Below are 144179 nucleotides of genomic sequence, written 5' to 3' on the forward strand. Positions count from 1 at the left end.
TGACTCAAAACATCAGCTGTAATTGCTGCACATTGTTTTAATAACTTGTTGGAGATGTCATCTACTGCACCAGAACATTTATTTTCAAAGATTTAATAATTCTCCTTATTTGACAAGAGGTTGTTAGATGAAACTTAATCTGACAAAAATTTTTCAAAACTGACTCTTCCATGTCCTGCCTGGCTTTTTCTTTTGAACTATTCTCAACAATTTTTTCTCCTACACTTAAGAAGTGATTGTTAAGTACATTCACTACCTGTGTACCGTTGGTTAAGATGGTCTCATTCTCTTTAACAGTAATCTGCACTTGCAGGGTGAACTCTGCATACACAGATTCTTTCAGATGCACTCACAGGTAGAAATTGAAAGGGTTGAGGTCCAACAAACAGGTAGGCCATGTCATTTGAAGCCTAGACCAAATCATCATCCAGTGTAGATGTTGTTGGGATGTCTCCACACTGAAAGGCAGAGATTTGCTAGAGCACTATCATGTAGTGTCCACATTATTCTTCATACAACCAAAGGCATGTGTTCCAGCAAGGGAAGCAGGGTCACATGCACACTCTCATTGTGCACAGTTCTATGCCACCCACCCACCTGTCTTTTCCCATTCTATGCCCCTCTCCTTTCTTATCCCTGTTTTCCCCTCCTCTCCCTCCCCCCACAACCTCCAAATGTTGTGCCTGGCAGATTTCTGACTTTTTGTTTTGTATCTCAAAGTTCTCTATTTGGACTGCTCCAGCACCTATCCTATTTTGTTCCAAGAAGTTAGGAACACACTGTGTTATTTGTATGGAAAACAGCGATACTTTGAAATTAAATTTTTCTCACACATGCAGCATGTAATGCCATGCTGATCTATATTTTACTTGACTTAGAAAATAACTTTCCAGCCCATACTGCGCTTGTGAGCTACATTATTTCTGTTTAGGTGATTTCTCCTTTTAAAATGATTTTTTCAATTTTGTGTAGTAGCTAACTTGTTAGTATTTACTGTATTATCTTTCTTCCTTCTCATATTTCAGGCCTACTGAATATTCTAATCCACTTACTGTTACTTTCAATGTCATGCTTTTTTGTTTACTGTCTGTCCATATCTGTGAATCTGTTTCTTTTCCTGTTTCCATTGTCTGTAGTTTCTTTGATAACAGCTGTTTTTCATATAATTTATAGCCTTTTCAATGCAATAATTTAAGTTCTCATACTTTTTTGTGAAAAGAATCTATCTACTTCAAAACCAGTTAAAAATAATACATATAAGCTGTTAGTTAACTTAACTTTGCGGTCCTCTCATTTCTGATTTCCTTTCTGTTCTGTTTCCAAAATAAATGATGCATATCGTTATACAGTATATAGAGACACTGACACAGCTGAAGTTCAGTATTTCCATTTGATTGTTACAGAGAGGTGTTAAAACGACAGAATTGGGAATTTAACAATAATCTTAACTGTTTTATACAACATTATTTATTCAAGTAACAATTTTAAATAACAAACAACATGTAATGTATCCATGAAAATGTGCTTTTTATGGTACATATTTATGTTGCTAAAATCTGTGATGCATTACGTATCACTTCTAAAATATTTACATTCTTGGCAAGAATGTGACAAATTAAGGGGAACATGTGTGTCCTATTAGAACATGGAATTCATATTTTGCCCTTCTTCAGCATGCTTCTGGACTGTAGCATTGGTTCCATCTTGCAGTTCTCACAAGTCCACATATTTAGGGAAGTTCTGTTAGCCCTGTAACAGACACTTGGTTGTTTTCCTGACTGACATTTCAGATGCTTGCCAGGATTTTAGTTGTTCATAGAAATTCTTATTATTAAACATTTTTATCTGCTTCAGTAAGTCAGTCCCTTTTTTAAAAATCTCCTGCGTATATTATGTTGTGTATTTTTGATGATAAATGTTATAAGTGGTGGGCAGATAAGATTTATTGTCTTCACAGTAAAGACCTGAAAATAATGTAATTGAAATTAAAATTATTTTCAAAGAATTGCTACATTATATTTAGAGAAAAATTATAGTTGAAGTCATTATGTAGCAGTAAGTGTACAAAATTATAACATGTCATATTTGAAAATAAGGCACAGCTCATGCAAAATAGATCTTTAAAATCAAACTTTTGTTTCTTTTCCAATGAAGACCGCATCATCACACACTTTCAAATGCTGTTTTGTTTCTACATCATTATTAAGTATCACTGACAGCACCCTTGCATACTCTTATGCAAGATTCCTTTACGAGCTCTTTTGTACTTTAAATCAGCTTTTGATAATTTCAGGCCCATTTACACAAAGTATTATTGACTATTATTGCAGTAGTTTGTGTCACACAGTGTCAAATGGAAAAGTCAAAAGTTATGATTTCATTTGTAAAATCATTTTATGTTTTCAGAAAATTAAAGGCTGTTTTTGAGTATGCTCATACCAGAATACTGTGTGGAAAATATCCAGTTGTACTTTCTGTCACTCCCACTTTTTTTAGAGCACTGTCAACATATTTTTTGGCATCTGGTGCCATGAGAGATGGTCTCCGAATTTTGCTCATTTTGGTAGCCACATATCCAGGTGAAACACACTGTATTACTAGACCTTTGTGCCGGTATTCATCTGCGAGGTCTCTCGAGAATTTTTCTGTGTATGCCTGAAATTATATTATTTAATCCGAGAACTTTAATCTTTCTGTAGGAAGCACAATATATTTTTTCATCTCTCTCTCTCTCTCTCTCTCTCTCCACACACACACACACACACACACACACACACACACACACACACACACACACACACACACACACAGAGTTTTCATTGCACCTGTAAAATAAAATACATGACAAAGAACAAACAAAAATAAAATGTATCAAGTCTTATCTTCATTAATTCATCCATGGATACACACCATTCAAAAGATTAGGTGGAAAATGTTATGGATACACTGAACTGCAAAGAAAAAGTAACTAGGTATGCTAACAAGCAAACTTTTATCCTTTACAGAAAAATTATGCAAAAACACATAAGCAGATCATCATTCATTTCCTCAACAGATACCACCATATCAAACAGTCTCAAACAAAATGGGAATGATCACTAATCCAGGCAGCTTTCATCAGAGTTTGAGAGTTCCAGTGTCTAGTTTGCTGTACATGGGTGTTTGATAGCCTGATACCTATGTGACCAGCTCCAGAAAAGCTCATATAGCTCAGTCTGCTGTATCTGTCTGCAGTTTTCAATGAGAGTTCTTTGAAGCCTGTGGTGCAACAAGATGACCACAAACACCCATTGAGTGTGCCTACACATGTTTTATATATCAATTTTGGTTCCACCATGTGAACATGCAGTGTTCAAAAGACTTCCATGGGGATGATAAGTACATGTTACCAGGCTTTAATGAGCATGAAATGGAATCCAGAGCCATCACCACATGCATAAGTCTCCAAATGTGCTCAAAGGATCTCTTAAATGTACCCGATGTGCGCACAATTATTGGTAATTTAAGTGCTCGGTCACAATACCATACAAATCACTATGAGAAACATTAGGAAAGTCTTCCCACAAGGAAGCGCCTGTTTTCTCTCACCTTATTGTCCACTTCCTGCACCAAACTTTCATTAATGACAGAAGGATGTCCACTCCGTTGTTTATCATGCAGATTTGTGCGGCCATCTTTAAATGCTCTCACCCACTTTCTTACCATTCCACCAGTCATAATGTTTTCTCCATAAACTGCACAGATCTCACAATGAATATTGATTGCTTTTAGGCCTTTAGCACTAAGAAATCTTATAATAGGCCGTACTTCACAGTCGGCGGGACTCACGATTACCGGAGGCATCTTAAACACTCAGTACACAATGTAAACAAGGAACAATCAGACTGTAATGGTGTCAGTGCGTAGACAACAGATGTAGGTACCCAGTGCACATGTGCAGAACCCCAACTGCAGTGCTGCGGCCACGGTTTGGCAAAACGGTACGTACTTATAAAACACGTCTTGTACATTTCAGCCTAGGAAAGCTATGTTGTAAGAAGTTGATACATATTGCAGTTATACTTTGATAACTGGTATCTTTATGTTATAGTGCTATAATGAGCTTCATTAAAAGTTCCACTGGCAGTTAATCCCATTCTTGAGATAAAGTCATGAGCAAGTCTGGAAGAGTGCTTGGTGTTGGTTGATGGGCTGTAATCAGTTTCGTCTGTTCATTGCAAACATAAACTACAGCAGAGCTTCCCCATCTGTAAGGACTTTTTCAAACATATGACCTGATGAAAAATTGTCCCTCCACTCTCTCCTTGCTTTTCAAAAGATTTATTAACCCTATGTGTTTGCAAATGTGTTTTTGTAATTTAAAACCTTTTAAAATCAATATTGATGCCCCTTTCTGTTTGCTTGAATTGAAATTCCATATGTATATATGAAACTGTTAACAGTGTAACATTACACTTCCATATGTCATAAATTTAAGATAAAGACTTCAAAATGGTCATGAAACTTTAGTATTTTCTCTCAGATTTTCAGGAAAATCAATATATGTGTGTTTTCAGAGCTATATATATCATAAATTTCAAAATAAAGGCTTGTTTTTCCTAACAAATTGAATGACAAATTTTCTTTTTTGAAATTCATGTCTTGCAGTCTCCTCTATCACTTCTAAATGAAATTAGAAATAAATAACTGTTATATATGAAGCTGTTGTATGGAGTATTTCAGTGTCTGTTAAATCTCTTTTTCAAATGATAAAGCAGAATTGTAATTCTAAATTATATGAACACCTTTTGTTCTCCCCTTGCCATGTACCTCACAGTTTGTGAGCTCTTGATTTATAGTGTTAAATTCTGGAAGATTGCACTGGCCAGTCCCGCCAGTAGAAATCTCACTGGTGAGAAAGTCATATGCTACTACAGCGTAATGCAGATGATCATTATCACCCCTGCTTGCGATAGTCCAAACCAACTGCACTGCTGAAAGCTTATGCATGTTATTGCAGAACCACATTTCTGTGCCTTTGGGCATTAACAGTATTCCATCACCCACCAAGTAAGATATGGCTTTATACAGTCACATTCAAAATAATAAGCTCCCACATCAGGACACCACCAAACAGATCTCTTTTGACAATATTCCTGTGATTATACTGCCTTCAAATTTCTTCCTGCAGTAATGTATGGCAAGACATATTCTGCAAACCAAAGTTGGGTTTATCTGTAAAAGTGTACATTTCTTCATGGTCCATCTTGATACAAATGATTCCACAGTGAACATGTAGAGGAGAGGATGGGGTGGATGATGGGAATGACACACACTGTCATACACAGCAACTGCTGTCAGCCTCTGATAGATTGATTTCTGGGAAACCACAACTACTGGCACAACTTTAAGCTCTGCATATAATTGTTATAGAGAAACTGATGGATTTCATCATGCAGACACCAGCCCTTTTGTGCACTGATTTCTTGGACAACCTTGTATTGCCCTACAGCTAACAATTCCAGTATGATGCAACCATCATTAAAGCCTTAAAATGACATTTTCTCACATAACCAATCCTCCTGAGAATGAAGTGTACATCAGAGAATTCTATGCCATTACACTAGGTCCACGTGACATATTTTTGGCAATGTGTTATAAATTTCACCAAATTTGCACATAAAAAATGCTAATATAAGACATATTGAGTTATTCATTGATTTTTATCCACACACTGCAGCTTTTCTATTTAGGTAATGTAATCCTGGTTTGTGAGTAAATGCTGATGGTAATGTGATTGCTCACCCTTCCTCTTTTCTTAATTACATTTAACTTTTGGACACTGGTGTTGCAGTTTACTTGTCTACACCCTAAAAGCTTCAGTCACAAGTTAATTTGAGAAAGATGAGCCTACAAATGAGGATGCAATTCTCATTTATCTGATCAACCATAGTGAGCATTGACAGCAGTAGAGAAAATCTGAAAAGAGAGTCTGAAGTAGCAAGTCTTATTTACATTTCAATATGTTGCACATCAGTTTAGATGTGGCTAGGTTCTGAGGTTGAGCCTATCACTCAGACAGTGGTGCTTCTTGTATTTGCAGACCATAGCAAGTTTCTCTCTGTCACCAGCTTCATCAGGTCTGATGGTGGAACTGCATTTACCGACAATTGCAATTGACACAAAATGTCATCAACAAAATAGAGAGGATATTGCAGCATAATAGGTAGGATAAATAAATATAAATGTAAACTCTGCCCACAGGCCTCAGTGGTCCTGATGGTATCAACTGACCACAGTGTCATCTGTCAATGGCACCACCAGATGTGATAATGAGGGGCATCTATCTGGCTGTTAACAGTTTTTGTGACCCAGAGCCACTACTACTCGGTTGAGTGGCTCCTCTATTGACACCACAAAGATGAGTGCACCCTTTCATGTCGTTTCATGCAGCAAAACCCTGTAGAACTGGAAATTCAACAGAGTTCCACCACATGGCAGTCAGTCGTGCTGACCACTCGACTACAGAAGGGAACAAAATGGCGACAATAGGGTCACCTACAGTGATAAAGACGAACTTGATACAAGATAATTTTGAAATGAATCTGAAGAATACTCAGTCAGAAGTACCTAAAAATGGTGATGTTGTTGCAATAATAAAGGATGTGATACTTTCTCTGCAAGTGAAAATTTTAGTCAAATGTGGTATGCAGAGATGAACAGATTTTCTGATAACTAAATAAATTTTTAAAATAATATGTAGAAAGTTTGTCCTTAATTAGTATAGTCAGATTTGGAATTTAGAGATCAATCTTGCTGAATGTGAGTCCAGTGCCTTAACTGCTTGTGCAGTACAAGTGCTAAGGTGACTATGGAAAGCAAGGATCATCCTACCACAAGGAAAATGTGTTACATCATCCTCTGTCATCAAGCTGTCAGCACGTCTGACTGCCGAACAGAGGACTCATGTTTGATTCTTCCCAGTACCACCACTGATTTTTCCTCAGTTGGAATATGAGGAGAGAATGCACTCTGCTTTGTAAGGCCAACTGATGGGATACTGGAACAAGTAGCAGCTCCGAGTTTGGATAGCCGATGTAGACAGGAGAGGATCATGCGCTGACTAAGCGCCTCTCCTTAGCACACCCCAATGATTCCATTAGCAGAAGATGACATTCCAGCTAGTCAGCAGTGCATTACTATCAGGGCTTCAGCTTAGATTTAACTATATTTAGTGTGGACAAGCCATTGTGTGGTCTCTATTGATCAACATAATTATTTGCTCAGCAATATCAGAATTTGAGAAGTGGCAGCTGGGTAGTATATAGAGCAGAAAACGTAATGTATGTTGCCAAAAACAGTGAAACACATTAAAATAGAAGAAAAAAGAAGGGAAGCTAGCATGTAATGCTTTGTTGACAGGTAGGTTACTAAAGATGGAATGATAACTCAATAGGATGAGTGAAGAGTAGAAAATCAGCTATCACCTGCAACCCTTTCAAAGAAAACATACTGAAATTTATGCTGTGTGGTTTGGTGAATCTTGTGTAGTCATAGGAACAGGCAAGGTCTCACTAGAAATAAATTATTATGTATATAGTTTGGTTTCAGATGAGATTATATTTAATATAGTGGGAACACGGTTGGACAGGAGCTTTAAGGCGGAGACTTGACTGTACAATGAAATACATTTTTGTGTCATGTAGTCAATTGGACAGTAGATTGAAAATAAATCAATGCTGTAAAAAATTATTGTGTCAAGGCTATACAGTACCTTAGATGCTGCATATACAGTTAGCAACGGGCTTGGAATAAGTGCTGCTGTTGATGATACATTGATTATCACACCTCTTCCCTTGCTTAGCATGCTAGGAATGACTAGCTGTGTCATTTGAGTTACAGAACCAATATTGCAGTTTATAATATTTAGGAACAATTTTTCCTTATTTGGCACATCATGCAGGTACTCTGGATAAGAGTAACTCATTCCAACATTGTTGACAAGAACTCCAATATCCAAACTTGATAACTTTTCTGCTATAGGAGAATAGGTAGTATTGTCATATATTGTGAAATCTACTTGCACAAATTCTGTGGAGACTCTATGGATATTTTCTGAAAGAAAAAATAAAAAGGTTTTAATCATTTAATGAATAATAGGTTTCTAGAAATATACTATTAACTTACTAAATACTTTTAATAACTATGAATTTACATCTCCCTCTTTTTAATTCTGGCCATAAAGACAAAAAAGCTGGTAAAAATTATCTGTAAAGATGTTCAGGGAACTATTTTGGTATTCATTTGGAGTAATTTAATGTGAGAGATTCTTTTTCAAAAAATATTGTTTCAAGGAGGCAACATTAAACTAAACAAAATTGTGAAGTGTCTTTGCTGGTGTTCCTTGTGTGTCTTTGTCCAAATTCCATCATCACATTGTTCTTCTCTCCACTTTTGTTCCATGATTTCTTCTCTTTGTATCACTCTGATTCTTTTGTATACTGTTCTGAATTTTTCAGTCCTTCTTGCCAGTATCCATTGCAGTTATTGTATTCTACTCCACAATTTATTCCTTGGACCTAAGAAGTTATTGAAGGTATAAAAAACTCATATTAAATGAATTTGAAGAGCTACACCATGGACGAGATGTAGGATGTGTAATAACTCAACCTGAATCTGAGTACGTACAATTTTTATTTTCACTAATATGGTACAATGAAGTTACATCTTTACACTCAGATGTTGTTAAGTGAGATGACAGTCAAAGATCACTCACACATTGTCTCAGTTGACCACCAGTGAAGTTCTTTGTTTATCCTGTAGTTCCCACAGAGCCCCTTACCCTCCTCCCCCCTTGTCCACCCTATAGTGTTTAGCACAATGAGGGGAGAGTGTGGAGAGCAGGGGCAGTGGGAAAATGTGAAGACAGAGAGGTTGCCAGAGTGCCATGTGGACATTCCAGGCATTTTGTAGCCTTCTGTGGGGTCAACGCTGGGAGGCAAAGTACACCGCACAACATTAAGGTGGTAGTTGTGAAGGCGCACCAGTACCCAATGCATGTGGCCGAAGTGTGAGTGTGTGGTGGTGTTAGAAGTTGGAGGGGTAGCAGAGAGTTCACCATGTGCCAGTGAGGTTGCGTGATTCAGAAGGTGTAGGTGTGAAGCCATGATGTTGAAGTTACCATCAATGGAGAAGTGGAAGGTGAGAGCAGTGGTATCGACATCATGTGGTGTGTTAACTGTTTCCCTGAAGTGATGGGCAATACAGCTGTCTGCAGTCTGGCAGCCAGGATGCTGCCCTTCAATGAGAAGGTCATTGTCAGGCAACTCAATGTTAGGATCCTCCAGGAGAAAGTTGTGGATATCAAGGTGCATTTTGAAGACTGGAGGTATGTCACTGCTGGTGGGAGGGCTGTTTGCCAGAGTAGTGAGGGGAGCTTGCCAGAGAACATTGTACAGTAAATCTTCTTGCATGGTCTGTGCCAGTTTAAGATGATTAATGGACCCTTTTGTATGTTTCCCATGTAATAATATGTCAAAGGTGTGGTCATCCTGTTGAAGCAGCTTGTGGTGACATGAGAATGAGGCTTGCAAGGCTAGTTATATTGTGTCACCACATAGCATCATGACTTCACAGTCAAGAAAACTTTAGGCATTGAGTGCAGAAGAAGGGGAGTTATGCAGAGGTGAGCAATGTGTTGTTTTACTTATGATACCAAGCTGGGCAAGTGTGAGGGTATAGTTGAAGGTTATTGGGACACAAAGTCTGCACAGAGGGAGAACACTTTGCTGTACAAAGTTTCAGCGGGTGAAGCTCCGTGGTTGTATTTATGGGCCGAAAGCACTTTCAGAAGTACCAGCGGTAAAGTCTTTCTTCAAAGTCCACTGTGGCACATGAGAGCTGTCTTTCAGGTGTGGTGCCACTGCTCGATGAGCCAGTTACTCTGTAGGTGATAGGTTGTTGTTCTAAAGTGACAGGTGCAGACCATGCTGCACAATTTGAGGAAGAGAGCAGATTCAAACTGCAGACTTTCGTTAGTTATTTTAGACCTGGGACATCTGAAGCATAAAAATCACATGTCAATAAGGGCTTTGGTGATAGTCAGTGGTTATATCTTTGAGTGGTACAAATTCTACCTGTTGAGTGATGCGGTTGATCTCTGACATGATGTACTGATAGCCATCAGAGATGGGTATTGGTCCCACAAGATTGACATGCATGTGCTAAAACATCCTCTTGGAACTTCAGAGTGACCCAGGGGCAGTTGAGGATAGCATGAAACATTGCTCTTTTAGCATGGGACACACAAACAGGTCCAAGGCTAATATACTCCTTCACAATAGGCCATATGAAATGGTCCATCACCAGGCACAAAATTGGACTTTTGCTCAGGTGCACCAAGTTAAGTAACTGGTCAAAGATGATTTGGTGGTGGGGAACAGGAGAGCATGATCTTCTATGTGTAATGTGACAGAGAATCAGGTGGGTTGCACCCAGGATTGGTCGAAGTTCAATCTGTAGGTTCATGGAATGGTTGTAAGAACAGCATGTATCTTTTGCAAAGCTGTTCATAGTCAAAGTGGGATGACATGGCGTTGATGCATGAGAAGTAATCTGCCATGACATTTTCTGCACATTTGAGATGACCAACATTGGTAGTGAACTGTACAATGTAATCCAAGTGCCAAAACTGTTGCGAGGCAAGTGTCCCTTGGGGGGTTTCCGAGAAAGTCAGTGAGCAGACAGTGATCCATACAAATAATCAGAAAGCATCCTTCAATGTATTTACTGAAGTTATGTATTGATTTGTAAACTGCTAGTAGCTCGTGATCATACACTGACCACAAACAATGCAAAGGTGGGAGCTTGTGTGATAAAAACCAGGGTGGGTGTTGAACACACCCCAAACCTCTTGCTGCAGGACAGTGCTAATAGCGGAAGTGCTCATGTCCACTGTTATGATGATCTGGAGGTCAGGGAGATGATGTGCCAAATTGATGTATGGACAAGGCAGTCTTTAATGTGTTTGAAAGTAAATTGCATTTCTGATGTCCACGTGAGTTTGCATTTGCTAGTAGTGTTCTTGCCAGTAAGAGTTTGAGTGAATGGCATCTGAAAGGAAGCTGCCTGTGGAAGGTGCCTACAATAAAAAATTACTGTGACTAAAAATGGATATAGTTGTTGGTAGTCTCGTGATGGCAGCGGTTGTTGAATAGTCTCTATACACTGTGGTGTAGGGTGAAACAGCTTCCTTCTGTCAGAACTGGCATTTTTCTTTGTTGATCACAACTCCACTGTCAGTGAGCATATAAAAAATTTCTTTGAGGGTTATGTTATTGGAGTCACCATTTGTTGAGAAAATTAGGATGTCATCAAGATAGGGATAATGAAACAGAAACTTGAATAGTGCACCGTCAATGAAATGCTGCCAGGTTTTAGCAGTGTTCTTAAGTTGGCACAGCATAAACATAAATTCAAAGAAGCCAAAATGTGTGATAATAACTGTTTTGTGAATGTTGCCTGGTGCATAGGAATTTCTTGCAGTCAGTGAAACTAAACACAGAGGTGTCCACCAAATAATGAGTGAAATCCTGCATGTTCAGAACTGGGTAGCAGTCCAGTGTAGTACAAGCATTGAGAACTCTGTAATCACCATACAATCTGACAGACCCATCTTTTTTGGTAAGCAGTTTGTTGAGTGAAGCCCAGGAACAGTCAGTTGGTCTTATGATGCCAATTTGTAGTCCATCTACCACTGCCTTAGTGACCCAGAGTAAATGTGGTGGTAGCCTACACAGTCTATGATGCACAACAGAGGGGGATAGGGGTAGGGGGGGGGGGGTGCACTAGTTTGTGCACAAGCCAGTCTTGCGAGGAAGAGCACAGACACACATTAGAGAGAGGCGGGAGGGGGCTGAATGAAAAGCACAGTACTGAACTTTGTGTTGGTAGATGAAGATAGTGCTCCAGGTGTATCCACAGGTGGCAGAAGATCTTCAGGGTCAACTCGATCAGAGAAGCAGAGGTTATGTTGGAATCAGATGGAGGTGGTTCACATAGCCAGTTGAGATGGAGCAGTGCCATGTGGAGTTCTTCCATGACTTAATGAATTATTATGTAAGATAGCATTATTGTTATGTTGCATGTGGATGTTTGCCACATGCATGTCAAAATAGAGCTGTAGTTCCTTCTGAATATGTCTCATGATATGGAGGCTATTGGGCATTATCGACGGCTATTGGGCGTTATCATGAGTGGTGGAAGCTACTGCATAAAGTGGGTGGTGCCATTATACTGGTCTGCTGAGGGGATATGCCCAGCAGAGTCTATTGTAGAGCAGCTGAAACACCACTGGGCAGATTGGGAACCAAACAGAAGCGTTGGAGGAAGTCTGCATCGAATGCTGACTCACCCACTTCCATAACTAAAACTGTCTAGGTGAAAATGTCATCATAACTGAGGTCCAGCGTACATGTCTGAGATCCTTACACTCAATAATAGCTGTTTGCTGCTCAGAGCTGGACAGCTGAGCAGACAGGCTTCATTGATGAAGAAGAGGGCAGCAAAGTACGGACTTCCAAGCTGGAGTTGACAAGGAAGCAGTGCCACTGATGGGTCCGAGAATGAAGGCTTTGTTGTCGTTCTGGGTGTTTAGGTGGCTTAGATAACCTGCTAGGTTCAGAGCACCTTCTGTAATCCATACTTTGAGTTTGGTAAGTCACATGGTGGATGACAGTTGTGGGTGGAGTCATCAAATTGTGTATGGTACCAGCAGAAGGAATTCTGCACAGACATAGGTGTGGTGCAGATTGTGAGTGGGCAGGGGTTTGTTGTGATGGTGCATTGGTCATTGGTCTGATTGGGTGTGGTCACATTAGGTATGGTGTAGGTTGGGCAAGATCAGCTCGGGTGATGATAGGTGGAAGGTCAGTTGTGGTCCTGCCATGGTTGCAAGTCATGTTTGACATCATTTTTGTCAGTGTTATTAATACATTGTTGATGCTGAATGATGGAAATATTCTGTCTACTAGTTTGAGCATGGATCAAATGGCTCTTGCTCATGGGTGAACATGATCAGTTGAATTTCTGGGCAGCTTAATGACCTGCAATGTCCATAGTGTAAGACAGGGCATGAGGTGTAAATCAATTTGAGTGCTTAATGAAACCTATAGTTGTGACAAAGTCCTGTCCTTTAAATCTTCCCTCTAGACGATATGGTGTAACTGTTCTTCCAGGAAGTGGATGAGTTGGTGAGGGAGTGCCATTTTAGCAAGCTTGTACTTATTACACAAAGGTGGGGCAAGGATGATATCACTTATAATATCCACCTGTCTACCCAGGTGACTAAGCAGTGTGTTGAATTTTGTGCTGTCACTGATGGCATTACTCAAAGCAAAAATGTTGTCCATGATGGCAAACCACAGATTTTGTCGATCAGGAAAAAAAGTGGTAGCTTAAAATGCATCTTTAGTCCAGTAGGTTGCCACAGTGACATCCATAGAGGGAGAACAGCAGTGCAATTAGGTTCTATAAGTGGCATAACTGGATGCACAGAAGGCAAGTTGGAAGACAAAGGAGCCAGCTGCATGAGTCCTGGAGTGAGAGAATTTGTGCACATTGTGCACCCCAGCAAAAATGATCAAATGCAAATTCAACCAACTGGACTGATGTGGTTCGGAAGTAGCCTGGTTTATGAGAGAAGTGGAGTCCATTGTGAAATACAGAATAGGTTGTCTGACGTACTCAATTTTTCAGTACCATTGTTCACTGTCAAAGCACTGTCATGAAGAGTGTCACTATTACTTTTGATAACCTGAGGGGCTTGAAGGGTGCTGTCTATAACCCTGGGTACCATAGCATAAGAACTGCTGTCCAGATGTGTGAAATGCGCTGTGCAATGGAGGCACAATGGCAGTATTGTAGTTGCACAGTAACCATACATATCCCAAACTAAACATGAACATGGTCATAGGTCACCAATATAGAGCTACACTATGGATGAGATATAGGATGTATAATGACACAACCTGAATCTGAGTAGGCACATGCTTTATTTTCACCAGGTGGTGCAATCACAGTACAAATTTATATTTAGAAGCAGTTAGTGAACTGACAGTCAAAGATCTCTCACACATGGTCTGAGTTGACTGCCAGTGATGTTCTTTGTTGTCAGGGAGTTCCCACAAACTTTTGGTAAAAACATTTACCAAAAGTTCATTTAATATGAGTTTTTATATCTTTAGTAACTTCACAGCTTATAAGTTGATGGAAGAAGAGATGAAACTCTCAGAATTCCACTAAACACTGAATTTAAAAAATCTTACAAAAACAAATAGCTACTAACTACATCTTTCATAATCAGTACCTTGTCAACAGACAACTGGGATCATACTTCTAACATAGTTGTTTCATTTTAGGACACCATCCTATACTTACACAATTTGTAACATTAAAATTGTATCATAGTTATATTGTGCACTCTCTGTTTCCTCTTTTATACCCTTTTGTCTCAAAATAAGTAACAATGTATTGAGCAGCTGAGACATATTGCTTTCTCGTTCACATTCATTGTTGACTGTGGAAATAACCACTGAATACTAAGCACTACGATCAACCACAATCGGCTTCCTAATAGCTGAACAGTGATATTGTATCAAATGCATAATTCATATTTATTCTTGCTTTGCAGGCACACTAAATGTTGCTGTTTATGGTCCTTTTTCCAAAGCCAGAAGCTTAATGTGATCACCTGATAGATGAACCATGTGTGTGTGTGTGTGTGTGTGTGTGTGTGTGTGTGTGTGTGTGTGTGTGTGTGTGTGTGTGTGCAGCAGGTTACTGGTGTTTTAAAAGCAGATTGTGAGAAATAACTGCAATATTGCAATATTATCAACAGAAATGAATTACAAATCTGTAAGTATTTGTTGTGATGAACAAGTTAAAATAATGTGCTACGTATTATGTTACTCATACATGCTTCATCGACCCATGGAGTGTGAAAGGTGCAGTAGGTACTAGGAAATTCACAGAAATACTAATTATAACTGCAACCTAACAAATAGGACATTTGATAATGGTAAGTATCTTAGAATAACTTACGTATCTCTGTTGCAACAGCTATCAACTTTTCACGAGATCGGCTGATAAGCAAAATGTTCAGTCCTTTCTTTGCAAGCTGAAAATATAATAAAATGTTAATAAGAGAAGGATCTGTCAGCAGTCTCTGAGTGTAAAAATAATTTTAATACTTACAGCAAATGCATAAGCTTTCCCAATTCCATCTGTTGCTCCTGTGACAACTGAAAAAGTAAATTGAAACCAGTTTCAGTACTGACACATGTTAAACTAAATAAATTACTTATAGAAAATCTTCACTTTTGTAAATAAATCACTAATGTACAATTATGCTTGTATGGAAGGTGAAATCCCACGTCTTTACTTTTTTCTCCCTATTGTACCCATGATATTTAGAATGTAAGAAGTCTGAATCTGCACTGTACTATCTATCATTCCACAAAACCTCCCTCCCTCCCTCCCTCCCTCCCTCCCTCCCTCCCTCCCCCCACTCATTCCTCCGCACCCCCCCCCCCCCTTCCCTCTGTGTGTGTGTGTGTGTGTGTGTGTGTGTGTGTGTGTGTGTGTGTGTGTGTGTGTGTGTGTCCAGTCTGAAATATTGTTGTATCGTAAATCAGCATTGTCACTTTTATTGTTCTTTGCACTGATGGGCCTAAACAAGATAATTCAATTGTATGACTCCCTTACAAAACCAATACACTGTATTTGATACAGAAGTACATATGATTTCAAAGGTAATGAAACACACAAGTCTCACATGCACAGATTCCCTTAATGAACTACTACCTACTAAACAAATGCAAATAGCAGATAAAATAATGTATAACATTCAGAATATTCTTCTTCATGAAGGAAAGAAGGGATTATTGCATGGACTCAAGGAAGTTGATGGCTGTGAATAAGCTGATTCAACAGCACAGAATAGTGACATTTGCCCTGTTGCATGTTTTGCCCTGATGCATGATGTTGAGATAAATTTTAATGATTAATTGAATTAGATACAACTTCTGTTTTGGAGGGACAGAACTGTCAACACAGCAGATCAAATACTTCACATGACTGGGATATCATTGAATCTTGTACTAGCTATGAGTGGGAGAGCTGAGTGTAGGGGTGGCAATACACACACCAGTGTATATGATCAGTCCAGATCATAGTTGCATGGTATACAATACACCCGATGTGTCAGGATGCGCAGCCACTGGACATTTCACATGTCACCGTGCCTAAGGCATATCAGGAGAGATCAGTCACCAGTTCCACACACACACACACACACACACACACACACACACACACACACAAAATTGCAGTGAGCATCTACACCATTTACACCCCAGTGGCTGCACAAAGCACCCACTGGATGCACAAAACATCAAAATAGGTTGTCTGCACTGATGAGTTGTAGTACCTTTTGGTTCACATTGATGCCAGGGTATAAGTACAGCAGAATCTAGATAAGGCAATCCATCCTGCTAGTCAAAAGAGTGTTGTTCAGGCATATGATGGTGGCAGTAATGGTTCCATTCTGATGTGTGTCTGTTTGTTCACATAAAATGTGGTACAATTATGTCAGAAGATAACATTAGAAACAATTTTTTCTGCAATCACAGTCCAATGTGAGCTGCACATTATAAATTACCAAAGTCAGACAGCAACCTTAAAAACCTTTTACCTTCACCAAAAATATATTAGTTTGATGCAAGTGAATGAATGGTGATTCAGAAGAGTCATGTAGTTTCATGAACCATCTGTTATCTCTTTGCAATCGAAAGGTGGGGATTATGTTTCAGGATGCCCAAAGAAACCTGCCTTCTTGCTACAGTAAAGATGGAGGTATGTTTATGAAGATCTGGCACAGCTTAATGCTCCTTTTGTTTTTCTTGTAGTACAAATTGTGATTGATTTGGTTACCAATTATATCTCATGGTACAAATGTTATTCTGAATGAGCACACTGTGTTGATGACAGTGCCTACTTCCTACTGGTAGATATGTTCAGATGTAACTTGACTGAGATATGGGTGAGCATTAATATTTTTGCTCACTTTAATCATCCCATCTTAACATAACTGAAATCTGTGTTTGGATTTAGAGAGTAGTATACTTGATTCAGATTTCCTTCCCCATCTTGCTGACAAAACAATGTACTGCAGTTCATGACTGATAGAAAGAAATGATTACTGCACAATATCAATCCACAAAGAATATTTGCTGCATGACAAAGATGACTATTAATCATGTTAGTTGAGATACTTCCATTTTTTCATAAGCATGTGTATTAAATATGTGCCACTATATGAAAACTTACTGCACCTTTGATATTAGTGTACAAGTATACTGACCACATATAAATTTTAATTATTGCACTGGTCAAAGAGCGCTGCATGATGACAGAGGACAATGAAACTTTTTGAAAATCTCTAAATATTTGTTAAAAGTGTTGGAATCACTCATCTGTTTGTTCTTTGTTGCTTTCCATTCAAACTGGCTTACCTGCTTCTCAGATTTAATACATCACAAATATGACTCATGTAATTTTAAAATTTTATTATCTTGATTTGAAAATGATAAAAACTTCCAAGATGCCTTTGTGGAACTGATACATTGCTGCTGATGATTTCTTGATGATGGCACTGTTGCAGGCAGATGATATTTTAGGCCTTTACAATCAGCTTAGGGTTTTATAGTTTGGAGAAATAAGACTATGAGGAAGAAGATGGAAGTGGAATGTATTTAGTGAGTAAGTTTAAGAATGTGAAATGGAGAAGGGAGGGATAACATAATGGAAAATGATCTGATTTTAAAAGTGTGGATTGTAGAAGGGAGCATTATGAATGTTGTCATTATGGAAGAGCATATTGCCATGCCTGAGAAGAGTATTGTGTGAGGTAAGATGCCATCTGCTATACAGGATGGAATGGAGGTACAATTAGATCAAATGGTACACAGTGGTAGCATTTTCAGAAAATGTGGAACAAGTAGCCAGTGTAGCTTGTTCAAGGATAAAGGGGCCACTCAATGGAGTGCATATTTTGAAAGATGGTAGTAATGAATTGAATAATGTATTTCACAGTGTGAACCAAATGTTGAGCTGTTAGTATGGAGTGATATTTTCTTGGGATGTATGTGAACAGTTAATTCACATTTCGTGTAAGGACTAATTGCTTTACGTTTGTACAATGTGAGCTGGTGCCAATGCCATAGAGACTCGCCACTTGTGCCAGTTCTACCAGCACCACAGGCAGGGCTGAGGGTGAAGATATTGACTTCACCTCGGCCAGCTTCTGGCCAAGTACAATCCACCAATGACTGTCCAACAACAGACAGAAGGGTACTCAAAAGATAGAAGAGTAGTGCTCACCCACTTGGTTATAGATCATCGTTCAGGGCTGACTTTGATAGGGAACATTGTTTAGTGAACTCTTGGACATGAACAGACACTTGTTATAAATTGCATTTGGTATGTACTATGAAGTTTACATATGAGGGCTGTTTTTGTGTTATATTACAAGCACTGTTGCAGACTTCATTGTGCAACAAGTCACAAAAATAAGCAAACTTTTTCACTCATTTGCATAACTGTGTGACTGATTTGTTGGAGTGTTGTAGAACCTTTGTGCTCCTATCCTGTTACCTGACCCTGGGGCATAGCTGTGTAATAGTGGCAGGGAGAAATTGTCTTAGCAGTGTAATGTACCAGAAGCCATTTCACGAACTCTCAGACTAAGCTTACCATAACAACAGTGACAACAGTGTGCTCCCTGCCGCCATTGGATAAGCAGCTGCAGCAGCAAGTCAAATACTCCTAACTCACTCATTTGTTACATAGTTTAGTTCTTAATTTCTTTGCGTGTTTTTGGTACTTGCATGGTTTAATTAATAAATTTTGGGCGTATTATAGTATTTGAGAGTTGTAGCATTGCGTTTTAGTACCTGAATAGTGTAAATTCGCGTAGTCATTTGTCTTCTGTTTTTGTTTTGAACGGCCAGTGTCGGATGGTCACAGTCAGTGTGCTCCCTGCCACCATTGGATAAGCAGCTGCAGCAGCAAGTCATATACTCCTAGCTCACTCATTTGGTACATAGTTTCATTCTTAATTTCTTTGCGTGTTTTTGGTACTTGCATTGTGTAATTCATAAATTTTGGGCGTATTATAGTATTTGAGAGTTGTAGCATCGCGTTTTAGTACCTGAATAGTGTAAATTCGCGTAGTCTCCTTCCGCTGCCGAGCAGTGTGTCAGCAGTGCACAAGTAGCAGCATTACTGCATTTACTAGGCAATCTTGTATTTTAATAACCGTTTAAATTTTGTGTCGATTTGTTTGCGCTCTCTGTAGATTAGTTCAGACGTGGGCTGCCGATTCCTTGACTTGCGCCATAGGGTGGTGAGGTTTCAGGTTCCGCTGGATAGGTCAGGAGTCCACTACACGCAACAAGCGGCTACACGGGTAGCAGGGGTTGTGTGGCATGGGCTGGGATTTTTTTAGGTTAGATGGCCTTGGGAAAGTACAGAAAGGGCGACAGCCTCAACGGGTGTGGGGCAAAGTCAGGACATGCGAGGACCAAGCAGCAATCGGTATTGTAATTATAAGTTGTTGAAGCTGTGTTGGTAAAGTACCGGAACTTCAAGCGCTGATAGAAAGCACCGAAGCTGAAATCATTATAGGTACCGAAAGCTGGCTGAAGCCAGAGATAAATTCTGCCAAAATTTTTACAAAGGTACAGACGGTGTTTAGAAAGGATAGATTGCATGCAACCGGTGGTGGAGTGTTTGTCGCTGTTAGTAGTAGTTTATCCTGTAGTGAACTAGAAGTGGATAGTTCCTGTGAATTATTATTGGTGGAGGTTACACTCATCAACCGAGCTAGGTTAATAATTGGCTCCTTTTACCGACCTCTCGAGTCAACAGCATTAGTGGCAGAACAACTGAGAGAAAATCTGGAATACATTTCATATAAATTTTCTCAGCATGTTATAGTCTTAGGTGGAGATTTCAATTTACCAGATATAGACTGGGACACTCAGATGTTTAGGACGGGTGGTAGGGACAGAGCATCGAGTGACATTATACTGAGTGCACTATCCAAAAATTACCTCGAGCAATTAAACAGAGAACCGACTTGTGGAGATAACATCTTGGACCTACTGATAACAAACAGACCCGAACTTTTCAACTCTGTATGTGCAGAACAGGGAATCGGTGATCATAAGGCCGTTGCAGCATACCTGAATATGGAAGTTAATAGGGATATAAAAAAAGGGAGGAAGGTTTATCTGTTCAGCAAGAGTAATAGAAGGCAGATTTCAGACTACCTAACAGATCAAAATGAAAATTTCTGTTCCAACACTGACAATGTTGAGTGTTTATAGAAAAAGTTCAAGGCAATTGTATAATGCGTTTTAGACAGGTACGTGCCAAGTAAAACTGTGAGGGATGGGAAAAACCCACCATGGTACAACAACAAAGTTAGGAAACTACTGCGAAAGCAAAGAGAGCTTCACTCCAAGTTTAAACGCAGCCAGAACCTCTCAGACAAAAAGAAGCTAAACGATGTCAAAGTTAGCGTAAGGAGGGCTAAGCATGAAGCATTCAGTGAATTCGAAAGTAAAATTCTATGTACCGACTTGACAGAAAATCCTAGGAAGTTCTGGTCTTACGTTAAATCAGTAAGTGGCTCGAAACAGCATATCCAGACACTCCGGGATGATGATGGCATTGAAACAGAAGATGACAGGCGTAAAGCTGAAATACTAAACACCTTTTTCCAAAGCTGTTTCACAGAGGAAGGTCATAATGCAGTTCCTTCTATAAATCCTCGCACAAACGGAAAAATGGCTGACATCAAAATAAGTGTCCAAGGAATAGAAAAGCAACTGGAATCACTCAACAGAGGAAAGTCCACTGGACCTGACAGGATACCAATTCGATTCTACACAGAGTACACGAGAACTTGCCCCCCTTCTAACAGCTGTGTACCGCAAGTCTTGGTAAGGCGGGTACCAGGTTGAGATTCATTGGGAGAGTCCTTAGAAAATGTAGTCCATCAACAAAGGAGGTGGCTTACAAAACACTCGTTCGACCTATACTTGAGTATTGCTCATCAGTGTGGTATCCGTACCAGATTGGGTTGACGGAGGAGATAGAGAAGATCCAAAGAAGAGCAGCATGTTTTGTCACAGGGTTATTTGGTAACCATGATAGCGTTACGGAGATGTTTAACAAACTCAAGTGGCTGACTCTGCAAGAGAGGCACTCTGCATCGCGGTGTAGCTTGCTCACCAGGTTTCGAGAGGGTGCGTTTCTGGATGAGGTATCGAATATATTGCTTCCCCCTACTTATACCTTCCGAGGAGATCATGAATGTAACATTAGAGAGATTCGAGCACGCACGGAGGCTTTCAGACAGTCGTTCTTCCCGCGAACCATACGCGACTGGAACAGGAAAGGGAGGTAATGACAGTGGCACGTAAAGTGCCCTCCGCCACACACCGTTGGGTGGCTTGCGGATTATAAATGTAGATGTAGATGTAGAACTCAGCCTCCACAGCAGTAGTGACAAGGGCTTTACAAAACTGGCAACGAAGGTTTACAAAATGTATTTTTCCGCTGTGGCATTTGACTCTGAACGTGGGGTTGGGGAACTGAGTTTGAGTCCATGTAATGTGCAGGAATCCAAATCATCTCAAGACCAAAATAATTAAAGACATATATCCTATCATCTCAGTTCATTTCAGCCAGCTTCTGCTGACAAATATACTTCTTGTGGGCCACTGAAGGATGACAGACATATGGAACAGTCTGTGTTACACCCATATATGAGCCAGTGAAGTTCTAAAGAAATTGAAATGTTGCCTTTGTAGATTATCTTATTAGAGTCAATAGTCAATCAATGCATGTATAAGTTGTAGTAAGAAGCGAGTACTAGTATGAAATGCCAGGAAAATACTACTGTGTCAACACATGTGGCATTTGCAATGATACATTTGCTCATCATTGTCCTTGTTTGAATTTCAGTGTAGTTCTTTACCTACTTAGTGTGCTCAATGTGCTGTCTCATCTCTTCTATTCATCTACATCCACATCTATATGGTTACTCTGCAAATCACATTTAAGTGCCTGGAAGAGGGTTCATCAAACCACCTTCACAATTATTCTCTATTATGCCAATCTCAAACAGTGCACAGAAAAAATGAACACCTATATCTTTCCATGCGAGCTCTGATTTCCCTTATTTTATTATGATACTCCTTTTCAAATTCAGAGGAGAGAGTTGGTGATTGAAGTTTTCTGAGAAGATTCTGCCATAATGAAAAACACCTCTATTTTAATGATGTCCACCCCAAGTCCTATATCATTTCAGTGACAGTTTGTCCCCTATTTTGTGATAATACAAAATGTGTTACCCTTATTTGAACATTCTCGATGTACTCCATCAGTGCTATCTGGTAAGGATCCCATACCATGCAGCAGTACTCCAAAAGAGAACAGACATGTGTAGTGTAGGCAGTCACTTTAGTAGATCTGTTATGTTTTCTAAGAGTCCTGCCAATAAAATTCAGTCTTTGGTTTGCCTTCCCCGTAATATTTTCTATGTGTTCTTTCCAATTGAAGTTGTTCATAATTGTAATACCTAGGTATTTAGCTGAATTTACTGCTTTTAGATTTGACTGATTTATAATGTACCTGAAGTTTAATGGATTCCTTTTAGCCCACATGTGTATGACCTCACACTTTTTGATATTTAGGGTAAATTACCAATTTCTGCACCATACAGATATCTTTTCTAAATCATTTTGCTATTTGTTTTGATCTTCTGATGACTTTACTCGTCCATAAATGACAGCATCGTCTGCAAACAACCTAATATGGCTGCTCAGATTGTCACCTTAATCATTTATATAGATATGGAACAGCAAAGGGCCTATACACTACCTTAGTGCAGAATTTCATATATTGGTGCATTTATGGTATATGTGTATGCTTTTCAGCAATACACGCTTTTCTTCCAAGAGATATCTACCTTCTTTACCTGCACACAACTCTCCTTGCAGAAAAAGAGGAGGCTGGGAGAATCTGAAACAAAATTAAGTTTCTCTGAGGTAAAGAAGGCACCCTTATATACTTCTGTTATTTGTTTAAATACTGTGAACTACTGTTGACCCATCTGCACTTGTTGCAGCAAAGCATGTGAGTTTTCTCAAAATGTCCTCAGATTCCAGCCTATGTGGTCAAATAGTGAACTCCTATAATAGAAATTTGTGTGATGTAAAGTAGTGTTGTCTTTTGTCCTACATCCAGGTGTTGGGATAAATCTTGCAGCAACTGTAAAGCTATACATGTTCCTAGATATTGGTGAGCAAGGTGGCACACTGATTAAGACGCTGGACCTGTATTCAAGGGGCAAAGTCAGGACATGCGGGGACCAAGCAGCAATCAGTATTGTAATTGTAAACTGTTGAAGCTACATCGGTAAAGTACCAGACCTTCAAGCACTGATAGAAAGCACTGAAGCTGAAATAATTATAGGTATGGAAAGCTGGCTGAAGCCAGAGATAAATTCTGCAGAAATTTTTACAAAGGCACAGGCGGTGTTTAGAAAGGATAGATTGCATGCAACCGTTGGTGGCATGTTTGTCGCTGTTAGTAGTAGTTTATCCTGTAGTGAAGTAGAAGTGGATAGTTCCTGTGAATTATTATGGGTGGAGGTTACACTTAACAACCAAGCTAGGTTAATAATTGGCTTCTTTTACCGACCTCCCGGCTCAGCAGCATTAGTGGCAGAACAACATAAATTTTCTCAGCATGTTATAGTCTTAGGTTGAGATTTCAATTTACCAGATATAGACTGAAACACTCAGATGTTTAGGACAGGTGGTAGGGACAGAGGACTGAGTGACATTATACTGAGTGCACTATCCAAAAATTACCTCAAGCAATTAAACAGAGAACTGACTCATGGAGATAACATCTTAGACCTACTGATAACAAACAGACCCAAAATTTTCGATTCTGTAAGCGCAGAACAGGGAATCAGTGATCATAAGGCCATTGCAGCATCCCTGAATATGAAAGTAAATAGGAATATAAAAAAGAGAGGAACGTTTATCTGTTAGCAAGAGTAATAAAAGGCAGATTTCAGATTACCCAACAGATCAAAACGAAAATTTGTGTTCCACCACTGAGAATGTTGAGTGTTTATGGAAAATGTTCAAGGCAACCGTAAAATGCGTCTTAGACACGTATGTGGCAAGTAAAACTGTGAGGGACAGTAAAAAACCACCGTGGTTCAACAACAAAGTTAGGAAACTACTGTGAAAGCAAAGAGAGCTTCACTGCAAGTTTAAAAGCAGCCAAAACCTCTCAGACAAAAAGAAGCTAAACGATGTCAAAGTTAGCGTAAGGAGGGCTAAGCATGAAGCATTCAGTGAATTCGAAAGTAAAATTCTATGTACCGACTTGACAGAAAATCCTAGGAAGTTCTGGTCTTACGTTAAATCAGTAAGTGGCTCGAAACAGCATATCCAGACACTCCGGGATGATGATGGCATTGAAACAGAAGATGACACGCGTAAAGCACCTTTTTCCAAAGCTGTTTCACAGAGGAAGATCACACTGCACTTCCTTCTCTAAATTCTCGCACCAACAAAAAAATGGCTGACATCAAAATAAGGGTCCAAGGAATAGAAAAGCAACTGAAATCACTCAACAGAAGAAAGTCCACTGGACCTGACAGGATACCAATTCGATTCGACGCAGAGTACGCGAAAGAACTTGCCCTCCTTCTAACAGCTGTGTACAGCAAGTCTCTAGGGGAACGGAAGGTTCCAAATGATTAGAAAAGAGCACAGGTAGTCCCAGTTTTCAAGAAGGGTCACCGAGAAGATGTGCAAAACTATAGACCTATTTATCTGACATCGATCTCTTGTAGAATTTTAGAACAAGTTTTTTGCTCACGTATCATGTTATTTCTGGAAACCCAGAATCTACTCTGTAGGAATCAACATGGATTCTGGAAACAGCAATTGTGTGAGACCCAACTCGCTTTATTTGTTCATGAGACCCAGAAAATATTAGATACAGGCTCCCTGGTAGATGCCATTTTTCTTGACCTCTGGAAGGGCAGGATGCAAGTTCTGTTTGTACAATTTTTTCTGGGTGATGGGGGTTCAGCTGCCCTCTCTTGATCCTAGATGGGTACAGGCTTACCTTCTTATAACAATAAAGGTTTCTGTCAAGAATCTAGGACTGCAAATTAATGTGGAATAACTGTATAAATCAAGTCATGGGGAAGACACATACTATATTGGAAAAATTTGGTGGAAGTGCATTTCACCCACTGAAGGTATCACTTATGGAACTGACATTAGACCAATGCTTGAGAGTTGTTTGGATAGTTTGTTATTGACACCAAGTTGGAATAACCACAGAGGTTTAGAAGGTGCAAAAAGGACCTGCATGATTCATCACAGATTTGTGTCATCAGTATGAGAACATAACATAACTAATCAATCAGCTTCTGTAGAGATGCTGCAAGAAATAAATTGTGCATCATGTAGGACCTTAATTTCAAAATTCCCTGAATATACTTTCCACTGCGAGTCAAGAAACACATTCCCCTTACATACAGACTGCATACTGCCCACAGTGGTGAAATGAAAGAAATTGAGGGCCATACAGGATGATACCAACAATGGTTCTTCCTATATAGCATCAGTGAATGAAATATAGAGGGGTAACATTGCCATTGTACTTTGACCACACACCATTCTGTGGCATGGGGAAAATGGGGGCATGTAAATGCATAGTACAGAGCAGCTACATTCCATAAGCTAAGATACCTCTAAACTTCTGTAAAAATGTGATTTATGGGGACACAATGTGGACTAAACTATGGTGGGACACACAAAAAGATGTGATGTAGATGACATGCTGTGCAAGACTGCTTAGAGTGCTTGCAATAAGAGTCCATGTAAACAGAGGACTAAGATTAGAGTTTAATGTCCAGGCAATGTCAAGGTCTTTACAGATAGAGCACAAGTTCAGACTGGTGAAGAAGATCAGCTATGAACTTCTCAAAGAAACAGTCCCAATGTTTGCCAACAAGCAATTAAGGGAAACTGTGGAAAATCAAAATCTGGATGTTCTGACTGGGTACTGCATCCTAGTCATCCCACAGAATTATTTGGTGTAGTGATTCTTACTGCATGTTGTGTGCATCTGAAACACAGTATCTGAATCATACGGAAACAAGATGGTGCAGTAAACACATTTTGATGACATAACGAGCAGCTGCATTATTGGCAGACGCAACCTGGAAATGTGGGCTGCAAGTATAAAGTTGACCATATATTTCACAGCTGTGGAGAAGATTCCAGGATGAAGGAAACATTCAGTTGCAGTATGGTTAATGGTGACTATATGCTTCAGTTCAGTGCCAGGATCATTATCTTGCCTTAAATGATCAGAGATATTTAACTAGAGGAGCACGTGTCCTAGCAAGAGCCCACTCGGCAGCTGATGGGTCACACATTTATTGTAGGCTTTGCAAGGTTGCCTTGTATTCTTGGCAACATGCTAGATGCATTTCAGTCACACAAATTCACTTTGTGACTCATGTTACCATGTTTCACCAAAATATTCTCGGATCGAAGAATAAAGTAGATGAGCTCCTGGTTCGTTTAGATGACATTGAATCTGATAATGTAATAGATATACTATGCTTGTCTGAGCATCACATTGTGGCTGATATGGAAAAGGTAAATATCAGTGGTTATTAACTAGCTGCACATATGAGTAGAGAGAATAAGGTGAGAGGGGGAGTTGCCATATATGTCAAAAGTTACCACTGTGTAAAAAGCTTGGATACAAAAAAGTTTTATCTAGATAATAAACTCTCTCAAGAATAAAAACTCACATGGAATTGATGGCAATTCCAGCAGGATAATAAAAGCTTGTTCCCAAGAGATAAGTGGGAGTCTTAACCACATATTTAATAGCTCTCTGAAGCAGGGTATTTTCCCAGATAGACTTAAGTATGCCATTGTTAAACCACTTCATAGAAAAGGGAATACATCTGATGTCAATAACTACTGCCCAATCTCTCTTCTGACTGCCTTATCCAAAATTCTTGAAAAAGTAATGTATTGTAGAGTAAAATATATTGTAAAAATAAACTTTTAACAAAATGTCAGTTTGGTTTCCAGAAGGGTTTTCCAACGGAAAATGCGATATATACTTTCACTAATGAAATATTAAATGCTCTGAGTAACCGGAAGTCACCTATTGGGAATTTTTGTGATCTCTCAAAGGCTTTTGATTTTGTAAATCATGGAATACTTCTAGATAAGCTCAAGTACTGTGGTATGACTGGGACAGGGTTCCAATGGTTTAAAACATACCTAACTGGAAGAGTGCAGAAAGTTGAAATAAGCAGTTGACATAATATGCAAAAAACTGGTGATTTCTCAAACTGGGGAACAATCAGGAATGGGGTGCCGCAAGGTTCAGTCTTGGGTCCTCTGCTGTTCTTAATATATATTAATGACTTACCATTCTATATTCACAAAGATGCAAAGCTGGTACTTTTTGCCTATGACACAAGTATACCTATCACACCCAACAGACAAGAATTAACTGACGAAATTGTAAATGATGTTTTCAGAAAACCATTAAGTGGTTCTCTGCAAATGGGCTCTCATTAAACTTTGACAAAACATAGTTTATACAGTTCCACACAGTAAATGGAATGAAATCATTAATAAATATAGACTTTGATCAGAAATCGGTAGGTAAGGTAGAATATTCAAAATTTCTAGATGCATGCATTGATGAGGGATTGAACTGGAAAAAACACACTGAAGATCTGCTGAAACGTTTGAGTTCATCTACTTATGCTATTAGGGTCATTGCAAATTTTGGCGATGTGCATCTCAGTACATTAGCTTACCATGCCTGTTTCCATTCTCTGCTTTCATATGGCATCATATTCTGGGGTAACTCATCATTGAGTAAAAGAGTGTTCATTGCACAAAAGTGTGTAATCAGAATAATCACTGGAGCTCATCCACGATCATCCTGCAGACACTTATTTAAAGAGCTAGGGATCTTCACTGTAGCCTCATAATATATATTCACTTATGAAATTTGTTATTAACAATCCGAACGAATTCAAAAGTAATAGCAGTGTACATGGCTACAACACTAAGAGAAAGGATGATCTTCACTGCTCAAGGTTAAATCTAACTTTGGCTCAGAAGGGGGTAAATTATGCTGCCACAAAAGTCTTTGGTCACTTACCTAATAGCATCAAAAGTCTGACATATAGCCATATAGCATTTAAAAGGAAATTAAAAGAATTTCTGAATGGCAACTCCTTCTACTCATTAGATGAATTTTTGGATATAGTAAGTGTGCAATTTCCCCACCCCTCACCAAAAAAAAAATATTAAGTGTCATGTAATATCTTGTACAGACCCCTTTTATTAACCTGACATGTTCCACATCATTATGAAGTGTCGTATTCATGATCTATGGAACAAGTACTAATCTAATCTAATCTCTAATGAGACAGAGGGATGGATGTCCCGCAGCTTAACCTGAGGAATGATTCTGGCAGTCTGTTCATCTGGAGTGCCCATGATATAAGTTTCAACACTACCAGCATTATGGAAATTGATCAGTATGATGGTGCCAATTGTCTCATCTGAACTGGCATCGTGTTAGGAGCACATACACTATTGTTTGTGTTTGCTGGTTTACTGTAACAGCTAGAACCTATGGGAATGACATCCTGCAATGGTAGTGTCAATATTATTTGCAACATTAGGGCATCACACATCTTGAATGGCTGGCTTGATCTCCAGACTTCATACAATTTAATATGAGTCAAAGGACTGCATATATTCTGACCTCCAGAAGGCACTTGTCTAGCAATGGGAGACATTACATAAAACCATGCTGGACAGCATCTTCCACAGTATTGGACCCCGTTATGAACCTTGTATTGTCACATTCTGTATTGATGTTCTGTATACATCCAGAGGAGGGACATCTTCAGTCACTGGCCAGTTTTCCATTGTGCTTTGCAGATATTACAGTGTGTCATGCATCACAGTGTTACCAGGGAACCCCTCCAGTGCACACATTGGCATCAAGTCCCATATTATAATGTGGTTCTGGAAGAGCCCTCAGCTTAGGGAACTATATGTATACATAGTCTCTTGTTGGCAGAATTAGTTCTGTCATTTTCTCTGCATGCCCCACACGTTTATTAATACCACTGCAGGATCTCAGTACAACAAGCAACAAATTGATTATATATGTATGTAGTAGTATTTCATTGTTATGTTTACATCCTATTTACTGGATGATTTCAAATTGATATTCGGAAATGCACTTACCATTCTCTCCATGTATAACCACACTATTTTCTTCATCCAATATGTTAACTTGTAACTCTGTACTCCCAAATCCATGAAGCAGTTCAGTAGGATTTACAATAGCAGTATATCCTTTAGTACTTGAGTGCACTACTGACTTTTGTGTGGATTCTGCGATGCCAATGATTGCTCAAGACTGACAATATGTTGCCAAATTCATCCTTTCCTGCTGTCAAGCAATGAGTGTTGCTGTATTCTGTTGCAGCTTATGCAGCTCCTAATCCGAACAATTGCAGAGTTCATTATCTATCCCAACCCAATTAGAAACATCAATATTTCCTCTACAAAACCTCCATTACATGCCAACTCTCTGCATTTTGACATATTATTTAGCTTAAACTCAGTTCCCACATTTCACTGATTTCTGTATCGACTGCTGTTAATGACAGGGACATCATTTGAATATTATCCCATTTAACACCACTGGATACTCCTGTCTGATTTAAAATTGCTCAACAGCAAGCAAAGAAGTTATCATAGACAAAATGGTTTTGCTACGAAGCATAATCTCATTCACGTGAAACATAGCCTGTTATTAATGTTTTAAAATTTTGTAAGAAAATAGTGCAATACTATACATCAACGCTGTGATGTGCAGTGCAGTGTGAAGGCCTACTGAAAAACTGACTGTAATGGCTCTGAGAATATACTAGTGTGACATAAGAAGCCAACAACTTAAACACTGGTGATGGTCTGAAATAAAGCGAATTTATTGAACCAATCTAAACAGACTCATTACAATTGCAAAACCAACCACGTCTAAAATAAACTGAGGCGACAAAAGTCATGGGCAACCTCCTAATATCATTTTGGACCTCCTTTCGCTTGGCATAGTGCACCAGCTTGGCGTGGTGTGGGATCAATAAGTTGTTGGAAGACCCTGCAGAAGTATTGCCTCTACAGCCGCCCATAACTGTGAAAGTGTTACCAGTGCTGGGTTTTGTGCACGAACTCACCTCATGATTATGTCCAATAAATGTTTGATGATATCCATGTTGTGCAATCCAGGTGGCCAAATCATTTGTTCGGATTGTCCAGAATGTTCTTCAAGCCAATCACAAACAAATGTGGTCTAGTGACATGGCTCACTGTCATCCATAAAAATTCCATCTATGTTTGGGCACATGAATGGCTGCAAATGGCCTCCAAGTTGCTGAACATAACCATTTCCGCTCAATGATCGGTTCAGTTGGACCAGTGGTCCAAATGATATGGTCACGAGCCCAGAAGATGTGCTGCAGGTGTTGTCGTGCTGTTAGCAAAGACATGCACGTCGGTCGTCTGCTGCCATAGTCCATTAATGCCAAATTTCGACGCACTGTTCGTCAAATGTCTCACATTGATATATGTGGTTATTTCTCTCTTTGTTGCTTGTCTGCTAGCACTGCCAACTCTATGCAAACGCCACTTCTCTCGATCGTTAAGTGGACGGTGTCGGCCACTGCGTTGACAGTGGTGAGAGGCAATGCTTGATATCTGGTTTCTCGGCATGCTCTTGATATTGTGGATCTCGGGATTTTGAATTCCATTACGACTTCCGAAATGGAATTTCCCATGTGTCCAGCTCCAACTACCATTCTGCGTTCAGAGTCTGTTAATCCGCATCGTGCGGCTATAATTTCATCGGAAACCTTTTCACATGAATCACCTGAGTACAAATGACAGCTCCGCCAATGTTCTGCTCTTTTATACCTTGTGTACGCGATACTACCGCCATTTGTATATGTGCATATCGCTATCCCATGACTTGTCAACTCAGTGTATTTACGAACTGCAACTATGGACAGCAAGCCACAAAATTAAAGGGAACCTGTATCAATAATCGCTTATACGGGAAGTGCTACAAATATGTTTTCCTGCCTCACGACACTTTACCGGCCAGCGTGATTGGATGATAAGACACAAGGTATTTGTGGCACAATAATGATTTATTGTGTTGATGTATAAGTTAAAAGTTGTAATACATGTCCGGCTCCCTAGCTGAGTGGTCAGCATGGCGGAATGCTATGCGCGGGACCCGAGTTCGATTCCCGCTTCGCTATCGGACTGGGTGTTGTGTTGTCCTTATCATCCTCATCGACGCGCAAATCGCCGAAGTGGCAAAGAGTTGCACCAGGCGAGCGGTCTACCAGACGGGAGGCCTCAGCCACACGACATTTCATTTCAGTTGTTATATTATTTGTATCTACATAAATGTTATGTTCTTTGTTATCTGGTGAGCCTCGGAGTGGTATAAGGCTGAGCACGGTGTGGGCGACGTCTTCAACGAGAAATCTAGAGACCGTATTCTGGCCGCTATTGCCGCTTCCGCGACAACCATCCGCGCGTAGAAGCATACGCCGAATGAATGATTTTAATAATGTTAAGTAAAGAAATAATAGAAAGACGATTTACGTAATGTTTCATGAGATATCAAATGATTTAGTCTGTAATATGCTTCGTATGATATGCCGTATACGTGAAATAATACATTCAAAGGTAGTTCAATGAATTTACGTGTTCGGAATTCCGAAGCGTTGATGAAACAATTACTTCTCGTTGACAAGTGGGAAGCATAATTTCAAAAAGATAGAGTTCAATGGACCTACTTTTTTCTTTTAATTTGGTGTGAAGTGAAAGAAAATATGTTTAATAACTTGAGAACCAAGTAACAAATTTTACATTTTTTTACAAAGTCAGTGCTAAAATCTCTGATATTTTTTGCAGCTTTTAAAGGGAAAAAGGAAAGGTTGAAAGCAGAATATCTTTCTCTGCGGAGTGAACCTGTGAATTAATTTATTGTGAATTAAAAGGATTAAAGTTTGAAATGTTATTGCAAGTACGTCTTGAACTGTAAGTACCGATAGCGGTCGCAGGATTATTGTACAAATTCTGTCACGTTTTATTTGAGGCACTGCACTTAAAGTGATGGGAAGTTATGTGATGCTACAGCGATGATGATGGAGGGCAGGTATTTTCTGGTAATTGGACCTTAAGGGTAATTAACTGATGGTTAAAGATTTATTCCAACACGTTGTTAGCATTCTGCAATGCCGTTAACAGTGGGAGTTTATTACGATACCTAATTACTTCTTGGGATCAAGAATTCGGAGATTGATTCAAGACGTAAGCCCATGCAGCTGGCGTGCTCGGATCGAAAACGGTACTTCAGTCTATTGTTTGACAGCGCAACGGAAGTAAACATTTCAGCAAGTGTACATCTTCAGTAAGTGGACGACATTGGAACTTCCTTTTAGATTTCAACTATGTGCCAAATCAATAACCCAACGCAAATATTTGTTTCGTGGGGAACATTGTTACCATTTGAGCCACCGGACATTGCTTCGCCGGTTCACTCAAAGTTCTCTGTCTGGCAGTTCCCCTCTCCAACTTGTAATCGCAAAATCACGGACCTATATCTCGATCCTTCGTTCAGTAGGACCCCGTGAGGAATTTTCATTAGAGTTTACAATCCACTGACGCATGATAGAATTTTGCAAACGGTATGGAGCGAGGTGGCGCAGTGGTTAGCACACTGGACTCGCATTCGGGAGGACGACGGTTCAATCCCGTCTCCGGCCATCCTGATTTAGGTTTTCCGTGATTTCCCGAAATCGCTTCAGGCAAATGCCGGGATGGTTCCTTTGAAAGGGCACGGCCGATTTCCTTCCCAATCCTTCCCTAACCCGAGCTTGCGCTCCGTCTCTAATGACCTCGTTGTCGACGGGACGTTAAACAATAACCACCACCACCGCCACCAAACGTTATGATAACCAAGGGGCTTCGTTATAGAGCGTACGAGTGTACTTCTGCTGGAGAAGATGTAAATATTTGTTTACCTGTGTTCTCTCTAACGGAAGCTTCTCGCTTGCACGGCCGTACCGAGGGCATGGTGACACAGGCCCCCCACCACGGGCCCAAAACTGACCAGCAAAAGAATCTAAGGATGGAATATGGTTTAAGAATTAACTGGCAGAGGTATGCTAGTTCGCCTGTCTCTCATGCTCTTATCCTTCGACCACGAAAAGAAGCTTTATCCGTCAGCCCGCGACTGTAAACGTACACTGTTCTCTTATTGTTATTTCTACGGTGTCGCTTCGTCCAAGTAGCATCATAAAAGAGAAGAGACATCTGTCACTAACGTGGTTTAAGAAGCAACAGTGCCCTCGGTTGATACAGCTGCCATCTACACAGTCCACCTACGTTCGACTGTGGAACTCTTGCTGCTATTGCGCTACGGTATTTTAAGAATGGTTCAAATGGCTCTGAGCACTATGGGACTCAACTGCTGTGGTCATTAGTCCCCTAGAACTTAGAACTACTTAAACCTAACTAACCTAAGGACATCACACACATCCATGCCCGAGGCAGGATTCGAACCTGCGACCGTAGCAGTCGCACGGTTCCGGACTGCGCGCCTAGAACCGCAAGACCACCGCGGCCGGCTGGTATTTTAAGATTTCAGAGTGGCGCGCAGGTGCCGAAGCATATATACTATTTGTCCTACGAAGGCTTCCGATTTTACCTTGTCTCTGCCTTCTGATGACTGAAGCGAGACGCGACATTGGAGGAAATAAGTAGGAAAGACGGAGGGTATATGTAGTCCTTTAGTCCCTCTAGCTAATATCTTTGCTTGAAACTTGAGCCTCTTCCGTATCGAATGTTCAAATAACTTACAGATATGGAGCCAGGTAACGGGCTCGACAACCACCAATATTTCGGCCGGTGGACAACCCGTCATTTTCAAGCCACAACTGAAACGAGAGATCGGTGTGCATGGCAACTAATGCTAAGGATATTTTTGAATATGCTTCATTTTAATCGAATTTTTTTAGAAAATTATTAAATTTTAAATTTTCTACATCTCTAGAAAATATTACCGCAAAATTAATTTTACAGAAGGGGTGGGATGGGGAGGGGGACGCTTTGGTAGATCTGCTAACGGCGCAGGCACAGGAGCATTCGGCACTGCTCACTTGTAGCTGCCGTTTTTTCTTGCGGAAGTGTTGGTGCCGGACACAGTACTAACTGCATGTGTCTGTTTAGTGTAAAAGACCTGTGTCACTGGCGACTGAAGACCATATATCCCGCCAGGCAGACAACAACATTTCACGTCTTACATTTAATTTATCGCCACTCTAATTACATAGTCGTATACGCCAAATATTGTGTGAGACTTTTATTCACTTTTTGTATGTTTCGTTTATCGGAAATGTATAGGGAATCCACAAAGTCTGGGTACATAGGGATTTCTAATAAATTGTAATAAATATTCTGTATTCTATAAATATCAATAAATAAGTAAATAATAATAAAATTAATTCTAATAATTTTTTTTCAGATTGAATGATGGCTCTGTCTAAAGAAGAAGAAGTGGAGCTGATAATCTTAAGTGGACGAGAAGGATGCTCGCATCGCAAAATTGCGGTGAGACTTATCTGAGTGCGCTGAGAGACAAATTGATGCCTCAAATTGAGCTTTTGGATGAGGGACTTCCAGACTGGTTTTAACACGATAGGGCCCCTGCCTATTTTGCTGCAATTGTTAGAGATTGCTTGAATGACAATTTCCCTCGCTAAATTGGGAGAAGAGGTCATGTAGAGTGGTCCCTCGTTCACCAGAGCTTTCTCCCCTTGTTTCCTCTTTGTGGGGTATGCTGAAAGAGAAAGTTTACTAGAGGAAGGTAAACCACTTGGCAGAACGCATTACCAGTCAGTGTGCTAAAACTGACAGCAATTCAGACCTATTCGATCGAGTTCGCCTTAATTTTGCAAAGCGCATAAAATTATGCATTGAAACGCACGGAGTTCATGTTGAAAATATTATTTGTTAACATAAAAGTGGCTAAATGTGCTTTATTGTTATTTATTAGAATTCCTTATGTACCCAGACTCTATGGGCACACTACACTACACCTTTAAAGGCCCACCATCGCAAACAATATTTATTTACTACTAGGGAATCTTCAGAAAAGTGCGTACTTTATGCAACACGTAAATAACTATGATACAGAGATGGATGTTGATATGCTGAATCGTAGTTTGTGGACTGGTTTGCTGGCGTCCTCCATCGTTTCCTGTTCGAGAACACCGAAGATTCGACACTCAAATCGAGTAACTAATGAAGAGGTACTGAATACACCGTAGCAGACACGAGACTTATGACAGAATTTATGACAGAATTTGACGGACAGGTTGATATGACACAGTCTGACGCATCAAGGAATATTTAATTTGGAAATGGTAGGGAGTATAAGAGGTAAAATTTGTAAACGAAGATCAAGGCTTGGCAACAGATATCAAACTAGTCGTCGGACTGATGACAGCAACAGCATTTATGCTTTCATCTTCACAGACGTGCTACAACGAACATCCTCATTAATTTGTTTATTGCATTTTAGATTTTGGATGATCCAGCAATTTTTCTCTTATTCCGCTTTTTTCAGCACTGACTGTGTCTGAATGCCATAGCTAACATCACAATGACGAGGGATTTGTGGGTTCATCTATCCATTGTACCCATTCATTTCATCCTATACGGTATCTGCCCACTTCATTTTTAACATCCTTCAATAGCGCCACATTTTAAATGTTTCTTCCGATTTCTTCTTCTCTTGGTTTCGAACTGTCCGCGCTTTAATTCTGTACAGTGGTGTGGTGTACTCCGGGCGTACGTTTGCAGAAGCTCCTTTCTCAATTCCATGTCAATATTTTACATCTGGAGAGCTCTTTTGTCTAAGGAGGCTTTCTTCATCTGCACCAATCTATTTGTGATATCTTACCCCCTTCAGTCATTCTGTGTAATCTTGCTTCCTGAATAGGGGAATTATTGATCCTTTCTTCTACTACAATATCTTCCTGCTAACAAGGGAACCTCCCCATCGCACCCCCCTCAGGTTTAGTTATAAGTTGGCACATTTGATAGCCTTGAAAAACTAAACACAGATCAATCGAGAAAACATGAAGAAGTTGTGTGGAAACTATGAAAAAATAAGCAAAATATACCAACTGAGTAGTCCATGTGCAACATAGGCAACATCAAGGATGGTCTGAGCTCACGAGCGCCGTAGTTTCGTGATTAGCGTGAGCAGCTGCAGAATGAGAGGTCCTTGGTTCAAGTCTTCCCTCGGGTGAAAAGTTTACTTTCTTTATTTTCGCAAAGTTATGATCTGTCCGTTAGTTCTTTGACGTCTCTGTTCACTGTAATAAGTTTAGTGTCTGTTTTGCGACCGCACCGCAAAACCGTGCGATTAGTAGACGAAAGGACGTGCCTCTCCAATGGGAACCGAAAACATTTGATCGCAAGGTCATAGATCAGCCGATTCCTCCACAGGAAAACACGTCTGATATATTCGATACGACACTGGTGATGGCATGACAGGAATATGTTGTCGACTCACCTAACTTGTACACTTGGCGGATGGGTTAAAAGATTCTTCTACCTTGCCCGATTTAGGTTTTCTTGTGGATGTGATAATCACTCCCAAAAAAGTGATGAAAACATAAGCGTTTGTCACATAAACTGAAAATAAAAAGTTTAAACTTTTCACCCCAGGGTAAGCTTGAACCAAGGGCCTCTCGTTCTGCAGCTGCTCACACTAACCACGGAACCACGGCATCCCTGAATTTGCTCTCTCCTTGTTGTTGCCTATCTTGCGCATGGACTACTCAGTTTGTATATTTTGCTTATTTTTTCATAGTTCCACATCTTCCTGTTTTCTCGATTGATCTGTGTTCAGTTTTTCAAGGCCTATCCACTGTGCCAACTTATAACTAGAGCTGAGAGGGGTGCGATGGGGAGGTTTCCTTGTAAGCGTTGCCGTTAACAAATCGTTACTCTCCGTTCTACTACTCTTTATGATTTGAAATGGAAAGTGTGGTGTCACCGCCTGACACCACACTTGCTAGGTGGTAGCCTTTAAATCGGCCGCGGTCCGGTAAGTATACGTCGGACCCGCGTGTCGCCACTATCAGTGATTGCAGACCGAGCGCCGCCACACGGCAGGTCTAGAGACACTTCCTAGCACTCGCCCCAGTTGTACAGCCGACTTTGCTAGCGATGGTTCACTGAATAAATACGCTCTCATTTGCCGAGACGATAGTTAGCATAGCCTTCAGCTACGTTATTTGCTGCGACCTAGCAAGGCGCCATTATCAGTACTATTGATATTATGAAATATGCAACGTCAAGAGCGACGTTCATCATTAATGGATTAAAGTTAAGTATTCCACCAGCTACGTCCGTTTTTCTCAATTCTAATTCCCTTGTCATGTTCCAGACCTCACGCCAGCCTGCATGAGCTAAAACGCGTGCATTTCGGCCTCCTTTAGTAACACGGTGTTGGCTCTCCTGCCAACCACAACAGAAAGCATATATTGAGCAAATGAACAAAAAATTAAGTACTTCTGGTTTTGTGTTGCGTGCATTAAAATGTACCACCTACAACACTCTTCAGTGTGTATATTATGCGGTCGTACATGCTCACCTCCGGTATGGGATTATGTTCTGGGGAAATACTGGAGATGCCATCAAAACATTCGAAATGAAAAAAATAATAATAAATGTATAAGAATAATGGAAGAGGCAGATAATTGCAAATCATGTAGACCATAGTTTCAAAAAAGGATGATCCTGCCTCTTCCTTGAAAATGCAATGTATTTAAAACAAAACTTACACACAAAAAGACCACTCAACACCTAAAATTACACAATGACAAAAGACAAAAATTGGATGTTCATATTCAAAGTGCCAACACAAAGTTATTTCAAAACAGTCTGATCCATCCTAGTATCAAACTATATGGTGCGTTATCAGATACCATTAAACACATACAGAACATTGGTCACTTAAAATGTAAATTGAAGTCGTACTTGGTTGATCACTGCTTTTACACAGTAAATGAATATCTACAAAAATAAGTTGTACCCAATGTAGTCTCATACAAAAGAAAATATGCATATTGTGTCTCTGTATACAGCGTAACAACATTTATTTACATATTCATCATTAATTGATATATTAATGTGTGTTATTATGTACACTACTGGTCATTAAAATTGCTACCCCAAAAAGAAATGCATACGACAAACGGGTATTCATTGGACAAATACATTATACTAGAACTCACATGTGATTACATTTTCACGCAATTTGGGTGCATAGATCCTGAGAAATCAGTACCCAGAACAACCACGTCTGGCCGTTATAACGGCCTTGATACGCCTGGGCATTGAATGAAACAGAACTTGGATGGCGTGTACAGGTACAGCTGGCCATGCAGCCTCTACACGATACTACAGTTCATCAAGATTAGTGACTGGCGTATTGTGACGAGCCAGTTGCTCGGCCACCATTGACCAGACGTTTTCAATTGGTGAGAGATCTGGAGATTGTGCTGGCCAGGGCAGTAGTCGAACATTTTCTGTATCCAGAAAGGCCCGTACAGGTCCCGCAACATGCGGTCGTGCATTATCCTGTTGAAATGTATGGTTTAGCAGGGATCGAATGAAGGGTAGAGCCACGGGTCGTAACACACTTGAAATGTAACGTCCACTGTTCAAAGTGCCGTCATTGCGAACAAGAGGTGACCGAGACGTGTAACCAATGCCCCCCCCCCCCCCCCCATACCATCACGCCGGGTGATATGCCAGTATGGAGATGATGAATACACGCTTCCAATGTGCGTCCACCGCGATGTCGCCAAGAAGGATGCGACCATCATGATGCTGTAAACAGAACCTGGATTCATCCGAGAAAATGACGTTTTGCCCTTCGTGCACCCAGGTTCGTCGTTGAGTACACCATCGCAGGCGCTCCTGTCTGTGATGCAGCGTCAAGGATAACCGCAGCCATGGTCTCCGAGCTGATAGTCCATGCTGCTGCAAACGTCGTCGAACAGTTCGTGCACATGGTTGTTGTCTTGCAAATGTCCCCATCTGCTAACTCAGGGATCGAGACGTGGCTGCACGATCCGTTACAGCCATGCGGATATGATGCCTGTCATCTGGACTGCTAGTGATACGAGGCCGTTGGGATCCAGCACGGCGTTCCGTATTACCCTCCTGAACCCACCGATTCCATATTCTGCTAAAAGTCATTGGATCTCAACCAACGCGAGCAGCAATGTCGCTGTACGATAAACCACAATCGCGGTAGGCTACAATCCGACCTTTATCAAAGTCGGAAACGTGATGATACGCATTTCTCCTCCTTACACGAGGCATCACAACAACGTTTCACCAGGCAACGCCGGTCAACTGCTGTTTGTGTATGAGAAATCGGCTGGAAACGTTCTTCATGTCAGCACGTTATAGGTGTCACCACCGGCGCCAACCTTGTGTGAATGCTCTGAAAAGCTAAGCATTTGCATATCACAGCATCTTCTTCCTGTCGGTTAAATTTCACGTCTGTAGCACGTCATCTTCGTGGTGTAGCAATTTTAATGGCCAATAGTGTACAAGGGTGTAAGTATAGTATATAAAATTGTTACTACTAACATAAAAATCCAAATATCTCTTACGCATTGTGCCACTGTAGATGAAAATGGATCAATAAATCATCATCATTATTTTCGTTTAAGCTTCGATAATACTTATCCCATATTGTGTAGTAAATACGCTGTACATTCCACTTTTTGGGACTAAAAGCAATATTTACAGAAGGAGGGAGCTGCAATAAGAACTATATAAATTGGCATCAAATCAAGTATGCGTTTCAGTGATCTTTCCTGCTACACACTATAAGTGTGTGTCCATAGTTTTGGGGGTGACATTTGCAGCGCTAAAGGATCATCAAGTGATAACAAATATGGTTATAGTCGATAAAAAGTCTATGGCGTGTGTGAAAGAAACGTCAAAAATTTGAGACCGAGCGAGGCAGCGAATTGGTTAGCACACTGGATTGCATTCGGGAGGACGACGGTTCAAACCCGCGTCCGGTCATCCAGATTTAGGTTTTCCCTTGTTTCCCTAAATCGCCTAAGGCAAATGCCGGGACGGTTTCTTTGAAAGAGCACGGCCAACATCCTTCTACGTCCTTCCCTAATCCGAGCTTGTGCTCGTCTCTATTGACCCCGGTGTCGGCGGGACATTAAACATTAATCTCCTCCTCCAAAAATTTGAACAAATTTTAATCCAAGAGAAGTATGAAAACCTGTCATTGCAAGGCAGTACATGTATTCTTGTGCTAATTGTAGCCTGAAGTGACGAATTTATGGTTGTTGTAAAGTTCGGCTATACTAACAATGCACAGGACTCAGGAGGTACCATGCTTTATCATCAATGATCGCAACTGGTTTTGTTGTTGGTACCCTCAGCAGCAACCACTGTTCCAAAGAAGTGTTAGTGGTAGAAGACATAAAATTTAAAAAAGCCTTCCGTCAGCATTCCCTTGGTGCTACACTTCTGCAAGATAGTGCCCATCCACCTGGTGTTAACAGTAGCAACGTTTTCTTCGCAGCATAACAGGAGCAAAAAGGAGAAAACGTCTTAGTAAACACATGGGTGTTCTCCTTCTCGCGCGTGTTGAAGAATTTGCTAGAGCATCACATCAAATCGTGCTTTAGGACTAGGAAGAAAGAAATCATATTACTGAGCAAAAAGCAATAATGTAGACTGATGTCACTCGTAGCGCAAACCATTATTTCGATAAAATAGCGCACAAAACCTTGTTTTAAGGTACGATTATTTCCCAAAAAGTTTTTAGTCTCTCCAAATAGATCATCTTAGATTAATAAAGTGTTGGTAACGGATTCCAGTCTAGCCTTAGGGTTTAAATGTGATGCTACGGCGTGTGTGACAGCTATATACATTAGAATTTAATCGCAAAAACATATTGGATTGGAAATTTATTGGATGTATTCCATAAATACATTACAATGTAATTCGTAGAATACATTGGTTTTGAACTAATACCACATGTCTTAGTACGCTGATTTGAACAACCTGGCGTCCTTTTGCAGTACTACATCACGACCGTCTGTGCACTTCATCTATCTACGAGCTGATATTTACAGTTTTGAAAGGAGATCGCGGACTATTGAAAAAAAAGTTGGCAATAATAACGGAGGTAATCACAGTAAGATCGGCAGTGAATTTCGCATAGTAGTTTTAAATTTTGCGGGTTACGGCTGGGAAGGAAACTCAATCTGAGAAGTATGTGCGAAAGTCGTTTCTCTTGTACTAGAGAGTGTAATCTATATTCACCTACGAGAAACTGAGAAGCCGCTTTTGAAACACTGCCTAGTGCTATGCCTTTCCCTACACGGTTAAGAGAACGGGATAGGAAAAACCACGCCAGACCCTTTCCATGAGGTATAGAATATCATAGTAATACCGTGAAACTAGACATATTCCATTTTACGGGCACGAAAATTAAACCGGTGGTTACTTTTCTTTACGCTAACATAGCCGTTTGAGGAGCACTGATACAGCAAGAAATAGGCTGTTTTGTTAAAGGCATGCTGACTATTTCAAGTTTTTCCGAGTATTCTACATGCACGTCTACATACCCACTGGCGATGCGAAACATCGTTCCCACCTGCTTATTTAAAACGCAATACAGTAGTGATTGTACGTTGCACGGATTCGGTAAGTCCTCGGTAGGTTTCCAGTGATATGTGGCGCAAGACGTCCACACAGCAATCACGCAGTTCCCGTAAATTACGGCCCGTTGGTCTGTGGGCGAGGAGACGGCGCCAGATGGCTTCCGAGATGTGTTCCATCGGGTTCAGATCAGGCGAATTTCGTGGACAAAACGTCAACGTGAGTTTACTATCACGGTTTCCAAACTGATGTTGCACGGTTCTGGCCTCGTGACACGGACAGTTTTCCTTTTGGAAGATGCCGTCGTCGTCGCAGCAATAAGGGGTGCGGCTGGTCTACGGTGCCTTCGACTACTGGCACAGGTCCCACGGAAGCCCAGGTGAATGTCCCCCACTAGCCTGGGTCCGTGGCGCGGTGCGTTTCGAGCAGCTGCTCGCCTTGATGACACGACCATCGACCTTGCGTAATGAGAAACGCTCACCAGGCCACACGTTTACAATGATCGCCGGTCCAATCTCGACGATCCTGTGCCAACTGCACTCGTAATTGGTTATGTCGTAGCGTCGACACGGGAACACGTAGGACTCGTCTGACAGGGAGGAAACCCCATGCTCGACAATGTGTGCCGGGCGGTGTCGTACGAAACGCCCTTGCCTGCAGCAGCATTGTACTCTGTCATCAGATCGCCGCCTTTCCTGCGTTAAAGAGCGGGTTAGTCACCGACCTCCACGTTCTGTGATGAGACGTGGACGTCCAACGCCTTCTCACATAGACGTGGTTTCACCTCCTTCAGCCACTTCACACAAATGCCACGACAGTAGCGCACCAGCAGCCGACCAGCTTTGCCGTTTCTTTAAGTGCTCATCTCCAGGCTCCGGGCCACGACAATCTGCCCGTTGTCAAAGTCTCTTATGTCAGCGGATGTTCCCATTTGTAACTCATATCGTCAATAGCGCGCTTGGCCATTCGTCTGTGCTCCATTCACATTCACGTGCCCGCAACAAAAAAATGCTCCAAATGGCTCTGAGCACTATGGGACTTAACTGCTGAGGTCATCAGTCCCCTAGAACTTAGAACCACTTAAACCTAACTAACCTAAGGACATCACACACATCCATACCCGAGGCAGGATTCGAACCTGCGACTGTAGCGGTCTAGCGGTTCCCGACTATAGCACCTAGAACCGCTCGGCCACTCTGGCCGGCTGCCCGCAACACTACCACATGTCATTCAGTTCGCGGTGGTCACTGTTCATAACGTTTTGGCACGTCAGTGTATACAGGATGTTCGGAGATTCCGCTATAAACTTATAGGAACTTTAAAACAGGTTAAAGAAGTTGCAATCATTACTCAAAGATGATGAGACCTGCACAAAACAGTCTAGAGCATAGAGCTACACTCAACTAGTGTCCCCACTGAAGACCATAACAACAACAACGAAGTCGTGTACGCAATCACGTCTGTGTGTGGGCAACACTGTATCAGAATTCCGCTTTTATATCGAAGCTCCCAGTCTTCCTCCGGGTAACTGATTTTTTGAGTTCGTTGGAACGTCCAGGTGTTTAACGGTTGAGAAGGAGGCCGTCGGCAGACCACAAAACACTGTGTTTGAACGTGTCCTGTTTTAAGGTAAGCTGATATTCATTACGTTAAGTTTCATATAAGTCGTTCTGAATTTCTCTATCGTGATTCCACGTGGTTGGCGTCAACCATGTGCAACTTTATGAGCTAACAATTTAACGGAGTTGTTCACCTTGTTCACATATAGTTTATACGTCTATATTGAGTACTGCAGAGTACTATCACGTTTCCTAGATGCGCTCCCGACGTTATACTTCATTTTTCTCTCTCGAAAACAACATTAAAATGTCAGTGAAAGATGTTTTCTTATCACGTGCACATCATCTGTAGAATGTTCAGGACTGCAATTGAATATTAAATCACGGATCACAAATAACAGTCAAAGTGATGGTTATTGTAGGCAGTGCTGCAACTATTGAACCGTGTAACGAAAACCCGCCAGTCAGAATGGAATTAGGATACACGTCCTGAACTCCAAACTGTGTGCTACGCTGATATAACGTAGAGGTGGCCACAACTAGCGGCTGACGCTTTGCTCTTCCACATCGAGGTAAGCATTTCATTCTTGTGGCAGTAATACGTCAGAATCTTGGACTACAGCAGTTGGCCGGTTCTACTGTGGAAACATGAAATTTCTCTTCCTGGCGTACGGCCATCCTGATTTAGGTTTTCCGTGATTTCCCTAAATCGCTCCAGGCAAACGCCGGGATGATTCCTTTGAAAGGGCACGGCCGTCTTCCTTCCCCGTCCTTCCCTAATCCAATGAGACCGAGGACCTCGCTGTTTGGTCTCCTCCTCCAAGCAACACAACCCAATCTCTTCCTGGAAGCAAAATAATGTATTTATAACGTTAAAAACTAACTTATTAAACTATGTAGTGGCTCTATGGATCACTAGATACGTAACAGACAACAAACCTAAAACTTCGAGATTAGATCGCCAGTGTGCCCTTGGACTTGTTTCTGTCTCTTTTCGTTTTTTTAACCTTTGACACTGATTTGTTAATGTGAAAAATTCCAAGTTATACCTTGATTCGAAGGCCATATTAAACTGTAGGTCCCGATATAGCTTGCCGTGTAAGTTAATTTAGCCGTCAGAGAAATGGAAAAGCATAGCATCCTCCATAGGACCATCCCTAGCAAACTCTCCGGGGCTTAAACGAACCTCCATATTGAGAAATTATCCTTTATGTCGATGCATACCATCCGTAGCATAGCCCTTGGGTAGATTCAATTCCTGAAGTGCGACTTTGTAATATGTTCAAAACATCCATATACGGGAACTGTACCATCTTCATTGGACTCAAACAATTTTATACTCACAAAGTTAATAGATGTGAGAATTAGCACAAGTGAGAAGGTGCCAAATATAAAGAATGAGATGGATGTTCTAACAGTTCTCCTTAAAATCTCTCAGTTTCACCACTTTCAATGCAATTTTATGGGCAAGTGCATTGTTCCGACGAAAGGTAATTATTTTCTTTTGTAGTACAGTCTTCCTATCACGTATTTTTTTCTCCCAGATGGCCTAGAAGACTCGCATAGTATTTACCAGCTATTGTTTTACTCTTTGCAAGGCAGTCAATCATTCCTTTTTGCCTTTCTGGTAAATGAAATACACTTCGTATCGTCATTTTGATGCGAGTTTAGTGGCTTTCACCGATTGCTGTTTCGTTTATGAGTGAAGTGTTGTACCGACGTCTCATCCAAACCAACAAATAGACGCTCAAAATCAATTGTATTGTCTATCAAAAAGATGCAATCATTGCTGAGACGTGTACTTTTGTATTTGCATTAATTCGGCATTTCACAGATGCCACATCCATCGTGTATGAAGCTTTCTGGAGCACGACCACTTTTTAAAAATCGTACAAAAAGCTATTTGGTAGTTAAGGTGAAACTTAACTATTTTTATCACTCTTGTACATGTACCACCATTTTCATCTTGTCCCCGTATATAAATCGAGGCTTATGTTCACACCTTATCGTTCTCAATTCAGACTAGTACGTATTGGTTTCACCGTATGTGCTTGTATGGTATATGTACAAATCTCACAGCCTCTCCATGGTCCAGCAAAGTTCGTGATTCATTAACCCATCGACCTTTGTCGCCCGTTTTATCGTTTGGAACTTTAGAACGAGTAGCACACCACGCCAGTCATCACAAAGAGGCCCTCTCCTTATTGGAGAGAAATTCTCACCCAAGCGATCAATTAACCCACTCATTATTGAAAGGGAGCTCGGCGGTCGTCTCAACTGTGGACAACTCCCTCCCTCACAGTTGTGCCGAGTGTTTAGCGTCCTCCCTTGTTGATACACACCTCGATACATGTGCCTACAGATGCCTTTAAGTCGAAGAATCGAAGTACTGGTCCTCCAGATACCTATGATATGTTCTATATCAAACAACGACAGACCTTTTCGCTTCTTGATCAAGGTCTAAGGTTTATTACCTGATGAGTGACGGCTTTGTTGCGTGAAAAAGACATCACTAGGGCATGCGGCTTATTCTTAAGACTTTGCTCCGTCCGATTATCATTGGAAATTATTTTGAATAACACATTGTTTATCAGTTTCAAACAACAGACGTGTAATTATTCCAACCAAATTCCGGTTTCATATTTCTACACCTGGTAATTGAAAAAAAAGTCGAAGTAACAACGTTTGTAGTGAGGAATGCACTGTATGGTAGATGCGTCATTTCAGCAACAGTGACAGCTTGTAATATTTCTGGCTTTACTGCCATCGTATTCAGATACAAGAACCTTTTCTTAGAGCAATTGAGAAGACAGTAGTGGGAAAATAACGTAATGTGGTGCGAGGTATCGGCGCCGGTTCGTTTATTCGGTATGTGTATCATGAGAAAGACCGCCTAAATTGTGGTTCTACTCCGCTATTCGCTTCTGTGTTCGCAAACAGCGCGCCAGAGTGATAAACTTCTGTTATTAACATTAGAAAAACTAAACAGTGAATTTACTTGCATTTCATATAAAAGCATCTCTCCATAGCAGGCTATTATTCTATTATTTCAAATAATAAACGATTGCTAAACAAAAAGGCAGACGGAACACTTCTGAGATCTTCGTGTCGCGTCTGACTTGGATGACTGGCGATCAAATCGCTTGATACGGGCAAGTCTTCAGGTCCAGATTGTATACCGATTAGGTTCCTTTCAGATTATGCTGATACTATAGCTCCCTACTTAGCACTCATATACAACCGCTCGCTCACCGATAGATCTGTACCTACAGATTGGAAAATTGCGCAGGTCGCACCAGTGTTCAAGAAGGGTAGTAGGAGTAATCCATTTAACTACAGACCTATATCATTGACGTCGGTTTGCAGTAGGGTTTTGGAGCATATACTGTATTCAAACATTATGAATCATCTCGAAGGGAACGATCTATTGACACGTAATCAGCATGGCTTCAGAAAACATCGCTCTTGTGCAACGCAGCTAGCTCTTTATTCGCACGAAGTAATGGCCGCTATCGACAGGGGATCTCAAGTTGATTCCGTATTTCTAGATTTCCGGAAAGCTTTTGACACCGTTCCTCACAAGCGACTTCTAATCAAGCTGTGGGCCTATGGGGTATCGTCTCAGTTGTGCGACTGGATTCGTGATTTCCTGTCAGGAAGGTCGCAGTTCGTAGTAATAGACGGCAAATCATCGAGTAAAACTGAAGTGATATCAGGTGTTCCCCAGGGAAGCGTCCTGGGACCTCTACTGTTCCTGATCTATATAAATGACCTGGGTGACAATCTGAGCAGTTCTCTTAGACTGTTCGCAGATGATGCTGTAATTTACCGTCTAGTAAGGTCATCCGAAGACCAGTATCAGTTGCAAAGCGATTTAGAAAAGATTTCTGTATGGTGTGGCAGGTGGCAGTTGACGCTCAATAACGAAAAGTGTGAGGTGATCCACATGAGTTCCAAAAGAAATCCGTTGGAATTCGATTACTCGATAAATAGTACAATTCTCAAGGCTGTCAATTCAACTAAGTACCTGGGTGTTAAAATTACGAACAACTTCAGTTGGAAGGACCACATAGATAATATTGTCGGGAAGGCGAGCCAAAGGTTGCGTTTCATTGGCAGGACACTTAGAAGATGCAACAAGTCCACTAAAGAGACAGCTTACACTACACTCGTTCGTCCTCTGTTAGAATATTGCTGCGCGGTGTGGGATCCTTACCAGGTGGGATTGACGGAGGACACCGAAAGGGTGCAAAAAAGGGCAGCTCGGTTTGTATTATCACTTTATAGGGGAGAGAGTGTGGCAGATATGATACACGAGTTGGGATGGAAGTCATTACAGCATAGACGTTTTTCGTCGCGGCGAGACCTTCTTACGAAATTTCAGTCACCAACTTTCTCTTCCGAATGCGAAAATATTTTGTTGAACCCAACCTACATAGGTAGGAATGATCATCAAAATAAAATAAGAGAAATCAGAGCTCGAACAGAAAGGTTTAGGTGTTCGTTTTTCCCGCTCGCTGTTCGGGCGTGGAATAGTAAAGAGAGAGTATGATTGTGGTTCGATGAACCCTCTGCCAAGCACTTAAATGTGAATTGTAGAGTAGTCATGTAGATGTAGATGGTTCGGCTGTCAGATCAGGGCTCGATCGGTACTCACGGAGGACAAACATGTTGTCTGCCGCCGTTGGTTTTGGTTAAGAACTTAAATGCAGTCTCTGGTTTTTGGACGTGTAACTGAGAACTAGTAAGATAGTAGTTATATAAACAAGCAGTTCATTATTTTGTTTTTCTCTGTGAAAGTGTGAAGAATGGAAATTATTTGTAATTCATAAAGTGGACTATAATTGTGCAGTTTCTCGTATTCTACTAATAAAAAGCGAGTGGCATCCTTTTTAAATAAACCAATTCAAAATTTAATTATTTATACAATACCAGGTCCTCACTAACAATTTATTACAGCCTCAAGATAACGGTTTCATGACCTACGTGCTGTTTTCTGCGTCGCGGACTACAACTATGGAAGACTGGTGTCTGGTGAACATTATTCAGAACATACGCATTCCACTCAGGGCGGCGGAAGCAACTTGGAACTTCGTGTGTTCTGCAGTCTTAGTATAAATGAGATCTGTGACACATCATAAAATAATATATAAAAATAAATAAATGAATCATCTATGATAACATAGAGGATGTATGAAGGAAAAAAATTTCGAGGGAAGGAATTTATAATACACACGTAAATCCCCCTTGCTATCTCTCTCTTTCACTTTCCCTACAAACTTCGGAAGCTAAGTAAAATGTGAAAGCTTTTCTGAAATGTACAGCCTACGATGTTATAATCAACCAGTCTGTCAATTCAACTGAAACGATTTACTGAAGCGCAAGACTCAGATATAAATGGGCAACCGAGTTTTTTTTCTTCGCGTGGGAAAGCCTCTCTAAACTTCGTTTATCTAGCGTGCGTTGTTACTATTTTTATCGTTGGGTTGAGGCTACGTGGCGCTATGTTGTAAGAGCCGATTTGTCGTACATAAGAGGATTAACAGTGTGTGTGATATTCTAACGCATTCCTATCGACTATAGGAGCTTAATGACACAGGAAGATAGCGTCCATTATACAATGAGTTGACAACAGGCATGGGATAGCGATATGACCATATACAAATGGCGGTAGTGTCGCGTACACAAGGTATAAAAGAGCAGCGCATTGGCGGAGCTGTCATTTGTACTCTGGTGATTCACGTGAAAAGTTTTCCAGCGTGTTAATGGCACTACGACGTGAATTAACAGACTTTGAACGCGGAATGGTAGTTGGAGCTAGACGCATGGTACATTTCATTTCCGAATCGTTATGGAATTCAATATTCCGAGAGCCACAGTATCAAGAGTGTGCCAAAAATATAAAATTTCAGGCATTATCTCACCAAGGACAATGCAGAGGTCGACAGCCTTCACTTAACGGCCGCCCGGAGTGACCAAGCGGTTCTAGGCGCTATAGTCGGGAACCGCGCAACCGCTACGGTCGCAGGTTCGAATCCTGCTTTGGGCATGGATGTGTGTGATGTCCTTAGGTTAGTTAGGTTTAGGTAGTTCTAAGTTATAGGGGACTGATGACCACAGCAGTTAAGTCCCATAGAGCTCAGAGCCATTTGAACCATTCACTTAACGACCGAGAGAAGCGACGTTTACGTATAGAGTTGTCAGTGCTAACAGAGAAGCAACACTGAGTGGAACAACCTCAGAAATCAATGTGGGATGTAGAACGAACGTATTAATTAGGACAGTGCGGCGAAATTTGGTGTTAATGGGCTGTGGCAATAGATGACCGACGCGAGTGTCCTTGCTAACAGCACGACAACGCCTGCAGCGGCTCTCCTGGGCTCGTGACCATGTCGGTTAGACCCTAGACGATTGGAAAACCGTGGCTGGTCAGATGAGTCCCGATTTCAGCTGGTAAGAGCTGATGGTAGGGTTTGAGCGTGGTGCAGACCCCACGAGGCCTTGGGCCCATATTGTCCATAATAGTGTGGGCTGTGTTTACGTGGAATGGACTGGGTCCTCTGGTCCAACTGACCCGATCATTGACTGGAAATGTCTATGTTCGTCTACTTGGACACCGTTTGCAGCTATTCATGGACTTAATGCTTCCCAACAATGATCGAATTTTTGTGGATGACAATGTGAAATGTCACTGGGCCGCAGATGTTCATGTTTGGTTTGAAGAACATTCTGGAGAATTCGAGCGTATTACTTGGCCACCAGGTTCGCCCGACATGAATGCTATCGAACAATTATGGGTCATAATCGAGAGACAACACTTTCGCAATGATGGACGGCTATAGAGGCAGATTGGCTCAGTATTTCTGCAGGGAACTTCCAACGACTTGTTGAGTCCATGCGACGCCGAGTTGCTGCACTACACAGGACAAAAGGAGGCCCTACTCGATATCAGCAGGCATCCCATGACTTTTGTCACCTCAGCGTACACTGAATGAACATTCAATATACACTACTGGTCATTAAAATTCTACCCGCATGAAAGTGTCATGCAGAAAATGTCAAACTGTCATAATTGCATGTGCTAATGATTTCAGTGCAACCACATGAAGCGGGTAGGATCAGCGGTCCCACGCTACTAGCGCTCGGTAGGACAGACGTACTATTCTCTCGAACCTGTAGGATTGTACAGCTTTTCACGTGCCTTAAATCAGGAAGTGGGCTTGTTCGCACTGAGACAAGTATTCATAAGGACTGCAACAACGTCCGGAGCTCCACTGACTGTCAGCATTATTGCGGGTTCCCTTACGGCTCGGTGTCCACTGGATGCGTAAAAATGCGACAGACCGTCGTACATTGTGCCTCACATTATAGCGCGACAACTCTGAGTCCTTTGCTCGCGATGCATTCCAACTAAACCAGTGCAGTCGGCGTTTTGGATAATGAGGATTCTATGTCTTTCTTCGATTTACTTTTTATATATGCGTAAGATGCAACGGGGCTTCCTAGATGAGGAAATAAAAGACGGAAGCAAGAATGGATCAATGACATTTTATAGAAAAGAAGTAGGTGTGTAGAATTTGGTAACTTACATAAGTACTTTCAAGAAAATGATGAGCACTACTTCATCTACCTTAGAATGAGTATATGTACGTACTGACCCATATCGAGGATCGCGTCAAAAAAAAAAAAAAAAAAAAAATAGCAACTTCAGAGAAACTGTTACACCCGAAGAATGTCTGGCGCTTACTTCAAGTTAAGTGATTTATTCATTGCTATTACGTAAACACAAATTTCAAGCAAAATGTATACATAAGAAATAGTTCAATCAGAGTAAAGTAAAACCGAATTTGTAAAAAGGACGCTGAGGATTAAATTACTGTAGCAAAAATCCTTAGTATCGCTGTCGTCTGTAGTAATGTACACATGATATGAAAATTTCAGATGACGAACTTGAATATTGTTGAATGAAGATCCGTTGCTCTTGTTCACTTATGAGGCACGTATACTCACCTTCTTAATGTAGAGGAACCTCACACAGTAGTGGCGACTTAGTCATCAAAAACTGGTAATTACTATGTTCATTCTGTGCGGCCTATTTTTGAAACAAGAAAATCTTCTTATTTTCAATTTCAAGTTTTTTTCTCATCGTAATTTATCTACTGAATTTCATTTCTGCGCAAACGCTTAAAACTCTTGTCTTGATTTGCGGGCGTTGCATGGTATTTAGGTTGTGATCCTTGTCTCTGAATATCATTTGCCAGTAAATGATCTTCATTATTGGTAATCTGCTCTTCACTACGACAGGTTTCATTCTAGTCAACCTGGTTCCTCATATCTCCGTTAGCAGAACCGGTGCTTTGCGTTTGTAAATTTATGGCATTTTTCATCGACTGTCACGGTCGGTGTAATTCAGTGAAGTAAAGTTTTTCTCCTTATTACATACTTCAGTTAGTGTTTGGGTTCATCTGTGTCACAGACCACGCGGGGACATTCATTTCTTTTGTCAAAAAAGCATTCAACCCTTGTGTGTGCTGCGTGTTTTCTTCACGCTGATGTCAATTGAGGGTTGCCACCGTAGTAGTTCAAAGCTCGAAGGAAGTAAAATTACAGTTGTGAGTTCAAAACCTAAGTGTGATGACAATTACGGAAAAATTACTGTTCATCTTGCGCTCAGAGACGTCTCTCAACCCCGCATCGTGTGAGACGCTGCTTGAAGTTAGGTACTGTACGAGAGAAATACTTGCGTTTGAAGCTGTAAGTTGGCCTCGAATGGTTCTGTTGAGAAAGCGTTGTCGCAAAAGGCGAGGAGCGGGGTTCGAGTCCCGGATCGGTGCTCAGTTTTTCCTTTAGGAGAGTCTTTCCGTTAGGAGAGTCGTAATCGTCGTAAATGCCACAACAGTGAAGATACTTCAGTCCAGGAACCACTGTCACGTTTATTCGAGGCAGAGGTCTGCAGGCGCCGACGTGGAGTTGTTTTCCGCGACACGGCGCGACAGGGAGTTTGGAGAAAGGTGAAATGCGACCGAGAGGGGAACAGCTGCCAGCGATAGAGAAAGCCGTCAAGGTCAGTGGCCGGCCGGCTGACACAGTTGCGGTCCGGTGTCCATTGCACTCGTCCTCACCGAAATCGAACTAAACGCCAGGAAGAGTTGTTCAGTCTACACGAATAGTGCTGGGCAATGTTGAGTACTACACACATGGACGCAGCCTGAAAGATCTTGTGTTCGAAATAAACGTGCCTATGGCAGCTTTCAACAGCGAGAGCATTTTCACTTTAGCCGACATCACTTTGGTCTAAAGGAAACAGTGTACTGAGACTTTGATTAAGAGTGTTTCCTATATGAATTCGAAACGTGGACAACTTGTTAGAGAGGAAGAGAAGAAGGGATGCTTTTGAGATACGGTGCATATCACTAAGGCATAGTCTCCTGGGTGCTGCTCGGGGTAGCCGCGCTGTCAAAGGCGCCTTGTCACGGTCCGTGCGGCTCCCCCGTCGGAGGTTCGAGTCCTCCCAATTGGCATGGGTGTGTGTGTTTCCCTTAGCGTAAGTTAGTTAAAGTTAGATTGAGTAGTGCGTAAGCTTAGGGACCCATGACCTCCGCAGTTTGGTCCCGTAAGACGTTACCACAAATTTCCAATTGACTCCTGGGTGGCCGGCCGGTGTGGGCGAGCGGTTCTAGGCGCTTCAGTCTGGAACCGCACGACCGCTACGGTCGCAGGTCCGAATCCTGCGTCGGGCATGGATGTGTGTGATGTCCTTAGGTTAGTTAGGTTTAAGTAGGTCTAACAAGGAAACCTCCCATCGCACTCCCCTCAGATTTAGTTATACGTTGGCACAGTGGATAGGCCTTGAAAAACTGAATACAGATCAATCGAGAAAACAGGAAGAAGTTGTGTGGAACTATAAAAAAAAGCAAAATATACAAACTGAGTAGTCCATGCGCAAGATAGGCAACATCAAGGATAGTGGGACCTGAGAAGCGCCGTGGTCCCGCGGTTAGCGTGAGCAGCTGCAGAACGAGAGGTCCTTGGTTCAAGTTTTCCCTCCAGTGAAAAGTTTATTTTCGCAAAGTTATGATTTGTCCGTTCGTTTATTGACGCCTCTGTTCACTGTAATAAGTTTAGTGTCTGTGTTTTGCCACCGCACCGCAAAGCTGAGCGATTAGTAGACGAAAGGACGTGCCTCTCCAATGGGAACCGAAAACATTTGATCGCAAGGTAATAGGTCAACCGATATCTGCACAGGAAAACACGTCTGATATATTCTATACGACACTGGTGACGGTATGTGCGTCACATGACAGGAATATGTTGTCGACCCACCTAACTTGTACACTTGGCGAATGGGTAAAAAGATTCTTCTACCTTGCCGGGTTTAGGTTTTCTTGTGGTTGTCGGTTACCTCGCATAGGATGGACGGACGACAGATAACAATTGTCTGAAAATAACAAGTTAAACTTTTCACTCGAGGGAAGGCTTGAACCAAGGACCTCTCGTTTCGCAGCTGCTCACGCTGACTACGGGACTATTTTTTTTGTCTCATTTTGTTCGCTTTTGTTCGTTGCATCTGCTCTGGGCGGACGTCGTAAGACATCCGTTTAAGTTCGTTGTTGATCGATTAGCTCAGTTTTTTTTTAATTACAGAGTGCTGTTAACCCTCTGACCGAACACGCTGAGCTACCGTGCCGGGTGACTACGGCGCTCCTGAGCTCACATTAACCTTATTGTTACCTATGTCGCGCATGGACTACTCAGTTTGTATATTTCGCTTAGTTTTTTCATAGTTCCACACAACTTCTTCCTGAGTTCTCGATTGATCTGTGTTCAGTTTTTCAAGGCCTATCCATTGTGCCAACGTGTAACTAAATCTGAGGGGGGTGCGATGGGGAGGTTGCCTTGTAAGTACTAGGTTCAAATGGTTCAAATGGCTCTGAGCACTATAGGACTCAACTGCTGTGGTCATTAGTCCCCTAGAACTTAGAACTACTTAAACCTAACTAACCTAAGGACAGCACACACATCCATGCCCGAGGCAGGATTCGAACCTGCGACCGTAGCAGTCGCACGGTTCCGGACTGCGCGCCGTAAGTACTAGGGACTGACGACCTCAGATGTTAAGTCCCATAGTGCTCAGAGTCATACACGGTGGTCAGAAACATTCTGGAAAGGTTCTAAGGTTGTTTCAGGGTAGGTTGTGCTGAGAAATAACTGTTAAGGAAAAAATTAGATGCATTGCACTTTTGCCAAGTTAATTGGCATTGAAGTTAGCTCATCAGGCCATTGCGTGCGCAAATACAAGTTGCCCGCTATATACAATTTGTGTCAGTTGTTTTCGTAGCGTAGGTGATGGCGCACCAGACTGCTCAGCCTTGGGTCGGGGTCGATCCTTACTACCTCCCATGTCCAATTTTTGTATCGCTCGGTTTTAGGAAACTAAACTAATTTGTTCGAATTTGTGCACGCAGCTGCCTCATTCACTAACTTCAATGTTAATTAACTGGGAAAAGTCGCAACGTACCGAATTTTTTATTAACACTTAATTCTCAGCATAACCTACCCTGAAACACTCTTACAAGCTTTTCAGCCCGTTTTGATAACCCTCCGTATGCCATTCTACTTGTGGAAATACGTATAAGTCTTGTTGGAACACAGTCAGATGAAGTTTTTTCGCGTCTTGCACTTTAGGTAATTTTCTTAGTATTGTAACAGTATCTCGTAGACTGATCCTTTAACTACGCGTGCCCACAAATGTAGTGTGTTATTGACTCCATCGGTCGTCAATTAGCCCTGATTAAGTCTTCTATTCCTCCCAGCCTGTACTGTCCCTCTATTACCTTAGGACTCATTATTTACCGAAGGATTTTGCGCTCAAACGTCTCGGCTTCTCTCAGTCCAGCCGTTCTTGTTATTCTGAGGCATTCACTTGCATATAGACATTCGGTTTTGATCGTAGTGTTGTGGTTCCTTAGTTTAGCTTTTACTGAGATTGCCTTTTTCTTGTATGCGGTATATATGCTACGAAAAACAGCGGCTATCTTCTGTCTAGTGATATTTTTAGCTTCTATTTCGCTAGCTATACTGTATCTGAAACCGTCTCTTCTTGTTTTTCTTTGTTTTACCGTATTATGTTGTTGGACGATGAGGCGCTGTTTGGGTGCTGATTATGCACTTTGTTTTGTTCGAAACAAATGTGGAGGCCACCATTTTCTCCTTATTCCTTCTAGTGTGTTTATCTATTCTACAGCTGTCTCTTGTTTCTTGACAGGATCGCCATATCGTCAGCATATGCAAGGCCATTGATACACCGTCATGTGAGCCTCGGATTTGAATATTGTTTAGTAACTTTTCCTGGCTAATTGCTTTTCCCATTCTCGGATAACCTTCACTAACACGCAGATGAAGAGAACTGGGTACAGTCTATGACACTGTCGGACCACAGTTTTCATTGTAAGCTATTTGGGGAGTTTTACGATGAATTTTATACTTGAATATGTCCGTGTTAGAGCTTGCTTGAAAATTTGCACTGCTTTTGGACCTACTCTACATTCTATTAATATGCTACCAAATACTTCCCGATCGACCTAATCGTACGCTTTCTTAAGGCCGAGGAAGACAACTACCAGACCCTTCGGAACGTAATTTTCCAGAACTCTTTTCAGACTCAGTATCTGCTTGACGATTCCCACGGTGATGGTCTGCTTGTTCCGTCAGCCTAGCATGCATTGCTTTGGAGTTTACCTTGTAAATTTGAGGTATGACGGAAGTGGCAATACCACTGTGATTCCTCTAACATGATACAACAACTAAGAATACTAACTTAAAACACAAGGGGAAGCTGCTGTGTCCGCCTTTTGTCGCCAATTATGTAAGTTCTGATATCTATGTTACTTGTTAAATTGTCTGAATACTCTGTGTCCGAAGCGAAAATAGACAAATAGCGCTAATATTCAACTGCTGGTGCCTCAATGCCCGAAGTTGCTAAAGTGCGACGATTCACTGGAGCTCGACCCCGAGAAAGCTTATTGAAGTCCGACTAGTCGAAGAAATATTCTTGTCAAGAGTTGGGCCGACTAGGAAAGATGACGTGGCGGTATATAACTCCTGACCATCCGAGTGAGGGTCAGGGCCCTGTGTTAACTGCAAACTTTTCCTCAGTGTCTACTGGAGTCAGTGTTTAAACAAATGTTTTGAGGAGCTTGAGATCGACAGCCCTTTTGGTGCTTTCGAGAGTAGTAGACTGCCGACACTGGGTTTAATCTTCTCGCTTTCTGATATTCAATATTTGTAGGTAGCAACAAAGTTAGAACTTCACCCTGCAGAATCACCAACTACGGTCATCAGCCCGATACTGTTACGTATCTGATCTATGATGCACAGTTTGGAGGAAGAAAATGGAAATTAACTTGAAAAGTATGTCTTTGTCCAAACATCAGCACCTGTCGGAGGTTCGAGTCCTCCCTCGGGCATGGGTGTTTGTGTTGTCCTTAGCGTAAGCTAGTTTAAGTTAGATTAAGTAATGCGTAAGCTTAGAGACCGAAGACCTCAGCAGTTTGGTCCCATAAGACCTTATCACAAATTTCCAAATTTCCAGCAGCACCGGGCTCACGTGGTACCCAGATATCTCTGGCCGATTGAAACTGTGTGTCGACCGGGGACTCGAACCCTGAATCTTTGCCTTTCACGTAAAATTGCTCACCGACTGCGCTACCCAGGTAGGACTCACGACCAGCTGTCATAGCTTCAGCTCCACCACTACCTTTCTTCCTACCTTCCAAACTTGACAAAAGTTCTCTTGCATATCTTGCGAACCAGCACTCCTTTCTTCCAGGAGTGCTGCTAGACCCACAAGCTATGCAGTACTCCTGTGAAGTCTGGAAGGTAGGAGAAGAGTAACTGGGGAGCACAAGCGACGAGGGCGGGTCGGAGTCTTACATGGCTAGATCAGTCATTGAAAGGCAAAGATTCCGGCTTCGAGTCTCTGAGTGAAAATTCATTCTTGAATGCTATTTTTGTTTTGACAGTCACGAAGATTAATTATTTACCGAACATCCCATTAATAATAAACTCGGTTGCAGTAAAATGCTGTGGCTGCGATATGACGATAATCAGCTTAGGAATATTATCAACTGGGTGGCTCGTATCGAAATGGGGATGCGTGTCAAATTGGAACTTTTACTGAGAAAGAGGAAATAACCCAAACCCACGCGAAAGACTGTCAAAGTAGAAGACTGGGGTAACACGTAATAGCAGATGTTATTTGTAGCCATGCACCTGAGTTCCAGAGTCTGATGGGAAGTCTAGTATCCTGCAACTTGTACATACCTTATTACAAAAGTGGAGGAAACGTGTAAACTAACTTTTGTGACATCCCTTACCGTTCATATCTTTATTATCATGTGCCGGCCGTTGTGGCCGAGCGGTTCTAGGCGGTTCGGTCTGGAACCGCGCGACCACTACGGTCGCAGGTTCGAATCCTGCCTCGGGCATGGATGTGTGTGATGTCCTTAGGTTAGTTCGGTTTAAGTAGTTCTAAGTTCTAGGGAACTGATGGCCTCAGATGTTAAGTCTCATAGTGCTCAGAGCCACGTGAACCATTTTTTATTATCATGTATCCATATAATTTGTGTTGTTATTTCTTTTTATGTGATTCCATGAAGTGTTGGAGTCCTTGATTGTTGTTGATTAACACGTTATCGGTCTCCTGTACCAAATAGATGACCTGGGGCGTTTGCGAACCATCCACCTGTTTACTCTCCTCGCTCCTTGTCATGTGTGATGTCAAAATATGTGAAAGGACAGTTTCTTCAAACCGTTAGACACCGTGTTTATAACAGCGCGGCGAGCATGCGTTGTTTGTGTCTGCTAGTGGTTTACTGGTCTTCTGAATGTGGAAAGCAGGACACACAAATATGAACCATCCTTCGGGACTGCTCTCGCTCCATGGTGAGTAACAGTGACATAAAATCCGTTCAGGCTACGCCTTACTGCTTATTGGAATCTTACATGTTTTACCATGTTTTAAGTTATGTGATAACGCTCTTGAGTTACTCTCGCCAGTGATGCCGCAACGAGCTGAATAAAAGAATTCGGTCACTTCGCTTTAGCGGTTCTCTTGTAGGTGTGTACCTCCGAAAATATCGAGCAAAATTCAACGAAATTGTCCGAAGTGAAAATAAAAACGGACAGTAAGTGACAAAATGTTTTACATTATCTACTACACACCTCATACGAGGCCCCAAGTCCAACAACACGTCAAAAGACTTAAAAAAAAATGAAGAACGAACAAATGAATAGCTGAAGAGACGTGAAACGTGTGCCTAAGGTAGAATACTAGGCAGCACAGATAAATTCTCTGTCTAACAATGGGAGACTCTTTTCTAAATATATTAATTATTCGATTTATTCCCCCTTTAGACCAATGCACTTTTGCCAACGTTTTATCCATGAGTAGTTGTCATCCCTGTGCTATGATTATGGAAGATCTAAAAAAAAAAAAAGTCCATCTGCGACTGCCTTGAGTTGAAAGCGCCTTAGCCGTCCGGTGTGGCCGTGCAGTTCTAGGCGCTTCAGTCTGGGACCGCGTGACCGCTACGGTCGCAGGTTCGAATCCTGCCTCGGGTATGGATGTGTGTGATGTCTTTAGGTTAGTTAGGTTTAAGTAGTTCTAAGTTCTAGGGGACTGATGACCTCAGATGTTAAGTCTCATAGTGCTCAGAGCTATTTGAACCATGTGAAAGCGCCTTACAACTACCCGTTTCTTTAGACGTAAGGATAAGGGAAAGCCAAAGAATGCGAAAATTTCCAGTTTTCAAAGCATCATTGTGACGATGGTGCACTATCCTGAACAACGATGGTAATTGTAGACCAAGCCTTTTTCCACATACTTCTTCATCCAGTTTGCCCAAAATACGTGCTTAGTATTAGCCAGTTATTTTTTTTAACCATGTATAAGGCAATCTACATGAAAGTGTGTGGTTTCAGTTTTCGGTCGTGCTACACGTGGTTCGTCTTCAAGTAAAGTGTACCACGTTGATAATCAGCCGATAATTTATAACATACTCATTAATCATCTTCGCTTAGTTTTGATAAAATTCCGTTGATAATAAACTGTCTGAAAAAAGAATTTTATGAGCAAGCGGTATTCCAGTCTATTCATAAAGGGTATAGAAATTAAACTATTTAGCAGATCGAGTTAACACTTGATTGACGTTATTATACTGCGCGTACCAACACACAAAAAATAAATGGTATCAATGTCATCTTACCCTCGTATACCCTTATGTTTATCCTCTTGGCTACAAAACTTTTCATCTACCATACCTCCCGACATTTAACCGAGGGCCTCTTTGTTTGATGTACATTACTGGATAATGTCAACAGATTCCATTTAAGGATGTACTGGCGAGGCGTTCTATACAAATTAGTTACGTCTTCCCAGTCTCCATAATAATGCTTCCAAACTGTTGTACAGGCCTTCACGAGAGAAAATTCGCAGTTCGTCGGCTCACTTGCACGACAGTCTTGGCCAAGAGAGGGAAAAAGTGATAAAACTGATACGAAAGCTCCCGGGTCTAACTCGAGTAATTATGATGAAATTACTGTTACAGCCCTGAGCCACTGTTCATGGACTTGGACGGGAAAAAAGTTATCAACTAGCTTAAGATAAGACGCTTTTAAACTTTCTGTGATCTACATGCAGTGTATATAAAGCAGTTACGTGACCTTATTCCTCAAGCTGAGTTGTTCTTGTACCCGATAGATGAGCGATGCAGAAATTCACAAAACGCTTTTGTAACATAATATATATTATTTACACAGGTAAATACTGTCCTAGTTATTAAATAGTATCAGACCTAGTACAAGGTGTGGTTTCCCTAAATTCCGCCAGGAGAATGCCGAGATGTCTCCTTCAACAACGCTACAGGTAAATCCTTTCCCCACCCTTGTCCAACTGCGCCAGTGGCGTTGATGATGACTGGATGCTAAAATTCTATCTTCTGTCCTCCCCCTGTTGACCTCGGACCTCGATGCCGATGATTATATATGAATCCTGCTCATCACGTCTTTCATACGACGCGGAACACCGACGGAAAGCGTCAGTCTGTTTCACATTACAAGCAAGAAGATTCTTAAATCAGGATTCTACGTGTCCGTTCGATAGAGCGGTCCCAGATTAGTCCATTGCGATATTCGTTTTATCGATATGTATTAACAAGGACACTAAAACTCAAATAATAATCAGTCCTCCCGTAGCGACTGAGCTACCCTTCTGCATCGTGGTAGCCGTCAGCACGGATCCGGTTAGTGCTGTAGTACTGATTATTCTTCATGTTTTACTTCCCTGTTAGTACACATCAATAAAACTAATATCGCACTAGAATAAATTGGGACTGATCTGTCGGATGAGAATGTAAAATTCCTATTTAAAATCATTCTGTTTGTAAAGGAAAATAAACAGACGCATTCCATCGACGCTGAGCATTACATGAAAAGTGTGAGGATTCGTTAGCTACTCATTGTAAAAACGAAATTGCAAGTATCTGCCGAAACAACAGAGAAAATGCGCCTGACGACTCTTAGAAGAGACACCCTGTGTATTAACGGAGTCAGAATCACACTTCCAATTCAGAACAACACACGGTTCCCCTTTGAAATAAGCCAACATAAAATATTTAGAGGTTCTGGGCATATTAAGGTGGTAATAAATTCATTCTACGTATTTGAGCTACCGTTCTGAGATCAGTACCGAAGTCTTCCGTGTACTGGTGTAATATTAGGTCTACAGACCTTGGAAGCATATAAAAAACAGAAAAGCTAGCTTCTTTAAGTGATTATAAGGGGCTGATATGAAACAAATACCATAATCATCAGTGGCGTTGTGACATAGGAACATAGGCTTTTGCAGCCATTGTCGGAGATATTAAATGTTTCTGGTTATTGGCACCGCGTCATTCTTATAGAACTTCTGATCTGACGTTTGTGCCTTTTTGATAAGGCGTTCTTCCGAAAACGGGCTGCACAGTTCAATGCAGTGTAAAACTTGTGTAAGGACAGCATTTACCGCATTTGTTGCAACAGATGTTTACAATAGCCCTTGGAATGACGGTGAGATGTTTCCGAGTGCCGATTTTCGATGTCTTACACGCTATTAGACCTGTGTTAACTTGCAGAATATTTTTAGATGATTTTAGCCTGAAGTGATTCAGAAAAACATGGCAGGGGATTTGGACCTTGCTCTTACCTATAACGAAAGCAGTGATTTACGCACGGCGCCACTCCGATAGGCAGCGGTAGGAAACAAACTTTCGGTAAACAAAGCAGAAGAAAATTGTCTGCCTTGTACTTTCTTCTCCTGTTCTTGATTTTCTTACCTCGGCTTGTTTCGGTGACATATTTCCCGTGTCCGTAAGTACCTCTTTTTCAATAATGCCCTCCTGACACATAGAAGTTGATTAAAAAAATCCCGAAAGCGGGAGGGAGGCTATAATAAGACGGCGCTCAGCGGAAGGCAAATCAGTCAATACCCCTTGAAGATGGCAACAAGTCAGCTTGCCGAAATATCACATCATTTGGACGACACCGCGTGGCTAAATACCCGAGAACTCTCATCCATCCTGTCTGCGGCTTCAACTGAACTGCGCTCCCTGTCTTATCTCTGGAGATCAGTGCGGTTTCAACTTTCATTTCCAATGGGACAAGCCTATGGTTGCAACGAGAATACTTACTTTTTCCAGATCCTGCTGGATTGACCGGTGACGCTCAAGAATTTCTGTATCGTCCTGAAGTCAGCGAGGTTGCAAGTCATTCGGTACTGTGGCCAAGGCCATTAACAGTTCGTCTCACGGAATTTAAAGAAACAGGACGTATTTTTAATTCCTTAATGTTCAGTACGGTGATAAATATCACACCGCATACAGATCAGTAACTGTTCTCATTATCATTTATAATGGAAGAACGAAGTTGTCTTACAGTACGCAGATTTTACAGATAAATGGAATCCTCCAAGTTGCGGAAGACGACGACGATTAAACTCATCCTGCAGTGTCCGAAATAGACATGCCGTTTGCCTAATGAAACAGGCATAGAAAAGGCAACAGACCACATAGTCGTCAAATGCGACCCGAGCGATGGGACCTATAGATAAGTCATTGGACTCGTATTTGGAAGCAGCTCGCTCCAAGTTCTTGTTCTCTTATCCTGAGCTGAGCTGCGCTAGTGGCCATTAAAATTGCTACACCAAGAATAAATGCAGATGATAAACGGGTATTCATTGGACAAATATATTATACAAGAACTGACATGTGATTACATTTTCATGCAATTTCGGTGCATAGATCCTTAGAAATCAGTACCCAGAACAACCACCTCTGGCCGTAATAACGGCCTTGATACGCCTGGGCATTGAGTCAAACAGAGCTTGGATGGCGTGTACAGGTACAGCTGGCCATGCAGCTTCAACACTATCCACAGTTCATCAAGAGTAGTGACTGGCGTATTGTGACGAACCAGTTGCTGTGTTACCATTGACGAGACGTTTTCAATTGGCGAGAGATCTGGAGAATGTGCTGGTCAGGCCAGCAGTCGAACATTTTCTGTATCCAGAAAGGCCCGTACAGGACCTGCAACATGCGAACGTGCATTATCCTGCTGAAATGTAGGGTTTCGCAGGGACCGAATGAAGGGTAGAGCCACGGGTCATAACACACCTAAAATGTAACGTCGACCGTTCAAAGTGCCGTCAATGTGAACAAGAGGTGACTGAGATGTGTAACTAATAGCACCACATATCATCACGCCGAGTGATACGCCACTATGGCGATGACGAATACACGCTTCCAATGTGCGTTCACCGCGATGTTGACAAACACGGATGCGAACATCATGATCCTGTAAACAGAATTTGGATTCATCCGAAAAAATGACGTTTTGCCATTCGTGCACCGAGGTTCGTCATTGAGTACACCATCGCAGGCGCTCCTGCCTATGTTGCAGCGTCAAGGGTAACCGCAACCATGGTCTCCAAGCTGATAGTCCACGCTGCTGCAAACGTCGTCGAACTGTTCGTGCAGATCGTTGTTGTCTTGCAAACGTCCCCATCTGTTGACTCAGGGATCGAGTCGTGGCTGCACGATCCGTTACAGCCATGAGGATAAGGTGCCTGTCATCTCGACTGCTAGTGATACGACTCCGTTGGGATCCAGCACTGCGTTCCGTATTACCCTCCTGAACCCACCGATTCCATATTCTGCTAACAGCCATTGGATCTCGACCAACGCAAGCAGCAATGTCGCGATACGATAAACTGCAACCGCGATAGGCTACAATCCGAGTTTGATCAAAATCGGAAACGTGATGTCACGCATTTCTCCTCCTTACACCATGCATCACAACAATGTTTCACCAGCAACGCCGGTCAACTGCTGTTTGTGTATGAGAAATCGACTGGAAACTTTCCTCATGTCAGCACGTTGTAGGTGTCGCCTCCGGCGCCAACCTTGCGTGAATGCTCTGAAAAGCTAATCATTTGCATACCACAGCATCTTCTTCCTGTCGGTTAAATTTCGTGTTTGTAGCACGTCATCTTCGTGGCGTAGCAATTTTAATGGCCAGAAGTGTATTCAAACTAAAAAAAAGATAAAATTCTATACTGTTGCCCCCCGTCTGCCACCGTATCAAGCCGAGATAGAGCTCCGTCTCCAACGACTGTCGACGGAGCGTCCAACTTAGAAGAAGTAATTGAGCTCTGTTTATTCCCAGTGAGCAATCGGTGCGTTTCTAAACCAAGCTAACATATTAAAAGAAAATTTTTTCTTTGTTACGAACACTTGATTATGAAGGAGCTTACTACCTCAACGGGATGGTCGAGTGTGTATTCTTTATCGAATCGTCTACAAAGGCGAACTCACTAACGTTCGCATATAATGATTGTAACCGGAAGTACGCCTACTCGCCATTTCTCAAAATACGTGCTTCTGGATAGTGTCGGCGAAGTTTAGCTTGAGGTTGATTGGTTGATTGATTTGGGGACCAAACAGCGAAGTCATGGGTCCCTTCGGATTAGGGAAGGAAGGGGAAAGAAGTCAGCCGTGCCCTTTCAGAGGAACCATCTCGGCATTTGCCTGAAGCGATTTAGGGAAATCAGGATGGTCGAATGCGGGTTTGAACCGTCGTCCTCCCGAATGCGAGTCCAGTGTACTAAACACTACGCCGCTTCGTTCGGTTTAACGCGAGTCCAGGACATTAGCTGCGTGGACAAATGAACGGCAGTACTACACTGGACACTGCAAGTAGACCAAGACTGCACCTGACTCACTAATTCGAATCAAAGTTGTTGGTTCTGAACTGCCTCCGTGGCCTTGGTCGCTAAATTATAGTGCTGAGATGACACTCAATGCGAGACTAGTTGTTTCAGTTTATATGGTGAAATGAATTTTCATCGTCGAAGTTGGGCTGTCTTGTTAGTATACAAGGCAACGTGTAGCTCATTGTCACTAGACTGGGCCCCTACATACAGAGCTATTAGCCCACCAACGACATTATTCAGAGGGAAGGAAGGGAGATTAAGGTTTTACGTCTCCTTGACGTTGAAGTTGTTAGAGATAAAACATTAGCTGGGATCGGATAAATAAAGTGGTGGAAATCGTCCCTATCGAAGGAACCACCACGGCATTTACCTTAAGCGATGTCGTAGCTCAAAAACCCAAAATTCCAAGTTCTGGACATCAAAGCACGGGCGGCGCTCCACAGCGTTTGACTCAGTCAATAGCATTCTTGTCTCGTCGACAGCTGGACAAACCGAGATAAAGAAACAGCTCTGTTTAAACAAGGATTGGACATGGATCCTGCCACGCCTTTGATTGTGCCACAGACTAGGTATTCTACTAGAGTACTTTACGGAAACCTTAGTGCAGACGACCAGACAGGACGTAGCTGGTTTCGACTATAACGTATATCCGCAAATAATACTGAGAAGATCGCTTAATAAAGCAATTTAGATAACATTATTCATAAAATTTCATAGTTGACCTTTTTCAAGGATTCATTTCTTTTATTAATAACAAATTTTCGTTGTGACAGCTCGATCGATAGACCCCCATTCGTGACTTCGTCTGCCTCATCGTCATTACCCATAGTTTCAAGCCCTTCGGTTTTTCTCTAATTCATACAGATCACCATGTTTTAGATGTCATGCAACATATATAGTTTTTGACATTAATTGAGTTTACACCATTTTTTATTCGGAAAGTTGAATCAACAGAGTTCAGCCCTCCGTCAAACGTATGGCTCAATACCCGCACTGTCTTCCTGTTTTTACACGAGCCTATGACTGATGTTAATGAATTAGTTGACTTGGAGATAGCTATCGACCTACCAGCTTGGCTAAATGTTAATCTCGTACTCTCTTCCATAGTCTTCTACACGAATACTGGGCTGTTCCCGAGTTCCACCTCAACCGGTCTGTTCGTAAATAAAATTAAATCAAGGTCCCTCTATTCATGTCATTGCGAACAGAATTTTACACCCAAAGCAAAAACAGCCGTTAACTATGCTTCAGAAGTATAATGCCAAGACAGCTGAGACTGTAGCCTATTCATTTCGCTTTACGTAGGAAACACTAAGAAGTTTGACAGCGGCAATACTAACAATCCTCTCCGCGCCAGTCTGTAGAAGTTGTAACGGCAATGTAGAGATATTTCTATCGCGCTACGTGAGGTTCATGCTTTTCGTAATGGCCGAAAATTTTGTTACTGTTGAGAATGTGTGGTGCATGCAAAAAAAAGTTGCTCTACGTGTGCCACGATTCACGCCTGAAAGATTTTTAACTATCTACCTACCGCTCAGCGAAACATTAATAGCAGTTGTCCAAAAACTGAGACCGGAAAAATATGTTATTCAACATATTTGTTGCGAAGAAAATGGCGCCTTTGTCACAGTGTGGAGTTACTTTCAATTCGAGTTAGAGTCCGCTCATCCTCATTTTCGTTTCCTTAATCAACTGCACCGAAAGCCAGATTAATTTCTTCAGCAACAGCAAGACCACGAACGATTCTCTCATTATTTATGCACGTGATGGAACTGCTGTTATTGGAATGTCAAACGCTAACTCTCTTAATGGAATTGGCTTGTCGCATGCTCTTTATTCATGCGTGTTGCAGTATCGATGCGAACTCTGATAGTCTTGCTTTGGAACATTACAAGGAGAAATGCTACAAACTAATTAATGAACCGTGGTCTCATTAAAGTAGTTGTTTAGTGTCAACCTCCATATTTTCGACAAACTGTAAAACGAAGTTTCATAGTCTGTCGCAAACCCACGAAGATTCCGCGGAGACAAAAGTGATCAGTGATAACAGTAGTTATAGAAGCAGTGATGGTGGGGGCACACAGTAGTAAATGTTGCTGCTGTAGTAAGCGCACGAATTGTAAATAGCAATAGTCGTTTTATTATTTGTGCAACAATCTTATCAAAATAATGTAACAGTGGCAGCAGAGCCAATTTAAAGAAGATAGTAGAAATGAGAACAGCGAGAAACTTAACATCATAATTTGTGATCACGAAGTATATGGAGTTACGAATTGTGCTACTTAGGCAACAAAATAACCCATGACGGACGGAGAAAGGATGACATAAAAAGCAGGCTAGCACTGACAAAACGAATACTCATACCCAAGAGAAGTCGACTAGAATAAAAAAATGGTTCAAATGGCTCTGAGCACTATGGGACTCAACTTCTGAGGTCATTAGTCCACTAGAACTTAGAACTAGTTAAACCTAACTAACCTAAGGACATCAAACACATCCATGCCCGAGGCAGGATTCGAACCTGCGACCGTAGCAGTCACGCGGTTCCGGACTGGACTAGAATCAAACATAGATCTTAATTTGAGGAAGAAGTTTCTGAGAATGTGCGTTTGGAGCACAGCATTGTATGGTAGTGAGACACGGACTGAGGGAAAACCGGAACAGAAGAGAATAGAAGCATAGAAGCATTGGAGAAGTGGTGTTCGGAGAAGTGGTGTTACAGAAGAATATTGAGAATTAGGTGGGCTGATGAGGAAAGGAATGGGGAAGTTCCCGCAGAATCGTCGAGAAAAGGAATGTATGGAAAACACTGACAAGAAGAAGGGACAGGGTGTTAGGACACATGTTAAGACATCACGGAGTAACTTCCATTGTACTGGAGGGAGTTGTACAGGGTAGAATCTATAGAGCAAAACAGAGGTTGGGACACGTCCAGCAAATAATGAGGACATATGTTACAAGTGCTACTCTGATATGAAAAGATTGGCACAGGAGAGGAATTGCCGGCCGTTGTGGCCGAGAGGTTCTAGGCGCTTCAGTCTGGGTTCTAGGCGCTTCAGTCTGGAACCAGGCGACCGCTACGGTCGCAGGTTTGAATCCGGCCTCGGGCGTGGTTGTGTGTGATGTCCTTAGGCTAGTTAGGTTTAAGTAGTTCTACGTTCTAGGGGACTGGTGGCCTCAGATGTTAAGTCCCATAGTGCTCAGCGTCATTTGAACCATTTTTTGGAGAGGAATTCGCGGCGGAATTAGTGTGCAAGATGTATCACAATTAGTAGTGGCAACTGTCACTGCGTATGTGTGATTACGAGCTGCCACTGACTTCAGTATAAAATATTTTTTCAGTTTGTATAAATTTGTTTGAAATGTCAATTTTTTGATTAAGTCCCCATCTAATTGGACTCAAATCCACTCAAGGACTTCATTAACAAGAAATATAATGTACTGCAGAATGTTACATCTGTTCCACTTTTCCGATGGTAAGTGAACGAATTTGTAAATTATAGAACTATACAATTCCAGTATTACACCAGAAAAGGTAACAGACATTATACATTTTCATTCTTTCCACTTGACTTAATAGATAGCACATTTTTATTGAAGCTAAAATAATACAGTAGGTCTAGTTCTTTCCGCTTCTCCTCTTGCAGATCTCAGGTTTTACAATGTCAATGAATTTTCTTATTTTAATATTTAGTACTGGAATAAGATTCAGTCATTTACCAGGGGAATTTTATTATTGGCAACTACTGTACTTATTTACAACTTATACAAAGTAGATACATGATTCATAGTATCACTGTCCTTTAAAATATACACGAAGATTGTTTATAACCCGTTGCCAGCGATGTGGAAATTGTAGGATATCCTTTGTAGCGTCAATTGTTGGTAGTTCGAGTGGAGCGTTCTATTGCCCGATAAATCTCCATATCAGTTCTAAAGAGAATATCGTGCATGCTATCTTCAATTTAGTAATTAAGTTGACGTCATAAAGGTTAAATCCGTGGAGTGTGTTGATAGTACAACACTTCCCAGCCACATCGATCGACTAAATCATTCACAACTGCACCCGAGCATTGTCCAGCAAAATGACAGACGAGCCCTGCAGAAAGCACCAGCGCTTCTTTCTCTAAGCTGTTCATTTTTGGAACACAGCTTGTGACCAGCTTAGAGAAAGAAGCAGAGACACTTACTGCAGGACTTGTCCATCATTTTGCAGGACAATGCTCGGGCGCTTATGGCGCAAGTCGCAACTGATTTGTTCGGTCGATGGGGCTGGTAAGTCTTTTACCATCCACCTCACTGCCCGGAATTAAGGGCCAGTGATGTAAAACTGATTTCTAAATTGAAGGAGTCACTTAACTATCAACACAGCTGGCATTACTAAGTGTATCCTACGACTTACACAATGCTGTCAAGTTGGTGACTGTTTTGAAGTGCAGTAAAACTTCGAAACATGTATCTGTTTTGCATGAATAATAAATAAATACTTGATACTATTAAAGTCCCAATACTCGTATTTCTGTTACATAGGAATGTCTATGTAGAGCTTAAATTTAACGGAAAACAACCTATTTCTGCGATCACGACATTGAAATTTATTTTTGAATGTCATACCAAAAGCTCAAGGAAAGGCAACTGATGCGTTATGGAGGGATTGGGAGAGACGTAAAATGATATGTCGCTTGTGTGGAAAAATTTTCTCGAGCCGACACCGAGTATAGAATAACTAAGTGAATAACACATATATTATGACCCGTCTTTCATAGATTTTAGCACAGTACTATCAAGTAACTCAACAATAAGGGGCTGAATACCTTAATTGCTCACATGGAAGGCATTCAGCCGACATACTTCAACACAGCGTCCGACACTGATTGTCAAGTTTGGTCTTTCCTGTACATAATACACATATCAGAAGCAGTGTCCGTTTTTAGTCGCTGCAGTACTGCTACACTAGTTCTCTCAATGCGTCGATCGGAGCTGATATCTACTTAACAGTGACTAAGGTGTCAGACAATGTAGATTAACTTCACGGAGAAGCACAACACATAACGGTGCTGCTCTCCTTGAATATGTTACTGTCAGATCGTTACAAATGCGTCACCGAAGCTATTAGACAGTTATGTTGTTGGCGACTCAGGCCCACTGTAACTGTTTGCACTTGCTCTGTGGTTATCGACTGCGACCTTATCATAACTGTACTATTACTCGTCTATATATCTAGAATACCTATAATTCCTGCTCTGTTAGAGGCAGGAACGCGAATCAGCCGGGAGATCTGCCTAAAATGATTTTGAAAAGTTTCAGGATTGTTATAAAACGCCCAACTAAATTATTTGAATCACCGTTGACTCAGCTTCATGCTCTCGAAATCTCAGCATTAAAATTCTCAGATGTGAGTATACATTATAATGACGAAATATATGATAGAGGCGCGATTAAACTATTTACAAAAGATAAATGCTAGTATTTTACCTGCCCATTGTCCCATTGTCTTGAAGTTTGGCGGCCTGTGAGTAAGCCTGTAGGCGGTGTACGCCACTACGATGACCGCGGCCACCAGGCACGACACACCGATCTTCACGTAAGGCGCGCTAGCGTCTTCACCATCAGTCACCATAGACGCGTCCATTTCCAAGTCAAAATTCAGCAGGCGCGGCGCGGCGCAACAATGAGATGTACGAATACACCGCGAGCACGCTAACCGCCAGAGAAAGCTTCGCGCTGCGCATGCGCAGCTCGGCCAATTTCTCTTCGCATCATTGGCTGCTGGGAGCTGCCTCTGCCCCCTCCTTGGCGCCGCGCTTTCGCAGTCCTAAATAACACCGAGACGAGCCGCGCAGCACACGTGTGTTTTGCATTAACACGTAATTAATCGTCCCTTTACATTAGCAGACTTCTCTTAGCAGACGAAATGTATCCACTCATGTTCATCTCTATTTACGGCTCACCAAAATATGCAGTGAGATAGGAGTGCCCAGTGGTTGGAAGAAAGCACAGACCACACATGTCTACAAGAAGAGCAGCAGGAATGATCTGTTGTAGAATCCTAGAAAATATTCTGAGCCCAAACATAATGAGGCATCACGAACTGAATGACCTCCTCCATACCAACCAGCACGGATTCCTTAAAATTGGTCTTGCGATTACCAACTCGAGTTGTCCTCACATGAACTGAAAACCACGGATCAAACTATGCAGTTGAATATAACATTTTTTAACTATGAAAAGATTTTTACTCTGTACGACACCAACGTTTATTAACAAAGAGGAAGAATTATTAGCGCCCGGATTAAGGGGTACACAACAATAAGTGACAGTAATCCCTCCACCTCTGCTGCATACTTAAAAGACGCCAACCACAAAACACCGAGTATTAATAAATCACAGTGGATCCTGCATCAAATACAGAAAGAAAAAAATCATTGACGTGATGGAAGAGACTGAACTTTACATCCATCTAAACGAACCCTCTGACAGAGTTTTAAACGAACAAAATGAGAAATTTGTGGACAATTTTGCGCCAATTCTAAACGTCGCAGAGCCATAGAAACCACAATCATTGTTATAACCGTGAACATGTAGAGCCACATTACGATGAAGATTACGCAAACATATAATAAATCATGGCAGTCTTATTCTAATTCCACAATTTTTAATTCATTTTTCATTGCACGACTATAAATGCTCTAATGGTAAACTGTGTACCTTGATTTTCTTTTAATTTAATTAATCTTACTACCTTTACGTCCATATGACAGATTAACCTGTGTTGTTCACAACCTTTGGACGTTGAATACATCAGCTTCGTATATGAGTAAATATTTAGAATAAGATCTCTACAACTAATGATAACGACATGCTTCCATAAATAACTGAGCCAACATTTCCAAATTTATGACAGTTGCGTATAGTCATAAGCACAACAACTATGAACGCTAATTAACTACACACAGAAGCAAATACTTGTATGACATATGTAATAGTAATTTTCGTAGCACATCTTGATATGTGACATAGTTTGCGTTATATTCTTAACTGATGCCAACACTTTGTGTATGTGATGCTTCTACGTATAAATGATACAATAGTCCAACCAATAAATAAAAATGACACCTGGAGGCGGTACGAAATCATTTAAAAAAATATGATCATATAGGTCTTATATTATTGGGTATCAAACAGAATTTGTAAGTTGATTATGGATTTCTTGGTAAGGAGGGCGCAGCGTATTACCTCGCTTGGAGAGTCATCAACAAAAGATGAATTAACTTCGGACCCGTCGCAGGGAAGTGTACTGCGACCCTTGTCGTTCACATGAAATGTATTCGCAGTTCCGAATATGGACTATAGCGGTATAACGGAAAGAAGACGGTGAAAATTTGTGCCGGGCATGGACTCGAACTCATAGTCCATATTCGCAACTGCGAATACATTTCGTGTATTTCATAACGGTTGTAGTCGCCGCAGTGCCTGTTCCTTCAGATATGCATGCATGTCCGAAGGAAATTAACATCGTAATTCGGAATAACACATGCACTGCAATATCGTATCTTGCTCTCCAGACAAAAGTGTAGCAAGCGAGGTGGCGCAGTGGTTAGCACACTGGGCTCGCATTTGGGTGGAAGATGGTTCAAACCCGCGTCCGGTCATACTGATTTAGGTTTTCCGTGATTTTCCTAAGTCGCTTCAGGCAAATGTCCGGACGGTTCCTTTGAAATGACACGGCCGGATTCGTTCCCCATCCTTTCCTAATCAGGTGAGAACGATGACCTCGCTGTTTGGTCCTCTCCCTAAAACCAACCAACCAACCAAAAAAAATAGTAAATAATAACAGTAGATTTTTCTCAGATAATGTAGTTATCTGTAATGATGTGTTGACTGAAAAAGGCTGCACACATATCCAGGTAGATCTTGATAAAATTTCAAAGTGGTGCGAAAACTGACAACGTAATTTAAATTGGACCCCGAATCGAAAGGTACAAACGAAAATCTACTCAAGTTCCTCATTTGTCTCGAACCGCGATTTAATTGCCCGTGATCATGACCTACCGAATTCCCGCTGAATGCTCCTGAATACCGTCAGATGATTGATGGATTAGTAACGGTCGTGTAACTTGATGTCAGAGAGACCAAAAATCCTAAATCCGTGGTACTGTGATAATGTATTCCATCTACATACTCAAGTATCGCAAGCTGCTACACTGAAAAAAGTTGTTCAAAATGACGTCTCCCAGCGACAATGCAGGCATAGCGTCGTCGCAAAAAGTCCTGTCGTGTCAATTGTAATAACCCTGGTCTCGTTTGATGAGTGCTGGAAACAGTGAGAATTCTTGCCAGGAGATCCTCTTCAGTCTCGTACACGTGAATTCTCATACGGCCCCACAAGAAGAAATCAAGTGGGGTGAGATGAGGTTAACATGCTGGCCACGAAACAGGGCCTCTCCTGCCTATTCACTTCACAGGGAATGTCTGATACAGGTGTTCACAAACCCTCAGTCCAAAGCGAGGTGGGGCTCTATCATGTTGGAACCGCATACGGTGACGAGCAACAATAGGAGAATGTTCCAGGGACCTGAGTAGTATGTCTCTGATAAATACTATGTACATAGCTGCATTTGAGTGGGAAGGAAGAAGAAACGGATCCAGTACGTAATCATGGCTATAAATGCCCACACACTGACTGATAATCTATGTTTATGTCTCTTCAGAACTGTAGGATGGGGATCCTCATTGGTCCAAATACGACTGTTGCGACTATTTTGCATTCCGGACTTCGTCCGTGGAAAGTACATACGCAGGGAAGTGAGGATCGGCTGTAAGGCGCTAGAACAACCGTTGGCTGAACATGACATGATGTCCGAAGTCAGCATGCACTTTATGTGGATGGTAGGATGTAGCTGCATTTCCTATAGTACACACCATACCAGGGATACACGGCCATATTGACGTGGATTTCATTCCTGAATTTTTAAATTTTTTTGGTTAGATCAATCGTGTTTAAAATTATTTAGTCTTATAACTCGGTTATTAAAGCATAACTTGGTATATATAATTATAACTCAACATTACATTTAAGAATTCAAAATAATTTTATATAGACTCAAGTCGAGTGCATTAATGTGCCCCCAGGTACGGGGCAGGTTTACGCACCTATCGAGGCACTTTAACGCGTCACAGAATACAATAATGAGTAACCAAAACAGGCTAATAAAATTATGAAAATGTGTTTTATAAACAGTAAACAAAATTGCAGGCTTATTTACACCAATTAACTTGGTAAAATACAAAAATTTCACTGGCACACTAAACAAATTTTTTGGCGAACTTCCACCTGTTAGCATAGCACAGCCTACATATATGTTTAATTTTAAAGGCCTATTCATCATTTCCGTGCTGCAATTTATGCACACAAAAAGAATGCATTTCCTGTGTGACAATCGTCGTGAGCTCACGTTTCAATGCTATGGTACTGGACTCATTCTCGCGTTCTTTTTGGTTCCTTCTGTTGTTTCAAGAGTAAAGACAAAGGCAATTTCCATCCTCTTAATCGGACTGTTGTAGCTTATGAGAGAAAGGAAGAAGACCTGGACTGGACATTCGTTGAAACAGGAGTGGTTGGCACCAAATGCTTTGCAGGGACTAGTTTGTGAGAGGCCATTGAGAGAAAAGAGGAGATACAAGATGATGGTCGACATAAAGGAAAGCGGAAATTACGCGGGTCTGAAGAGAATGGCTGAAGATAAGAGAGCATGGAGAGCTACCATGTGAAAACATGCGTTTGGGTAAACGCTAATGGCGATATTAGAAGTAAGCCTGTCTCAAGCATAATTCTTTGTTTCAGATTCATTAGATTCAAATAGCTTTCTTAGCCATTTTTATATTGTATTCACCTGTGCCTCGAATTTTTTAGATTGCGTTTACAATTGCTGTTGTCTTAAAGTTTCCTCGACGGGAGTGTCAGTCCGTATGGCAAGCAAAGTAGTGCGTAAATGCGTCCCAACAGAAACGCGTAACAGTGCCCTATCGCCACGTTTGAATTAGTTTCGAAACTACAGTAATAGCTTTCAGGGTTTCAAACTGTGCTAATATACCTTGTAAAGTAAAATATTCTCCTGTAGACGAACTAACATTTATCTACTCTCAGTTCTAAAATTATGCTCCCTAGGTGCCACGATATTTGAGTAATAAAATTTACTTACCTTTCACAAAATTACACAAATGTTCTTCACAATTAACTGGTGCCTCAGTAGATGGCAGTATTAATCTTGCATTGTCGGTAGCGCTCTAGCAAGGACGGTTCCCGAGAAAAGTGCTCTGCGTAAACGTGCCCGGGGCATAAACGTGCCCTGCCCTTCCCTACTCTGTGAAACATGAATTTCGCGTGCTGATTGCAGGCGCCTGATCCACTAGAGAAAGCGTCGCATCTTCCAAGTCGGGAGTCCGTGTAGATCATCGTCTCCTCGGTCGTTGTAGTGTGGCACCAATTACCCCGTTTCACTTTAATGTTGGAACAGTACTGGAAACATGATGTGAGCCGAATGTTTTCTTCTCGAATATTTGGTCCTATACTACCTTGCCACTTTTCTGATTCTTCAATTTATTTGCCCCGTTCCGTCACCGGCTGCAACTCCATTTGGTTAGGGCTGGTCGACGTTATTATTTCAGCTTGTATGCACAGAGTGCAGTCTGATAGAGTATAGATATTGTATTCCAGCACGACATTCGCATTGGATTAGTCGAGTTACCATCCCAGCATCAACACGTAAGTGGTCTTACTGTGGTGTCACCGCCAGACACCACACTTGCTAGGTGGTAGCCTTTAAATCGGCCGCGGTCCGTAGTATACGTCGGACCCGCGTGTCGCCACTATCAGTGATTGCAGACCGAGCGCCGCCATACGGCAGGTCTAGTCTAGAAAGACTCCCTAGCACTCGCCCAGTTCTACAGCCGACTTTGCTAGCGATGGTTCACTGTCTACATACGCTCTCATTTGCAGAGCACAGCCTTCAGCTACGTCATTTGCTACGACCTAGCAAGGCTCCATATTCAGTTACTACACTCCTGGAAATGGAAAAAAGAACACATTGACACCGGTGTGTCAGACCCACCATACTTGCTCCGGACACTGCGAGAGAGCTGTACAAGCAATGATCACACGCACGGCACAGCGGACACACCAGGAACCGCGGTGCTGGCCGTCGAATGGCGCTAGCTGCGCAGCATTTGTGCACCGCCGCCGTCAGTGTCAGCCAGTTTGCCGTGGCATACGGAGCTCCATCGCAGTCTTTAACATTAGTAGCATGCCGCGACAGCGTGGACGTGAACCGTATGTGCAGTTGACGGACTTTGAGCGAGGGCGTATAGTGGGCATGCGGGAGGCTGGGTGGACGTACCGCCGAATTGCTCAACACGTCGGGCGTGAGGTCTCCACAATACATCGATGTTGTCGCCAGTGGTCGGCGGAAGGTGCACGTGCCCGTCGACCTGGGACCGGACGGCAGCGACGCACGGATGCACGCCAAGACCGTAGGATCCTACGCAGTGCTGTAGGGGACCGCACCGCCACTTCCCAGCAAATTAGGGACACTGTTGCTCCTGGGCTATCGGCGAGGACCATTCGCAACCGTCTCCATGAAGTTGGGCTACGGTCCCGCACACCCTTAGGCCGTCTTCCGCTCACGCCCCAACATCGTGCAGCCCGCCTCCAGTGGTGTCGCGACAGGCGTGAATGGAGGGACGAATGGAGACGTGTCGTCTTCAGCGATGAGAGTCACTTCTGCCTTGGTGCCAATGATGGTCGTATGCGTGTTTGGCGCCGTGCAGGTGAGCGCCACAATCAGGACTGCATACGACGGAGGCACACAGGGCCAACACCCGGCATCATGGTGTGGGGAACTGTCTCCTACACTGGCCGTACACCTCTGGTGATCGTCGAGGGGACACTGAATAGTGCACGGTACATCCAAACCGTCATCGAACCCATCGTTCTACCATTCCTAGACCGGCAAGGGAACTTGCTGTTCCAACAGGACAATGCACGTCCGCATGTATCCCGTGCCACCCAACGTGCTCTAGAAGGTGTAAGTCAAATACCCTGGCCAGCAAGATCTCCGGATCTGTCCCCCATTGAGCATGTTTGGGACTGGATGAAGCGTCGTCTCACGCGGTCTGCACGTCCAGCACGAACGCTGGTCCAACTGAGGCGCCAGGTGGAAATGGCATGACAAGCCGTTCCACAGGACTACATCCAGCATCTCTACAATCGTCTCCATGGGAGAATAGCAGCCTGCATTGCTGCGAAAGGTGGATATACACTATACTAGTGCCGACATTGTGCATGCTGTGTTGCCTGTGTCTATGTGCCTGTGGTTCTGTCAGTGTGATCATGTGATGTATCTGACCCCAGGAATGTGTCAATAAAGTTTCCCCTTCCTGGGACAATGAATTCACGGTGTTCTTATTTCAATTTCCAGGAGTGTATAATGACTGTCTTCAAGATTGTATTCTGAACAGATAATATTGTGAATCATGTACCGTCAAGAACGACCTTCATCATTAATGGATTAAAGTTAAGTATCAAACTAATTATGTCCGCTTTCTGGATTCTCATTCCTTGTCATGTTCCAGGCCTCACGTCAGTATAGTTTTTCCTTCTTCACGCCAGCCTGCGTGAGCTAAAACGCGTGCATTTCGGCCTCCACTCGTAACACAGTGTTGGCTCTTCTGATAACACAAAACTTACAGTCTTAGCAGCAGTACCAGTACGTGTATTCCACTGTCAGAGGTAGTAGAACGATTTTCGCTTATAACTTACGCCTCGATCGTTTCCGGACCAGGGTCCTTTACCTCAGATAGATACACTTATGTTGTAAGTAGGCTGTTTAGGTTTTTTTTACTGGTAACGCCGCCGCCACGTAGCGCTCTGTATGAAAATCACTGGCTGTGCCGTGTGCAGTCTGTGGCTGGTTGGCATTGTTGTAATACTCGCCATTGTAGTGTTGGGCAGCGGCAGCTGGATGCTAACAGAGCGTAGCGTTGCTCAGTTGGAGGTGAACCGCCAGCAGTGGTGGACGTGGGGAGAGAGATGGCGGAGTTTTGAAATTTGTAAGAATTGGTGTCATGAACTGAGATATATATATATATATATATATATATATATATATATATATATATATTATGACTTTTAAGGTAAATACATTGTTTTTTTCTGTACTAAAATCTTTTATTTGCTATCTATGCCTATCAGTAGTTAATGCCTTCAGTAGTTTGAATCTTTTATTTAGCTGGCAGTAGTGGCGCTCGCTGTATTGCAGTCGTTTGAGTAACGAAGATTTTTGTGAGGTAAGTGATTTGTGAAACGTATAGGTTAATGTAAGTCAGGGCCATTCTTTCGTAGGGATTTTTAAAAGTCAGATTGTGTTGCGCTAAAAAAAAATTGTGTATCAGTTTAAGCACAGTATTGTATAAATTTTTCAAAGGGGACGTTTCATATGTCGACCCTTAGCCGAGGATACCTCACTGGAATCTTCTGGTTTTTTCTTGTAGTTTGTGTAGTTAGTGTAACCTTTGTTTATTGCTATCGCGTAATTGTAGAGAGAATTTCCTCTGTAGTTTTAGTTTTTCATTGTTGTACAGTAAAACAGTTGTGGCATGCATGTAGGTTTGCACCAAGTATTTCGCAGCTGCGCTTGCAATTAACTAGTTATTATTTTCAGTGCTATGTTAATGTGTTTTCTTATTTTGCTCTTCAAATTGTGCTTTTCTGTGTTGTCGTGTGAAATATTGTGACTATAATGGCGTGTGAAAAACGTACTACTAGGCTACAAAGTAAACTGAGAAATGACAGTGAAGACGAAAGCAGTGTGTTAGCGCCACCATGTAATGAATTAACTAATGTTCAAAGTAGTAATTTGGTAATTGTACATAGGGAAATGGAGCGGGCTGCAAACAATGGTTTAGACAGTGAAACAATTAGTGAACAGGGAAGCATTATCGATCGATCGGTTGGCAACAGCTCGCCTCAGGATTCCGAAATGACAGGAAACATTCTTGCAAATACTGTAGATTCAGGTTTTGCGTCCTCACCGTTTTCTCAAATAAGTCAAGACACATGTTCTGTTTTTCAAACTGCGAATATTGCCGGTTCAAATGCATTGCCGAATAGCACTAAGGAACACACCAATGCACTGTTATTACAATTAATGCAACAAATGGGACAAAATCTTCAAAAGTTAGACACACTGGAACAAAATCAGAGACAAACACAGCAAAAGCTTCAAAAGTTAGACACAATGGAACAAAATCAGAGACAAACACAGCAAAAGTTAGACGCAATGGAGCAAAAGCTTCAAAAGTTAGACTCAGTGGAACATACGCTTGAACAAACACGTGAAGATTTAAGTAATGAGTTACATAACATTGAATCGAAATGTCAAAGAATCTGTCATGACGTAAAAACACAAATTTGTGAGCATTTTCAACATATTTTTTCGCGGCATGAAAACGCATTACAGAATCACGAAGCAGCCATAAAAGAATTGCAAACTGTTGTTCGTGAAAATCACGACACCTTGCAAGCTAAAATGGACTCAGTTGCATCCACCGATTCGGTCACGCAACTTGCAAGAACTCAGGAAAACTTAAAGGACACAGTATATTCGGTTTCAGCACAAATGGACACTCTGAAACTTGGTTCAGAAAAACACACTGAGGAAATGTGTTCACTATCGGAGAAAGTAGCCGATCTTTCGGATCAGTTCACTAATTTATCTACGAAGGTAGATGATAATCTGAATGACACAAAACCGGTAGTCTTTAATGACACAGAAGAGTGCGAACAAATTAGGAAATTCAAACAAAGTCTGAATCAAATTAGTACGCAACACCAAAGAGAAATCCGGGAAGTACAAGATCAGCTGACACAGGTAATACAACAAATACGTATTTCAGAGGACACTCGCGCTCCAATACGGGAAGAGGGCCATAGAAATACGGAACAGCCACAAAATAATAACACAGGGCACTTCGGAAATTATGAAAGAAATTGGCAAGGTACACAGAATTTTGAGATGGAACCGCCGAAACGACGTAACAATGACCGACATGCGACTCGCCGACATGATGATTTTGACTATAAGCTGTTCATTACTACACGTAAATTCAAAACATTTAAGAATTCTGGCAACGACATTCATCCACAAGCGTGGCTTCATCAATTCTCTCATTGTTTTCCTCCCAACTGGTCATTAGAACACAGATTAGAATTTATGTGTGGCTACTTGGAGAATGAACCAGCTGTAAGAATGCGATCGGTCATTCACGATTATCACAGTGAAGGAGAATTTTATCATGCTTTCCTCTCAGCATATTGGTCTCAAGCTACACAAGACCGAGTAAAACATAGCATAATGATGATGAAACACTTTGAACAATCTGAATTTTCCAGTCTTTTCAAATATTTTGAAGACATGTTGCATAAGAACCAATATCTTTCAAACCCATATAGCCCTTCAGAACTTATCCGCATTTGCATAATGAAATTGGCTGAACATTTAAGGAATATTATTTTGGCAGGGCGTTGCAAAGACGACATTGAAGCTTTTCAGGGACTCTTACAAGAATTAGAAATTGACACAGACAGTCGCGGGATGCGAAAACAGGAAAACAATCACTACAGTTCACATCCGTCACAATTCCGTGACGACAGAAACAATAACTGGACACGACAAGTCTATTCTTACAGCGCAAATCGTGACCAAAACAGACACCACCCATATGACAACCACTGGCGGAGTAATAATAGTTAAGAGAAAGATCGCATTTCCGTAGTAATGACTATCACAGAGACAATCAGAGAAACAGACAATATGGAAACCAAAATAATTATTATCAAGGGAGACAGAATAACTTAAGACGCAACGGTCCAGCGCGCAGTTACGATTCAGGGAGAAATTCTCCACCACTTAACCGACAAGAAAGAAACTTTAGGAACTACCGACATGACGACAGACGATATGATCGTAACGACAGACCTGAATTGCAGCAGAACTGGCGCGATTCAAACAGAGCAGGGCCCTCTCGGCAAGGTGAATTTGTAGAAGTTAGGTCTCCTAATCCCAATAACGGCGTGCCCAACAAAGAGACAGACAATGACTCACACCGCAGGCAGCCGCGTGCGCCGGTTGGCTCAGAGAAAAATAACTTAGACGCTAAGTTCCAGTATTCTTTATCGACTTATACCACATGATAATTGCGTTGAAGTTGAAACTCTGCGTACTAGTAAGAGTAAAGGTTTACACCACATTTCACATGTAAAACCGTTTATTGAAAGATAATCCGCTTTTTAACTTTGTCTTTGCCATAAAACATTTCACTTCACATTTCTAGTATGCTTTATCACACTGAGAAACTGTTAACATGCAACAATGTTTTGAAGTTAGCTATCCAGTCTAGAACCTAGGGAACATTTTTAAACAGAAATTACGAATGCATTGTTATAGTGGACAGACGACACAGTGTTGTTATTTGTACATTCTTGCTTGTTAGTTGCACGATTACATAACGACTGTAAGGCTTACATACTTAGAACATATACTGTTAATGAGATTTTCATGCAACATTTTGGTTTACTTGAAAATACATTCTGGATTTAAAGTACTCTCTGAGAGATATCAGATGACACAGTGGTTAGTTTATTTGACAGCTACACGATTTTATCACGACGCTACTAATGAGTGACAATTAACAATGTTGCTTTTGCAGTGTATCTGTTTTATATCTGCACAGTTTTTCTGAATTATTCTGGAAAGTAAAACACGTTTTAGTAGTAACGTTTGTGATATAGCTACAATGAGACAGCCTTTTCTGTAGCACAACAATACGTTAGAGCACAGTACTTTCTTCATCACGGCAATAAGCGTAATAACTACGATACCTATACGCGAAGCATTTCACTTTTGTTTATCATGAGGTAAGTACATTGACTTCTGCAGAACTTAGCTTTCGGAGGACGATAACTACGACACTTCCACAGAGATTATCTTACAACAAGACCCACAGTTTAGCGCTACAGTACACGTATTTCAGTGATTAATTTGTACTTAAAAAATTTATTTTTAAAGATATTTGAAGTACAATGATACAAAGGTTTTCCGTGATACATTTCATTCCATTGCTGTAATCTGTAACACCTGAGGATATAATTACATTAATCCTCAGGGGGGTACACGTCTACATTGTGTACCACGTGTCTGGCAAGCACAAGGAGCCCTAGCTAATATGGTATTTGCTTATACAACTTTACACATCGGTACCATATTTCTCTAACACATAAATTACACAGCTATCTGGTCATTTAACTGAGAGAAACAAACATTTATTATACTACATCATTGACAGATGTTTACGTAATTACACAGTTGGATAACTTCACACTTACGAAATTGTATTTTGTCTGTACTTTGTGAACTGTTCATACATTTTCGGAACCATTGTGATACTATGAGAGCTTTGAATGACATAATTGGGTATGAGATAATGATTTTTAAAGTACGGTTGAGGTAGATGACACTTTTGACATGAGCAGAGAATTTTTTTTAGGTTTTGAAATTATTGGAAGAAGCTACGACGATTTTGAGATTTGGCTGAGGTTTTATGATGTTATGATGACGATGTGTATTACGCTGTTGCGGTATGTTTATGATCAATAAGCTGATGCTATATGAGTTATTTGATAATGCTACTAATCTGTTATGATGGAATATTGAAGAAGTGTCGACGAATAAGGTAAGAAATAATGAGTAGAGGTTAGGGACTCTGGTTTGTGAAAAAGGTTGTTGAAAACCAAGAATCGTACTTTAAGAGTTATGAAATGTATGTAAATGCTTGAATGTATTACAATGCCGACGAAAACTTTTTGGACACTGTTATATTAATAGAATTTTGTTTCTACAGATGTGTAACGCAAATTCTTGACCTGTGAAATTTTTCATATGAGACTGCCACTGTAGCGAAAACTGGTGTCGTAAATATTTCGGTAAGACAGTTAAGTGACCACCTGCACGTAATGCGTCGTGGGCACCCAGCTGGGCGACAGCCACCTGGAAACAAGCCATTAGTGTGTGCATTTCAGAGGCACAGGTAAAAAAAAAAGGGTCCATTATGCTCGCTATTGACATTTCTTTGTAGAAAGCGTCGCAAATACGACACGCTCAAACTTGAAAACATATGATTACACTTTGGAGTTCTTAATTTATGATATTTACTGAAATGAAATGATGAGAAACATTCCATGTCTATTGTCTTGCTAGTTGGAAGATTGTTTACTGCATTATGAAATGACTTATGGCTAGCGAACGACGTTTCACGCCTTGCTTCGCCTATTTTGTTTAATATCTAGTTTCTAGCTGCCCTGCAGCATTGGTTAAAGTAAAATTTTAGAGATGTACTAATATAAATATTTTATGCCTACAGACCCAGTAAAGGATAACTTCGTGATATACTTCCAAAAAAATGAGGGAGCACAAAAAGACATTGCCCTTCACAGGAACTGCATACATAATTTTCTTTTCAAGTACTTGGTAATTTATTTCATTGAATAAGTAGTGGTGCGCCATTTTAATTACATAGACATTAAGATGTGAATATACATTTCCCTGCATTGTTGTCTTCAGTGTACTATTTTTTCTGCTTGTGGGTTTGTCATGTTTAGATATAAGTTATTACATTTATTGCTGTTTGCTTTGCTTACCTGCACCTTTTTTTATTGCTGTTGGTATTAATTGTTTTGATCTGCTGCATTGCCTTGTCCCTTAGTTAAGCATCTGAACTCAGTAGATTTAAGTTAGCTTAAGAGGGGGTAGCCTATATAAAAGAATGAGTTGCGATGGATTTGAAGAAATGCACTGAGAGATTATATGAGAAAAGTACAGAAAGCAGGTATAGGTAGGATTTTCTTGGAAATAAATGATGAGGTAAGATACTGGAAAATAAATGATGAAGTAAGAAATATGTGAACATATAAATACAGAAAGCATGCTTGGATAGGATTTTTTTGGTGGAAACAAATGTTGAAATAAGACGAAAGATCTAAGGAATGAAGTTTTGGGTTGGACTGCAGTACCAAATGTTACACTGAAAACAAATCCTGCCCTTTCCTCTTGTGTTAACCCACTATGTGTTTGTGTACCCTTGGGTATTTGTGTTCTTCCTATGTTTATGTGTTTATCTGATGAGAGTTACGTAGTAGAATTTTTATGATAGTGTGTTATTTACTTTGTAAAGATGTTTAGACATTATTTATCTGTTCTGTTTTATTGCTCATGTGTGAAGTTGATGTTTCAAAAGTTATTCTGATCTTTTATGTATGTACTTATGTCATAATTTTTGTAACACTGATGTATTTGCTATTTCGATTCTTTTGTAAAGCCTGTACTACTACAAATGTTATCTGTATTGTTTTGTTCTTTAATGATATATTTTGTACCTTTGTTATTGTATTCTTATGTTATAAAATTGTAATTGACACCAGTTCATCAAATTAAGTAACTTGTAAATTACATTTCACTGCACACGTGTCTGTTGGTCATAGTATATGGACAATATGTGAGAAATAGGGACTGTTAGTGTTTGAACGTGTGTTCAGGAAGGGGCTGGATAACAGCATTGCTGGTTCTAAGGACATTTCAAAAACAATTTTTGTGAGTGCACAAGTGGTGGTTATGGACTTGCTATATTATCCGCAAGACTCTTCAATGGTGATTGTGTGCGTGTACAGTCAAACAGATGGCTGCTGGCCATCTCTACAAGGACTACAGTGGGTCTACACCTTTGATGACCCACCAATACCATTATTTCTACAAGGACTGCACTGGTTCTGCACCTCTGGTGGCCCAACAATACCGTAATCTCTACCAGGACTACAATGGGTCTACTCTGTGACGACCTACCTACCAATATTCTTTAAAACTTCGACTGACTCTGCTGTGGGTTTGCTCTGTTGTGGCCCATTACCTGTCTGCAAGGACAACGCTACTTCTTCAAGACTGCAAGGAAATCCACTACTTCCGTGTGCATTTTCTTTTACTACTCAGACTTTGAGAAAAACGCTGCAATTTTTCTTTGATGAATGATCAGGACTGTCTTTATGGACTGTGAGAAAATTTTAGCTTTTGACCAACATTGTATCGATAAGTGTGTGCATTTCATTTCTTTGTTATTGTAATTATGAAAAAAAATTTCAAATCTGTATTGGCCACTGCCCAAAACAACTTGTAAATTTTTTTGTGGGGAGCATGGGGGCTATGTAAGTAGGCTGTTTAGGTTTTTTTTATTGGTAACGCCGCCGCCACGTAGCGCTCTGTATGAAACTCACTGGCTGTGCCGTGTGCAGTCTGTGGCTGGTTGGCATTGTTGTAATACTCGCCATTGTAGTGTTGGGCAGCGGCAGCTGGATGCTAACAGTGCGTAGCGTTGCGAACTTGGAGGTGAGCCGACAGCAGTGGTGGACGTGGGGAGACAGATGGCGGAGTTTTGAAATTTGTAAGAATTGGTGTCATGAACTGATATATATATATATATATATATATATATATATTGACTTTTAAGGTAAATACATTGTTTTTTGTGTATTAAAATCTTTTATTTGCTAACTATGCCTATCAGTAGTTAGTGCCTTCAGTAGTTTGAATCTTTTATTTAGCTGGCAGTAGTGGCGCTCGCTGTATTGCAGTAGTTTGAGTAACGAAGATTTTTGTGAGGTAAGTGATTTGTGAAACGTATAGGTTAATGTTAGTCAGGGCCATTCTTTCGTCAGATTGTGTTGCGCTGAAAAATATTGTGTGTCAGTTTAAGTACAGTGATGCACAATTTTTCTAAGGTGACGTTTCAATGTTGCTCCATCATCTCTAGAATTTTGTAACATCACGAAATCACCCTGTATACAGCCGTGCATTTTACAAAACGCAGAGAAGTATGGGTACAATTTCAATAAGTCACTGTTGGAGTCAGTCAATTTGTATGTGTCTGAAATAGAATGCTCACATAGACTGAGTCACATATAAAGCTCGATATTTTAAACTGCGGGCAACCGCACCCAAACTTCAACATTTTGAAGGAAATAATGCGCACGGGCTGCAGATAATTTTTATTAAGTGACGAACGGTTTCGCGCCATCCTCGGGTGATAAAGATTCTTTTTAACAAGTCATCGCCGAAAGGTAACTGCCTTAGAGCCACTCCCCACAAATCACGTCATGTTGTAAACAAATAGCGCTCTAAGGGCGGTAATCCTTAACTAAAGCCGAGCGGACAGCAGAATCGCGCCACAAGCAGGACGGTGGCTGAGCGGCAGAAGGCAAGCCAGTACTGGCCGCTATGCAATAGGGAAACGTTTGGAGGTGGCGAGGGCGTGAAGCGTGGGGGACGGCTACACATGTACTAAACTACTTAAAAATGTAAAAATACTGAATACCATTTAAAAATACTGTAAGTGGACATTAAAATGCAACGCATCAATAAAATCTGAGCGATAATACAAATTCCCTCTTTAACAAATACAATTTATAAAATACTGAAAATGGATAATTAAAATGTAAAATATTACAACAACAATACCATATTAATGGACAAAAGCACAGGGCCAGTCTGGGAAACTAAAGACTTGTGTTAATGAAACTGTGGAGTATAGGAGTAATGCCTCTCTGTTTAGACTGTCAAAATTTGCCAGAGGACCCTTTTGACACAGAGCTATTGTGCATTCAAGGTAGACTCAGGCAGTCTTTTTAGAGAACGGCAAATCTCGACTTCAGTAAAATATTAAGGGTATTGCCTCTGTTTTCGAGATGTAGTACCTGCATATTCTTTCGAATGTCGATAATAAGGTGACCAGCTTCGCGCAATTGAGCGCTTACTGACGACTTTGAGCTGGAATCGTTGACGCGATCTCTAAAGCTGGTTCCGAAGTTTATTCGAGTCTGATCTGCGTATATAGTACTAAAATCACCAAAAGTACTATATATCCCTGATCACTTACATTTAATCAGTGCTCCAGTCTCGCTATGCCTGAATTTGTGCCTATTATTCTTTGGTATGTAAAAAGCTGGCGTTACATCTTTCGCAGTCAAACATTTGCCAATGCTGTTGGAAATGCTACCGTAGAATGGTATGCTACGGAATTTATTATTAACAAATGATCTGCTTGATCTTTATCACTTGCGGATACGTCTTTTAATGGCACGAAACCGGTCGTGACTTTTATATAAAAAAAAAGTGTACTACAGCCAGTGAGCGTCATTTCCTTCGAAATATATACAGCAGGCGGATGACTTCAGTTTATTGGCAGGATACTGGGAGAATGTAGGCAGTGTACAAAGGAGAGTGCTTACAGATGAGTGACGTATTTCATTCTAGAAGATTCCTCAAGGATGTAGGGCCCATAGTGAATAGAATTCACGGCCAGTGTTGAACGTCTACAAAAAGGGCAGCACGAATGGTAACATGTTTGTTTCACTCACGAGAGAGCGTCACGGTAACGTTGAAAAAACTGTATAGGCAGACGCAAACTATACCGCGAAAGCACACTTACAGAATTTCAAGAACCAGCATTAAGCGAAGGATCTAGAAATATTCTTCAGCACCCTACGTGTCTCTCCCATAGGAACCACACTTACATGGTCTGACTTAACTTCAGCCCACACTGAGGCATTCAAGCGGTCATTCTTCCGGAAGAAAGGTACAATGCTAAATACCCTCCACCACACATTTCATAATCGTTTGCAGGGTATTTGTGTAGAAGTAGAAGTAATAAGGTGCTCTTTCCACAACTGGGACGATTGTTGTTCGTATTCCAATTTGGCCATCCCATCTACCCAAGCAATGATCTTTACCTGTACAAACTAACATTTATGTCTAATGAATTCGATATTAACTGTAAAGCGACCCCAAACCTGTCTGAAGCGGAAACTCAGATTTCGATGAAGAACTTCATTAATTCTCAAGCTAGTTCTTTCTGTATTCCGAAATTACAGAAGGGAAGAAATATTAGGTTTAAGGTATCATAGACAACTAATTCATTACATACGAATCACATGCTCGGATTCGACAAGGAAAGAAATTGACCTTGTCCTTTTCACAGGACCCATCTCGCCCTTAAACGATTTACAGAATTCAGAGGAAACCTAAATCTGTGTAGTGGGACAAGAAACTGTACCCTGGTCCGTCTAAATGCATGGCCAGTGTGTTAACTGCCACACCACCTCGCTCGAAAGCAGGGACTACCATGAACAGAATGTTACACGATCAGTCGTTGCGTTGTGAAGAATGCCAAATTTCAGAAAAATAATCGCCTCTATACTCACAATTGTCTTCTTTTGTGATATTGCAGGGAGCACCAGGAAAATAAGTTCTGAGGATTATTCAAAAATAAGTTCCCCAACGGCTATAAACAGGAAAAATCATAATTTCGCCCGCCGCAGTGGCCGAGCGGTTTTCGGCTCTTCAGTCCGGAACTGCGCGATTGCTACGGTCGCAGGTTCGAATCCTGTCTCGGGCATGGATGTGTGTGATATCCTTAGGTTAGTTAGGTTTAAGTAGTTCTAAGTTCTAGGGGACTGATGACCTCAGATATTTAGTCTGATAGTGCTCAGAGCCATTTGAACCACCATAATTATCTGGAAAAAATTATTGGTCCAGATAAAGGAATCATTGAACCACATCTCAAGACACATAACATTAGAAATAATCCCACTAGGATCTACGTCTTTTGTAGTTCTATGACGAACATTTTCTCGCTTGGATATAAAACAAACGGTGAATATCGCCGGTATCTGTTCGTTACTTTATTGGCTAAAGAGGATTACCTCAGGTTTCATACGAAGAAATAAATCTGCGGGGGCAAGTTCAGGACTACCGGATCGGTGAAACCTCACAACGGAGTTCTAAAGAGCAGCTGTTCTACGTTGGTCGCCTTTCGTTCTGAATGGCTCCTCGCAGTTTTGCAGATTAATCATTACACGAGAAATGAACTTGTTGCCGAACATGTCCTTCTTTTTTTACGCCTGAAGAAGTTCCTGCCGAGCGAACGTATCAACAGGAACGAAAAGGTGCTGACATTTATCACACATTGATTCCCATCCCAGATGACAATCTTGTATGCCACAGGAATACAAAAGTTGATTCTGTGATATGAGAGGTGTTTCAGTCCCAGTATGAGTATCCTGAGAAGCAGCTCATCTGTTCCAGTGCATACATTACCTGACAAAAAAGTGAAGTACCCAGAAGACATGACCGGATGTCACTGTAACTTTGTACACGTACACACCATAGGTGGGTATCTAAATGCTAGAATTTCAATTCTCTGTGACAAGTAGAGCGGCCAATAGAGTGCATTAGTGTTGTTCGTGTTTAGTGTTTTAGCCAGACCTAGTAGGGGATCAGAGACGAGGGTATCGTCAGGAGTGCCCCAGGGAAGTGTGATAGAACCGCTGTTGTTCTCTATATACACTGAAGAGCCAAAGAAACGTACACGTGCCTAATATCGCATAGGGCCCCCGCGAGCACGCAGAAGTGGCGCAACACAACATGGTATGGACGTGACTAATGTCTGTGCTGGAGGTAATTAACACCATGAATCCTGCAGGGCTGTCCATAAATTCGTAAGGGGATCTCTTCTGAACAGCACGTTGCAAGACATCCCAGACGTGTTTAATAATCTTCATGTCTGGGGACTCTAGTGGCCAGCGGAAGTGTTTAAACTCAGAAGAGTGTTCCTGAAGCCACTCTGTAGCAATTCTGGACGTGTAGGGTGTCGCATTGTCCTGTTGGGATTGCCCAAGTCCCTCGCAATGCACAATGGACATGAATGGATGCAGGTGATTAGACAGGATGCTTACGTATGTGTCACCTGTCAGAATCGTATCTAGACGTATCAGGGCTCCCATATCACTCCAACTGCACACGCCCCACACCATTACAGAGCCTCCAACAGCTTGAACAGGCCCCTGCTGACATGCACGGTCCATAGATTCATGAGGTTGTCTCCATACCCAAAATAGTCCATCCGATCGATAAAAGTTGAAACGGGACTCGTCCGACCATGCAACAGGTTTCCAGTCATCAACAGCCCAGTGTCGGTGTTGACAGGCCCAGCTGACACGTAAAGCTTTGTGTCGTGCAGTAACCAAGAGTACACGAGTGGGCCCTCGGCTCCGAAAGTCCATATCGATGATGTTTCGTTGAATGGTTCGCACGCTGACACTTGTCGGTAGGCCAGCATTGAAAGCTGTAGCAATTTGCGGAAGGTTTGCACTTCACCCTGAACGATTCTCTTCAGTCGTCGTTGGCCCCGTTCTTGCAGGATCTCTTTCCGGCCGCAGCGATGTCGGAGATTTGATGTTTTACCGGATTCCCGATATTCACGGTACACTCGTGAAATGGTCGTACGTCAAAATCCCCACTTCATTGCTACCTTGGAGATGCTGTGTTCCATGGCTCGTGCGCTGACTATAACACCACGTCCAAACTCACTTAAATCTTGATAACCTGCCATTGCAGCAGCAGTAACTGTTCGAACAACTGTGCCAGACACTAGTTGTCTTATATAGGCGTTGCCGACAGCAGCGCCGTATTCTGCCTGCTTACATATCTCTGTATTTAAATACGCTTGCCTATAACAGTTTCTTTCGCGGTTTAGTGTACATTAGTGATTTGGAGGACAGGGTTGGGAGCAATCTACCGTTGTTTGCTGATTATGCCGTGGTGTACAGTAAGGTGTCGAAGTTGAGTAACTGTAGGAAGATACATGACGACTTAGACAAAATCTCCAGTGATGAGTAGCGGGTCGCGTTCTCGCTTCCAGAGCACGGGGTCCCAGGTTCCATTCCCGGCGGGGTCAAGGATTTTCACCTGCCTCGAGATGACTGGGTGTTTGTGTTGTCCTCATCATTTCATCATCATTCATGAAAGTGACGACATTTGGCCGACCAAAGGTGGGGAATTTGTATGGGCGCTGATAACCGCGCAGTTGAGCGTCCCACAAACCAAACACTATCAACATCATCATCATCATCATCATCATGAGTAGCAATTAACCCTATATCTGGATAAGATAAAACGTGTACTATTCGAGTACAGTGTTACTAGTTCCTGCTCGACACATTCAAATCGTTTAAATATCTGGGCGTAACATTGCAAAGCAATATGAGGTGGAACGAGCACGTGAGAACTGTGAAAGGGAAGGCGAATGTTCGACTTTGGTTTATTGGGAGACCGCATGTAAGACACTGGTGCGACCTGTTCTTGAGTACTGCTCGAGTGTTTGGTATCCAGAACAGGTCGGATTGAATGAAGATATCAAACCAGTTCTGAAGCGGACTGCTAGATTTGTTACCGGTAATTTCGAACAACACGTAAGTGTTACGGAGATGCTTCGGAAACTGAAATGGGAATACCTGGAGGAAAGGCAACGTTCATTTCGAGAAACACTATTGGGAAAATTTTGAGAACCGGCATTTGAAGCTGACTGCCGAACGATTCTACTGCCACCAACATACACTGCACATAAGGACCACGAAGGTAAGATACGAGAAATTTGGGGTGATACGGAGGCATACAGATAGTCGTTTTTCCCTCTAGCTATTTGAGAGTGGAACAGGAAACGAAATGACAAGTAGTAGGGTATCCTCCGCCACGCACCGTATTTTAGTTTGCGATGTGTCTATGTAGATGCAGACGTAGATGTATATAAGGGCCATGAAAATCCGCAGATGTTAAGTGCTCACTGCGAAGGGCATGGAGATAGCGCTTCCTCGTGTGAGACAGTGCTATCAGCACCTAACAGAGTATGAAGGAAGCCTCACTGTGGGTCTCCAGTTGGCCTGCTTGTCGAATCGTGCACTATCCAGATTTTTGGGGCATTCAGATAGGACAGTGTCCAGATATTGGACTGCACGGCGATCTGAAGGCAGGAATTGTCGTCGTCTAGGTTCCCTGTCGACTACGTCTGAACGTCACAAGGAAGAATCGCCCTGTTGTGCACCGAGCACTTCGTAATCCCCTTACTTCTGCGCCTGCTACTCTACAATACGTAGTGAGTTCTATGCAACATTCTGTGTCATCCTGCACCACTGATAGGAGACCAGGAGCAGGCTGCCATTAATACTTTGATACAACGGTTACATTTTGAATGGTGCCGTGACCGGGAATCATGGATTTCTGCTGACTGGTGTCGCATTGTCTTCAACAATGAATCGCGGTTCTGCACTACCCTGGATGACCATCGTCGGGGGGTCTGGGGAGGTCCCATTCTTCCAATGTTTTGGTGGAGCTCCTGACATCAGAGTGTGGAAGACCATTGGGTATGACTTACGGTCACAGCTGGATGGCTAGTAGTGACTGAGGAAACTGATGACACAACACTTCATCACGGACATTCTGTGTCCTCATGTGACACCTCTCATAAAACAGCATAGTGGTGCCATTTTTCAACAGGACAGTGCTCGTTCACCCACGGCACGTGCGCCTATAAAACCTCAATATATATAAGGCTCACCGGCCATTTGACCATCAGCTCTGTGCGGAAGCACAAACAGTGCCCGAACTCTTACGGGAATCGACAGTAAAGCCGCAGGGGCACTATGAATATAGTGTGGGACAATAAGTTACGAATGTGGGTCTCACGGGAGGCGTGTCAGAGATACGTCTCTGCAGCCGCACCAGCCTGTGTGTCCTCGGTGGCTCAGATGGACAGAGCGTCTGTCATGTAAGCAGGAGATCTCAGGTTTGAGTCCCTGTCGGGGCACACATCTTCAACTGTCCTTGTTGACTTACATCAACGCTTGTATGCAGCTAAGGGTATTCATTTCATCGTAATCTCTGCATGATGTTGAGGTACGCATGTTGTTGTTTTTGTGGTCTTCAGTCCTGAGACTGGTTTGGTGCAGCTCTCCATGCTACTCTATCCTGTGCAAGCTTCTTCATCTCCCAGTACGTACTGCAGCCTACATCCCTCTGAATCTGCTTAGTGTATTCATCTCTTGGTCTCCCTCTACGATTTTTAACCTCCACGCTGCCCTCCAATACTAAATTGGCGACCCCTTGATGCCTCAGAACGTGTCCTACCAACCGATCCCTTCTTCTAGTCAAGTTGTACCACAAACTCCTCTTCTCCCCAATCCTATTCAATACCTCCTCATTAGTTATGTGATCTACCCATCTAATTTTCAGCATTCTTCTGTAGCACCACATTTCGAAAGCTTCTATTCTCTTCTTGTCCAAACTGTTTATCGTTCATGTTTCACTTCCATACATGGCTACACTCCATACGAATACTTTCAGAAACGACTTCCTGACACTTAAATCTATACTCGATGTTAACAAATTTCTCTTCTTCAAAAACGCTTTCCTTGTCATTGCCAGTCTACATTTTATATCCTCTCTACATCGACCATCATCAGTTATTTTGCTCCCCAAATAGCAAAACTCCTTTACTACTTTAAGTGTCTCATTTCCTAATCTAATTCCCTCAGCATCACCCGACTTAATTCGACTATATTCCATTTTCCTCGTTTTGCTTTTGTTCATGTTCATATTATATCCTCCCTTCAAGACACTGTCCATTCCGTTCAACTGCTCTTCCAAGTCCTTTGCTGTCTCTGATGGGATTACAATGTCATCGGCGAACCTCAACGTTTTTATTTCTTCTCCAAGGATTTTAATACCTACTCCGAATATTTCTTTTGTTTCTTTTACTGTTTGCTCAATATACAGATTGAATAACATCGGGGAGCTGCTACAACGATGTCTCACTCCCTTCCCAACCACTGCTTCCCTTTCATATCCCTCGACTGTTTTGCCGGCCGGTGTGGCCGTGCGGTTCTAGGCGCTTCAGTGTGGACCGCGTGACCCCGACGGTCACAGTTTCGAATCCTGCCTCGGGCATGGATGTGTGTGATGTCCTTAGGTTAGTTAGGTTTAAGTAGTTCAAGGTTCTAGAGGACTGATGACCACAGATCTTAAGTCCCATAGTGCTCAGAGACATTTTTTGAACCTCGACTGTTATAACTGCCATCTGGTTTCTGTACAAATTGTAAATAGCCATTCGCTCCCTGTATTTTACCCCTGCCACCTTCAGAATTTGGAAGAGAGCATTCCAGTCAACATTGTCAAAAGCTTTCTTCAAGTCTACAATTGCTAGAAACGTAGCTTTGCCTTTTCTTGGTCTAGCTTCTAAGATAAGTCGTAGGGTCAGTATTGCCTCACGTGTTTCCATATTTCTACGGAATCCAAACTGATCTTCCCCAAGGTCGGCTTCTACCAGTTTTTTCATTCGTCTGTAAAGAATTCGAGTTAGTATTTTGCAGCTGTGACTTATTAAACTAATAGTTCGGTAATTTTCACATCTGTCAACCCCTGCTTTCTTTGGGATTGGAATTATTATATTCTTCTTGAAGTCTGAGAGTATTTCGCCTGTCTCATACATCTTGCTCACCAGATGGTAGAGTTTTGTTAGGACTGGCTCTCCCAAGGCCGTTAGTAGTTCTAATGGAATGTTGTTTACTCCTTGGGTCTCGTTTCGACTCAGGTCTTTCAGTGCTCTGTCAAACTCTTCACGCAGAATCATATCTCCTATTTCATCTTCATCTACATCCTCTTTCCTTTCTATAACATTGCCCTCAAGTACATCGCCCTTGTATAGTCTCTCTATATACTCCTTCCACCTTTCTGCTTTCCCTTCTTTTCTTAGAACTGGGTTTCCATCTGAGCTCTTTATATTCATACAAGTTGTTCTCTTTTCTCCAAAGATCTCTTTAATTTTCCTGTAGGCAGTATCTATCTTACCCCTAGTGAGATAAGCCTCTACATCCTTACATTTTTCCTCTAGCCATCCCTGCTTAGCTATTTTGCACTTCCTGTTGATCTCATTTTGGAGACGTTTGTGTTCCTTTTTGCCTGCTTCATTTACTGCATTTTTGTATTTTCTCCTTTCATCAGTTAAATTCAATATTTCTTCTGTTACCCTAGGGTTTCTACTAGCGCTCTTCTTTTTACCTATTTGATCCTCTGCTGCCTTCACTATTTCATCCCTGAAAGATACCCATTCTTCTTCTACTGTATTTCCTTCCCCCATTCCTGTCAATTGTTTCCTTATGCTCTCCCTGAAACCCTGTACAACCTCTGGTTTAGTCAGTTTATCCAGGTCCCACCTCCTTAAATTCCCACCTTTTTGCAGTTTCTTCAGTTTTAATCTACAGTTCATAACCAATAGATTGTGGACAGAGTCCACATCTGCCCCAGGAAATGTCCTACAATTTAAAACCTGGTTCCTAAATCTCTGTCCTACCATTACATAATCTATCTGAAACCTGTCAGTATCTCCAGGCTTCTTCCATGTATACAACTTTCTTTTATTATTCTTGAACCAAGTGTTAGCTATGATTAAGTTATGCTCTGTGCAAAATTCTACCATGCGGCTTCCTCTTTCATTTCTTCCCCCCAATCCATAATCACCTACTACGTTTCCTTCTCTCCCTTTTCCTACTATCGAATTCCAGTCACTCATGACTATTAAATTTTCGTCTCCATTCACTACCTGAATAATTTCTTTTATCTCATCATACATTTCTTCAATTTCTTCGTCATCTGCAGAGCTAGTTGGCATATAGACTTGTACTACTATGGTAGGCGTGGGCTTCGTGTCTCTCTTGGCCACAATAATGAGTTCACTATGTTGTTTGTAGTAGCTTACCCGCACTCCTATTTTTCTATTCATTATTAAAGCTACTCCTGCATTACCCCTATTTGATTTTGTATTTATAACCCTGTATTCACCTGACCAAAAGTCTTGTTCCTCCTGCCACCGAACTTCACTAATTCCCACTATATCTAACTTTAACCTATCCATTTCCCTTTTTAAATTTTCGAATCTACCTGCCCGATTAAGGGATCTAACATTCCACGCTCCGATCCGTAGAACGCCAGTTTACTTTCTCCTGATAACGACGTCCTCTTGAGTAGTCCCCGCTCGGAGATCCGAATGGGGGACTATTTTACCTCAGGAATATTTTACCCAAGAGGACGCCATCATCATTTATCCATACAGTAAAGCTGCATGCCCTCTGGAAAAATTACGGCCGTAGTTTCCCCTTGCTTTGAGCCGTTCGCAGTACCAGCACAGCAAGGCCGTTTTGGTTAGTGTAACAAGGCCAGATCAGTCAATCATCCAGCAACTACTGAAACGGCTGCTGTCCCTCTTCAGGAACCATACGTTTGTCTTGCCTCTCAACAGATACCCCTCCGTTGAGGTTGCACCTACAGTACGGCTATGTGTATCGCTGAGGCACGCAAGCCTCCCCACCAACGGCAAGGTCTATGGTTCATTTAATTCCCAGACATCATTACACGAATGAGTAAATGAGGTACGCATGTGAGCAGCAAAATCCGCTGATCTGTCCCCAACAGAACATGTGTAGGACCATCCCAGATGTCAACTTGGTTTCCTTGCCCAGATGTCAACTTGGTTTCCTTTCCAGTATCCAAGATATCGAGGACCAGTTGCAACAGTTTTGAGGAAGAGTATACAACGGCTTTATGACACCCTTCCCAACGGCATCAGTGCATGAACCTTTCAAGGCTGGTGGGAAGAGGGGGGGGGGCGGGGTGCAACCTTATACTGATAAGTGAGCTTGTACTGCCAAATGTTTTGTAACTTTGACTCTATTTTGTAATCACTGAAATGACATCACATACCCTCTCAACCCGTTGAAGTTTCATTTCGTTTCCTCCTCCCCCTCTGGGTGATTCACCTTTTTTCAGGCAGTTTACACACTGTGAGACCAAAACATGACGCTCCACGAAAGAATTATCCTCGGACAGAAATCGGTAGAGGTGATGTAAACGCACAGTCAAATAAATTACTACAGTTTGTGGAAAATAGGATGATTTACCTAAGAGAATGAGGTTTAAAAACTTAGGAGGTCAATAACGCGGTCCTTCATCTCTATCTTTATGCAAGCAGTTATTCGGCTTGGTATTAATTGACAGAGTTGTCGGATGTCCTTGTGAGGGATATCGTGCCAAATTCTGTCAGATTTTCGCATTAGATCGTCGTCTTAGAGTGTATCTGCTAACTGTCCTCTCATTCTGTTTATGACTATAGCTGAAGTAACTTTCTGAATAACCCTCGTAGCGATAAGTATGGCGTTCAAAGTCCATCAAATACGTACTTCAAACTGATTTTCTGCATAACCGCTTTCATTGTTTCATTTCATTGAGCACTGTACGTTCTCTTCGTGGAAATTAACTGCCTGTTATATATAATGTTCGGCTGGTTTTTATTCCAACAGTGTCGTAATGGTATACCAAATGTTATTATGGAACGTCTATCTTCTCTAATCGCTTCATCAAATATTTTCACCAGATTCTTTATCTCTTTGAACTTACACCCTCTTCGCTCGTCATTATCAACGATCTGACGTCCTGAACTGTAGATTCTTACCTATTAACAATCAAATTTTTATTTCATTGCTCAGGCTCGCAAGCTTCACATGTGTACTCTTCCAGCATTCGGCGCCCGTTTTATTTTCGTTCATCTCTGTATACTTCTCTCCAGCAGATATAGGAAAATAGCATATTGCCAAAGCAACCGTCTTTGTACGCTGAGTAGTCAAAATAGCGCTCGCTTCGAAGTTTTAACAGAACCCACTTTTCAGACATGTTTTACTTTAGCGAAAGAGGCGGATATTGTTGTATACATGCTAATGAGACAAAAGTAGAAATTTTGATTTATTTGCATTCATGCTGTGTACGCTGTCGTACGGTGGGCGATGCTGCTTACTTGGCTTTTTTTGCTGGTCTAATGTTAACGAATATGAGAAAAAGAAAACACTGCCTACACTCCATTACGTAAATTTATGAATATCACCTTTACTCAATACAGTGGGTGGAGACGTATGGCAGTAGACTTTTCTGTAAACACATCCTAAGAATTTGAAGTGTAGCCTCTCGTAGGAAGCATTAAACCTTACTTGTAGGTTTCCACAAAGAAGTTTGTTAGGAATGTGTGACGATATCGAAATCCGTCACGAGTGATAAAGTTCTTGTTTGAATGTATTCATACTGATTTCGTGAGGATGTCAGATAAACCAACAATATTCAAAATATCTTCTGCTAGATGAGCCGACATCAAATAGCTGAGCAGAAATATATGTACCTTACTCTACCAAACTAGCGTTCTAGCCCCACTTTCAGGCACAAACGGCCAGTGGTATATTTGAACTGTTAATATAATTTCTCTTAAGATAACATTCTAGCTGTTATTGTATCTCTCTTATTTACTGCAAGCCATTAAAACTGCGCCACCAGGAAACAAAGAAACTAACAAATGGCTCTGAGCACTATGGGACTCAACTGCTGTGGTCATCAGTCCCCTAGAACTTAGAACTACTTAAACCTAACTAACCTAAGGACATCACACACATCCATACCCGAGGCAGGATTCGAACCTGCGACCGTAGCAGTCGCACGGTTCCGGACTGCGCGCCTAGAACCGCGACACCACCGCGGCCGGCAAGAAACTAACACTTTTCATTTATGCATATACGGTAAAGTTGGAGGAACACATGATTGAAGTTTGTAGGTTATTTGACGCAATACAGAAGGCGGAATTTAGTATACATAGCTGCCACACTTCTGACAGTTGCAGTGGCTCCAACCCGTCTCGGCATCGTGTCGAATTGAGATTGGATGATAGAGTAAGTACATCATCTATGCTGCTTAAACTCCATGCTACAGAGCATCAATCGTACTGACTAGTGAGTGGTGAAGTGTCCGTCTCTCAGCAACCTACAGTCGAATTTTTTCATGGTTGAGAGATATGGAGATCGTTCTGGTCAGGGCAACCTTCTGTACTGAGATAGGTCAGGACAGTACGGCAACATGTGGAATTGCGTTATCTTGCTGAAGGATAACGGCACAGAGACGTCGACGATAGGGCAGAGGCACCAGCCTTAACACAAGATAAATGTACCGTATATTGCCCAAATTACTAGATGTGTGAACCAGAGGTGATCGTGTTATGTATCCAATGGATCCTCATACCATCATACCAGGTGACGGCCCGTATGTCGGTGGCGAATGCAGACTAACAACGTTCGTTCTCCTCGGAGCCTGTACACAGAGACACGACCATTGTTATGCTGTATGCTCAATTTGGATTGGTTTGAAAAGACAGTGTGGTGGCACTTCTATGACCAGTATCGTGTTCGGGTGCACCAGTGTCAGTGTGCCTCTCTCTGCTACCGCATCGTGAGAAGCCACAACAGTCGCCGTTCTGACATTCTGTGGTGCTCCAGAAGTCATCACACTGTCGGTGCAAATGCTCGTCTCGGTGCAAATGACCCCTGTGGTATCATGTATTGATACCACACTGCAGGTGTCAACATAGGTAACGGAATAGCAAATTTCCATTATACACCAATAGTGGTTGTGCAGGATTCGGCGGATCCAATGGAGTTCACCCCCTGAGTCACGCCTCCAGCAACTCTGTACAAGAGTGCCCTCAGCGACTCACCTACTTGTGCGTGGAGTTACTTTGCCACGGGACACTACACGGGAGCCACTGTCGTTGTTGCTGTTGTGATAGCTGGACTATGTTCCTTACTGAAATATTTGTTTGAATTTTCTTTTGCTTGGAGAAATAAAAGTTAAGTAAATTTTCTGTTTGTCATGTTATATTGTTTGCTAATCATTTCTCCTCCTGTCCAGCTTTTCTATGGTGACAGCTGCCTTACCACTCTGTAGTCTACCTCTCCTTACCGTTGTGTATGCAGCTGACCACAACTACCCCATTTCCTGACTCAAGGTATGTGACATCTCTGTACAATCCTGCATGGTAAAGTGAGCAATATGTTTGTCCTCTCAGGCGATCCTCACGTGGGGCTTTAGAGATTCCTGACAGTCTGTAATATGGCTATTTGCATGACAGTTGTGAGATCCTGACCGATGCTGCAGCAATATCACAGAACAAGAAATAAGTTGAGAAAGGACAAGTTACTCTCTCACCTATTTTCCACATAAGGAAAATCATTAAGGATTTTATTACAACCTGACACACCTTGAGCGAGACTCTATAAAGTTAACGGACTGAGCAGATGTTGATGGAGCCTGGTAGGGCACTAAAAGCATGAGATAGTTTTATGGTTCTAGCTCGTAGAAACGGCATGTTGGAAGTTGAAAGCGAGCCTATCCCTGAGTAAATCTTGCCGGACAGGTCCACAGCCAAACAGCGCAGCCAGGGCAGCAACTCCTCGAGACAGGTCTCCAGCAGAACAATGCCAAGCTACCTGCAGCAGCACCAGCTGAAGGCTGGGCTGCGGGAGGGGGGGGGGGGGACAGACTGAAGGAACACGTCTACACAGTGGAGTCGCAAACCAGGCATTGTGCACAGAGCCACACATAGTAAAAATTCACAAGTTTTCGTGTTCACCGATATTGCAAATAGGCCTTTGAACCACTTCCATTGGCCGTCTTGGTTGCATAAGGAAATCCAGTGTCTGAGAAATGTTTGGAGACAGAATCTTTATTACACCTCATAGCTAGGACTAACAAGCTCCAAGGCACTGGCGATTTAGATAAAGATCTTTAAGATTGTATCTGTTCGCTTGTTGGTGTGAGAAGTAACACGACTTCAGAGAAAATCATCTACCCCTCCATGAAAACTTAAAAAAGCCAGTAATTGGCGGTTTCTTTTTTTTCCACAGATGCAGGTTTCTTAACTCTTGCTCTGGTTCCACAGGAGTTTGTGCTGTCATGTTGGAGGGGAGATTTAGCACCTCTAGAGCCCTGTGATTGGCTCAAGATGGCGTGAAGGTGGTGCCATTGATGCACTTTGTGGGAAAACGGATTTTTTTTGTGGAGGTGCGAAGCACTCAGGTTCTGGCCTTTGGTGTGGTAAGAGCACTTCTGGTCGAAGCTCTGGCATGTGTGGTTGGTACTTGGGACCTGTCCTAAGACTGACTTCACTTGCAAGTAGTTTAGACTGGGGAACCTGTGGTGAAGTTCTTACTGTACCGACAGTGTGACTTCAAACGTCTCAGACTACTCGTTTGCTGAGGGCACACTTATTCGTTTTTGGTTTACCATTCTTGACGTTTGTAATCCTTGTGCACTCTGTCATATATGTGAGCCAAATTGGTTCTTGGTACGCCCAGTGAACGGGTGTGTCACACACTAAAAACTACCTTGGTTTCAGGGCTCTGATAGAGGGTAAATTGCGATCCGTCTGCCTGATCGCTAGACCGTGATATTTTTGCATTTATTTCATGGCCATGATCGATTCACAGGTGCCGCCTTACGTCTCAGTGGTTAGCACACTGGACTCGCATTCGGGAGGACGACGGTTCAATCCCACGTCTGGCCATCCTGACTTAGGTTTTCCGTGATTTCCCTAAATCGCTCCAGGCAAATGCCGGGATGGTTCCTCTGAAAGGGCACGGCCGGCTTCCTTCCCGTCCTTAACTGATCCGACGAGATTGATGACCTTGCAGTTTGGTCTCTTCCCACAAACAAACCAACCCAACCCTTACGCCTCTCCTCCGCTGCACACATCTCGCCAGCTGCAAGTTACATTGCCAACGCAGCAAACAGGGTAACGTAGTGCTGATCCGGCATTGTCAGGGTGTACAGATCTTAATCGGCACTTGCTCTCAGCTGCACCTATACAGAGAAACTTCTGTAGATTTGATCTATCAAAGTCTGCTCAGTGTCAGATCAATTCAGATTTCGTTATCCACATTTTTAGGGCCAGAGTACTTGACTCACTTCTGCCACCCAGGATCCTTGTCCATTGTACTCTTAAACCAACTGTTAGTTGTTTACGGTATTCATTCATAACATGTTTAGCATAATTTACGTCTGTTTTTTCTTTTGAAAAATAAATGTTATTAGAGCTCTAGTACATTTTGCTTCATTCTCAATCATTTATATAACAGCCCTACAAGGTTAACTTTCAAAGTCTCAATAGGCTACAATACTGCTACTCCCGGATCCTGCCTCATGCTGGCAGATGTTTCTCTTTCTTGTATGAGGCATAAACAACCAACATTCGAATGTGATACTGCACAGAAAGAATTTAAGGATTTAGTTGAAAACGAAAGAGCAAAAAATTACTACCATCGACATACTGATTTGATTGTTCAACACATTACAAAGAGCTTTGTGCTAAATTTACAGGCATGCAACACGTGAAGAAATTGTTGATACGATTAGGAAAATTTCTTTAAATGCATGGTCTGAAGAATTCATTGTGGCTTTAAAAGAATTACAAGGATAGTATCCTATGTATTTTGAGGACACTCTCTGTCTTAAATCTGTTTTCGAGACCAAATGCTGTTTCAGTTACAGGTGTCCCTGTGCATGTACAGATGCAACTGATTGACGTGCAACATAATTCCCATTTTAATGACAAATCCTTTTACGTTAAAACTGTCCAGGGCGTCTACGTCACTTCCCTCAGGTAGAGATTTCACGTCTCCATAAGTAGTGGGACAAAGTATGTGTCACCCCATTCCCATTGTTGCCAAATTTATTCTAGATAGCGAATCCAAGATGGCGGCGATAGATATGGCAATGTCGCAATGAATTCATGGTGGGAACTTCAAATTTTGGCTGGAAGATAGGTCCATTGGGCTACCTCCACTAACATAACACCTCCCCTCCACTCCCTCAGAAAATGGTGGGAAGATAAAATACCATCAGGACTATTCAACAAACCATGGCTACCTCCACTAACCTAAGAAAATGGCGGGAAAATAGGTCACTTCAGCTACCTCCACTAACGTAAATCATCCCACCACCACCTCTTCCTAGGAACTGCCGGGAAAAGGACTCAGCCTGTGCTGGATGGGATGGACGTAAGCCTTTATTTTCAGTCTTTATTTAAACCATTAGAGGCAGTACCACCATGAGATCCAGAGTCAAACTGACCTAGTACACAGTACTACCAGCAGAGGGCGCTGGCATCCCTCCCATGACGCAATCCAAAATGGCGGTCACGAGGGGAAAAATGGCGGTAAAATGACTCAGCCATTACTGGGTTGCAGGAGAGAGGAATGAGTGTACATTATTTATTTTTGGAACAATTTACTTATGGACGAATTTGACATAGTATATTTATAACACTGACACAAAACTCTTGCTCTCACGTGCTTGGGATCAAACTACACAGCACACAGAGCTGCAAACTGCTTTGTATCACCGAAAGAATGCTGTACACCGATGTACAGACACGCAAATAAGTAGTAAATTCCCGAAAAACTGCAGTACAAAGCATACAGACCTGCAAATTACTCGGAAATCACCGATTTAATGCAGTACACTGTTGTACAGACACGAAAACAACTCGTAAACTGTCGGAATAATGCATACAATTTGTTTAGGAGTGGATTTCACGAAGTTTATATATTATACTGATACAAAACACTCACAATAGCGTCAAAAGATAATGGATGTGTATCACTATGCAAACACGCTCACAATGTTTAAACAGCCAAAAATAATCCATTGCACAAACTCACAGTGCATGTAAAAAACACTTTTGAACTATAATCAACAGCAACTATCACAGATTCCAATGCACTCACACACTTTGCAGGCCAAGTCGGATGCAAGTCAGCATCGGAACGCTAGCCATTTGCTATTCTGTTGCTGGCAACGGCAGGTGAAAGTCGCGTCTACAACTACAGTTCCTCGAATGTTATAATGACGTCACATTTCTGTGTAAATAAGCCCCAAGTCACCTTCTGGACCATGTTCACATGTGCACCACTGCTGGCGTGGTCCCTCTCTCTACCTGTCGTCCAGCGAAGACCAAATTGCCGAGCTCTCTGGGGCCCTACACGATATTAGGTAGGTGTACCAGTTTCTTTGGCTCTTCAGTGTATGTTCCTATTCGACAGCGTGGTCCCCAATAAGTCTAGTGCGTACTTTTTCCTTTTGCCGATATGTATTAAAAGGGACAGTAAAACTCGGCGAATAACCAGTAATGCAGCGGTGACAGCACTGCTATGCCCAACAGTGACTACTGTCGCCAAGCATGCGGCGTTATAGAACGGCTGCTGGATTGCTGTCTATTCTTGGTGTTTTGCTGTCTTCGTTATCCTATATTGATAAAACAAATAACGCACAAATCTGGAACAGCTCTATCGAATGGACGCCTTAAATACCGGTTTAAAAATCATTTTGTTTGCGATCGGAAACAAACTGACACTTTCTGTTGACACTGGGAGTCGTGTGAAAGATGTAACAGTAACTTTTTGGGCTGACTTCGGCTACTCAATGCAAAAACTAAATTGCAAACATCTGCCGAAACACTAGAAAAATGTGCCTTTGTCCCTTAAGAGAGTCACCCAGTACACGTCTCGATGCAGCATAACCCCGCGGCGCACAGATTACCCAGACTACATTCGTCCAGCATTTGAGAATCAGAGCACTTAGCGGTAATTTCAAACCTTTTCTAAACTTTTTATGGTTACATGCTTAATGTCAAATATTTAACACATTAACTCATGTGTAAGGTAACCAGACTTTTCAAGTTGTTTTATACGTGGGAGGTCGATCCTTCAAAGAATCCGGAGTTACTTAGGTCTTACCTGTTTCCTGCTAACACTCATAGTGTTTGGCGGACGGTGCCACTTTCTGCCAACCATCCCAGAAGTTTATTTTACAAACAAAATGGTATAAGGGAACACCGGCCTCCTTGCGTGCGGCGGCGCGATGCGTCGAAAGTTCCACTCCCCTGGTGGTGAATCTCTTCTTACACGCACGCCTCTTTGAACTTTCTGACATGCAGTTCTCAGCCGGAAAAAAGGTATCGAAAAAAAAGCAGTCGTACGCACTGTAAACCGCAGTAAAATTGTTTTGTTGGTGGAAGGAATAGTTAAATGAAAGTGTCGACGTGCGTCAAATTTCACTCTCTTACGGTAAGCGTGCATACACCTATCACTCCCAAGCCTCACTCTAAGCTGCACAAAGTCTGAAAAGTCATGCACGCATCATTCATAACTGTAGTCGCTTTATGGTTATTATGAATTATTCTTCACCTAAAATTTACAAACGGATTGTTTCTTTTAGAATAGCTCGCTCAAATGTTGCTATAATCAGTCTCAGGGAACAAAATGTTCAAGTTCGCAAGTAAGCAACACGCCATGCGGAATTTAGTAACTTTAAACGTCACCAAAAGTTCTGAATTTCATCCCGTGCATTAAATCGAACTCTCTTCCATACTTTACGTCACTTCTCAAACATTTTGGTACCGAAATATCACAATAAATTAACATAAATAAATTTTGATAACCCACAAATATAAAATTAATTCCTGTTAGCAAAACTACTTTTCCGAAATCATAATCTCATTTCCTCAGTAGCGTAAACTGACGAAATAACAAATTCCCGGTGCGAATGAGTAACATAAACGCCATTCTCGAACATTCCTCATATGACCAATTACATCAGTGTATAATATAGAAACTTGACATTTCACATTCACACCTTTATTCACTCTCGGAACTAAGCACAATTATATCTGTAATTAATAAGAAATTTGAAAACTAAACAAATCAGAACCGCAAATAAAACTGACAGTATTTTGACTGCAGCTCAAACAGGTATGTCAGATTGTGACCCCTATCAAATCGCATAGAAACTACATACACTCGAGCAATGTGACGCCTCCTGTTCTTCACTCAACACCTCGTGGTGTAGTGTCTAGCGTTGCTGCCGCTGGATCACGGGGTTCTGGGTTCGATTCTCAGCTGGGTTGGTGCTTTTTTTCTGCCCGGGGACTGGGTATTTCTTTTGTCCTCATCATTTCATGATTATCATTCGTGACAGTGATTCGTTAGGATTGTGTATAAACTGGGACTTTGTACCGGCGCTGATGACCGCGCAGCTGGGCACCCAACAAACCAAACATCACCATCATTCACGCCTCCTGTAGTGTACGTGACTCATACTGCACGTCTGAGCACTGCTGTAGTGTCCCGTCTAAATAGGTACGATGGGGAGGAGCTACGTCTCCTGTGGTACTCACTAGCCTTTGAAAACAGCAGGGACAAGCCTGACCACCACTATTAAACGAGACCAAGATAACGCCAGCCCATTGTATTCAGGCTGAATAACAGGCCCCGTCACCCGGAAATCGCAAAACTAGGGCTATTGTTCCTAGTAGGGACCACCACCAGCCCACAGGCGGGGTCAGGACAAACATTTTCCCTGCGTCGTCGCTCCCACAGGTGCATATTGTCACCGTCATCAATCTACATCTGCATCAACATCTACGTAGATACTCCGCAAGCTACCGTACGATTCATGGCGGAGGGTACCCTGTACCACTATTTGTCATTTCTGCTTAAACTTTGCAAGGGAAAAATGACTATCTGTATGCCTTCATATGACCCCTACTTTCTCGTATCTTATCTTCGTGGTTCTTACGCGCAGTGTATGTTGGCGGCAGTAGAATTCTTCGGCAGTCAGCTTCAATTGCCGATTCTCTAAATTTTCTCTATAGTGTTTCTGGAAATGAACGTCGTCCTCCCTCTAAGGGTTGCCCTTTGAGTTTCCGAAGCATCTCCGTAACACGTGTTGTTCAAACCCATCGGTAACATATCTAGCAGCCTGCCTCGGAACTGCTTCGATGTCTTCCTTCAATCCGACCTGGTACGGATCCAAAACACTCGAGCAATACTCAAAAATAGGTCGCACGAGCATCCAAATGCGGTGTCCTTCACAAGTGAATCACTCTTTCCTAAGGTTCTCCCAATATACCGAAGTCGACCATTCGCCTTCCCTACCACAGTTCTCACGTGCTACTTCCATGTCATATCGCCTTGCAACATTATGCCCAGATATTTAAACGACTTGACTGTGTCAATCACGACACTACACTACTGGCCATTAAAATTGCTACACCACAAAGATGACGTGCTACAGACGCGAAATTTAACCAACAGGAAGAATATGCTGTGATATGCAAATGATTAGCTTTTCAGAGCATTCACACAAGGTTGGCGCCGTTGGCGACACCTACAACGTCGTGACATGAGAAAAGTTTCCAACCGATTTCTCATACACAAACAGAAGTTGACTGGCGTTGCCTGGTGAAAAGTTGTTGTGATGCTTCGTGTAAGGAGGAGAAACGCGTACCATCAAGTTTCCGACTTGAAAAAGGTCAGATTGTAGCCTATCGCGATTGCGGTTTATCGTATCGCGACATTGCTGCTCGCGTTGGTCGAGATCCAATGACTGTTAGCAGAATATGGAATCGGTGGGTTCAGGAGGGTAATACGGAACGCCGTGCTGGATCCCAAAGGCCTCGTATCACTAGCAGTCGAGATGACAGGCATCTTATGCGCATGACTGTAGCGGATCGTGCAGCCACGTCTCGATCCCTGAGTCAACAGATGGGGACGTTTGCAAGACAACAACGATCTGCACGAACAGTTCGAAAACGTTTGCAGCAGCATGGACTATCAGCTCGGAGACTACTCAAAGACGAACCTGTGTGCACGAATGGCAAAACGTCATTTTTTTCGGATGAAACCAGGTTCTGTTTACAGAATCATGATGGTCGCATCCGTGTTTGGCGTCATCGCGGTAAACGCACTTTGGAAGTGTGTATTCGTATACTGGCATATCACCCGACGTGATGGTATGGAGCGCCATTGGTTACACGTTTCTGTCACCTCTTGTTCGCTTTGACGGTACTTTAAACAGTGGACGTTACATTTCAGATGTGTTACGACCCGTGGCTCTACCCTTCATTCGATCCCTGCGAAACCCTACATTTCAGATTTCAGCTGGATAATGCACGATCGCATATTGCAGGTCATGTACGGGCCTTTCTGGATACAGAAAATGTTCGAGAAAACGTCTGGTCAATGGTGGCCGAGCAACTGGCTCGTCACAATACGCCAGTCACTACTCTTGATGAACTGTGGTATCGCGTTGAAGCTGCATGGGCAGCTGTACCTGTACAAGCCATACAAGCTCTATTTGACTCAATGCCCAGGCGTATCAAGGCCGTTATTACGGCCAGAGGTGGTTGTTCTGGGTACTGATTTCTCAGGATCTATGCACCCAAATTGCATGAAAATGTAATCACATGTCAGTGATATAATATATTTGTCTAAAGAATACCCGTTTATCGTATGCATTTATTCTTAGTGTAGCAATTTTAATGGCCAGTAGTGTAGTAATACTGTATCCGAACATTACAGGTTTGATCTTACTATTCATCGGCATTAACTTACATTTAGGGCCAGCTACCATTCATTAGACCAACTGGAAATTTTGTCTGAGTGGTCTTGTATCTTCCGTGAAATGTAAAACTTCAGCTTTCGTTTTGTTATCTTCAACTGCCACACCAGGTTAGTCAACAAGAACCTGAATGGAAGCCCTACACCCGCTTAGCGATTTTATATACGACCAGAATTTTCTTGGGTTCTCTGACACATCTTTTGCTAAAGTGTGACGGTGGTAGTTGTATGCTTCACGCGTATATCTTTTCACAGACGCACGAATCTGTACTAACCGTCCCTTGTCGTTATTTATGCGTTCCCTTTTGAACCGAGAGTGCAGCAGCCTGTGTTTCCTCAGCATCTTATCAGTTTTGTTTTAAACCATGGTGGGTCTTTTCCATCCTTTTTCCACTTATAGGTATGTATCTCTCCAGACCACAATTTTCAATCTGCTAAAACTTTGCCCATAATTCCTCTACATCCATCTTACTGTGACTAAGTGATGCTAATTCACTGTCTAAGTGAGATGTTAATAACATCTTATGTGCTCTACGTAGCAGAAATACTCTCCTAGACTTCTTGACCGATTTATTTTCTTTCGTAATCATAGTTGCTATAATGAAACATTATAGTTAATCCCTGTTTCTATAATGACATTGTCGATAAGGTCTGCCCTATTTGTAGCTACGAGGTCTAAGATATTTCCATTGCGTGTGTGCTGCCGAGCTAGCTGCTCAAGACAATTTCCAGATAACGTGTTCAGAAGTATTTCGCATGGCTGTCTCCCTGTACTCCCCGCAATGAATCCATAGACATCCCAGTCTATACTCGGCAGGTTAAAGTCGCCTCCACCCAGTATTGCATGATCTGGGTAATAATGCGCTATTGACCAAGACTTTCTTTTCATGACTCTAGAGCTGTCACAGCAGAATCGGTTGGCCGATAAAAACATCCAACAATCAACTTAATTTTACCTACACGTGTTATACATGACCAGATAACTTCACTGTCACCCTCGACGTCGACCTCAATAAAATTGTGACAATGGAGGTGTCTTTATTCTGAACACTGTAGTGCGCGTCCCTCAGAGAGCACTAGCACCATTTAGTACTCGGCGGTTAGGTCACAAATGTCATAATCACCAACTTTCTCGTCTTTCTGTTAACGCATAGCTACGACTAATTGCAATTCTGCGCGCTGTTTGCGAGCGGATAGGGAAATTTCATCACAAACCACAGGTCACGAATCTGCTAAGCGTTCTCGCCTCCTCTTCCGTATAAAGATTACGGTTTGTCAGCGGTCTTACTTTCGAAACAGAAAGTCGCGATTACTTTCTTAAGGTGCAAGTGCCGTCTTGAGACTACGGCCTTCGCAATGCAACCGCAGATTTAAAAATGGCGTTGTACGAAATACCTGCCTGTTTGATTCAAATTCCTGTTGCAGTACAAAGATAACAGTATCCTCACATCAGTTAAAATAGTTATTTTAACCATAGAACACTAAGGGGAGTTAAATGTTACATTGTTAGTAAGCCACCGTAAATTTTACTAATTCATATTTTATTCAAAGGAAGTCATAATTTATAGTTTAGGCACTAGTTTATTACACAGTGGTTATAAGGTCTCCGATAGTGTGTCACATGCAAAATAGGTACAAAATGTCCGTTTTACATCCTATACTGTGCCAGATTGGAGGGAACCGCAAATTGGTACTGACTGCATTTGTAAATTTTGCTAGGGTTTCGTAATCTAGGGTTTAGCAACATCTGTTTATATCGCTGCACCACTGGAAAAGTGATACAGTGCGTAAGAGCCATCTGCAGAAGTATGACAGGAACAAAAAATGAGATGATTCTCACCTCAGTTCCAAATAAGGTGCACCAGGAACTAGTACCGAACCCGCAATACATTTCTGATGATAAACATACTCATAAAGTACTAGAGGACGAACAAAACAAAAAGTATTGGGCCCAGAGTATAATATCAGATTGTTTATAAGCAAATTGTCCGACATAACACTTCTAGATGAGTCTAACGCTGCGCATGTCTCACAGACGTCGTGCTTCCCAGTAGCAATACCAACTTACACGTGAAGCAACAGCAGTGTATAAATAAATATGCTGAACTGACAGGACTAGCATAGACACAGTGTTGTATTTCATGTGTTCGTACAATACCAATGAGCTAATTTAACACGTTCGGTGCCCCGCCCCGCCCGGCGTGGTATCTCGGGGAATTGCTTCCACGACTGACGGGGCGGTGGCACTGAACGTGTTAATCATAGGAATCATACCTCATACACCACACAAACGCCGAAGGAATTGGGTATCCCGTGAAAGCCTACTTAGTAAATTTCAAGAACGAACTCAAAGTGATTGATCCAGGAGTATACTACAACCGCCCACGTATAACTCGTGTAGGGATCGGAAGAGAAGATTATACTAACTTCAGCTCGCACAGAGGCGTTTAAACAATCATTCTTCGGCGTGAATGAAACGGAAAAAAGTCCCAATAACTGATGAACTTGGGAAGTACCATTTACGATGCACTTCACAGTGGTCTGCAGAGTATGGATGTAGCTGTAGATATAGATTGAGGTATTCCAGCAGAGATTGATGCATAAAGCTGTGGTACGTGCTACCACAAGGACAAAGACGAAATTAGTGGAAGCGGAAATTAAAAGTGAAAATATGGTGCCTTAGTATTCACTGATTTTTATATTACAATCTACTATAAATTATCTAGTCATCGGCGAAATTAGAATATAAACGCAATGTTCACATATACTGAAGCGCCAAAGAAAGTGGCATAGACATGCGTATTCAAATACAGAGATATGGAAAGAGGCGGAATACGGCGCTGCGGTCGGCACCGCCTATATGAGAGAAAAAGTGCGTGACGCAGCTGTTCGATGGGTTACTGCTGCTACAATGGCAGGTTATCAAGAATAAAGTGAGTTTGAAAATGGTGTTATAGTTGGTGCACGAGCCACCTTCGAGGTAGCGACGAAGTGGGGATTTTCCCGTACGACCATTTCACGAGTGTACCGTGAATATTAGGAATCCGATAAAAGATCAAATCTCTGACATCGCTGCGACCGGAAAAAAGATCCTGCAAGAACGGGACCAACGACGACTGAAGACAACTGTTCAACGTGACAGAAGTGACACCCTTCCGTAAATTTCTGCAGATTGCAACAAATGTCAGCCTGCGAATCATTCAACGAAACATCATCGATATGGGCTTTCAGAGCCGAAGGCCCACTTCTGTACCCTTGATGACTGCACGACACAAAGCTTTACGCCTCGTCTGGGCCCGTCAACACCGACATTTGACTGTTGATGACTATGACTAGAAACGTGTTGCCAGGTCGGATGAGCCTCGTTTTACATTATCAAGCAGATGGGCGTGTACGGGTATGAAGACAACCTCATGAATCAATGGACCCTGCATGTCAGCAGGGTACTGTTCAAGTTGGTGCAGGCTCTGCAATGGCGTAGGGAGTTCGCAGTTGGAATGGTATGGCACCCCTGATACGTCTAGATACGACTCTGAGAGGTGACACGTACGTAAGCATACTGTCTGATCACCTGCATCCTCTCATGTCCATTGTGCATTCCTAGGGACTTGGGCAATTCCGGCAGGACACGTCAAAAAGTGCTACAGAGTGGCTCCAGGAACACTCTTCTGAGTTAATCACTTCCACTGGCCATCGTACTCCCCAGAGATGAATATTATTGAGCGCATCTGGGATGCCTTGCAACGTGCTGTTCAGAATAGATCTCCACCCCCTCGTACTCTTGCGGATTTATGCTCAGCGCTGCAGGATTCATGGTGTCGGCTCCCTCCAGCACTACTTCAGACATTAGTCGAATCCATGACACGTCGTGTTGGCGCACAGATAGTTGATCATTGCTGCGGTTGACTTTTAGAAGTGCATCGTGTGAATATCTACGACGAGTGGTTGTGCAGCGTTATGTTGTAAAAAGTCTCACGCACATGTTAGTAAAGAACAGTATAAAACCCACCAGATTATTCCTTTCATAGCTTTTGACATTTCTGTTCGAGACTTCTCTGCTGACTGGACTCGCATTCGGGAGGACGACGGTTCAATCCCGTCTCCAGCCATCCTGATTTAGGTTTTCCGTGATTTCCCTAAATCGTTTCAGGTAAATACCGGGATGGTTTCTTTGAAAGGGCACGGCCGATTTCCTTCCCAATCCTTCCCTAACCCGACCTTGCGCTCCGTCTCTAATGACCTCGTTGTCGACGGGACGTTAAACACTAACCACCACCACCACCACTTCTCTGCTGTGCACCGTAATTGGCAATAGCATAAGACACAGCCGTCCACAGGAACAGATAGTGAAAAAATAACAAAAACAAATATTTTTTTTAAAGATTTTCAAACCAATCTGGTTTCGGATAAGGCACCTATCGTCATTACTTCCACTTTTTTTGACTGACATTTGAGCATCGCTGTCCGACTATCCAGAGCAGTCAGAACATCATTCTCAATCCTTGCAAGTATACATTTCATTAACTACGGATGATCACTAGGACAATTTTGGGGAAGGGAATATGTGGTGACCTATTCAGTGGGGCCATCCCAGCATTCACGTGGAGTGACTTGAGGAAACCACGGAAAACGTAAATCTCGATGGCTCAACGGATATATAAAACTCGATAACACCGAATACGAGCCAGTGCTACGATCATTGCAGTTCGCTTACTTCCACAGTAGTTCAGTGTAAAACTGTTGTGATTTTAACGCGCCGTGCTTTATAACAAGTTTTAACAATATACTTGCACGTCATCACATATACAACGTCACAAAAAAATGAACAGTTGCGTGGCACTGTACCCTCACAAATAGAGAGTGTTGACTCCCCCGTATAAAACGGATTTCTTCCTTCGGAAACATCGGCATTTCACTTCAAGGTTTGTGAATATTATATCTTAAGTGTGTCTGTTTAGCGTAGATGTTTGTTGTGGTAAGTGAATGGCTCTGAGCACTATGCGACTTAACATCTGTGGTCATCAGTCGCCTAGAACTTAGAACTAATTAAACCAAACTAACCTAAGGACATTACACACATCCATGCCCGAGGCAGGATTCGAACCTGCGACCGTAGCAGTCGCGCGGTTCCGGACTGAGCGCCTAGAACCGCGAGACCACCGCGGTCGGCGGATTAGTGAATATACGGTTGTTGTATTATGTCATCGATTACGAAGGAAAGGGTGGAACCCTATCCTTGCACACAGTTTTCTGTTCTCGAACACCAAATAGGTCGCCGAATTTAATGTCCGCATACGATTAACGAAATATCATTAACAGTGTATTATTGCCTTATTCTACAAGTCGCTGTGAAGAGGTTTCCAATTTAATCCAGGGTGATTTCGCACGAACGTGTGCTCGCGAAAGCGCGTTAGCAAGCCTCCAACCCGTACCGATCAGTTTCTTCCAGTACCGTGCTTGCAAGTAGCAGCCTCCGCATCCCATCGCCTCCGTATTGCTAAGTGACCTTACACACGGAAAGGCTGATGCTGTTAACATAAAACATGACCGTTCCTGCTGGTGGGCACCACAACCAAAAATTTCTCGAATGTAATCGACATTTTATACTCAGTCTCTAATTTTTACTACGAGCTCTTCTCGGTTACGTCATATACACAATATGAACAGTAGTATGAGGCCACCCCTATATAATGCATTTGTGACGAGAGGCGGAGCCGCCAGTACAAAAGTAGAGAAGCATGAACTAAGCGACTTCGTACGTGGGTGTCGGTTGAGTAACAAATACTCCAGGGGAATTTTAACGTTTCTAAAGCTGCTCTAGCGGACAGTTTGTGATATGACTGTGAAGTGAAAATGCGAAGGAACAACCACACCTAAACGACGACTAGGTGGAATCATGTTCTGACGGACAAGAACCGCCGAGTATTGACGAGGATGGTTGCAAAAACTCGCATCAAATCGGAGGAAGGAATTACCCGTGAGTTTCAAAGTGCTATCAGCAGCCCCGCTAGCACAATGAGTGCGCGTAGGGAGTTAAAAAGAATGGGCTACAACGGTGGAGCAACTCCTCCTAAGCCACACATTTCTGTAAGCGACGCTTGATGTGGTGTACAGGGCGACGCCACTGGATAGTGAATGACAGGAAACAAATTTGGAACGACGAATGAAGCTACACCCTGTGGCAATCCGATGGAAGTGTTTGGCTTTGCCGAGTGCCTGGAGAACGTTACCTGCCAACACAAATAACGCCAGCAGTAAAATACAGTATGGGGGCGATTTTCTTAGTGGTCCCCGTAATGATATATAGTGTACTGCGTACAATAGAGGAACAATTCGGAGATGATGGCTGCTTGTATCAGCATGACAACGCACCCTGTCATAAAGAAGCATATATGAGGCAACGCTTTGTGGACATAACATTCCTCAAATGGAATAGAACAGCTTTGGGATGCTTCAGAACGTCAACTTTGCCCCAGACACCAGGGTCCAACGTGACTACCTTCTCTGGTTTCGGGTCTCGAAGAAGAATGAGCTGCCATTTACCCGCAGACATTGAGACACCTCACTGAAAGTGTCCCCTTGCAAAGTTGGAGCCGTCATATAGGCTTACGGTGGACTCATCCGACATTAACGTCCACTACAGGTGTCCACATCCTTTCCACCAGGCAGTCTTTTCTACAGCACATATGGGTGTCAGAAAACACGAGTAACGGCTATGCTCAGCTGCTGCGGTCCTTATATACCAGCACACATCAGCGCACTCGATAGCGATGTGCCAGAGACACGGAGGGAACAGCGAATTCACGCGCTGTGGTACAGTTTGTGACAGTTTACAAAACCACAGTACAATAACGGTCGTAATAATTATTACAATGTGAGTGAGAAAATATCGTCTTTAAATATGTATGACTGCTGTATTAATAAAATATAAGTAGATAGGCGATTATTTTATATTCTTCATAATAATGGCTCGTGTTTACACATAAATTATTATAAATTTTGAAACGTAGGAAGGGTCGTTGTGACTAAAATGAACTTCATGCTACAGATTAGGTACATAACAAAACATAAATTTTTAACGTTACGAAAGTCTACATGACATCTGTCTTTGAGAATTCAGGGTGGCATCGTGCCTCTACGTTGTGTAATGATAAACTGTAAATGTCGCGCCATGCAACCGAAGAGGGTCTGTTTGTGTTCCTGGTGAATCGCCCTCAAGTCAGCTCGTATGCGAGTCTACAAAACATTTTTGTGTTGAAAAACGAATTTCCTTACTTAATATTGCAGCAGTATGGCCGGTGTTGGTGTTAGCCCCCACATGGCAGCTTCTATTTTCATTGCCCAGGTGATGCTAACAACCACACCGTTCGTAAAATTCGTTTTTCAACACAACTTACCTAATAACTAACGTGTAGGATGGTACATTACGGTGTTTCGTATCTTCTTGTGTCTGTGAAGCAACCTCCAGTACGCAGCAGAATCCTAAAACCGCGAATACGAAACGTTCTGCATGCTTCATCTGAAGATAAGCATGAAAATGCTCGAAAAATACTTCTTGTAAAAAATAAACGTTTCGTGAGTGCTCGCAGTTATATGTATCAACATACAACCGTGATGTTCTACAATATCAGTAACCGATAAAATTAAGTGACTTACTATTTTTATGTTGCTTTACGTGCTTGTCAGTTGTTTAGCATTCTGAGTCTGTAGTGTTCGCGACTGAGCTAAACAGCGCACTACCGTTGACATCGCCAGGTAGAAAGGAACAAACGTACATTTATTAAATCTAAGGGACAGAATGCAATACAGTGTTTCCTTGGGACGTCAGTCAGCACTACTTGATCCCGCATCTCGTGGTCGTGCGGTAGCGTTCTCGCTTCCCACGCCCGGGTTCCCGGGTTCGATTCCCGGCGGCAATGCTTATGTCTCTGGTGGCGAGACTCGTGAAACAGCTGCTGGAGATTCAGTTGAAAACAGCCCGACATATCTGTTGATGTAGACTGTTTTTTTTTCCTACTCTCCGGAGGAAGTGTCTTCAGTGGGTCTGAGTTGCACCAACCCACGGTACACAGCTTTATGGTCGGTGACTGTGATGCAGGTGGCAGCCGGAGAACACAGCAATACTTTCCCATTAAGGGAGAAATAGCGTAGCCATTTCGAAGAAGGGAGGAAGCAGCCCGGAATTGGGTAGGTGGGCCCTGGGATGTGAGGCTAGTGACAGCTGAGGTCTGGACCTACGGAGCATTGGCCTAAGGCTGGAGGCTCTGACACAGCCACATTAGATGGGCGTGACTTGGACGAAGACAGTCGGGAGAGGACCGGAAAAAGAGAGATGTACAGTGTCACTGTCTGGGAAGATAGACCTGGCGGCCGGGAGCAGAGACGGAGACGCGATGCCATTGTTGTGGAAGGTCAATCGGTCCACCGAAGGCAGCAACGGAGACAGGACCCTGTGTGGTCCGAGGTTGTGTCCAAGTTTCCAGGAATACACAACTGGAGGCAGTGCAAAGTCCAGCTGGTTGCCCGACGTGGGTGTGCAGACGAGGAACAGCTAGAAGCTGATGGTCAGCTCTGGTGGGGTCGGTTGTGGTGGCGCTGGCCGCGGTTGTACTGTTTGAAATGGAGCCAGCTGCAGTTGGGCCAGCTGTGAAGGAACTGCTGGTGTGGGCCTAAAGATTATGGACAGGCAGGGAGCCAAGGGGTGGCGCAGAGTGGGATGCAGAGTGTTTTGTTTGTCAAAAAATACAGAAAAGTGGAGAGATAGGCAGTACAAGGAACGAGTTCTGTCTTATATGGCACTGAGGGATACGCCTTGAAATGGTGAGTGTGCATAGAAGCACGGAAATTCTCATACCAGGTGTGAGTTGGTTCTGTAAGTGGACATAGGACAGGGTAGAAAGATCTGCGCCTTGGTTAAAGAACCGAAGAGCACGATAGATAGGAGCATCTAAGTAGGAGAGGAGAAAAACATCAGTGTCTGAACGTTATCGTGAATCACAGAGGTCTTGAAACACTGTTCCAGCCATGTGGGGAAGACAGGCCATGGCACAAGCTCCTCATTGAATTCCTGAGGTATCAATGACAGCATCATCAGTGTCGGGGTGAAGGCAGCTTATGATTGGGTTAACTTCTGTAAGAGAAGCTGGGAGTTGTGTTGTAAGCACTGTAAGTGCAGCAGAACCTGTGTCGCTACATGCGAGGGCTGTGGTGCTGTACTGAAAGGAGACAGTGGGCACTGAAAACACATGCCTGTGGCGAGTAGTCAGCAACAGTCAGAAGTACTGCATAGGGGTGGAAGGGTACACAGGGAAAATACAAGATCACGAAAAATCTGACAGTCTGTACGCTACTCACTATTGGGATGTAGTCCCTAAGTGAATGATCCTCATCGTCATTGTTGTGTTCATGACTGAGGGAAACAACGCATCCATTTCGGGCGTCCAGGTAGCAATTGTACATTTACTAAGTCTAAGGAACGGAATACAAAAACAGTTTCCTTGAGATGTCCGTAAGCCCTACTTCGTTAATGCTGAAATTCATTCATTTATGCTGCACTGGCATGTTCATACACAAACTAAATCCATGAGACTGTGGTCAGCAGACAGTGGTAGACTGCGGACAACTCAAGATAGTCCAAGGCGGTGAGCTCGAGAATGGTGAAGCTGAGGTCCAGCCAGGTGATATCACAAGGACAGTTTAAATGTGTTCTAGCAAGGCAGTAGCTCAAGTACAATTGGGATGAGGTCCAGCGATGCAGCAGCTCGAGGATGGTTGAAGTAAGTGTCAGCTGCTGTGAATGTTTGCTGGCTCTGTGATGTGAACTCTGATTGAGGAGCTGCTAGGCACAGCGAACATAAGCCCGACTGTGAATTGGCTACAGAACACTGGGGTGACAACCTAAACACTCGCCCATTGGAAGGATACTAGTAGAGGCATGTGCCTCGTGAAAGCGATGTAGTGCCATGATGGCAGCACTGTTTGTAGTGATGCTTATGTCTCTGGCGTCGTGTCTGGCGCCACCCAAAATTTTTGTGGCTTCTGAAGGTTCGGTTGACAAGAACCTGACATGTAGATTGTTTCTGTCTGATTTTCGGAGGAAGTGTCGTTAGTAGGCAACCGCAGTCCACAGCTGTATAGTTGGTGCCTGTGGCGCAAGGAGTAACAAGGGGACACAACAGAGTCGGTGCTTGTGTGACAGTAAATACACCACTACCATCTTTTCAATATACTGTGAAAATCAGAAAAAAATGTGTGTCTGTACAGATAATGAGAATATGTTGTTCACATGAAGACAATTAGGAAATATTATTTAAACATATGTCCACAAGTGTCTGGTTTACTAGCTAGATGTATGAACGTGCAACAGCAACAATGTAACAGAATTTTCAAATTATGTACAGAGCACAAACCACTAGAAGAAAACATCAATTCAACTATGGTAATGAATCACATAAAATGTTCAAAATTGGTTTCATTGTATACGAAATGTTGTGCTCTGTCGAAAATCACAAGCTGATAGCGAATGGTTTCACTATAATTCATGATCCTGAAGTATTTCCTCCTTGTCACTCACTCAACCTTATATTAAGGACTCCAAATATACGCAAAAGATTGATTTTAGGTCTGACAACCTTGAACCATTTAGTATAGCCCGGACACTGCAACTGGACCCCATTCTTCACAAGCCACGCAGTTGTTAGTGTTCAAAAGAACCAGGAGAGTGACATTTAGGAAGTGCCTTACATTACCTGTAAGACGATGTGTTAAAACTATTGATTCAGTGGGGTCGAACTCAGCACCATGCAGGATCTCAGTGGCCCCACGCAACTAGCACGCAAGAAGTCAGAGATGCTGTTCACTCGGCTGAGCACGGTCGTGCACTCACGGCACGTACCTTGTGTAATATTATTTTATTTGTCGTGATGTTTAAAAAAAATGGTTCAAATGGCTCTGATCACTATGGAACTTAACATCTATGGTCATCAGTCCCCTAGAACTTAGAACTACTCAAACCTAACTAACCTAAGGACATCACACACATCCACGCCCGAGGCAGGATTCGAACCTGAGACCGTAGCAGTGGCGCGGTTCCGGACTGAAGCGCCTAGAACCGCTCTGCCACCGCGGCCGGCTACTGTGCTGCACCTCCCACATTTCCGTAATACACTCCTGGAAATTGAAATAAGAACACCGTGAATTCATCGTCCCAGGAAGGGGAAACTTTATTGACACATTCCTGGGGTCAGATACATCACATGATCACACTGACAGAACCACAGGCACATAGACACAGGCAACAGAGCATGCACAATGTCGGCACTAGTCTAGTGTATATCCACCTTTCGCAGCAATGCAGGCTGCTATTCTCCCATGGATACGGTCGTAGAGATGCTGGATGTAGTCCTGTGGAACGGCTTGCCATGTCATTTCCACCTGGCGCCTCAGTTGGACCAGCGTTCGTGCTGGACGTGCAGACCGCGTGAGACGACGCTTCCTCCAGTCCCAAACATGCTCAATGGGGGACAGATCCGGAGATCTTGCTGGCCAAGGTAGTTGACTTACACCTTCTAGAGCATGTTGGGTGGCACGGGATACATGCGGACGTGCATTGTCCTGTTGAAACAGCAAGTTCCCTTGCCGGTCTAGGAATGGTAGAACGATGGGTTCGATGACGGTTTGGATGTACCGTGCACTATTCAGTGGCCCCTCGACGATCACCAGAGGTGTACGGCCAGTGTAGGAGATCGCTCCCCACACCATGATGCCGGGTGTTGGCCCTGTGTGCCTCGGTCGTATGCAGTCCTGATTGTGGCGCTCACCTGCACGGCGCCAAACACGCATACGACCATCATTGGCACCAAGGCAGAAGCGACTCTCATCGCTGAAGACGACACGTCTCCATTCGTCCCTCCATTCACGCCTGTCGCGACACCACTGGAGGAAGACGGCCTAACGGTGTGCGTGACCGTAGCTCAGCTTCATGGAGACGGTTGCGAATGGTCCTCGCCGATACCCCAGGAGCAACAGTGTCCCTAATTTGCTGGGAAGTGGCGGTGCGGTCGCCTACAGCACTGCGTAGGATCCTACGGTCTTGGCGTGCATCCATGCGTCGCTGCGGTCCGGTCCCAGGTCGACGGGCACGTGCACCTTCCGCCGACCACTGGCGACAACATCGATGTACTGTGGAGACCTCACGCCCCACGTGTTGAGCAATTCGGCGGTACGTCCACCCGGCCTCCCGCATGCCCACTATACACCCTCGCTCAAAGTCCGTCAACTGCACATACGGTTCACGTCCACGCTGTCGCGGCATGCTACCAGTGTTAAAGACTGCGATGGAGCTCCGTATGCCACGGCAAACTGGCTGACACTGACGGCGGCGGTGCACAAATGCTGCGCAGCTAGCGCCATTCGACGGCCAACACCGCGGTTCCTGGTGTGTCCGCTGTGCCGTGCGTGTGATCATTGCTTGTACAGCCCTCTCGCAGTGTCCGGAGCAAGTATGGTGGGTCTGACACACCGGTGTCAATGTGTTCTTTTTTCCATTTCCAGGAGTGTATATTCTTTCAGCAAGGTAACGGGAGACCGAACGTTGCCCATGCTAGCCTGACATAGATCGACACATTGTGTATCCGGCTTGGTCCCTCACCAGCACTTCATTCAGATCTCTCACTCGCTGATAACTTGTGGTCACTTGTTGCCGAGATACTGCCACTACGACTGATCAGTTCTGGCACAGAGTTGAAGTAGCGTGGAATGACGTTCACATATCTGTCATCCAAGTTCAGTTCCACTCGATGTTGAGCCGGGTTGAATCCATTGTTGCTGCCAGAGGTATCAGCTCTCTGTACTAAATTCTGGCCCTGTATACTCAAAGTTGTCTACGAATCTACTCGTGAATTCTTCCTACTACACTGACGGAAAAAAATCGCATCACCAAGAAGGAGTTGTGCGACATAAACCAAAGTTGGTAGGCGTGTTTCTACATCTGAAAATTAACGCCTGTTCAAATTTCGCTCCAGCAGCATAAGAGTGCACTACTCTGAGGATGCGATTCAGGTTTGCTTTAAATACACGCTGTCAAGGTCGTGAGCGTTAGCTACCTTTGAAATTGAACTTGGTGATTTGATGTTGTTCAAGAGTGCCTTTAAGGCGAAAAGACGTCATTACCGACACCTCACTGAGCTTGAATGAGGTCGTGTAATAGGGCAACGAGAAGCTGTATGCTCCTTTGACGATACTGCATAAGACTTAGCAGGAATGTAGCCACTGCACGTAATAGCTGGCAGCAGTGGTCACTAGAAAGTACGGTCGCAAGAATACCGGGCCTCGGACAGCCACGTGGCACTAGCGTGAGGGAAGACAGTCAGTCGTGTTCGGCGTGGGGCTGTGGCACACCGTACTGCATCTACAGCAGCAATTTGGGCGGCAGTTGGCACCACACTGACACAACGAACTATTACAAAGTGCTTACTTCAAGACGCCCAGTAGCGTGCATTCCACTGACCCGAAACCACCGCCTTTTGCGACTTCAGTGGTGTCATGCGAGAGGTCATTGGAGTGCAGGGTAAAGGTCTGATGTGTCTTCCGAAGAAAGCTTGTTTTGCCTAGGTGCCAAAGATGGCCGTGTGTTGGTTAGGAGGAGGCTAGTTGATGACCTCCAACAAAACTGTAAGTGTGCTAGACGCACTGGACTTTCTATACGTGGACTTACGGTCGGGGTACGATTTCGTGTGATAGCAAGAGCATTCTCATGGTCATCCCACGCACGCTGACTGCAGATTTGTACGTCAGTCTGATGATTCCACCTGTTGTGCTTCCATTCATGAATAGCGTTCCACGGGGTGTTTTCCAACAAGACAACGCTCACTCATGTACCACTGTTGTCCATCAACACGCTCTACATTGTGTTGATGTGTTGCCTTGGCCTGCTCAATCATCAGGTCCATCTCCAATCGAGCACATATGGGACATCATCGGACACAACTCGGGCGTCATTCACAAACAGAGTTAACCGGAACTGTATTGACCGACCAAGTGCAACAGGCATGGAACTCCATCCCACAAACTCACAGCTGGCAGATGAACAACACAATGCATGAACGTCTGCATGCCTGCATGTAACATTCTGGCGGTTATAGAGGTTATTAATGTACCAGCATTTCAAATTTGTACTTGCATACCTCGCGCTTACATTAACCAATAATTAGGCAACGTAAATTACTTAAATATGTCACCTAGACAAATGTATTCCCGACATTTCATTAGTCTACATTAACCGTTTTTTAGTGTTGCAATTTCCTACAGTCAGTGTATGTTTTACACGCAGAGCTGCATTATCTCGTTATTGGCCATCCTTTGTGGATTTACTGTTTTAATGGCCAAGAGTGTATATGGGCACGGGCATGGAAAACGTAGCAAAACGCTACGACGCACTTTAATGCTAGGTTTCCGTGTAGGGATATCGATGTAAGCCTTCTTGGGAGACACTTTGCGGCAGCTCGGAAGTTGATCAGTACATTCATTTGAAGTACAATAATCGTCTCCGGGTCTTAGCTAGTAAACACCCGCTTGGTTAAAAATGGTTCAAATGGCTCTGAGCACCATGGGACTTAACATCTGTGGTCATAAGTCCTCTAGAACTTAGAACTACTTAAACCTAACTAACGTAAGGACATCACACAACACTCAGTCATTACGAGGAAAATCCCTGACCCCGCCAGGAATCGAACCCGGGACCCGCTTGGTTACAGCCAACAGATATGTGCTACTTGCTGCATCCATGCTGTCTGTTGGCAGAACCGTCGATAGGCAGAATGCCGCGGGGCACGTGGCATGCACTTCAACACTCGTGCCACAGTGCTCTGAGTAAAAATAACCCAGGAAAGCGACTCTGACAGTTTTCATTTATGTAAGGAGCACATTATAGTTTTAGTATTTCTATACTAGTGTTTTGTAATTCTATTTTGTAATACGTAACTAAAATTTGTTTGCAGCGTTACAAAGTAGAGCATTTAAACAAATAAAACTTTATAAGGATTTCTATTTGCATTCCTGCAGTTGATGCTCCTAATTCCTTTATTTGTTATTAATGTAATCAGGTTTAATTAACTCAACAATGCGAAAAACTTTACCTAAGACCTATCGCTGTAACATAACAACGATCAGACACTTAGCTTGATGGATAGTTTTAAAACATTCAATTTGTGTAAGACACAGATATTGCCATGAAAGACGTGTGAATGACGTAGTAAATAGGGTAGCATGGAGCAATAGCTCAACTCTTATGTGACGGGTAGTTGTAAAGTAATACACTGAGCTGATGGAAGCCATGTGATACCCCTTAATATCGGATCGGACCTCCTTTTTCCCGGTGAGTGCAGCAACTCGACGTGACATGGACTTAACGAGTCGCTGCAAGTCCCCTGCAGAAATATTGAACCATGCTACCTCGACAGCCGTCCACAGTTGTGAAGCTGTTGCAGTGCAGGATTTTGTGCACGAAGTGACCTCTCGGTTTTGCTCCATTAATGTTCGATGGCATTCATATCAGGCGATCTGGATGGCCAAACCATTCGGTCAAATTGTCCACAATGTTTTTCAAACCAATCACGAACAACTGCGGTCCGGTGACATTGTCATCTATAAAAGTTCTATCGTTGTTTGGGAACATAAAGCTCATTAATGGCTGCAAATGGGCTCTCATCGCCGAACGTAACCATTTCCAGTCAATGAGCGTTTCAGTGGGACCTGAATTCTCAGTCTATTCCATGTAAATGCAGTCCACAGCATTATAGAGCCACCACCAGCTTGCACATTGTCTTGTTGACAACTTGGGTTAAAAAATGGTTCAAATGGCTCTGAGCACTATGGGACTTAACTTCTGAGGTCTTCAGTCCCCTAGAACTTAGAACTACTTAAACCTAACTAACCTAAGGACATCACACAGATCCATGCCCGAGGCAGGATTCGAACCTGCGACCGTAGCGTTCGCGCAGTTAGAGACTGACAGCTTGGGTTCATGGCTTCGTGGGATCCGCATCACACTCGAATCTTACCATCAGCTCTTACGAGCTGAAATCGGGACTCATCTGACCAGCCCACGGTTTTCCAGTCGTCTAGAGTCCAACCAGTCATCTAGAGTCCAACTGATTAGGTAAGAGCCCAATAGAGGCGCTGCAGGCGACGTCTTGCTGTTAGCAGAGGCACTCGCGTCGGTCGTCTGTTGTCATAGCCCATTAATGCCAAATTTCGCCACTGTTCTAGAGAATACATTCACGTACGACCCACATTGATTTCTGCGTTTAATCCGGTGCAGTGTTGCTTGGTGTTAGCACTGACAGCTTTACGCAAACGCCGCTGCTCTCTGTCGTTAAGTGAAGGCCGTCGGCCACTGCGTTGTCCGTGGTGAGAGGTAATGCCTAAAATGTGGTATTCTCGGCACATTGTTGACACTGTGGATAACGAAATATTAACTTCCCTAACGATTCCCGAAATGGAATGTCCCATGCGGCTAGCTACAACTCCCATTCCGCCTTCAAAGTATGTTATTTCTCGTCGTGAGGGCATAAAGACGTTGGAAACATTTTCACATGAATCACCTGAGTAGAAATGTCAGCACCGCCAATGCACTGCCTTTTAATACTTTGTGTACGCGATACGACCACCATCTATTTATGTGCATATCGTCATCGCATGACTTCTGTCAGCTCAGTAAAAATCACGCAGTTAGTTTTTGTTTTTGTATATTTTTGGTGTATGTATACGCATTGACGGCAATTTGTATGTAGTGCGCGACATATCGGAATTTGGGTTGGATGAGAAGCGTGCGCTAGCAGCCAAAGTTGTTAAAGTGCTCGCTCGCGATAAGCGAGATATCCGGTTCGATTCTCGGTCTGGCACAAATTTTCACTTGTCACGTTGGATTTATTTCAGTGCCCGATTGCAGATAGCACAAAAGCTTTCAGTGTGGTCAAATACATAGTCTGAATATCGAAGAACGAAGTAGCAGATCGTCTCTGTATGATGATCAGGGAATCCGAAAAGAAGTGGAGGCCCTGATGTTCGCAGATATATGACGATCGAGGTGATAGCGAAAAAAGTGACAATCAGTCGCGGATCAGTTTTAAACATGTTGCTGGACAATTTGAACGCGACACATGTCGCTGCCCGCTGGGTTCCGCGACTGACCACAGGCAGCAGTTGTAATGTTGCAGCTGTTTTAGGCCAGTCCAGATGAATTCTTCGGCAAAACGAGAGCTGAGTATATCAGTATAACGCGAGACAAGCACTGGGGACGTGAGGATTCTCCACCTCCGGAAGAGGCGGGCATCCAACCATCATCGGGCGAGGTGATACAGAGTGCTTTTTGGGGCTGCCACAATGTGACACTAACGGATTATGTTCGTAACGAATAAACCGTCGAAAGTGCACACTACCAAAATCCTGTTACAAAGTTACGGGGTATTGTCAGGACGAAACGTCGCGGGAAGATGTCGGGGTTGGAACATTTGCACGCAGTGACACTTGCACGGATCCTGGGGCTGTTGCCTGGCTAACCGGCTTTTCACAAGTACAAGCGCACTAACATGTAAGAAGTCTAGTAGTTCAGCTCGTGCGAGCTGGCTCGCGCTCACACCGTAGCAGTGAGCAACCATGTATCGCTTTAGGGTGGCTCATTAACGTGTTTCGTGGTAAATTGATTTTTAAGACTGCTGTGTTAATGAAAATGAAATTCAACATAATGAGAATTGACAATGAAATTCAACACCTCTTAATATATTTTGATGATGCAAAGAACGGTGGCCAGCTAACTGAGAAAGAAGGTATTTCTTAAGACTGTTGCAGCCTTATGATGACTGACGTTTTAGGATGAAATTAATTTACATTTCGTTACCATTTTATTTAAACGTTAAACATAAAAACACAGTATGTCAATGAATATTACTTAGGCTTATTTTGCCTTTCATTAGATGATCAATGTTTAGTACCATTTTTCGAGTAATACTAATTCGAGAACAAGCTCTTAAGTTGAAGTCTGCCAGTGAACTTCTGTGGGTGAATTTCGTTCTCTTAATTGCGTATAAAAGCAGGATGTAGGAAGTCTAAACATCGACATAACCGTAGCTGCAGACTTGTAATGTTTTGAAAATTTTGCATTGAAGAAACAGAAGTCTACGAGATTAATTTTGCTATAAAACTAATCACGCAAACGTTAAACTACAGGTGTATATGTTCTAGCTGTAGCCGAGTTCCCACACTGTCAACATAACAAGAAAATCAGTGAAACTGCGCAATCCTTTTTGTCACATCGCTGTTCGCCTTCCAAGTGTCCATAATCTTTTGCATGTAGTCTATTGTACTATTGCTGTAAACAGAATTTTTTAGTCGTGTTCAACGTTTTGAAGCACACTAAGCGTATCAAGACACCATTAAATATAATAAATCTATAGACTAGGCATCCTGCACTGATACGTTGATATCGATGTGTCTGATCGCTCTGAAGTTCCTGACCTGAGCATCATGCTACTTTTCGTCCCCGTAAAAACAGCTACCCAGCATTTTAAGGGGAGACCACTCCCTGAAACTTCAATTTGTTCAAAAAAGATTTAATGGCTATTTCATCTTTGGAGTGTTTACCTTTAGATCCCAGAATTATATGGAAGTATTCGAATTAGAAGTACTTCTAAGATATGTTTGAAATACGGATTACTTAAGGGGCTGTGGCACAATGAAAGATGCCAAATATAGTTTTTGATTTCTATCACCATCAACCAGAACCATGTTTATTCCGAACTTAGCATAAACTCAAACTGGAAAAAACAAGTTGCAAGATTTCCAGGAAAACTGAAGTGCAACAACTGACAGCTAGTCGTTGGAAGTCAATTACTTTGCCTGTTGTCTGTAAATATGAGTTTAAGGAATATACTGTAGTCCTGCTCAGTTCAATCAACAAGCTCCAAGGAAACAGACATTGGCTTACAAGCAGATATCACTACCACTGCACCTCCTCAAGAAGACGGGGAGATTTTTATCCTGTAAATTCAAGACAAAGCCTGCCCTATCTTGAGATTACAAGAAGCAGCCTCATATAAGCAGGAAGGAAACACCTTATACGATGTCATTTACTTTAAACCGGTATGTGTCTTGTAGTAATGATCATTTTTTTGTATAATGTTGAAAGCTATTTTATCAAGAGTTTGTTTTTCTAAGCTTGGAGACAACTTTTTAATCATAAATATTAACCAATCAGAAATAAATTTTAGCAGGATGTAGTCCTGATGTGTTTGCATTCTTCTATGCATTACTATTATCGAAAAAATGTTATTTATTTTATCATCACATTTATCTACCGATAATTAAAGAAAATGTAAGACTGAAATTTGAAATAAACACTGAAAGCAAATTACTAATATTCCTTATTAAACGAATGCACAGAACCCTTGAACTTCGACTTCTGAATGTACCTACAAAATCTGACATGTGGAAATTGCGGTGTAAGTACCAAAATTTGATTTTCAAATATACCATTACATCATATTCACAGTTCAAAGACGGCCGCTGGTGGGAGAGCGGTTCTCGGCGCTTCAGTCTGGAACCGCGCGACCGCTACGGTTGCAGGTTAGAATCCTGACTTGGGCATGGATGTATGTGATGTCCTTTAGGTTAGTTAGGTTTAAGTAGTTCTAAGTTCTAAGAGACTGATGACCTCAGATGTTAAGTCCCATATTGCTCATAGCCATTTGAACCATTTTGAACAATTCAATCTCGAAAACCAGTGAAGTTATGGACTGGACTTCAAAACTTGGGTATCGCCACAGCTTTACATAATAGATGCGATTTTAAAATCTGGTTGCTATGTAAAAGTAGCAGAAAAAGTTAAATTTTTGGGTTTAATCTTCCATTAATCCTTTCAGACCAGAATTTTTCCTGGAAGAAGGAGAATTTTTATTTATGCTGTAATGCTCTTAGGTGATTTTTTTAATGATTTTAGATGCAAGATTTATACAAAAAATATTTACCCATTTTCTAACTATACTTCATGTACTTGCCTTCTATTTATTGAGGAAAAGAACGTATTTTGAAATATTCGCTGTTGTAATAAACTGATCATTCAATAATTACCGTGCAATATAAAATTTCAAAATATATATCCACTTGCCTTATTTTTATTGGCGAAAAGAACGAATTTTGAAGTATTCACTGTTGTAATTAATAAACTTATCATTCAATAATTAGCATGCAATATAAAAATAGTGATAATATTCATTTAAACAGTGGAATAAAATTAACCAACCCCTACTGTACATTATGGTGGTCACAAGCTATTGCGCATTGCTACATTGACCTGTTGATGTTTTTTTGTTGTGAAGCCCAAAAGTTGGCAGCATTTGTACATGATGAAAAGACTGAACATTCACAACTGCGTGAATGAGGTTTCCACAGGGGAAAAATATTTCTATTACAACTAAGAGACAGTAAAATTTAATACACACCATTATAGACAGTGGATCTGAATGGGTTAAGCACTGCGCCGTACACTGTTGAGCCAAAACATTATGACCACTTGCATAATAGCTTGTTTCTCCATCTTTGGAACAAAATACATAACTGATTCTGCGTATCACGGATCTGACTGTTGCTGGTTTTGTGGAAGTATATGGCATTATATGTCTACACACATAATGTAATTCTCATAAATAATGGGCAGCTGATTTGCATGTGCGGTGATGGAGGCCAATAGAGACCAAGATGGGTTCCATAGGATTTACACCAGGCGAATTTGGATACTGAGACATCAACGTGAGTCCTCTATAATACTCTTCAAACTACTGTAGCACGGTTCTGACTCTGAGACAAGGACAGTTATACTGCTGAAAGATGACATCGCCGTCGACGAAGACATCAAGGATAAAGGGACGCAGGTGGTTCACAGCTGTCAGCGTGTCTTCGATTACTACCACAGGTCCCATGCAAGTACAGGAGAATGTCTCTCATAGCATAATACTGCTCCCACTAGCCTGCGTGTATGGCGCCCTGCACATTTCGAGCCGCCATTCACCTCGATGACAGCGTTTGTGGAGATGACTATCGACCTAGTGTAACCAAAATGAGATTCACCCGAAGAGCCGACATGTTTCCACTGATCGTCGGTCGAGTCCCGATGATCCCATGCCCACTGCAGTGGTAATTGACGATGTCGTTGAAACAACATCTGAACACATAGGGGTGGTCTGCTGCGGAGCACCATGTTCAACGATGTGTGATGAATGGTGTACTCCGAAACACTTGTGTGGGCACCAGCTCTTTCTGCAAAGATGTCACAGATCGGCATTTATCCTACTTCACAGAACAGACAAGCCTCGAAACCCCACGTTCTGTGAAGAGTCGTGGACGTCCAACCATTTAGCGGCTCTACCTCTTTCCGCAGATACTCACAACTGTAGCACGTGAACATTCGACCAGCTTCGCCGTTTTCGAGATACTCGTTCACAGGCTCCGCTTAATAATAATAATTTGCCTTTTGTCAAAGTCGCTTATATCAAGGGATGTCCCCATTTGCAGCCCGTGTCTTCGATAGGGTGATCTCCGTCCATGTGTGCTCCACTTACATACTTCTGTCACCGCGTCACGTGGCCGCAACGTCACGGTGAGCAGTGGTCATAATGTTTTGGCTTATCAGTGTATATGCTGTATGTTCGTATCTAATGCTGCGCTGAACCCAATGAACCCAACTGCGTTCTTTCTTCTGAAGGCTGCGCTGCTAGGCCTTGCTCCGCTGTGTAATGACGTCTGATCGTCCCATTAAACAGCGAGCGCTCATAACCTAGGCAGCGAGAGAGCTTAAGTGTTGTTGCCCGCCTAACCGCATCGTCAACAGGCCTGCTGTAGTCTACGACAAGTGTTCCTAGAAATTAGTTATAACCTGTGTTGAAAGGTTGCAAAACTGCGACCAGTCACTTTTTTATGACACTTTATTTTGCTTCTACCAGTTTCATGCTGACAACGGCCTTGCCGCAGTGGATAAACCGGTTCCCGTCAGATCACCGAAGTTAAGCGCTGTCTGGCGTGGTCTTCACTTGGTTGGGTGTTGCCATTTTTCGGGGTGCACTCAGCCTCGTGATGCTAATTGAGGAGCTACTCGACCGAATAGTAGCGGCTCCGGTCAAAGAAAACCATCATAACGACCGGGAGAGCGGTGTGTTGACCACACGCCCCTCCTATCCGCATCCACCATGAGGATGACACGGCGGTCGGATGGTCCCAATGGGCCACTTGTGGCCTGAAGACGGAGTGCTATATAGTGCTATAGTTTCATACTGGCCTACTATCTTCTAACGGAGGGAGAAAGTATGTATTTTATTGCGTGTCATTTGCCTGTGTCTCCGCTGCAAAGATTTTGTTTTGGTGTCCGCCCATGCAAATCTTGATTTTAAGAACCTCTCAAGGCGAATGCTGCGATTATTTCCTAGAAAAGTCTTCATTAGGGTATATTTTACAAATATTTTACAAATTTCAAAAGACGTTCAGGCAACTTTGTGTCGTTTCTAGGGAACACCACGAGGAGGTAGTCTCTTTTCGTCACCCATTAAATTTACTTAGAGTATTTATAAGATTTCCAGTGACTGTATTAAACTACTTTTCAATATTTACAAATTTTTCAATGATTCTAACGTTTTCTTCGTCATTATAACTTCCGTGCCTAGGCCGCACAAGTCAGAAATGATTTTAAGTTACCATCAGTTTGGAATTTCTTTAAGGCCTTTCCAGTCATTTCGTCAATCTTCATTGCGACTTTTCTTCTTCTCCCATTAAAGTTGAAAATTAGTCGGTCAAACTGGTGACCTTGGTACTCTGTTCTTCTAGAAGATTTTTCACGAATGAGTAAACATTCAGATGAACTTTTGATATGAATATATTTATTGTTTGGTTCCATCCTTCTGAGACGTTATTAATGCAATGGCATCTTCCATTGCAATTCCACATGTCAGCATATTTTCGTTATTAAGTCACTGGCCCACAAAATTGTCATAAAAGTCCTGAACTTTCTGGTTTTTAGGCGTACTCTCCTGAATACACAGCCAATCATCATCCAACATTTCCATGGGAAGAGGTTCCAGGACGGAACACATTTCTATTTGACAGCGTATTTCCTCGTTTCATTATAAGAGGGAACCAGACCGCAACACTGAACTTGTTTCCACAAACGCTGATTAAAATAATAATTGCAATCAGTAATCTCTGTTCCAGGAAACAAACTGTTAGCTGCTTGGGCGATTGTAATTTCGAAGTCCATCATCAGATATGCAGGGTTCCATCCAGGCACGTTAGTTTTAATAGCTTTAAAAAAAAAGGTTCACAAGTACTCGCTTTTTATTTGACAGCAAAGCATAAACAACCGGAATGGTGTTTGTTTCCTCCAAAGAACTATTAAACTCGGCTCGGTGTGGTGTATAAACAACTGTCCAAACTGCTTGCTCGAACTCTTGAACGTTCCATCCACAAAGAATGATTCGCAATTTGAGAAACGCGCTTTTCCCTTTACACTGTCATTGGATCCTCTGTTATCATCTGGAAGTAAAAACTTACTACCATTATTCATCAGTTAATTGTAGAGAGAATCTCCTTTGTAGTTGTAGTCTTTTATTGTTGTACAGTACAACTGTTGTAGCATGCATGTAGAGTTGCACCAAGTATTTCGCAGCTGCGCTTGCAATTAACTAGATATTATTTTCTATGTTAATGTATTCTCTTATTTTTGCTCTTCAAATTGTTTTTTTTCTGTGTTGTCGTGTGAAATATTGTGACAATAATGGCGTGTGAAAAACGTAATACTAGGCTCCAAAGTAAACTGAGAAATGACAGTGAAGATGAAAGCAGTGTGTTAGCGCCACCGAGTAATGAATTAACTAATGTTCAAAGTAGTAATTTGGTAATTGTACATAGGGAAATGGAGCGGGCTGCAAACAATGGTGTAGACAGTGAAATAAGTAGTGAACAGGGAACAATTATCGATCGATCAGTCCGCAACAGCTCGCCTCAGGATTCCGAAATGACAGGACACATTCTTGCAAATACTGTAGATTCAGGTTTTGCGTCCTCACCGCTTTCTCAAATAAGTCAAGACACATTTTCTGTTTTTCAAACTGCGAATATTGCCGGTTCAAATGCATTGCCGAATAGCACTAAGGAACATGTTTCAGACACCAGTGCATTGTTATTACAATTAATGCAACAAATGGAACAAAATCTTCAAAAGTTAGACACAGCGGAACAAAATCAGAGACAAACACAGCAAAAGCTTCAAAAGTTAGACACAATGGAACAAAATCAGAGACAAACACAGCAAAAGTTAGACGCAATGGAGCAAAAGCTTCAAAAGTTAGACTCAGTGGAACATACGCTTGAACAAACACGTGAAGATTTAACTACTGAATTACATAAAATCGAATCGAAATGTCAAAAAGTCTGTAATGACGTAAAAACACAAATTTGTGAGCATTTCCAACCTATTTTTTCGCGGCATGAAAATGCATTACAGAATCACGAAGCAGCCATAAAAGAACTGCAAACAATTGTTCATGAAAATCATGAGACCTTGCAAGCTAAAATTGACTCAGTTGCATCTACCGATTCGGTTACGCAACTTGCAAAAACTCAAGAAAACTTAAAGGACACAGTAGATACTCTGAAAATTGGTTCAGAAAGACACATGGAGGACATTAGTTCATTATCAGAGAAAGTAGTTGAACTTTCGGATCAGCTAAGTAATTTATCTACGAAGGTAGATGATAATCTGAATGACACAAAACCGGTAGTCTTTAATACACAGAAGAGTTCGAACAAATTAGGAAATTCAAACAAAATCAGAATCAAATTAATACGCAACACCAAAGAGAAATCCGGGAAGTACAAGATCAGCTGACACAGGTAATACAAGAATTACGTATTTCAGAGGACACTCGCACTCCAATACGGGAAGAGGGACATAAAAATACGGAACTGCCACAAAATAACAACACAGGGCACTTTGGAGATTATGAAAGAAATTGGCAAAGTACACCGAATTTTGAGATGGAACCGCCGAAACGACGTAACAATGACCAATATGCGACCCGCCGACACGATGATTTTGACTATAAGCTGTTCATTACTACACGTAAATTCAAAACATTTAAGAATTCTGGCAACGCCATTCATCCACAAGCGTGGCTCCGTCAATTCTCTCATTGTTTTCCTCCCAACTGGTCACTAGAGCACAGATTAGAATTTATGTGTGGCTACTTAGAGAATGAACCAGCTGTAAGAATGCGATCGGTCATTCACGATTGCCACAGTGAAGGAGAATTTTACCATGCCTTCCTCTCACCATATTGGTCCCAAGCCACACAAGACCGAGTAAAACATGGCATCATGATGATGAAACATTTCGAACAATCTGAATTTTCCAGTCTTGTGAAATATTTTGAAGACATGTTGCACAAGAATCAGTACCTGTCAAATCCATACAGCCCGTCAGAACTCATCCGCATTTGCTTAATCAAATTGCCTGAACATTTACGGCATATTATTTTGGCAGGTCGTTGCAAAGACGACATTGAAGCTTTTCAGGGACTCTTACAAGAATTAGAAATTGACACTGACAATCGCGGAACGCGAAAACAGGAACACAACAATTACAGGTCACATCCGTCGCAATTCCGCGATGAAAGAAATAATAACTGGACACGACAAGGCTATTCTCACAATACAAATCGTGACCAAAACAGACACCACCCGTATGACAACCGTTGGCAGAGTAGTAATAATTACAGGGAAAGGTCACCTCTCCGCGGTAGTGACTATCACAGAGACAATCAGAGAAAGAGACAATATGGGAACCAAAATAATTACTATCAAGGGAGACAGAATAACTTTAGACGCAACGGTCCAGCGCGCAGTTACGATTCAGAGAGAAATTCTCCACCACGTGACCGACAAGAAAGAAACTATGGAATCTACCGACATGACGACAGACGATATGATCGTAACGACAGACCTGAATTGCAGCAGAACTGGCGGGAATCAAACAGAGCAGGGCCCTCTCGACAAGGTGAATTTCTAGAAGTTAGGTCTCCAAATCCCAATAACGACGCGCGCCAACAAAGACACAATAGGCAATGACTCATACCGCTGGCACCCTCAAAACGTACTTATGAAACTGACGACGCAGCTGCCGTAGCTAGTAATTACGTTAAAATGGAAGACATTAGGGACATATTACTCCAGGAACACGACGTAAAACATAATAACATTGCATATCCTGTGATTCACATTACTGTAAATGACGTAAAATTTACGGCAGTACTTGACTCAGGCAGTCCCATTTCAGTAATTAGTGAAACAGCTTTTAGCAAATGCAACAAATCGAACGATTGCCCCACACTTCCGTTACGCAAGATTAAATTACAAGGTGCAGTCATTGGAAAAAGTGTAGATGTACGCCAACAAACCAACTTAGAATTCTTTTGTCAGAGCCACAGCTTCTCTGTGAACTTTCTTATAGTTCCATTGTTGTCGACGGAAATTATACTGGGAGTAGACTTTTTGAATGAATACAAAGCAATCTTAAACTTTCACGATGCTGAAATAAGTTTAGAGAAAGAAGGTAAGTCAATAGCTTTGAAATTTGAAGATTGGCTCTCAAACCATGACGAGGAAATTAATCGGCTTTACCTTCTGTTAGACAACAGTTCGGAATTTTCTACGGAACTAGACACTAACAGTCGCTCTGCAAGTACTGACAGGGATGATATCGACGGCACATTTGAAACTAATGAGTTAATTCAGAATAAAATTCAAACAATTGAGAATTGTAATGACACTGATAGGCAGGACGTTTTTCAGATTTTACAAGCACATTCCACAGTTTTTAATCACAAAACAGGAACAATCAAGGGATTTCAATACCAATTTCGTGTTCGTGAGCATACTAAATTTTGTGTTAGACCATACGTAATTCCAGCACATTATAGGGACCGTGTTAGAACAGAAATACAATCTATGCTTGACGAGGGCATTATTGAGCCTGCAGTAAGCTCATACAACAATCCATTACATGTTGTTGAGAAGAAAAATGGATCGATCAGGCTTGTCTTAGATTCGAGGCAAATCAATACTATCATTATTCCTGAAACAGACAGGCTGCAAACGTTGGAAGAACTTCTTCAAAATTTTAATGGTGTAAAAGTGTTGTCTTCCATTGATCTCAGATCCAGCTTTTATCAGATCGAACTTCATCCAGAATGTAGAAAATACACAGCTTTCCTTTGTTTCGGCGTTTGTTATCAGTTTCGGAAACTTCCTTTTGGTTTGAACATTTCCTCGGCAGCATTCATTCGCGGGCTAAATTCCATATTATCTGAGCTCTTAAAACGTCACATCACCTTATATGTGGACGATATTCTGATAGCAGAAGCCTCATGGGAACAACATAATCGCATCCTCAACAGCGTGTTACATATTTTTGCAGAATCTGGAATTACAGTTAACTTGGAAAAGTCTGAATTCGGTAGGACAAAAGTGAAGTTTTTGGGACATATTATTTCTTCTGAAGGCATCCAGCCAGATCCTGAAAAGTTAGAAGCAATCAGAGCCATTCCAGTTCCATCCACAAAAAAACAAGTCCGCAGTTTTCTAGGTCTCGTAAATTTTTACCGTCGTTTTCTGAATATGCAAATTCTAGTTACACCAAAACTTTGTTCTCTCACTGGAAAAAATACTATTTGGAACTGGGACGAACAAGCACAGTTGGAATTCAATTCTGTGAAAGAATTCTTTGAAGATCTCTCACAAGATTTTTGCCTTAGCACGGATTCTTCTAAAGTCGGTCTTGGTGCCCATTTATTTCAAGAAGCCACAGAAAATGACATTACTGTTCAGAAAACCATTGCTTTTGCTAGCCGAGTGCTAACAAAATCTGAAAAAAATTATTCCGTTACTGAATTAGAAGCTTTAGCTATCGTTTGGGCATTTAACAAATTCCGTTTCTTTCTTTGTGGTAAGCACGTAAAAGTATACAGTGACCATCGTGCATTACAATTTCTTATGTCTTCAAAATTAAATCATGACAGGTTAAAACGTTGGGCATTGTTTCTGCAAGAATTCCACTTCACAATAGTCTACATTCCCGGCAAGGAGAACATTGTTGCGGACGCACTGTCTCGCGCACCGGCTGGGCTTGAGAAAAGTAACACAGAAAGCAACTTCGAGAGAAATTTCAGTATTCTTTACATTCAGAAAGTCGCCTTTGAAAACTTCATCACCACATCTTTAAAGGACATTGCTCATGAACAAGATAAAGATCCGATTTGGAAAGACATCAAAAGTAAATGGCATGAAAAGACACACACACAGATTCGGCATTATTATCTGGTTAGAAACAACATACTGTTCAAACGATGCACTGTTGATGACAAGCTATGGGTACTTTGCATTCCAGACGATTTTGTTAATAAGCTCATTTGGTACATTCATTTCAGCTATGCACATTTTGGTCCACGAAAATGTTATCATATTCTTCGAACGACTTGTTATTTTAACAATATGGAAAAGAGAATTCGAAGAGTCTTGTCTATTTGTAAACTTTGTCAAAAGGCGAAACCATCTACTGTCTCTTATCGTGCTCCATTGTTTCCTATCATTCCTTCTAAATTAAAAGAATTTGCTGCTGTTGATCTCTTGGGACCGCTTGTCAGAACATCTAATGGATTTTCGTACGTTCTAGTCGCTGTTGAACTTACTTCAAAATTTGTTTCTTTCACTCCGTTACATAAAGCCACTGGACGGTCTGTATCCAACGCCTTTGTTAGAAATTTCTTACGTGAAGTTGGACACGTTAGTAAAGTAATTTCAGATAACGGGCCGCAATTCAGATCTGCTGTTTGGTCACGCATGCTTCGTAACCATAAAATCAAATCTGTTTTTATTTCATTGTACTCACCACATTGTAACCCGTCTGAACGGATTATGAAAGAAATCAATAAGCTTTGCAGTCTTTATTGTCACAGAAAGCATCAGCATTGGGACAGATATTTACACTTATTTCAAAACGTGCTGAATGAAATGCCTCATGACTCCACTGCTTTACCACCTGTTCTTGTACTGAAGAATAAAGAACCACCAAACAGAATCAGCGAGCTTGTACCTTTTCCGAATACACGTAAACTTCGACACAAAGACATAATTGATTTGGCTATTAAAAATATAAATTCTGCTGCAGACAAAAGGAAAAAATTTCACGGTAAAGCAAATGCAAAGAAATTATATATTGGTCAGAAAGTTCTCATTAAAGCTCATCCATTGTCACATAAGAAGAAACACTTGAGTCACAAATTCTTTCTAGTTTACAATGGACCTTACAGAATCCGACGTATACCACATGATAATTGCGTTGAAGTTGAAACTCTGCGTACTAGGAAGAGTAAAGGTTTACACCACATTTCACATGTAAAACCGTTTATTGAAAGATAATCTGCTTTTTAACTTTGTCTTTGTCATAAAACATTTCACTTCACATTTCTAGTATGCTTTGTCACACTGAGAAACTGTTAACATGCAACAATGTCTGAAGTTTACTATCCAGTCTAGAACCTACGGAACATTTTTAGACAGTATTTACGAGTGCATTGTTATAGTGAACAGACATCACTGTGTTATTGCGTGTGTACATTCTTGCTTGTTAGTTGCACGATTAGGTAACGACAATAAGGGTCACATACTTAGAACATTTACCAGTATTGCTAATGAGATTTTAATGCAACATTTTGGTTTACTTGAAAATACATTCTGGATTTAAAGTACTTTCTGTGAGATACCAGATGACACAGTGGTTGGTTTATGTGACAGCTACACGATTTTATCACGACGCTACTAATGAGTGACAATTTACAATTTTGCTTTTGCAGTTTATCTGTTTTATATCTGCACAGTTTTTCTGAATTTTTCTGGAAAGTAAAACATGTTTTAGTAGTAACGTTTGTGGTATAGCTACAATGAGACAGCCTTTTCTGTAGCACAACAATACGTACAGTACAGTACTTACTTCATCACGGCAATAAGCGTAATAACTAAGATATCTATACGCAAAGCATTTCAATTTCGTTTATCATGAGGTAAGTACATTGACTTCTGCAGAACTTAGCTTTCGGAGGACAATAACTACGACACTTCCACAGAGATTGTCTTACAGCAAGACGCACATTTAGCGCTACAGGACACGCATTAAACTACACTCCTGGAAATGGAAAAAAGAACACATTCACACCGGTGTGTCAGACCCACCATACTTGCTCCGGACACTGCGAGAGGGCTGTACTAGCAATGATCACACGCACGGCACAGCGGACACACCAGGAACCGCGGTGTCGGCCGTCGAATGGCGCTAGCTGCGCAGCATTTGTGCACCGCCGCCGTCAGTGTCAGCCAGTTTGCCGTGGCATACGGAGCTCCATCGCAGTCTTTAACACTGCTAGCATGCCGCGACAGCGTGGACGTGAACCGTATGTGCAGTTGACGGACTTTGAGCGAGGGCGTATAGTGGGCATGCGGGAGGCCGGGTGGACGTACCGCCGAATTGCTCAACACGTGGGGCGTGAGGTCTCCACAGTACATCGATGTTGTCGCCAGTGGTCGGCGGAAGGTGCACGTGCCCGTCGACCTGGGACCGGACCGCAGCGACGCACGGATGCACGCCAAGACCGTAGGATCCTACGCAGTGCCGTAGGGGACCGCACCGCCACTTCCCAGCGTCTCCATGAAGCTGGGCTACGGTCCCGCACACCGTTAGGCCGTCTTCCGCTCACGCCCCAACATCGTGCAGCCCGCCTCCAGTGGTGTCGCGACAGGCGTGAATGGAGGGACGAATGGAGACGTGTCGTCTTCAGCGATGAGAGTCACTTCTGCCTTGGTGCCAATGATGGTCGTATGCGTGTTTGGCGCCGTGCAGGTGAGCGCCACAATCAGGACTGCATACGACCGAGGCACACAGGGCCAACACCCGGCATCATGGTGTGGGGAACTGTCTCCTACAATGGCCGTACACCTCTGGTGATCGTCGAGGGGACACTGAATAGTGCACAGTACATCCAAACCGTCATCGAACCCATCGTTCTACCATTCCTAGACTCGCAAGGGAACTTGCTGTTCCAACAGGACAATGCACGTCCGCATGTATCCCGTGCCACCCAACGTGCTCTAGAAGGTGTAAGTCAACTACCCTGGCCAGCAAGATCTCTGGATCTGTCCCCCATTGAGCATGTTTGGGACTGGATGAAGCGTCGTCTCACGCGGTCTGCACGTCCAGCACGAACGCTGGTCCAACTGAGGCGCCAGGTGGAAATGGCATGGCAATCCGTTCCACAGGACTACATCCAGCATCTCTACGATCGTCTCCATGGGAGAATAGCAGCCTGCATTGCTGCGAAAGGTGGATATACACTGTACTAGTGCCGACATTGTGCATGCTCTGTTGCCTGTGTCTATGTGCCTGTGGTTCTGTCAGTGTGATCATGTGATGTATCTGACCCCAGGAATGTGTCAATAAAGTTTCCCCTTCCTGGGACAATGAATTCACGGTGTTCTTATTTCAATTTCCAGGAGTGTATTTATTTTTCAACATATTTGAATTACAAAGAAAGTTTTCCGTGATACATTTCATTCCATTGCTGTAATCTGTAACACCTGAGGATATAATTACATTATTCCTCAGGGGGGTACACGCTTACTTTGTGTACCATGTGTTTGGCAAGCACAAGGAGCCCTAGCTAATATGGTATTTGTTTATACAACTTTACACATCGGTACCATATTTCTCTAATACAGAATTACACAGCTATCTGATTATTTGACAGAGAAACAAACATCTTTTTACTACGTTAGTAACACATGTTTAAGCAATTACGCAGTTGGATAACTTCACACTTACGAAATTGTATTCTTTTCTGTACTTTGTGAACTGTTCATATTTTTCCAGAACCATTGTGATACTATGAGAGCTTTGAATGACGTATTTGGTATGGGATCATGATTTTTAAAGTACGTTTGAGGCAGATGACACTTTTGACATGAGCAGAGAATTTTTTTTTTAGGTTTTGAAATTATTGGAGGAAGCTACGGAGATTTTGAGAATTTGACTGTGGTGTTATGATGTTATTATTACGACGACGATGTGAATTATGCTGCTGAGGTATGTTTAAGCTGATGCTGTATGAGTTATTTGGTTATGCTACGTATCTGTTATGATGAAATATTGAAGAAGTGTCGATTAATATATATATGTGTAATAAGGTAAGAAATAATGAGTAGTGGTTAGGGACTCTGGTTTGTGAAAAAGGATGTCGGAAACCGAGAATCGTACTTTAAGAGTTATGAAATGTATGTAAATGCGTGAATGTATTACAATGCCGACGAAAATTTTTTGGACACTGTTATATCAATAGGATATTGTTTCTACAGATGTGTAACGCAAATTCTTGACCTGTGAATTTTTTTTATATGAGACTGCCACTGTAGCGGAAACTGGTGTCGTAAACATTTCGATAAGACAGTTAAGTGACCACCTGCATGTAATGCGTCGTGGGCACCCAGCTGCGCGACAACCACCTGACAAAAGAAAGCCATTAGTGTGTGCCTGTCAGAGGCACAGGTGGAGAAAAAAAAAGAGGCCATTATCCTCGCTATTGAGATTCCTTTGTAGAAAGCATCGCAAATACTACACGCCCAAACTTGAAAACATATGATTACACTGTGGAGCTCTTAATTTATGATATTTACTAAAATGCCTAATGAAACGACGAGAAACATTTCATGGCTATTGTCCTGCTAGTTGAGAGAAATGCCATGTGGCTTGCTTTATGCATTTATTTACTCATTTTGTTTAATATCTAGTTTCTAACTGCACTGAAGCATTGGTTAAAATAAATTTTATGGATGTACTAATATAAATATTTTATGCCTACAGATCCAGTAAATAATAACTTTATGATGTACTTAAAAAAAAACGAAGGAGCACAAAAAGACTTCCCTTCACAGGAACTGCATACATAATTTTCTTTTCAAGTACTTGGTAATTTTTACGGTAGAATAAGTTGTGGTGCACCACTTTAATTATATAGACATTAAGATGTGAATCGACATCTCCCTTTTCTGCATTGTTGTCTTTACTGTAATATTTTTTCTGCTTGAGCTTTGTCATGTTTAGTTATAAGCTGTTGCATTTGCTTCTACTGTGTGCCAGGCATAGTGCTGCTGAATTTCTCTTTGTATTACTCTGTTAATCCAGTTTTACTACGGATTTGTTTCTCTTGTTTGCTGAACAGCGCCTTATATTAGTTGTAATATTGCAATTGCTTTACCAATTTCCATTTTTTGGGGTCATTGCTGTTTGTGTTAATTTGTTTTGTGCTGCTGCATTGCGTCGTCCCTTAGTTAAGCATCTGAGCTCAGTAGATTTAAGTTAGCTTAAGAGGGGGTAGCCTATATAAGAGAATGAGTTGCGATGAATTTGAAGAAATGCACTGAGAGGTTATATGAGAAAAGTACAGAAAGCAGGTATAGATAGAACTTTTTGGAAATAATGAAGAACGAAGGGAGATCTCCGAGAAGTAAAGAAAGTTTTGTTTGCAAAATATTGCAGTAAAACAAACCCTGCAGTTTCCTTGTGTCATCCCACTATGTGTCTGTGTACCCTTGTGTATTTATGTTCTTCCTGTCTTTATATGTTCATCTGATAAGACTTATGTTGTAGAATTTTCTAATATTCAGCTACACTCACTATGATGAGGAATACTGTTATCCCCATTATAATTTGCATTAATAACATGTTATTTACTTCATAAAGATGTTTACACATTATTTATTCTGTTTTGTTCAAATGCTCATGTGTGAAGTTGATGTTTCAAAAGTTATTCTGATCTTTTATGTATTTACTTATGTCATAATATTTGTAACACTGATGTATTTGTTATTTCGATTCTTTTGTAAAGCCTGTATTACTGCAAATGTTATCTGTACTATTATGTTCTTTAATGATATATCTTGTCCTTTGTTATTGTATTCTTATGTTATAAAATTGTAATTGACACCAGTTCATCAAATTAAGTAACTTGTAAATTATATTTCACTGCACACGTTTCTGTTGGTCATAGTATATGCACAATATGTGAGAAGTAGGGACGATAGTGTTTGCAAGTGTGTTGATAATTCAGCAAGGGACTGGTTAACAGCATTGCTGGTTCTAAGGAGATTTCAAAAACAATTTTTGTGAGTGCACAAGTGGTGGTTATGGACTTGCTTTATTATCCGCAAGACTCTTCAATGGTGATTGTGCGCCTTCACAGTCAAACAGATGGCTGCTGGCCATCTCTACAAGGACTACATGGGTCTACACCTTTGATGACCCACCAAAACCATTATTTCTACAAGGACTGCAGTGGGTCTGCACCTCTGGTGGCCCACCAATACCGTAATCTCTACCAGGACTACAATGGGTCTACTCTGTGACGACCTACCTACCAATATTCTTTAAAACTTCGACTGACTCTGCTATGGGTTTTCTCTGTTGTGGCCCATTACCTGTCTGCATATCAAGAGTCAGCACTGTCTTTCCGTTGGAAGGACAACACTACTTCTTCAAGACTGCATGGAAATACACTACTTCCATGTGCATTTTCTTTTACTACTCAGACTTTGAGAAAAACACTGCAATTTTACTTTGATGAATGATCAGGACTGTCTTTATGGACTGTGAGAAAATTTTAGCTTTTGACCAACATTGTATCGATAAGTGTGTGCATTTCATTTCTTTGTTATTGTAATCATAATTATGAAAAAAAATTTCAAATCTGTATTGGCCACTGCCCAAAACAATTTGTAAATTTTTTTGTGTGGAGCATGGGGGCTATGTAAGTAGGCTGTTTACGTTTTTTTATTGGTAACGCCGCCGCCACATAGCGCTCTGTATGAAAATCACTGGCTGTGCCGTGCGCAGTCTGTGGCTAGTTTGCATTGTTGTCTGCCATTGTAGTGCCGGGCAGCGGCAGCTGGATGCTAACAGCGCGTAGCATTGCGCAGTTGGAGGTGAGCCGCCAGCAGTGGTGGACGTGGGGAGAGAGATGGCGGAGTTTTGAAATTTGTAAGAATTGGTGTCATGAACTGATATATATATTATGACTTTTAAGGTAAATACATTGTTTTTTTCTGTATTAAAATCTTTTATTTGCTAACTATGCCTATCAGTAGTTAGTGCCTTCAGTAGTTTGAATCTTTTATTTAGCTGGCAGTAGTGGCGCTCGCTGTATTGCAGTCGTTTGAGTAACGAAGATTTTTGTGAGGTAAGTGATTTGTGAAACGTATAGGTTAATGTAAGTCAGCGCCATTCTTTCGTAGGGATTTTTAAAAGTCAGATTGTGTTGCGCTAAAAAATATTGTGTGTCAGTTTAAGCACAGTCTTGTATAATTTTTCAATGGGGACGTTTCAAATTATTTTCTTGCAAGAATATTCCTCCAAATACCAGAATTCTGTCATTCGGTCCCCTGTTAACTTTTGGAAGTAAAAAGTTGCTATCATCATTCATCAGTAAATTATTTCCTTAGAAGAATGTTCCTCCAGAACTTCCCAGATATTTTTGCCTAATTCGATGTAACGGCCGGCCACGGTGGCCAAGCGGTTCTAGGCGCTTTAGTCTGAGTTCTAAGTTCTAGGTGACTGATGACCTCAGATGTTAAGTCCCATAGTGCTCAGAGCCATCCGAACCATTTTTTTCTAGGCGCTTTAGTCTGAGTTCTAAGTTCTAGGGGACTGATGACCTCAGATGTTAAGTCCCATAGTGCTCAGAGCCATGCGAACCATTTTTTTTATGTAACGGTTGTAACGGTTGTTTCTCACTTCTGTGTGATGGCATGAGGTCATTAAGCCGTAACATCGATTGAAGAGTTGCCCTACTTCTTCAACGTAAACT

The 144179-nt window shown here is 42.1% G+C and overlaps 1 protein-coding gene across 1 annotated transcript; it reads right to left on the bottom strand.

Annotated features, from left to right (window-relative positions):
• Positions 1-1449: 1449 nt before the first annotated feature.
• Positions 1450-70557, bottom strand: LOC126298416 (very-long-chain 3-oxoacyl-CoA reductase-like). Its single transcript, XM_049989740.1, has 6 exons — positions 70356-70557; positions 15232-15278; positions 15079-15154; positions 7754-8094; positions 2440-2655; positions 1450-1964 (listed from the first exon to the last, which is right to left on the bottom strand). Exons 1-6 carry the CDS (start codon positions 70510-70512, stop codon positions 1851-1853), a joined length of 951 nt encoding a protein of 316 aa, XP_049845697.1. The 5' UTR covers positions 70513-70557; the 3' UTR covers positions 1450-1850.
• Between the last annotated feature and the right edge of the window lie 73622 nt (positions 70558-144179).

Source organism: Schistocerca gregaria, chromosome X (genome assembly GCF_023897955.1).
Source record: "Schistocerca gregaria isolate iqSchGreg1 chromosome X, iqSchGreg1.2, whole genome shotgun sequence".
In the NCBI taxonomy this organism is placed as follows: Eukaryota; Metazoa; Arthropoda; class Insecta; order Orthoptera; family Acrididae; genus Schistocerca; species Schistocerca gregaria.

Bases quoted from the DNA above. Each gene is read 5' to 3' on its own strand.
- LOC126298416 (XM_049989740.1), bottom strand. From the start codon at position 70,512: ATGGACGCGTCTATGGTGACTGATGGTGAAGACGCTAGCGCGCCTTAC. The intron at 15,155-15,231 runs GTAAGTATTAAA...TTATATTTTCAG, and splicing joins GGAAAGCTTATGCATTTGCT to CTTGCAAAGAAAGGACTGAA. The intron at 8,095-15,078 runs GTAAGTTATTCT...TTTTTCTTTCAG, and splicing joins AGCTGTTGCAACAGAGATAC to AAAATATCCATAGAGTCTCC.